The sequence below is a fragment of the Mytilus galloprovincialis genome, chromosome 14 (genome assembly GCF_965363235.1).
Source record: "Mytilus galloprovincialis chromosome 14, xbMytGall1.hap1.1, whole genome shotgun sequence".
Taxonomy (NCBI): domain Eukaryota; kingdom Metazoa; phylum Mollusca; class Bivalvia; order Mytilida; family Mytilidae; genus Mytilus; species Mytilus galloprovincialis.
Genome location: NC_134851.1, coordinates 11713954 through 11849764, shown reverse-complemented (window position 1 = coordinate 11849764; position 135811 = coordinate 11713954). Strand labels below are relative to the sequence as shown.

The 135811-nt window shown below is 33.4% G+C and overlaps 1 protein-coding gene and 1 long non-coding RNA gene across 2 annotated transcripts; both read left to right on the top strand.

Annotated features, from left to right (window-relative positions):
* Positions 1 to 14311: 14311 nt before the first annotated feature.
* On the top strand, positions 14312 to 92040 carry LOC143058577 (uncharacterized). The gene is made up of 10 exons (XM_076232059.1): positions 14312 to 14393; positions 20074 to 20288; positions 27998 to 28043; positions 58565 to 58752; positions 64735 to 65034; positions 71060 to 71371; positions 73614 to 73831; positions 76323 to 76425; positions 79069 to 79152; positions 87572 to 92040. The coding sequence occupies exons 2-10, from the start codon at positions 20183 to 20185 to the stop codon at positions 90670 to 90672; spliced, it is 4458 nt and encodes a 1485-aa protein (XP_076088174.1). The 5' UTR covers positions 14312 to 14393; positions 20074 to 20182; the 3' UTR covers positions 90673 to 92040.
* On the top strand, positions 34452 to 38131 carry LOC143058660 (uncharacterized). The gene is made up of 2 exons (XR_012973177.1): positions 34452 to 35137; positions 37156 to 38131. It is a non-coding gene; the product is annotated as an uncharacterized LOC143058660 (long non-coding RNA).
* Positions 92041 to 135811: the final 43771 nt, after the last annotated feature.

The following is a 135811-nucleotide window of genomic DNA, read 5'->3' as shown; positions in this document are numbered from 1 at the left end:
GCGCATTCAAACATAATATGGCAGGGTTACAGTAAAGTATGTCAGCGGGATCCCAACAAATATGTGAGTGGTTCACACGCTTGCATTACTGTAAAGGAGATATTCTATTCTCCTGTTTTCAAACGTTGTCATTGGACTCTGGTAGATAGTTTCACTTAATTTAATTAAATTAAAAATTACTAATTTTCTTTAGATTTCAAAAACAAGGTTTAAGAAAGTGTAATATTACAAAATTCTAAATTGCGTTATTCATATGAATTCTGTTTATAATTATGTACAAATATTTTTTTTTAAATTCAACATAGATATCACCTATTACTAATGCTAGTAGCCTACTGTTAAACTTGCATACGATTTTTCGATAAATCAAGAATGTTATAATTTGATAAGGGAGACTACTTATTGTGCACGAGAATGTCATTTTCCGAAAATAATGTAAAAAAATGGGTCAATCTTATGTGAACAAAATAAATGCAAAAAGAGGACAAAAATACTTAATTATTATACAAAGGCAATTAAAAATTTTGAGTTCTGTATTTTTGGTATCTAACTTTTTTGGACAATGTTATTTGATTAGGTCGGTTTTTTTTATTTGAGGCTCTTACTTGATTTGTGTATATGGCTTCTCAAAGCGTACCTGATCAATATGAGCGTACCTGATGAAGATACAAGTGTACGTTTTTATTACAGAAACCTTATGTGTGCTTACTAAAAGATTTTTCTATAACATAACACCTACATTGTATATCATCCATCTCATGTACAGATTATGAATCAGATTATAAATTAAATAATTTCTATTCAACATAACGCTTAAATGCAGTTGAAAGCAACAACATCATATACTATAGAAGAGTAAGTAACGGAATTTAAATATAAACATAATTGACAATAATGAACAAATGTTAAAATAAGCCATCGTTTTAACATAGATTTAAAACAAATTTGTGAATCATATTCATCCAATTTATCGTCCATGCTATTGGGTAAACAAAACGTTTGTAATTGACGAATAATTTTGTAACTTTGATGTCAATATATTTCTAATTGCAGCATATATCCAGTTCGTAACAGGTAATCTATAACAATCTTGTTGCAAAAAAGTGTACCCGATGGACGCTTCACAAATGTGAATCACAACAAGTTCAGTGTAAGCCTCGGTCACACCTTAACGGATAGCTCGAACAGATAACTTTTTTTTTCAATCCGTTCATGTCCGTTAGCCGTCCGTCAATATCCGTTTCATGTCCGTTTAGCGTACGTTTTATTCGTCGAAGTCCGTTCTCACTGTCCGTTGGAAAATTTTGAGCATGTTCAAAATATTGAACGGACGTCCAACGGATGAAGTGTCCGTTGAATGTCCGGTAGGGTTCCGTTTTGTACGGTACTCGTCCGTTTCGTTTTCGTTTTATATCCGATACTTGTCCGTTATACGTCCGTTGTAGGTCTGGTAAACAAATTCACCAGCGGACTTCTACAGGACGTATAACGGATAAAACGGATGTTGAACGAATGTGAAACGGACTTCTACCGGACGGATAACGGATAAAATAGGCGATGAACGGATCTGAAACGGATAAATGCCAATTGAAAATTTCGTGTCAGGAATGCCAATTATTGGTATTAGTCAGATTTCTTGAGTGTCGTGAATTCGTATTATTTATAATCGATCTTAGAAGAGTAAGGGCAAGTCTTCGCTATCAAGCAGCTCTTATTCAGGCCAGACACTACACTTGGTCGGCATTTTGAAGAACAAACCAAAACCAGTTACAGAAACGTTTTGAATATTTATGTGATTTACATGTATTATTATTGTCGCCTTTATTTTTTCCGAATATCTTGTTTATCCGTTTTATCCGGAACGCTTCCGTTAGGTGTCCATTTTATGCGGTACTCATCCGTTGGCAACTTACAAGCAAGGACCGAAGCTCATAAACTCGCCAATCAATCCTTGTCGTCACTGGTATTTTGTATTTTCTGCGTCACTGATCGTTTATGCGGACTTGCTATTTTGTATTGTGACGTCACGATATAGAAATTGCCAGTTTCTATTGTAATCTACAAAGGGACACTACTCTTTGTGGTCGGAACTACTTTTGGAGGGCTTACACCAAAGACCCAAAAAGGAAATAGAAATGAATTGACGCTGATAATATACAATTTGAGTTATTCAAATTTCAGTTACCTTTTGTAACTTTTCGATAGGTTTTCTTCAAGTTTGCATTTTATTAAATGTAGAGTTAAATGAATTATTAAAATGAAAAGAAAAACATTTACTTTATAAAGTCGAAACTGCAAGTGGAAACGAAAAGACTGCTTGAAAAAAATCTACCATAAGACTTATTCAAATTATTTAATTGCTTTTTCCCCCAGGTTAAGATATTGGAAATTTATTATCAATATTTGCCAGAATAGAAATTGGCGTATTGTTATCGTTTACTTTTCTACACTGGCTACAGGAATAGGGGGAGGGTTGAGATCTCATAAACATGTTAAACCCCGCTGCATTTTTGCACCTGTCCGACGTCGGGAGCTTCTAGCCTTTGATAGTCTTGTATAATTTTTAATTTTAGTATTCTTGTGTATAATTTGGAGTTAATTATGGGGTTCATTTTCACTGAACTAAGATACATATAACTAGTATTATTATTTGTATGAGGGCCAGCTGAGGGACGCCTCCGGGTGTGGGAATTTCTAGCTGCATTGAAGACCTGTTGATGATCTTCTGCTGTTGTCTGTTCTATGGTCGGGTTGTTGTCTTTTTGACACATTCCCCATTTCCATTCACAATTTTACTTTTATTTCAAAGCTATACATATGAGTCATTTTCAAAAAAATGTGGAATTTTGAAATTGAAAAATTCATTAAAAGTTACTTTAAAATTCAAACAACCCTTTACATAAGCAAATCAAAACAAACAGTACTTATAGAACAACATATTAAAAGATGCAATCTTAATAATGTCATACAAGAATATCTTGAAACTGCTTATTTTTATTCAATTAACCTTTTATCATTATTATATAATAAAATGACCTTTGATACCATCTTTTATAATGACATGACAACTAAAATGTTATACCTTATGAAGATTTTAAAAGTATTTACTGTAAACTTGTTAATGATCCCGACTATATAACCATACGGTCATGACCATACTCGTATGAGTATATAACCATACGGTCATGACCATACTCGTATGAGTATATAACCATACGGTCATGACCATACTCGTATGAGTATATAACCATACGGTCATGTCCATACTCGTATGAGTTTATAACCATACGGTCATGACCATACTCGTATGGTCCGGAACATATATATATATATATATATATATTTGTTTGTGTAGTATTGTCAATTTTGATGATCCAATACCTATTAAGTTTACTGGTTGGTAGATTCTTATAGACTCTATATATATATATATAGATATATATGTGTAATATTCATCGCTGGACGTTAAACACTTAATTTCAATCAATCAAAACTAGTTCAACCAAAAAATCTCAAAGTATCTGTCTCAAATGACAGTTCTCGTCCCATATGTTTTGTTCAATGATAAAAAAAAATATATGGTTACTCAAAGTCCAACATTCAAGACGAGAACATAATAATGTGAAATGATTATTTACCTTGATTTGTACTAGACACTTATACTGAGGCTAATTATCAACGTGCTAGTACACAATCAATCTGACTCCAAGCAGAACATTCTTTGCTCTTTTCCCTTAATGCTACCTGCTTAGTTGAGAAGCCTCAAACACCTATTTTACAGTCTTTGGTTTGACCCAGACAGTCATGATTTGAACACACGATCCCTAGACAAACACGCTACCAAGTGACCACTGATACGGTGTTCCATTATCAGGAAATAAGTGTCTACATATGGTGAATTTATAGACAAGCTGCATACCTGCATTACTTGAATATGGGACAATTTACAGAGATAAATGTACATATGGCAAAGATGATTGTTCATATCTTACGGCAATATTGCTTAGTAGGAAGATGCTGTATGATTGCCACTTTGCCAATTCTTAAAGAGACCAAATGACACAGAAAGTAACAGCTATTTGTCACAGTACGGCCTTCAACAATCACCAAAACCCATACCGCATAAGTAGCTATTAAAGCACCGAAATGTCAAATTTAAACTATCCAAATATAGTTAGCCAGTTGCTTGTAGCATCTAAACTAGAGACCCTAGCGAGCCTGTGTCGCTCACCTTGGTCTATGTGCATATTAAACAAAGGACACAAATGGATTCATGACATAAATTGTGTTTTGGTGATGTGTTTGTAGATCTTACGTTACTGAATATTCTTGCTGCTTACAATTATCTCTATCTATAATAAACACTAGAACACACCCGTGATATCGCGGGTCCGTGACTGAATTAAAGTATATAACTATGCGCAAGCCTTATCTTAGTATTTAATTTAGTACTGTCATCTGATAAAGTCATGCCGATTATAAGATACACAATTTTCTCTGCTTTCAAATCTTTCTGTTTGAACCCGTCGAACTGGAACTTATCAATTATTGGTAATATTAATTATTTGGAAAACAAAAGGTCCTGGAATGGAGTATTTTTTAATCAACAGCATTGTCCTATATTAGTTATAAATAAAGTTGAATTCTTTGATTCGCTGTTTTACGTCATGCCCGCTAACAAATTGAAACTTATTTTTAGTCCAGATTTTTAGTATTCGTATTGTTATCTTAGAAAGTCTTACGGATTAAAATACTACAATAGGTAACAATTTGACAATTTAGTAGTGTCAACCCTGTGATTATGACCCGTGTATATAGCATATTAATCCTGAATACACCGTTTGGTGGTGCGCCTGTCAGATGCGGAACGTACAGATAAGGTAATAGGTAACAGGTGATTATACTATTGGTATCGGTATCGGACTCGACCCGGAACTTCCTAATTATTGGCAATATTAATTACGTGGAAAACAAAAGGGCCTGGAGTGGTGTAGATTTAATCTACACCTTTGTACTATATTAGTTGTATATAAAGTTGAATTCTTTGATTCGTCGTTTTTACGTGATGACGGCTGACAAATTGGACCTCGTAATTTTAGTATTATAGATTGCCATTAAAGCGGGTTGTTTGGTATGCCACAAAACCAGATTCAACCCACCATTTTTTTTCTTAAAATGTTCTGTACCAATTCAGGAAAATGGCCATTGCTATATTATAGTTCGTTTCTGTGTGTGTTACACAAAATGTATGTTGTGTTTCTGTTATATGTTCTCTTATATTTGATGCGTTTCCCTCAGTTTTAGTTTGTAACCAGGATTTGTTTACTTTCTCAGTCAATTTGTGAGTTTCGAACAGCGATATACTACTGTTGCCTTTATTTGGCCTAGAAGAGAAAATTGTTAAAAAATTACTATAAAGAGCAGTAACTCCTTCATAAGGGGTCAAGTTGACGTATTTGTAGTATTTGTATTATCTATAATAACATTCAAGATAATAACCGAAAGCTGCAAACATTTCTTAAAATTATCTATTCAGAGGCAGCAACCCAACAACAAATTGCCTGATTGGCCTAAAAAATTCAGGGCAAATAGATCTGGGTCTAATGAACATTTCTCCTCTACAAGACCTATATAGTCATACCCGTGACACCCCTCATTATTTTTCTCTAGGAGCCCTGGATTAGGCCAACCCCCCTCTTATTTTTTTACCAACCCCCTTTTCTTCAAATGTGTATCTATAATACTAAAATTACGAGGTCCAATTTGTCAGCCGTCATCACGTAAAACGACGAATCAAAGAATTCAACTTTATATATAACTAATATAGTACAAAGGTGTAGATTAAAATTACACCACTCCAGGCCCTTTTGTTTTCCACGTAATTAATATTGCCAATAATTAAAAAGTTCCGGGTTGAGTCCGATACCGATACCAATAGTATATTCACCTGTTACCTATTACCTTATTTGTACGTTCCGCATCTGACAGGTGCACCACCAAACGGTGTATTCAGGATTAATATGCTATATACACGGGTCATATTCACAGGGTTGACACTACTAGATTGTCAAATTGTTACCTATTGTATCATTTTAATCAGTAAAACTTTCTAAGATAACAATACGAATACTAAAAATCTGGACTAAAATAAGGCGTATAGGTACAGTTTTCAATTTGTTAGCGGGCATGACGTAAAACAGCGAATCAAAGAATTCAACTTTATAACTATATAATACTAAAATTACGAGGTCCAATTTGTCAGCCGTCATCACGTAAAAACGACGAATCAAAGAATTCAACTTTATATATAACTAATATAGTACAAAGGTGTAGATTAAAAATTACACCACTCCAGGACCTTTTGTTTTCCACGTAATTAATATTGCCAATAATTAAGAAGTTCCGGGTTGAGTCCGATACCGATATCAATAGTATATTCACCTGTTACCTATTACCTTATTTTTACGTTCCGCATCTGACAGGCGCACCACCAAACGGTGTATTCAGGATTAATATGCTAAATACACGGGTCATATTCACAGGGTTGACACTACTAGATTGTCAAATTGTTACCTATTGTATCATTTTAATCAGTAAAACTTTCTAAGATAACAATACGAATACTAAAAATCTGGACTAAAATATGGCGTATAGGTACAGTTTTCAATTTGTTAGCGGGCATGACGTAAAACAGCGAATCAAAGAATTCAACTTTATAACTATATAATACTAAAATTACGAGGTCCAATTTGTCAGCCGTCATCACGTAAAAACGACGAATCAAATTAAAGAATTCAACTTTATATATAACTAATATAGTACAAAGGTGTAGATTAAAAATTACACCACTCCAGGCCCTTTTGTTTTCCACGTAATTAATATTGCCAATAATTAAGAAGTTCCGGGTTGAGTCCGATACCGATACCAATAGTATATTCACCTGTTACCTATTACCTTATTTGTACGTTCCGCATCTGACAGGCGCACCACCAAACGGTGTATTCAGGATTAATATGCTATATACACGGGTCATATTCACAGGGTTGACACTACTAGATTGTCAAATTGTTACCTATTGTATCACTTTAATCAGTAAAACTTTCTAAGATAACAATACGAATACTAAAAATCTGGACTAAAATAAGGCGTATAGGTACAGTTTTCAATTTGTTAGCGGGCATGACGTAAAACAGCGAATCAAAGAATTCAACTTTATAACTAATATAGGACAATGCTGTTGATTAAAAAATATTCCATTCCAGGACCTTTTGTTTTCCAACTAATTAATAATACCAATAATTGATAAGTTCCAGTTCGACGGATTCAAACAGAAAGATTTGAAAGCAGAGAAAACTGCGTATCTTATAATCGGCATGACTTTATCAGATGACAATACTAATATCAAAATAAGGCTTGCGCATAGTTATATACTTTAATTCAGTCACGGACCCGCGATATCAGGGGTGTGTTCTAGTGTTAGTTTAATTAAACAAAAACATCACAGGTGCGATATTTTACAGGGTAGGACTACTTTTACATACGTTCTAAATTGAAGTGGGTGTATTGGTGAAAAACCATTTCAAGATTGAGTTGAAATTGCAATATTTGGACTGATTTTCTGCCTTTTTGAATATTTTTTTATTTAACGGCCGTTGCTGTCTTATTCATTTTTTTGGTTTCTCGATATATCGCCTTATTGTTCGCTGGCTTATTGTTCGCTAGCTATTGTTCGCTAGCTATTGTTCGCTAGTTTCTGCCTGGTATAGGAACCAGACAGGGTACTATGTTTAAAAAAGTCCCCCGATGGCGTCCACCTTGGATGATGGATCGGCTTCAAAGTAACAATAATTAGTCAGCACCTCATAAGGAACATTCATGCCTTGTTTGGTTTCATTACATTCAGTAGTTTCCTAATAGAAGACATTTGTATGTATTTCCCATAATATCCTATGTTAAACTAAGTTCCCACTGGCGGCCATCTTGGATGATGGATCGGCTTCTAAGTAACAACACTAGGTCAGCACCACATTAGGAACAGTTATGCAATGTTTGGTTCCATTTCATTCAGTGGTTTTCTAGAAGAAGTTTAAAATGTAAAAAGGCTAACGACGACGAAGGACGACGACGGACGCCAAATGATGAGAAAAGAGAAGGACAAAGTGAGCTAAAAAAAAACCAACAAATATAACAAACAAATTAACAAACTAACAAACCAACATAAACACAGCACACAAATAAAAACACAAACAAAACTCCGCAATAATGATAGACATTTACACATAAAAACTATTATTCGGCTCGATTTTTAATACTTGTAGAGATTTTCGAGCCTCATCGGTGATACGCCGTTTCGCTTTTGACGAGTCCATAAACCGAGTTGAATACAGATCCTTAACCTTACCTGGGGAATATTTCTTTCAATGTTTTATGTGCTTTCTGTCAGTATAATTTACCGTTTAATCATCAATATTCATATAGCGCAAGATAGTTCATGTGTTTTATGCACGTTCTGTGGTTAAAATGTGTATGTAAAATCAGAGCCCAAGAGCGGATTTTTGAGTGAGACGCAACCGATATCTCTCAAGTAAGAAGATAAACTAACCCTAGCCTCTTATTTTGATTAATTCTCCTTGGCTTATTATATTTACACGAAAGACTTATGATGTTTGTCCTGACATTTAGAGTATCATGCTTCATGAATGTATTTAAAGTAGTAACTGTGTTAGCATCAAACAAAATGCTTGTTTGAACAGCTCCCACGAAAATATGTGTAACAAAGACTGTAAGTGTTATCGTGGAAATGCTCTCTTTGCGTTTATTCGTACCTTTCGTCAAAATGTAATTGAGCTCCTCAGTGTCTTTTCCTTGTTTTTATTATGAACGCCTTATATATTTGTTGTGCATACGTAAAACCTCCGCATTGCAAGTGCATTTCATTGACGTACGTTTATTCACATAGTTTATTAATCAGTCTCATAAATTTTGACAATGATTCAGCATACATGTACTCATGTTTCTAGTATTTATTTGATCATGAAATTTCAATATAGTTGGTATATTTCGATAGTAAGGTTTCAAAACATTTTCTCTTTCGTCATTACATTACAAAAGGAATTAACTATTTTTTTTTATGTAAGGCGAGATAAATTGTGCATTTCCGGTTGAATTAGCGGCATTGCATGTGATGCACATCGAAAATATTGGCATCATTTGGTCGATTTATTTTTTTATAAATCAAAAGAAAACAATTATAGATGTACCTGCATCGATAGAGCCTTGTGTACTCATAAAACACCAGTAATTAGACCTACCATAACAATCTTGTAGGCTTAGATTACATAAGCCGTAGTTGCCACAATTTTATGGAAGTTTGGTCATCAATGCTCTTCATTTTTATACTTGTTTGGCTTTCTAACTATTCTATGCCGGCGTCACACATTGGCGTATACATCGGCGTGCACCAGACGTACAGAGAAAATTGACGAAGTCCGTATACGTTAGTTGCACGCCAGAGGAACGCTAAGCAATCGTTAAACCCGCGTTGCATAAATTTGAAGTACGTCGAAATTCAAAGGTATACACTTGGTGAACTCTATAACTCCCGAAAATTTTGATGCAGTTTAAAAATGTTCATCTAGCTCAAGCGTTTGTTTCAAGATCGTTCGACTTTAACTAGAACGTATGCGGGTGTGTTTGTAACAAACAACCCATAATTAAACGCCCCAGACACACCGAAAGCACGGATTATCGTCCCATATACGACCTGGACGCGTCTCAAATACGTTCAGGGGACGTTTTTTTTTCCTTCGTAGCGTGCATTCCATCTACGTTAGACAAACGCCATACATACGCCAACATACGTTACTTGAACGCCCGATACACGTCTCTTGTACGTCTAATACACGTTTAAAGTTCGTTGTACACACGATGCAGATATGATTGACAAGTTGAATGCATCCAAAATTACTAGCGTATTGTCAGCGTACATATTTTTTTTTACCACGCCGGTCGTACGTCGGAGCTATACGCTGATGTTTGACGCCGGTATTATACTGAGCGTCACTGATGAGTCTTATGAAGACGAAACGCGCGTGTGGCGTATTAAAGTATAAGTCTGGTATCTTTGATAACTATTGTTAAATTTGTTTTCTCCTGGAAAATTGAGATGTCATTTGTGTATGGCCGTTGAAGCAACGTCTGTAGCGTCTGTATTTTAAGCACTTATTCTTTGGTCGCAGCTGAACTGTTTATGAAGTTGCATGTAATGGAATGTTTTCAATGAAACAACCCTGTTAATTATTCCATGAATTGGTTGAGTCTTCATTTAAAGTACATTATGTACATGTAGCTTATGTAACTCTAGAAGCATTTATATAAACGCATGAGGATTTCGCCTGATATGGTGATCGGATAGCACCTTGTAATAAACTGGTAATATATAATTTTAAGTTTTTAATTAGGAGATCATCTCGTCTCCTTCATTCAAATGTATGTATAGAATAGAGAAAACTGGACTTTAGAATTGATGTAGAAACTAATTTGAATTTAACTGCTGTTTTAAGATAAAGTAAAAAAGGGTAATACAACATGCACGTTTTACATATATTTGGAAACCAGTGATTTGCGACAGATGATCTATTTTCAGAACAAAAAATTTGTTTCTGATAATTCATTGCCTTAAGTAATTAAACCACTACGATAATGTCGCGATTCCAATTGATTAAAATAATGAATTCACAAAGTTGTATAAGGTAAGACTACTCCTGTTGAAAGACACCATAATGGAAAAGGTCGTTGTTTACTACATCAATTCGGGACGTTTGAATTGCGTGCACGCCCATTAATAAGCACGAAACCATAAGAATAACGCCTTTCTTGATGTTCTTCATCTAAAAACCTCAATGAAAATACAAACCTCTCTTCAGAGGAAAACTACAATGTAAAAGATAAAAGAAAGATATTTTCTGCCTTCAGATGGAGGCATATTTTCAAAAACTTAAATTTGTTATGTTTATTTATATATAAACTTTACGTAAAAAGTCTGACAATTTTGTAAAATTGAGGACATGCACCTGATCCTATAAATATACAGTTAGTTCACTTGTAAAGTTATTTAGAATATTTCCTTTGAAATTATGAACAATGTATTTGTCGTGTACAAGTTGCAATTTTGTACAGGTTATAACATGTACAAAAATATTGTACATGTTATAATTTCTACAATGCCAAAATACAAGTTATAACATGTACAAAAGTACCTCGTACATGTTATAACATGTACAAAATATTCCTTAAAAATGGTTTTAACCTGTACAAAATTTAAAAATAATAATAAAGCAGAATATACATTCACGATTGAAATTTATCAAATAATAAAGAACAATAATCAAATGCAAAAGAAGGTTTATTATTTACAGCATGTATAAAATACTTCATTTTCATACATTTTAGAGACAAGTTTTTTTACTTGTTGCTACAAGACAGAGACATGTGACACCTTTGAGTGGCACAAAACTTTCATTCTTCAACATTTACACCTACCAGACTTACAACTGCCTTTCTTACACTGACAATGCACAAAACTTTGCCATCCACTTAATGATATCTTAGGCACCATCTCTCTCATACTCGTATCACTCGTTGGGACTTCAGACACATTAAAAGTTTCATTTGCAAGAAATTGAACCTAGATTTCACAAACCCTCACTAGTATTAACAGCAGAAATATCACCACCAGAAAGCGCACTCTTACAGAATAGAACCATATTTTTTATTTTCAAATTTTGTACAAGTTAAAACCATTTTTAAGCAATATTTTGTACATGTTATAACATGTATGAGGTACTTTTGTACATGTTATAACTTGCATTTTTGTATAGTACAAATTATAACATGTACAAAATTTTTGCACATGTTATAACCTGTACAAAATCGCAACTTGTACACGACATATACAATCTTGAAAAAAATAGTTAATAACAGCAAAGACATGTCAGTGTGTGCGTATTATTTATATAATGTAGTCCATTGTTTATTGTATTTCAGTTGTTCAACATGTGTCAGACTTTTGTACGGATTGATCAGTGGCGGATCCAGAACTTTTCATAAGGGGGACCCGTTGACTGACCTAAAAAAAAGGGGGGCGTTCCAGTCATGCTTCAGTGATTTCCTATATAATCAACCACATTTTTGTTATACTGTGTATCTCTTGTGTGATGCTTGAAAGTCTGGATGTATCTCGTCCAGTACAGAGAATAACTTATTACGTGCAGCATTGACTAACGGATTTCGTACTGTACAGTGTATCTCTTATTTGTATGCTGTAAAGTTTAATTGATCTTGTTTAGTACAAAGAATAATTTGTCACGTGCATTGTAGTAAATAACTTATCTCGTGCAACATTGCAGAATTGAATAATGGATCTCGTTCAACATGGAATAACGGATCTCATGAAGCATTGCACAACGGTTCTTGTAAGGCATTGAACAACGGATCTCGTGCAGCATTGAACAACGGATTTCTTGAAGCATTGAACAACGGATATCGTGCAGCAATGGACAACGGATCTTGTGTAGCATTGAATAACGGATCTCGTGCAGCATTGAACTACAGATATCGTGTAGCATGTAAAAGCGGATCTCGTGCAACAATTAAAAACGGATCTCGTGAAGCATTGAATAACGGATATCGTGCAGCTTAAACAACGGATCTTGTGTAGCATTCAATAGAGGATCTCATGTAACATTGAACAACTGATATCGTGTCTTAATGAATAACGAATCTCGTGTAGCATTGAAAAACAGATCTCGTATTTTACAGTGAATACCTGGGACCTGATTCACAAAGCATTTGTAAAGCTACCGCACCCGTAAACGTATCGGAATATACTGGTTGCGGAATTAATATTTTCGTACTAAAAAAATCAGCGGAGATTTCGAATCCATAAACGTTGTGGAATATGTTCGGAAATACCCGAGAATATTTACGGGACGTCATGACTATCCGTAAACGTTGCGGAATCGGGAACTTGTGTAAATTTTAAATAATTTTTACTTTAAAAAAAATAAGTACATTTTTTAACAAGTTTTACTTTACTCCAGTATGTTTCTTTGCAATCATTGGTATGAAAGTGGGTGCTTTGTGAGCTACTCTAGTAAGTCTGTATTACGGAAGCCCATTGAGGACCTCAGAAAAATTAAATTGAAATTACATAAATATCACGAATAAAATAGACACGAGGGGGAAATTTGACAATTAAATGTACAGACGACACACAGATGACTCTTTTAAAAAAATGGGTTATATATTTAAACATCATATTGTTGGATACATTTATTTCTCTCATGATTCTTACTCGATTTATACTTTCCTGACCTGTTGATTATTTTTATTTAATAAACGTGTGGTTCGTTTGATGTCAGTTTGCCATTGGTCAAAATACGATTATGATGTCTTATTGTCTTGCAACTGAAAATTTAACGATTTATCTTCACATTTCCAGTGTATCTATAGAACATACTTTCCTTTTATGTACAGAAAAAGGCTTTAAACGAGTTAAAGCAAATAAATTTGCAATGAGATTTTTCAAAAGACCATTTGATTAAGTATGACAAGATTGTGTTGAAGTGTGGCGTAGAGGGTAGAATAATCATTACTGTCATAACAATTAAAAAGACCACCAAAACAACGTATTGTATCTAAAACCTTTAAAGAATGTTTAACACTCCAAAAATGATCAATACCAATGTTTTTATTAACTTAATTACAAAAGTTCTTTGATAGTAGTAAGAGAGGTAGATAGAAGCACTGACAGATTATTAGTAGAACACTATAACTAGATTCGGCGATGAAACGAAATTTAAATTGTTGTTTGTGTAGTTTAGGTAACCAGTACATATATAGTCGGCATTTTCAAATTTTCGGAAGAGGCTTTAAATTGGAAAGGGTCAGAAATATGTTTGTTTACAATTTGACTCTCTGTAGAGCGTACGGACCTGAATGTAGAAGAATTGATAATACATCGTATCGCGAATAAACCGCATTTTATGTTTATATTAGACAAACTAGAAATAAAAAGAACCAGTTTGAATTATTTTTAAAATCTCAGTAACCCTTAATTTCTTTTTTCTAAAAATTACAAAAAAAATCCATAAATTAAATCAAGGACTCTTCTCCTCTTCCCCTTTAATATAAAGTACAATTATTTGGGCTTGGGGAGTTCCAAGCACTATGCAAGTAAACAGACATCTATGGGATCTTCCGAGTTAACAGCACGTCAGTGCTTTTATTAATGTCTCGTTTTCACTAAATATTTTCTCTTCCGGTGTTCATTACTAATCGAGATGAGGCCTTTTAAAGCAGCAAGACAGTTTTGTAACGTACTGCTCAGAAAGGTAAATATAATTAGTTATATGACAGCATGATAATTTTCCTTCTCTAAGATTTTTTTCTCAACTTTTAAGAAACATACTTAAAGGCCTTTCAAACCTTGGGAAAATTAGAAGTTTAAAAATGTACTATTATCAAAAGTTTTTGAAGAAGGACTCAACATAGGAATGATTATAGAACGGATGTCGAAAGCAAATACATAAATGAAATAAATATTATGATAATGATTTTCAAAATACACTTGTAACCAAAATGAAAGGACAACTGGAAGATTTCATTGACGACAATATGTCAGGAAAAGATTGAAGTCTGAAGCCTCTCCTAGAAAGTGGAAAAAAAGTTTTAAGTTTATAGTTCTGAAAATTTTAAAACCCTATCAAAAACTGGTATAGTTACATGATTGTCAAAAGATTGTTTTAGTTATCAAAATTTATTTGACTTCAATTCGTGACATACGGAAAAGAGCTACATGTAATTTACGAAAAGCGGAAACCTCTCATCATATACGTTGTAACATGTAGGAAGACAGACATTCAAAATTGAAACTTAAACTTTGAACTGTGTTATTGTTTTACATCATTAAAACGGAAATACAATGTATATGTACATGTACGTATCAACAATATATCAATTTTGAAAGAAATAAAATCTATGTTTTTGGCGATTGGAGATTTGACTATAAGTACGTTTTCGCCTATTGAATGTGGTTTCTATACACATGTGCATCTTTTTTAAAATGATAATTTTCGTTCTATTTCTAAAAATTAGACAGATAAATACATTACTTTTTTCCATTTTCAATTGTAAGCCACCGTCACACAAGACCACGATCGCACCACGTTCATCGCGATCTAAAATAAATTCAGATCGTTGTGAGGTCGCGGTATGAGCGGCATAAAAAGGTAAATTTTCGTTGTTTTCACGATGCTATTACGTTCTCATTACGCTTCTACAACGATCCCGCTTAGATTATATCACGTTATCACCGCGTTTATTTCTGCGACCTCACTACGATTATCACAATCTTACTACGCTCATCACGTTCTCACTAAGACCATACCACGATTTATCCGATTGCAACACGATCTTACCACGCTTTTAATGCGATTAAAGCACGCTCTTACCACGATCATAATACGATCATACAGGGTTCATGCCGCAATCTTACTACGATTATGCTCTCAGCAATAACGACAACATCGTGTTCCTGATAAATACTGTTCCATTCCTTCTATTCCTCATTAATACGTAGATTTTTCGGAAACAAAACAGTCATGCCACCAAAATCTACCAGAACTCGTGGGCGTAGTGGAACTTTCCATATGTAATATTTGATCCTTTGTGAATGAAATTTTCGTATAGCATTGGATAATATATTATATAATGGAACTTTTGGAACATTTTAACATGGGTAGGCATTATATTTGTAAACATTTAATACCTCGCTAACGCTCGGTATTAATATATTAACAAATATAATGCCTACCCATGTTAAAATGGGCATAGAGCATGGCATGAAAGAATTATTTCTTAATGAAATAAAACACTTTAATGATTTCAATATCCAACATGATATATGTTGATAACCTCCCTTCATAAGACAAAATTTAATGACAATCCGTCTATGAAATATTGTCTCAAAATACACAAAATATAACCTCTCTTGAACGGGACAAAATTTCATTGTATTCATCTGTGAAATATTGTCTTTATACGGACAAAATTCCACAATGAAATTTTGTCCTGAAATGTTGTCCTTCTCTGGACAGGTTTTTATAGATAAGACAATATTCCATAAGACAATATTTTGCTTTACGTTGTCTCATTGACATACAGTGGATATCACTTCTAACCTCTAATCAAATCTATCAAAATCTGTCAGGAGAACTGTTCTATAGGACAGTATGTAGAACTGTCATCCTGACACCTTTTAGACAGTTCTAGCTAGAACAGTTCTAACCTAGAACTGATTTGGTCAGTTTTACCTAGAACTGATTTAGACAGTTCTACCTAGAACTGATCCTGACAGTTCTACCCTAGAACAGTTTTAGACAGATCTAATTAGAACTGACCAAATCTTTGGTCAGTTCTACGACTAGAACAGTTCTTCGGCTAGAAAAGTTCTACGACTAGAACAGTCCTACGATTAGAACTGATTTGGTCAGTTCTACGGCTAGAATTGATTTAGTCAGTTCTATCCATAAAACAGTTTTAAGAACTCTTTGTCTGAAATATAAATAAGTCAAAAGAATATAATATAGATTAAAAAATTCTCATCACAACACTGTTTTAACTGCAGTGACGTCATTTAGAACTATAACCAGTTCTACAATCCTGACAGGTTTGGTCAGTTCTACGACTTGAACATTTTTATACAGTTCTGATTTAGTCAGTTCTTCTCACAATTCTACGGTTAGAACTGATTTTGAAAGTTCTACCTAGAACTGATTTCGAAAGTTCTACCTAGAACTGATTTGGTCAGTACTACCTAGAAATGATTCTGACAGTTCTACTTATTATTGTTCTAGGGTAGAACAGGGTTGAGTTCAATATCGTAGCAGCTATCAATATCTATGTAACAACTAGTATTTAGCTACACGGTTCAATAGTCAAAATCTACGTAGCGCTACGTAGCAGCTACGATATTGAACGCAGCCCAGTTCTATGACAGATTATTCTGACAGTTCTTATGAGAAGTTAGAAGTGATCTCCACTGTAACTCAGGCCGTTAGTTTTCTCGTTTGAATTGTTTTACATTTGTCATTTCAGGAGCCTGTAATTCAGTGTTTGTCGTTTGTTGCTGTATTTCATATTTCTTTTTCGTTCATTATTTTGTACATAAATCAGGCCGTTAGTTTTCTCGTTTGAATTGTTTCACATTTATCATTTGTGGGCCTGTTATAGCTGACTATGCGGTATGAGTTTTATCATTGTTGAAGGCCGTACGATGATTTAAAGTGGTTAACTTTTGTTTCATTCGGTCTCCTGGTGGAGAGTTCGCATTGGCAATCATACCATATCTTCTTATTTTTATATTTAATGTAAGTACTATCGTTTAATGTATTGTATAGACACATATCTCTTGTTAAAGACTATATGTTACCCTTTAGATGTCTTAATTATCTTACAAAAACAAAATGATAAGCAAGAAGACGACATCTTGAAACCGAGAAGAAAATTTTGTGATATTAGTAGAAACAAAACAATTGTGACAACACACATTATTTAAAAACATATAAATTAATTGAAATACATTTTATGACATAAATTTTTCCATAAATTTCCATAAATTTGTGTAAATAACCGATTTTTCGGATATCCATTGTTACGGGCCGGTAGAACTACCGGGTTAATAACTGTCAAGGTAATTTTTTTACTTAAGGGCAAACTCTTTTCCTTTATATTGTTTCCTAAATTTTATTGTAAAAATATAATTAAATACTGTAATACTGTAATTATTCTCTGGTAAATACAATTACAATTTAAATTTGAGTAAAGTCTGGCAGAGAACGCTGTCCCCCCTCCCCTTCCCCTTCCCAAGAAGTGAAGATAACTGGTATGTCAACAACAAAACTCAATAAATACTTACGTCAGCCAACCACTCCAATAACTGGAAAGAAGAAGCTAACACCTGTACTCTTTGTGGACAGTAAAGGCAACTACCTGGAAAAGCAAATCAAACCAGGCATTGACCACCACATTAAATTTTGGTGTGCATAGTCAAGAACAACATCTAAAGGACTTCACTGGCTACAGCAAAATTTAGTCCATAAAATTGGCCACCTGGATAATATTTCAATATATATATGGTTGGATACATGCGATTTAACAACATTCGATCCAAAAACATGATGCGTCACTCTGCATCCTAAACCTGAAGAAGCCGTCGAAACCGCCACTCAAAATTTTCGAAATATTGCAGAACTTCTACGTCCATATGCCAACTGTAAATTAACCTTCATTGAAACTCCTCCATACTAATTTAACAGTGGAATATCAAACAGAAACATCCTGATACCAACCAATTCATTAATCAAGACAGTGCCTTAAGCAGATACATCTACCAACTAAATCAAAACATTAGGACTATAAATCAGGGACTAGGCGTTGTATCACCGTCACTATCCGTTGACTTAAGCCACTACCAAAGCAAAAACTCAAAAAATAGCCACAAAACTTAAGGCTAGCAGACAAGTACAACTTTACTCTATACAAGGACGGAGTACATCCAGATCCCCTCCTAGCTCGAGTTTGGATGCGTAAAATTGGCAAACTTATGCAAACTGACTGTTTCGCCTAAATTTAAATAAAGAATACAACTCTAAAAACCAATATCAACAAGAACTTTAAAGCAATACCAACTATATTATTATCAACTTTCTGTTTCCATAACAACTTCAGGCCACGAGTAGATACATAGTGAGTTTGATTAGTAATTTGCAGTCGACAGAGGGATTATCCACAACGTACCTTATTGCTGATCAATCGTAATCTAGTGCATTGGACCCATGTATCCTAACCTGAAGAAACAAGGATAAAAAACCATAGCTTAAAGAGTTAAAAAGTGCCATCCAGAAGGAACTGAAGATCATTGTATAGCCTTCGACTGTAAAGAAGAGACATTAGAACATTTGCTTATAGAATGTGAAGCGTTGAATTACCTGTGAGAACCTATACTACAAACAATAAAAAACCTACTAACCACAAATAGGAATGTGCGTGTAGAAGATCTCACATGTGAAATGACAATTCAAGTATTAATGGACATTACAAAAATACAAAAGGTATACAGAATCACATCTGACCTGATATCTCAAATAGAATTCCAATCAAGAAGACTATTGTTCCTCAAACACAACGCACGATATCAACTGGTGACGAAAGATCAAGCAAAGAAAAAGGCTGCCTGAGAGTGGGTGCAAGAATGGGAGGACAGCAATGTAAAATTTAAACAAACATTTTAAAAATTTAGTCTACGTAATATTATTTTTAACAGTATAATCCTTTTCATTAAATCTCAAGAGCTTCAGTTCATAAATATTCTGTGAATTAACTGTAAATAGTGTAACAACATCATCTTTCTATTTGTTCTCATTATACACAGTGTATACATTAGTGTCAAATTAACTTTAAAGATATAAAGGCGAATTCCTTAAGGTCAAAGACCAAAAAACTTGTCTTTTTTCATTTTGTGAAATCTAAAAAGTGAATATGTGACCTAATCTGTAAATGTTATCATATTAAATATTGATCAGTAGACCAAAAATAAAAAATATATGAAAAATAACTGCTAAAAGTAAAAATCATTTTTTTTTCTTAATTTGCATGTAAAAAGTCTTAAAACCTGTAAACTTCCCATGCAAAAGTCAAAATAAAACATGTAAAGTAAAACCTCCTTTGTAAAAACACATAAAGACTTAAAAAATGTAAATAGTATATATAATGTTGTTGTGTTACGATTGTTAATTTATTGTTAATTTATTTTTTTTGGTGGTGGAACTGTTCGACATACGAAAGTATGGTTACCCTATAACGGGTGTAAAGATCCAGAGAAGAAGAATTACCTACATGCCATTTGGCTTGTTGATTCATTGGCAAATACCCACATCTCCTTTCACACGTTAAAGATACTTAGTCGTAAACTTTTGAGTTAATTTATCTGTTGTCTTGCCTTTTTATTTGAAGATATATGGAAAACATGGATATGTCACAACCCTAACCCACTTAGTCACATGTGTAGTTTGTCCAGCCAGTGTATAGCCCAGCGGACAGTAAAGACGGTTCTTAGTTGAGAATGGCAGAATATTGTGAAGATGAGGTCCAGTCAGTAGACGAGGCAGACAAGCATTCATCTCAAAATAATCAGACAGATTTACAGGCATTATCCAGTCCTAACAAGGGTATTTATTATTATTTTTTTTTCTCCGTGAATGCGATAAGATTAAGTTTAAGTTAATACAACAATTTTAAATATCAGCTTGAAGATATCGATAAAGTCTTTTCTCCTCTGAAACCATTAGAACATTTTAACCAAAAAGTGTCATTGTGTTCCTTATAATATATTGTTTGTTAAAAATATATTCCTTAACAACCCATCAGAATGGTTGACATGGCTAGAAATAGAAACATACGGGTAAAATAGATATATTTAAAATTATAATTGAAAAAGAATTCATATTACTTAAAATATCAAGATCAACTTACATACCATTTTATCCAAGTATAGGTTGTGTCAGTCAACTGTCATCTCTTAGCTTTAATAAAAAAAATATGTTTTTCTGAAACTAATGAGCCATTTGGAACCAAGGTTTACCACAAAGATCCTTGTGTTTAATGATGCCACTTTAAAAGTAACCACTCAACATGGCAGCATGATATAAAAAGAACATACTGTAGAGATATAGAGAGGGTCTATCAAGATCTTTCTACTGCTAATTTTTACCAAAATTGTCAAAGAGGTAATGTCCCTAAAAGCATATTTTGCTATTGCATGTGTCTTAAAAAAGCTATAATAGATCTATAAAGAGAAACTAAAAAAATGACAAAAAATTATCAACAGACTAGATTTATTAATAAATTTATGAACATAGCTGACATTTGCAATCATAGTCATTGGCTTGAATGACTAATATTACCATTTTTACCACTAAAACACTGCAAAGTCAAATTTGAAAGTATCAATTGGAAAGATAAGGTGAAAAGTCTTGTCATTTATTTTGGCCTTAACAAAAAAGAATGTGAAACACTAAATATAGATAGACAGTTTGAAAAATCAGAAAGGATACTAAATGATTGGAAGAAAAGAAAATTGAGTATGATAGGAAAAATAACTATAATTAAAACACTAGTTCTTCCCAATATAACATACGTTGCTTCATTGAAAAGCAGTGAAATTATAAGTCAATTTAAAAAAAATCTTATTTAATTTTTTATGGGAGAGTGGTAGCGAGAAAGTTAAACGCTCAGTGTTAAGAAAAGATTATATTGAAAGGGGATTACAAATGACAGATATTGATGCATACATTGAGGCTATTAAAATAAATTGGGTTAAAAGATTAACTGATGAAACTTGTGCTAACTGGAAAATCATACCTACTTTTTATTTTAGAGAGTTTGGGGAAAATAATTTAATATTTAAAATGAATCTTAATTCTCAAAGTCACTAGATAACCTTAAAAACTTACCTACATTTTACTTTGAAATTTTGAAATGTTGGATTAAAAATGGAGGAGGGAAGACAAAGGTACCGGATAATTATAGGGATATAAGAAAGCAAGTTATATGGGGAAACCAATATATAAAAACATGTGGCAAAAGTTTATATTATAGTCATTGGGTAAAGGAAAACATATTTTTTGTAAATGATGTAATTGATGATAAAGGAGAATGTCATAAAATATTAGATAAACTTAAAAAGAAACACAATTGGATCGCTGAATTATTTTCTCTTCGAAAAGCTTTACCCAAAAGTTGGATCCAAAAATTAAAGAGCAATATATCAAAACATACTAAAATCAACATAAAAACATCATCAAAACATTAAAATGTTTTGTAATGGATTGTATTACAATCTAGACAAAATTAAGTTTAAAGAAATTTATAATATTATAATCAGGTCAAATAAAGAGCTCCCAGTAGGTTTTTGCTCATGGAAAAACCAACTATCAGGCGAAAATGTTATATATTTCATTAAGAAAAATCTATCTTTTACCTTTCTTTTTTTAAAAGATAATAGATTAAAATGTTTAGATGGAAACTACTGCATACTATTTTAGCTATTAACCATTATCTGTATCGCTGGAAGGCAGTTAATAGTGAAAACTGTGAACTATGTTTCAAATCTGATAGCTATAATCATTTTTTCTTTGAATGCACATGGGTAAAAAATTATTGGAAATTACTACACCAAATATTTATGTATCTTAATATTGGTCAACATGTTTTTTGTCTGAAAAATCTTGTAATAGGGTACAAAATTGAAGATGTGGAATATTATGTACTTCATCATGTTATAACAATTGTTTGCTCTGTGATTTATAAATGCTTTTATTTATCAGAAAAGAGACCAAATATGTGAATATGATGTCAGTCCTAAAAAACGAAATTGATACACAAATTTTATATCATCCGGAAAATTCCATTCTGAGAAAATTTCAAAGAAAATTTTTAGAAATTTGATTCTCTGTCTGTCTTGTTTATATTTGATTGACCTAGATTTTTGGGAATCACAAAAATTTCATTGAAATAAAAAGAAGAAAAATTTCTAAACAAAATTGCTCTTTAATTTTTTGTTTGAATATCAGATATAGTATATTATTCAATGTTTAGTGTATTTGAATGCTAAGTTGGTCTCTTTTCTGATAAATAAAAGCATTTACAATTGTTATAACATGATGAAGTACATACATTATTTGCATTCAAAGAAAAATGATTATAGCTATCATTTCAGATAATGGTTAATAGCTAAAATAGTATGCAGTAGTTTCCATCTAAACATTTTAATCTATAAGGTAAAAGATAGATTTTTCTTAATGAAATAACGGGAGCTCTTTATTTGACCTGATTATAATATTATAAATTTCTTTAAACTTAATTTTGTCTAGATTGTAATACAATCCATTACAAAACATTTTAATGTTTTGATGATGTTTTTATGTTGATTTTAGTATGTTTTGATATATTGCTCTTTTCGAAGTGAAAAAAACAACAAAAAAAAACCAAAACATCCTTGTGTTTAATGATGCCACTTTATAAGTAACCACTCAACATGGCAGCATGATATAAAAAGAACATACTGTAGAGATATAGAGAGGGTCTATCAAGATCTTTCTACTGCTAATTTTTACCAAAGTTGCCAAAGAGGTAATGTCCTTAAAAACATATTTTGCCATTGCATGTGTCTTAAAAAAGCTATAATAGATCTATAAAGAGAAACTTAAAAATGACAAAAAATTATCAACAGACAAGATTTATTAATACATTTTATGAACATAGCTGAAATTTTCAATCAAAGTCATTGGCTTGTATGACTAATATTACCATTTTTTTGCGTTTCAGGTATAAACTATAAGGTCCGAGTACACAGTTATTTCGTAGTGCATTTCTTTTAGACAATAAATGAAAATTAAAAAAATCCAACCTGCGCTTTCTCAATAATATTTTTACAGTGTGTTGTACTACTTTTGGGATAAATTATATCAAAATTATAGAAAACTTCATCAGCTCTAACTCAAAATATGGACAATTTTATGTTAAGGGGGTCTTGAAATCTTTTTAAAGCTTCCGAAGTGCTAATTTTTGACCTTTTTCAGCTGGACCTAATCACTACTTTACATTAAAATTTATGACCCAAATTTTTTTACAGTGTCATTTCACCCCCTACTTGCTATATGAGGCATAAAACATGGAGAAATAAATTTGGAAGGGGTATAAAAAAAAATTGGCAAGTAACACACAATCCACACTAAGGACTTTTATTCGTGGACAACGAAAATCAAAGGACGATAACTGTGTACTTGGACCATAAGTAATATTTGTTTGTTTTGAGATTGTGACACAGTGGTGACTGCTGTACCCATATTTTGACTATTTTACCTTTAATGTCTGCTTTGTTCACGCGTCGTTGTAAATATAATGGAATTTGATGCGACGTTCATACAAGTGAGAGGTTTAGCGCTATAAACCCAGGTTCAATCTAATATTAGGAAATGCCTGTACCAAGTAAGGAATACGACAGTTGTTATCCATTCGTTTGATGTGTTTGAGCTTTTGATTTTGCCAATTGATTAGGACTTATATCAACAAATTGACTGTGAGGGTTGGTTGAAGACAAAACTTTACGACAAAAGAGATGCGTAAAGCTTCCCAATTGTTACCTGGTGAAGTTGTAATCGTCACTTCGTAAATATGACTGACGCCATAACGAGTTGGTTGAACGTTATGGATTATTCGTTATACAGATGATATCGGATGTTTTCCTTATATAGTTGTCTCATTGGCAATCACACCACATCTCCTTTTTTTTATTATGAAATTAATTCCTTATACATGAAGGTGTAAATGTGTCAGAAGGACATTTTTTGCATTTTACAGATACAATCATAGAGCATGTAGAGAGAAACTATAAACAACAAAACTTATCACCAGTGTAAGATCTACAGATAGGCTAAGTTGGAAACATGGCTGAAATGTTCAGTCAACTTTATATAGGAGTTATGTCTTATTGAATGACAATTTTTTACCCATTTTTGCATTTTTGTCAGAAACTAAGAAAGTAAAAGAGAGAAACTTGCAGCACCAAAATAAGATCTATCAAAAAAGCCTGCATGGTTGAAATTTGATTGTTAGTGTAAACTCTTAATGGATAAGGAGAAAAAATAAGTTAGTATGTAAACATTTTTTTGTATTCATCAGACTCCATTCTTTGTATGTACATGTACTACATGTACAGGTAAATTTCATGTGAGGTGAACATCAATTATGATGTAATCAGGTGTACAAAATCAAATGACACTCTTTCTTTAAAGGAACAAATATTACGAAACCATATGACGTTTTAATTCCAGAAAAATATGTCATGAAGGTGGAAATAATATTATGTAATATTTGTTCCCAAGAATTTTTATTCGGTCTTTCCACTTTTCTGTTGAAAGACCTATTGTATTTGTTCTGATTATTTTTTTTTTCTTCCGCATAATTTTGTTCTTGCGATAAATATTTGTTTCGCAATATGTCGCTTAGATATTTCTGATATTGTATCGTAAAGTTCATGCGCTTTTAAATTTCACACTGCTTAGACGAACAATTTTCTTTGTAAGAGTTATCTCCCCGAACACTGTTTTTCTTGTGACTACATCTCCGTAACCGTAAAAGAAAGCAACAAATTTGTTTTATACAATTGCTCGTTATATCCGTCGCATGATTTGTCCTATTTTGATCGAAGCGATATGAACACTCCATATGAGAGTTATTTCCCCTTATGCATGTGATATGAGTGATATGCATTTCTATCTTGTAAACCATAGACCTAGGATCTTTTGATCTGAGGTTTTTGATCCAAAAATGAGAAAATTAGGTCAAGGTCAGAGGTCAAGGTCATATTTTAAATTTTGAATTCGGCTTGTTTTTAATTCTTTTCAAAAACCATATAAAGTATTGACAACATATTTTTACTAAATAGTAAATTGCGACATGTCATAACACATGAATTTTGGTTGAAAGGGTACGCTAACATTAAATTGGAGTTTTCTCCCCTCTTATATTAAAAACTAGGCATATAGTGAATTAGTGATATAACTCATTAACCATATATAATTAAGACCTATGGTCTTTTGATTTAAAGCCCTTGGTGTATGACCTTGAAATTGAACTCAAGGTTTTAGGTAAAATTGACGTTCTAGATTTTGACCTTTGTTTTTACCTCATATGTATACATGATAAAGCCATTGGACTTTTTGCATTACATTGCAAGACACTTGACCATGGAAAAGCCAACTGGAAGTGACCTTGTGTAAACCGGAAGTAGCTTTTTTTTGTTCTTTATTGATATAAAAGTATATAACACGAGATATTTTTGGAATCAGTGTCAAGTAAACATTCAAATGATACCGGAAGTAACATTTTTCAAACCGGAAGTAACAAATTATCTCCCTTATTTTAAAAATATTGCATAGAAACCATATATTTTTGGAATCAGCGTTCAATAAGCTATCATTTGACGCTGGAAATTACATTTTAAACCGAGTTTTACTATTTTCATATCAAAATATGTGTTTTTTTGTTGTGGAAAGAACTTCAATTAATTATCCATGATGATAGTTTTACACGAAACAAATATATGTTTACAATAAGAGCTGAAATTGTCTGATGATCTCTCCTTATAGTTATCAAAGGTACCAGGATCATAATTTAGTACGCCAGACGCGCGTTTAGTTCATAAGACTCATCATTGACGCTCATATCAAAATATGTATAAAGCCAAACAAGTACAAAGTTGAAGAGCATTGAGGATCCAAAATTCCAAAAAGTTGTGCCAAATACGGCTAAGGTAATCTATGCCTGGGATAAGAAAATCCATAGTTTTTTCGAAAAATTCAAAGTTTTGTAAACAGGAAATATATAAAAATGACCACATTATTGATATTCATGTCAACAACGAAGTGTTGACTACTGGGCTGGTGATACCCTCGGGGACAAAACGTCCACCAGCAGTGGCATCGACCCAGTGGTGTAAATAGTTATCAAAGGTACCAAGATTATAATTTAGTACGCCAGACGCGCGTTATAAGTTATTGTCATTGAATAACAATTTTAACCGGATTTCGAAAGGAAAAATTGACTATTAATTTGGGAATATAAGGCAGGCAGCATATGGGTGGGTGGACGGTCATCCGGCGAACAGCTGCCAAATAGTGTCCTTGCATTTACTAATGAACCGTTCAACCAAAGCTTTTCAAATTTTAATATCATGTTGTTACTGATGACAAAATGGAGGTTAATTCAATATTGAAAATTTTTACTTTCATCGTTCGGGAGTTGATTTGTTGGTTTTTGAAAGATTGAGAAATGGTGTTTCCAGTCGTGTCCGTGCTTTAACTCATAAACCGTTCAACCAAAGCATTTTAAATTTTGATACGTTGTTACTGATGACAAAATGGAGGTTAAGTTTAATTTTGCCGATTATCACTTTTCCGGTTAAGGAGTTAAGGAACATTTTGTACTTGAAAGATTGAAAAGGATGTTTCCAGTTGTGCCCATTCTTTATCTCATGAACCATTTAAGCAAAGCTTTTTAAATTGTAATTTGTTGTGTCTGATTTCAAAATGGAGGTTCAGTTAAATATTGACGATTTTCACTTTCACCGTTCAGGATTACAATTTTTAAAAGATTGAAAAAGGGTGTTTCTAGTCGTGTCAGTTATTAAACTCCTTAACAGTTCAACCAAAGCTTTTTAATTTGTTATATGTTGTTACTGATGACAAAATTAAGGTCAACTTCAATATTGATGATTGTCACTTTTACCGTTCAGGAGTTATGGTTTTTGTTATTGAAAAATGCCAGGAAACAAATAAATATAAAAGAATCCGGTTTTCTGTCACTCTGACAACCTCTTGTTATATTTGTGTTTTTGACTAAGTTTTTTGTTTTTTGTGTTTTTGACTAAGCTATAATCATCGATAATATAGATAGAGATACTTTAATCATCTTATTGTTTTAATTTTTTTTTTCAAACATCAGATACTTGAGTTTTAGTTTGGCAACCTTCATTTTTTTCTACATACTTTTAGAATTTTGAAAGTATTTCCAAGCATGAGATAAATGTAGAACAAAATACAAAACAACAAAAAACATGGTTAAATGCTACAGTATACATATACAGTACCAAGTTGATTGACAATTTAAAAAAACAAAATATATATCATAGTTGAAAAACTATATTGAGATGGAATCAAAAACATGTGCAGTTTAATTATTATCTGGGAAAGAAAACTAATATCAATGGAAAAAACTGTTAGTTTTCAATATATATTTACTTGCTGCCAGGGTTGTTGCAAAAGTAAAAAAAGAAAATATGTAGAACTAAATAATTAAGTACAATTTTTTATTGCAGAATTTCAAGTGAGAAGCACACAGATTCCATTGAATAAAGCTCAACCGTAAGTTTCACTCTGCAAGTGATTTGATATATCTTTGTTAAAAACTTATCAATTAATTTAGTGTAGTGAAAACCTTTTGAAGAGACATCACAAAATCTTGTTTTCTACTTCATTCAATGTATGGTAGAATATATGACACATTGATGAACACATTACAGTACTTTATTGGATAGAACAAGTGAACATAAATATAAGAAGATGTGATATGATTGTCAATGAGATAACTCTCAACAAGAGACCAAATGACACATAAATTAACAGCTATAGGTCACCGTATGGCCTTAAACAATGAGTAAAGCCCATACCATATAGTCAACTATATAAATGGCCCCGAAATGACAAATGTAAACAATTCAAACAAGAAAACTTACAGCATAATTTATGTACAAATTATTGAAGGAAAAACAAATATATTAACACAGCAACAATCGACAATCTCTGAATTACAGGCTCCTAACTTTGGACAGGCACAAACAGAATGTGGCGGGGTTCATGTTAAAGTAAAGTTCACCTTGTAGAATAATGCTAAAAATTTCGGACAGTTTCTAAGTTCTCAAAATGACCACATTATATTAAAATATCAAATTTTAGCAGTTTTCCTAAAGCTGCTGGATCAAAAAGTATTAACCGTGTGAATTAGTCCTAACACAATTAAAGAAGATAAACCTAAAAATTCCCAAAATGTAATTGGTCTTGTATAGTATAGTAAGAGTTTTTACAGGACAAGAGTGGGACACATATATATATATATGTTTTTAGGCAAATTCTGTATTTACGGAGTTACGTAGTCAATCTCTTGACTGAAACAATAATGTATTAAATTAGGAATGGAAATGGGTAATGTGTGTCAAAGAGACCTTTGACACAACAACATATTTAGCCTTAGTACCATGATCAACTCTTGAGACTATTACATTACACAGTTACAAAGTGGCAGGACTATTTTACCATGCAGTGTCGTCATCTTTTCAGCACAGTATTGTCCATAACTTCAGCAGGGGTGATATTTGAGGGTGTTCACTCTTTTGACTGATCACATTTTTTTGTTGAGTGGAACAAAATTAAATGTAGTTTTTGTCTCGGCTTGACCTGGTCAGTTTAAGGGGAAACACTTATGGTATATCAATAATATTTGGTGTGAAGTTGTATAAGCATTGATCCACGGAGAGGATTTGACCCTGCCATCTCTGTCATGGTCTATTGACTTTGAATCTTTCGCTTAATTTTCATGTACGAGTTTGTGATTTGGTCAGTGTAAAAGGAACCAAGTATGATAAGTCAATGATATTTGGTGTGAAGTTGTATAAGCACTAGCACGTTGAAATTGTTTGGCCCTGTCCACTCGTTCATAATCTATTGACTGAAAATTATGCATAGAATTGAGAATGGAAACGGAGAATGTATCAAAGAGAAAACAACCCAACCAAAGAGACAAAAAAAAAATAAAACCCAGCCCAAGGTCAATAATAGGTCTTCAATGGAGGGAGAAAATTCTACATCCAGAGGCCTGCTTCAGCTGGTCCATAAATAATAATGTATTCATGTAATGATGCCCCACTAACCTTCAAAACATATAAATGAACCAAAATTAAAAAAAAAAAAACATGCATAATTTCGGGCCAATCATACCAATATTTCGGACCTAATTTCTATTTCAAAAAACAACGGCAGACATTATCTGTTAACAAAACTCTGTTCGTTACTGGTTAATAAGTTAAATAAAATTTTGGAGGATTGCAACACAATTTCATATAGCAGTCCTAAGTATGAAATTGTTCAAATTATTATGGCATATTGTTATTCTAAATTATTTCCCAAAATTGATCGCCCTGAAGATCATAAAAAACATTTTATTAAAATTAAGTATGTCAATAAAGGCTTTGATTTTGTAAATATTGCCGGTATATTTAACGACCATTCTGTTAAAGAACAAATTCCTGGATATTTTGACAATACTGAGCTACCTCTTATTTGTTATATTTACAAGAAATCTACCCGGAAATTTGTGTTTAATTATAGTCAATTGTGTAAAGATGTTAATATCAGTGAAAACTAGAACACACCCGCGAAATCGCGGGCATATACAGCTTGTGAACTGTTGTAGGATGATGTTTGTAAAAGATAATTATGTATCAAGGAGAATTTCAGAAAAGGTATCAAAAGCCCTCTCCCTTTTTCCAAATTTCGATATTTGTTTCCTTTCTGTTAAATTCAACTATTTTCGTGTTTCTGGCCTCAGACCACAATTATTCTCCTTTGCTACAATGCATCTTTTGGTAAAAGTCAATTAAATTAAAAATTTGCACCGCTTCAAACATGAAATAAATGTAACTAATTATATATCGACCGTTATTAGTCTAATAAAATATGCTTCTAGGACGATCGGATCCATCAGTGGTTTTTCTTCTGAGAGACTTATTAACATGCCAATGGTAGGATATGAATCTTGTATAAATGACTAAGACCGACACTAAGGCTAATTTGAGGGGTGGTCGGAGGGGTCCTGATCCCGAAATCCCGGTCTTAAAAACATGAAATCCCAAGATGCAGAATTTAAAGAAATTCATATCCCGAAATACCGAAATCGAAAAATATATTCCCGGATCCCGTATTGATTAATCCCCAGATCCCGAGCTTATAAACACCCGATCCCGAAGTCCCGAAAAAGGTCCTGCCTCCCTCAAGTTTCTCCCCTACTTTCATTGTTGCAAAATCACTACTTTCACTTTCAACAATAATTTTTTATGCTCCATTTATGTGCAATATATTTTCTAGTCTGTACATCCGTGCGTTCGTTCGTTCGCTCGTGACGTCCGTCCGTCTGTCCCGCTTCAGGTTAAAGTTTTTGGTCGAGGTACTTTTTGATGAAGTTGAAGTCCAATCAACTCGAAACTTAGTAAATATAGTGCCGAGGTGGCATCTGTGTACTATGGACACATTATTGTTTCCACATGTTTTACTTATCTTAATATATATATATATGCAACTGGTATGACCCATTGACTGACCTAAGAGGGGGCCCGCTCCAGTCACGCTTCAGTGATTCCCTATATAAGCAAACAATTTTTTTTCCCAAAAAGGGGGGCCCGGGCCCCCTGTGCCCCCCTAAATCCGCCTATGTATATATTAAAGTAGCATATCGTAGTTTACATGTAGATAAAACGAATAAAATAATTGTCCTCTCTAAGGAGGTATAATAGTTGTGGTTCTTGCGATATAAACACCATGGATATGGAGAACGCTCTGATTGGCTTATTTATTTTTCGATTTTTGTTATCTATCATACGATTGGTTGTTTTCAACCGGAAGTCTAATCTATGACTTAAAGTCAGTCTGATGACGGAATCAATATCCGGACTCCATTTTTGTCGATTTTCTCCAAAAATAACTCAATCTGAATAATCATAAGAATGGATGACAAATGCGACTATGCCTGTTACCTATAGAACACAGAGGCATGGTGATTTATTAATCGTGGAAAGAAGAGAAGCGACACACAAAATGAGGTCTTCTCGTTTAATAGTATAGATACACCTACTTCATGTAATTGCAGCAATTCCGAATATATTTATGGACCCATTTCCCATGTTATAACAGGAGATCTTAACATCGTTCAAGACCGAGAGTTAAAATCATTCCTCAGTAAAGGACCTAAATATCGTCCCCCGTCTATTATTAATTGGAATGAGTGTCGTAATATCATCCACGACTCACTCCATACTTACTGTATGAAATGGATAAAACGGGAAAAAGCTGACAAAAAATCTTTGGACTCTTTTTTTAATTCAGTAATGAAGATAGTTGATATACGTATTCAACATTTTAAAGAACATTTTACTATTAACAATAACCACAATAAACCTATTTCTCGTATCAAACATAAACTAAAAGAACTAGCCAAGGAATTTGTTTTTGTCCCGGCCGATAAAGCTGCTAATAATATTATTATTGTTTGACGTAAATTTTACATTGAGGTTCTGAAAAAGGAAATCACCAATTCACCAACATTCCAACTGACTCCATTTTCAGAAAACGAAATCTGTAACAAACCTAAACTTTTAGCCACCGCTTTACAAGCAGAGCCAAATACAATGAAAGTCCCAACTATGTATTGGCTTCCGAAGCTACACAAAACCCCTTACAAATATAGATTTATTTCGTCTTCAAGCCATTGTTCAACTACTAAATTGTCTATTCTTCTTACCAGCACACTTGGTACAATTAAAAACCTGATAATAAATTGTTCAAATAAGGCCTTCGAAAATAGTGGAATAAATTACTTTTGGAGTGTCAAGAACTCGTTGGAAGTACTTGATAAATTGCATGCTTATATTGGTGATTTTGAATCTGTTCAAAGTTTTGATTTTTCTACCCTGTATACCACATTGCCTCACATTCTCATTAAGAAAAAATTCACACACCTAATTAAATGGGCATTCAAAAAATCAGAATGTGAATATATATGTTCAAACTCTTTTAGGTCATTTTTTAGTAGCAATAAACAAAAAAACTATGTTAATTGGACATGCTTTGATACTATATATGCCCTTGAATTTTTACTAGATAACATGTTTGTTCGCTTTGGGGATTCCGTATATCGTCAGATTATCGGAATTCCAATTGGGAATAACTGTGCACCACTTATTGCGGACCTGTTTTTGTATTGTTATGAGTTACAATTTATGACAAAAATAAGCAAAGACCCATCGAAACAACATCTGATAAACAAATTTAATAATACTTTTAGATATTTGGATGATATTTTGGCTCTCAATAATGACGACTTCAGTATGTATATTAATGACATTATCCTGTTGAACTTACTTTAAATAAAGCTAATACTAACAATGACCACTGCCCTTTTCTCGATCTTGATATCTATATCACTAATGGAAAGCTGAATACTAAAATTTATGATAAAAGGGATGATTTTTCATTTCCTATCGTTAATTATCCGTTTTTAGATGGTGACGTTCCCTTGTCACCATCTTACGGTGTTTATATATCTCAACTTGTACGATTCGCTCGTGTATGTAACAATGTTTTAGATTTTAACGAGAGAAATTTATGTGTTACTGAAAAATTATTACACCAGGGTTTTCGATATCACAAACTAGTCAAAACATTTACTAAATTTTATCATCGGTATAAAGACATCATTCGTAAATATAGCTCAACATGCAGACTTCTAATACGTTCAGGTATTTCACATCCAATTTTTTATGGAAATATTCTTTATAAAGCACAAAGGTGTCAGTATTCACCTCAGAAACTTACAAAACCTTTGAATAGACTTATTAAGAAGGGATATAATTACGATACTGTTGTCAAGTCATTAAAGATTGCATATTTTGGCGTTAATATTGAGTCACTGATAAGGTCTTTGCATCGGAACTAAACACATTTATTCTAAAAACAGTTGTTGGCATGACACGGGTTATGTTCTTCTCATATATGTTATGATGGTATGATACTAAACCCCTAACGGGAAGGATTGTGCCTGATGTTCATATGATGAAATCATAATCTTTCAGTCAGTTTAATTGAAGTCTGGAGCTGGCATGTCAGTTAACTGCTAGTAGTCTGTTGTTATTTATGTACCACTAGTAGCACGATTTCAGTCTGAAACGGTCATTTTGGTCTGATCGTATCTTAATTGACTGGATTTACCGCTAGAGGAAAACGTCAAGATTTGTCAGTTCGTTAAGTCTCCATTCGGATCGATAGTCTCATTAGGTAAATTAGTCCCGTTAAGGCATGTCAAGATATTTAAGACTGTATCTTCTAGCGAGCTGTTTAGATCCGTTAAGACCGTGTCAGACCAAAACAGACCATGGATACAAACTGACGTCAAGATGTTGTCAGACCGTGTCCAGTCGTGTTCAGATTTTAATAATTTGGACACAAAACGAGTGAAACTTTCCCATTATTTATCAGGGGTTGCTCCCCTTTCAAGAATAAAATAAAACTGTGAAAGAAGACGATTTTTTTAACTGAAAGTCTACCACGTCCCCTTAATCATGTTATTTAAATAAAACAAATATTCAATTTGAATTCTAACTTCTTCCTATTTAATTATTTAACACTGTTTTATAATTATATAAATAAAAAAAAGTAGCTCAATTGAAGTCATACTGCTGCACAAATCGCCGCGAATTGACTAAAAAAAATCAACAGATTGCCGAAATAATATTTGATTATTGAATATAAGCACCTGAACCTTTATATTTAATGGTTTACAAGTGATTGCAATACGTTTTATATGCAATTACAGACTGCCGTATGTGGTGAAGAATTTGTCACTCATTTTTACACCCTTATTTAATAATAACGGATGTCGGCCGTGAACACTTGAAAACGTGATCTTAATATGTTGAATTAAATTTAAGATATAACTATTTTTAAATATTGTAAATGAATGCATTATCATTTATCTTTTTATGTTACCTATATAAATTGCATTTGAGTAAATTTGAGGCAGGGAAAAAAATATATAGATATAACTCTGTCTTTTATCGTTTTCCGTTTATTGTCATGACATTGTCCGTTAACTTTATTTTTGCCAGACTCATGCGTTTGACTTTCCATCTTTATTTTTTAATGTGTCTATAATTCGAGGGCCTTTTGTAAAAAAAACTACATACCAGAAGCCTTCGTTAAAAAATAAAGTTTGAATATTATAGCAGAAAAAGGCTTATAAATTCATTCAAATTAATATTTGAAATAGGATAAATAATCAAGAAAATGTTTATAAATACGTCAGACACTGTACTTAAAGTACATTTAAAGACCAGGTTACATATATATTACATGCATACAGCATAATAAAGCTGGTTTAATTTGAATGACTATCCATTAGGGACATTTTTCGACGATAATTAATCAAATCTGACAAGTTTAATTAAAAACGGAAAATAATTCTTCGCCCGTAAACGATTTAACGTTACCGTACCCTCTTTATTTTTTGTTGCATTCATGTCGCATGTGTGTCGGCAGTGTCAGCGCTTCTAATAGCTAACTTATTTTACACAAAATCGTTGACATGGTAGAAGGAAACTATAGTACAATATAAGCTGAGCTGGAAATTGCAATTGGTGAGTAGAAATGAATATTTTAATACATGTCTATCAGAATAATCATTGATCATGGATCATCACCCAAGAGTTTGAAGGAAAAATGTTCACATTTGTTAAATTTGTGCATACAGGTATGAATCGACGTTCCAATACTCCACACTCTTGGATAGTAGCCTGTTCAAAGGCAAAGTAAGAATTTGGGCTTGTTAAAAAATTGTTCCTGTGATTGGACCCCCCCCCCTTTTTTCATTTTTTTGGAAGATCAATGCATGATTTAAAAAGTTACATATAAACAAGTATGGTTTAAACCCCCTTTTAAAAATGGCTGGATCCACCCCTGTTTATTGCCTAACATGCATTGACATGTGGGGTATTCACAATGGTATGGTTGTGCGTGATGGCCTATAGGCTATACAACAGTTACAAGACCTAAACCCCTGATCGAGTAATCCTACATATTGTATGTTAATGTATTGATAACTGTCACGTCCTAAATTTGCATGAAATATTTGTCACTTTTTTTTATTAACCAATAACCAACCAATCTTTACATGTTACGATGTAGTCCGAGACAAGCTTGTCTGGCAAAACAGCCGTTTGGACATCAGAGTAATCTCGGACTAGTTACGTTTGGACGTCAGAGTAATCTCGGACTAGTTACGACGATGATATACCTATTTATATAGCCACTGGTGGGTGATGTACAATAATTATAATTTGTCACATATGTGTTATGAATACCTTCAACATGTTCAAGGCTTGGGTTTGTATATATGCAATAACCTCAAAATTGCCCGGGGCAAAAAAAAGAGTATATTGATATTGTGCCCTGACATGCCTGATTCCAAATGATGAGACAGCATTGCGTCCTTAACAACAATTTTTAACACTTTTCATCTTTTGTGATAAGAAATTTAAGATTTTACCGGGTATGATTCATTATTTTGTTATAAATGATTTGTTATGCTCTTAATTTTGTAGAACTTAAATATATGTTATAACAAGAAAAAGAAATTATGTTGAAATTTTTATTTTTATCTTTTGTATATTATTCACTGTCATGACTGTCATGACTAAATAAAAATTAGATCCCACGCATGCGCGGCATAGTTAAATAAGTGCCCGACACGTTATCATCAGTATGTTGATGGATTATAAAGAAGAAGAAGAAGAAGAATCTTATAAGGCCGAGAAAAAAAAGATCGATGTTTCCGGTAACCCGACCAACCCTGTTTTTTAGCCCCCGACCCTAACTTTTTTATTGGATCTTCAAAAAAAAAAAAAAAAAAATTGTATCAACCGACCCCGTTTTTGACACAGGCTTCTGATAGATGACATAATATTTTTTCTCTATTGCTTCTACTTGCATAGAAAGCCAGTAAAACATTTTATTAATGTCAATAGGTATTCCAAATAGGTTAAAATCCAAGAAATTTGCACAGCAGGGGCTTCAAAAACATTGCAAATGGCACACTTCCGGTTTTTGAAACTAATTACGGATCCGGACTTGGAAAAACCATGATAATTTTCCGGATTTCATTTACGATGTCAAAAAAAAAAAAAAAAAAAAAAAAAAAAAAAAAAAAAAGAATTCCGACCTACCGACCCTATTTTTCAAAATGATGTTACCGGAAACACATATCTTTTTTTTCTAGGCCTAAATACTATTTGCTTTGTCACCATGTCACGTTGGTAGTAATATTCAACAAATTCTATTTTAAAATAAAAAAGTATTATAAATTGATCACAACAAGTATAGTGCTATAGCCTCTATTAGACAGTAACCCTTCAATGAAGTATACACCTAAGAAAACATTGATGTAGAAAGAGAGAACATTTTGTTTTAGAAATAGAACCTCAAAAAAGGGTTTTATTCTTCTTCTCATTTATCAATTAAATTGTATAAGTCATAAATTCATTTCTTTACATCATTAAACTTTGTTGTCAAGCAACTTATGATTGCTAGTTTTTCTTGTAGATAAATACAAGTTTATATATAATAAATACTTTATTCTTAATGTATATTTTTTTTGTAGATAAGATATCACATTGGTTTGAGCATGATTCCCAGCCAGATTATGAAGCGGCATATATCATGTATATCAATGTATATATAGGAAATATATAGTGTCACTAAGTTACTCTCATATGGTACCTCATTTGTACCTGTAGCTATAAATTGTGAAATGGTGGATTCATTCATAATTTTGTGTTACTTATTGGTTTGGAAATAACGTTGATAGAGCTAACAGCATTATGTCATGATGTACAGTTGATGGGATGATCTGATTGGACAAAAAGAGAATTGTGAATTGAACAAATAGCAAACTTACAATTCATAGAAAAAATGTAGGAAATACAATGTACTACATTCATGACATTACTTGGTGACAGAGCATACCTTTGATATATATATATATATATATTTGAAATAAGTAATATTAACAATTTGAAATAAAGAGAATTTAAAGTTTTCTAGGAATATTAGTAGTGCATCATATCTTAATTCCATGATTATCTTGGATAGTTATATCATTAAGAATAGAAAATTGGAATAATGGAAATTTCTAGTTTCAGTGAATATATATCAATCATTGTCAATACTAAAAGTGCAGCATCATGATCATACATCATCTGATTCACCTTGGATAATTATTCATTTGAAATAAGAATTTGGATATAATAAGAGTTTCTATGCTGCCATTGCTATTGTTGGCTACATGTACCACCAGGGAGTGTTAAACCTCCTTTACTTTCCATGAGGGTCTGTCACGGTCCATCACTATTGGTTAGTGTCATATATATGCATGATGATGGAAGTTTTTACCAACCTAGACAAGCTTTACAGCCCTGGCATGGTTGTTGGTTAGAGTCGAATGACAGCTTGCTGTATAGTTATAATAGTCTGAATGTATCTACATGTATTTTAATAATCTTCTAAATTACTGTTCATTCTGAAACTGGCATTTTATAATAGTAGTCAAACATATTAAACAATACATGTACTTCAAAGTATCATTTTATGTTGTCTCGCCTTACACAAAAGTCATGAAAGCTGGTTGTATACAAGAAATTTGTATTACAGTCTTGGGGTGATGATGTAAGCTATTTTATAGAGCTTTACATTTTAAAAGCTGAAAGAGCTGGATGTTTCTTGTCTTGTATTCAGATGCTAGTAGCTAATTAATATGTTATGATGTTTCAGTTTGCCATTATATGTACATTGCACCTGACCCCATTTTCATGGTTCAATGACTGCATGTAAAATATACTGTTACTTAATCAATGAAATGCTCTCTTATACTGTATATTTTATATATGTAATTGGATACATTTTATTGTATATGAGTACCTTGAAAGATCTACTTGTCTATCAGGTTGGGTTGACCTGACCTTGACCTTCATGGATAATTTAAGTGATTAATAAAATTGAGAATGGAAATGGGGAATGTGTCAAAGAGACAACAACCCGACCAAATAAAAAACAACAGCAGAGGGTCACCAACAGGTCTTCAATGTAGCGAGAAATTCCCGCACCCGGAGGCGTCCTTCAGCTGGCCCCTAAACAAATATATACTACCCGTAGTCCAGTGATAATGAACGCCATACTAATTTCCAAATTGTACACAAGAAACTAAAATTAAAATAATACAAGACCAACAAAGGCCAGAGGCTCCTGACTTGGGACAGGCGCAAAAATGCGGCGGGGTTAAACATGTTTGTGAGATCTCAACCCTTATTTCAGTTTGATACAATGTTAACATGGTTAGGTTTGTTTCTCAGTTAATACTTCCTAATAAAATTGACACTGGAAATGGGGAATGTGCCAAAAAAGACAACAACCCAACTTCAGAGCAGACAATAGCCGAAGGTCATCAATGTTTCTCATAAGCTATAAGCTACATTGTACATGTATAGGATCACTACTTTTGGCATAATTATGGAATAAATGTAAGTTGTACATGTTTGACATTTTTGAACATTGTTGAATGGCTTATTTCATCTGACAATGACACCATTTTCATGGTTTTTATGTTTAGTCTTTTTCTCTGTTTCTATGGTTACTATAAACGTTTAACCATAAATTTGGGGTATGGAAGAACTGTGAAATTCAAAAATTCATGAAATTCATGAAATTATCTGTCATATATCTGTCTGGCATGGTTATTTTGACTGGACTTCATTTTAATGGATTATTGATAATGTAAAGTTTATGTGATACTTATAGACTACCGGTAGTAAAATCTTCTTATTACAGAATTTCAATAAAAAGATCATGAATAAGGCCACATTTAAAAGAATGTCTGTTTCCCATCCCAGGGGGCTTATTTTTTACCTGGGTGTGGGGAGGGGAAACATACAATTTTTATTTTGGCCTAAGGAGATATGGTGAGACGACTATCAACCATTTAAATCATGTAGACCAAGTGATTTACTTGTTAGTCACTATATAATAGGTCACTGCACACCCTTCAACAATGACCAAAAACTAAAACTTTATAATGAGCACCCTATAAAAGGTTCAGCCTGTAATGAGGCATCTGACACAGTTAATGTAAAATATTCAGACTAGAAACCCAACAATGATGACAATTTGATTTATTATACCATACCCTCCCCCCTCCCTTGAAGTTAAATGTCTAATCCCTTGGTGTACTGATATGAATAGTATTTTACCATGTTTACTGGAAATGTTTCGGAAAATAGATATTGATGCTAACGTAAATATTTTATCCAATAAAAAGACAGGAAATAAGTCGGTGAACCAAAAAGTTCAAATCTAATTGAAAATTAAAGTGCCCATGAACTCACTGATCATACACGAGTGATTCTATTCATAAAAAGTGTCCGTGTAACAATTAAGAAGAGTCTGTGTATCATCGAAAAAGAGTCCCCCTTAATGTACTGTTTTTCTATAGCTCTGCAGGGGGGGGGGGGGTCAAAGTCGTTCAAAGGTCACTGTGCGGCCTTTAACAATGAGCAAAATCCATACAGCATTCTAGTACGGCATACGTTTTACCTCAGCGAACTCTCTGTCTTCACTCTTGGTGATGTATCAATCATTTGCTTCAGGTCGATCCATTTCGCATCTCGTCATGAATATGCGTGATATATTTGCCACTGGACATTAAGGGAGCAATCAATTTATCAGTTTCATTTAGTGATGCATGCTAATTATATATAGTTCTCAAATGATAATTGTCTAAAACTGTTTCCATTTTTGTGTATTTTATTTTTTAGCGTAAATGTTAGAATTTCTTTCCGAATCTTTCTCTTTGCATTTATTTGTTTGTAAACATTTAATAAAGTAGTCCATGTCAGGGGTTAGATTGTATACAGCCAATCTAGGACAAGGGCAGTAGAACAGAAAACAGTCTCCATTGTATACATACATATGCATTTATGTTGAAGCGTAAAACAACGACATGTAGTTGAGCTCGTTTTGGTGAATCAATTACTGTCAAATCTTATATATATATATATATATATATATATATATATATATATATATATATATATATATATATATATATATATATATATATATATATATATATATATATCTGGTAAAGTTGTCATAAAAGCAAAAACGGACGAAAAAGTTGGCAACAATTTATAATAAGACTAAACTTATTTTGGCCGTTTCGTTTCTTCTAAAGTGTTAAATTCAACCATGCGACTGGCTTACTTGGAGATTCAGGTGACCTTTTTCGTTTTTTAGAAATTTCAATCAAAGTTCGTATATCCCTTCAACGATTTATTCAATTTTTTTTAACGTATAGATAGCGCGAAACTCTCACTACACCATGCATAGACTATTTTTTTTTTCGACCAAATGCGGCTGCTTATTTATACAACCGAACAACCAAACGTCCGCACCCAATTTTAGCAAAGATATACTGTCGAACGGGAGATGTGAATATTTCTATACCCAATCCATCATTTGGTTTTGAAAACAATTTTAAAGGTATACATTAATACGACATCAACCCAACGACACATATCAATCAAAACATTAAGAGTCAACACACAGATTTTTGTTATAGAAAGAAACCTATACAGAATAAAAAGCCTAAACCGCAACAAGACTTAATAATACGGGAGCAGTGATTTTTTTTAGACAAAAATGCAAGTGTTCCGTAGAAATATTTCACGTACCATTTTTTTTTATTTCGATCGTTGAAAATTATAGCAGGTGTGATATAAATCAGTAGATTTAGGACAAAACTATAATATGGAAATATAATATGAAAATTAAGCCTGCTTTGTACTAGACCGACACACTGAGATGGATTTTTAACGTGTAAGTTCACAAGCTAACAGTTCGAAAGAAAGAAAAAAACTCTTTGTTAGACCCGTTTGGGATTCGGACTAAAGTCCTCTCGCTGTCGAGGTGAACTTATTCTCACGAGACCAACCAGGAGAGAGGTCGCATAGTCATACCAAAAACTCGGAGCATAATAAACAATACAGTTTAACAGAATTATCACCGTTACTAATGCGATTTTAAAGTCATGATCTTATCTAAATTAGATACCGTTATGTGATGTTGGTATCTACACGTATGAATAGAGATGGCCGACATCAGAGTAGATTGAGAGGACCATCGCTCTCTGCAAATTGAAAACTCTTCCTCAATGATGTTAGTGGTCCCATTGTAGCGAGCTGTTGCAAGGCTAAATTTCTATCCTTATTAAATCTTCTCTCATTATTCAGTGGTATTTCAAGTTTACTTTTAATCTTATTGTCAAACGACTATTTGAAGTGCTTCCTATTATATTTAAAACTTGTGTTCTCGTTATGAACACGAATGAAATATTTGCCACTGGAGGTGACTGAGGCAAACAACAATGAATCACCATCACTAAAATATAAGTATTTGTTCTCACAAAATACTTTGTAATTAATTAGAAGAATGATGACAATTTCTCATCTATTCACGTTTTGATCGAGCCGCTTCAACCTCAAATCTTGCTGCAATTGTTTTACATTTAGGCTACTAGTATTAAATACTATTGTATTCATTGAAGTTTACATGCGTAGTTTTTTTTTATTCAAAAGAATAAATTAATATTTATAAATAAATTGGACTGAACAAACAACACCAATTATTTCGCATTTGCATGTAACGCAGTTTAGAAAAATAAAAGATTTGATTTTTTTTTAGATTAGCACACATGCAACGCATCCCCACTTAGGAGTCCTCCAAAAAGGTAAAATTTACCTGTAACGGAACATGTATGTCTGGTGTATGTATATCACTCGTTCCATCTACAATATACGGAAATGACACGACCGGGTATTGTAAAGCTTTGAGGGACTTTTAATGTCAAATTCATATCCCTGGGCGAAGAAATTACCAAGTTTGGAAAACACCGTGTGTACACTGACTTATAAAAGTGTTTATGTCTTTCATGCTGTCTAGTCTGAGAATAAAAGTTTGAGCAGTTTTTGAAGGTAAAAAATAAAGGTTTAATAATATTGCAAAAGTCTGTGAATAATTGAAAATAGGACGTTCCGGAAAACACAAGTCGCTATATTAAATGCTTGTAAATCTCTGTTACATGTGGTGCGCTTCTATTTAAATACCTTTCTGTTAATTAAGAAAGTGTAAAAACAGTTATTGAAATCCGGCTGAAAAAAGGGAAAACGAATAGTGACTATCTAACTTATTTTTCAAATATCGAATACACAAATAAATCTCTAACCATCCACGCTTACAATTTGTTTTTACTGACAGGTGTCTGCTGGCATTCGATTGGATATCAGTTTTATGTAGGCGTAACAATTCATCCCATTTATCCAATCAGCTGTCTTGTGTGCGATCTCATACGGTTCACACTAGGGTTCACAAAGTCGAGTTTTTTATAATGATAGCGATAAAAATTATTCGTGCAGAATATACATACACTATAAAACAAAAATATCCTGTCCAAAAATGACTTACGAGACACCATATTAACCAAATAACTATTTAAAGACTAAGACCGTACGAGTATACGTATACGGTCCGGACCGTACGCGTACGGTCCAAATACTCAAAATTGATCGGATTATCTTATTTTTGTTTATGAATTGTGTTGTTAGTACTGGTCCGGGAACACAATTATCCCCCTTCAATTTTCGTTGTCAATTTTCGTTCACAAATATAGTTCCCTTTAATTTCAGTATATTTTTTCTTAAATTTTTTTTTGCCTTTCCTTTGAATTTTCCCCCATTTTTTTGCTATAATGTGAATGTAAGGTCATCTAAGAGAATTTCTGTAAAATTTCTTTTTGATATTTTGAGCAGAAATGAGTGATTTTGTTAGGTAAACATAGGTGGGATTTCCCCTTTTCGGAAGCTCTCTGGCTTAACCCATACTGGTGTCCTTGTGTTTAGAATTAGAATTTAAAATATTTATAAGACAGATCAGTATCTAAAAAAGAATACTTTAATGAACGAATGAACTTTATTACCTTAAAACTACATTTCATAGTAACAGAGAAAATATATATTTACAATTATTAATACCATGATCGTGCACATTCATTTGGTTGAAAAAAAACCTTGATTTAACTTGCATGTAGCTTGCAGGACCGATTTACCTGTAACATTTGTAGAAATTTAGATTATTTTTTTGTAAGATGACCGATAGTGCTGTCTCAATTCAGAGTTTGAACTTTAAAAAACATGATTAAGTGTGTATTAATATAGTACATAATAGTATAGAATGTGAAAGCGATTCCTTTGATATAAAATTTGCAGCAATATTCCAGTATAAAATGTCTGTCTATCTGTAGCTACATCCAACACTTAACATGTCATGATATAATGATATTCGTCACAGATATCTCTTGAGCCGCAGAAATGACAACGTCTGTCTTGAAAGGGGTTAGTTAGTTATAACTTTATGAAGTTAATCTCTTTTCGTGCTTTTGGAGAGTTGTCTCATTGGCAATCAATACCACATCTCGATCTTTTTTTTATTTTTTTTATATATATAAAGTTAGACTTCAATGCCCCCCCCCCCCCCCATTTTTCTTGAAACTCCTCGTAGATTTATAATTATTATAGATAGCTTACATATAACATATGTTTTGATAACTAATAATAAAGATCTTATTTTAGTTTAAAAACTTTACGAATGCCCAGCAAAGATTAAGCGTGTTGCATTCGAAGTGATCAGACTACCGCTAGGCCATTTCAACTCAAAATATATAAAATATCGTTGCATCGGTAAAACTTTGAATCATTTTTGACAAAACTATTAGAATTTAAGACTGCTCTGCTTTTACAATAACTGTTTACTTGTTATCATTTCAATGAATATCGAGTAATATTTGTCGATGGACGGTTGTTGAGTTAATGCACGGTATTGTGATTTTTTTCACAACTGAATTTATAGAACCTTTTGTTAAGATTCATTGTCATATGTATCAAATCAAAATAGCTTTCTATTACCAGTTCCTTGGCGTTGCAACACCACTGCATGGTCATCCAATCAAAAAAGGAAAGTTATAATATTTATTTTATTAATAATATAATCTTTTATTCGTAAGCAATACAACTTACAGAAAATAATTATTACAAATATTCAATTACATCAGTGAAACATATTTACATTTAAACAATTAGTCAAATAATCATATAAGTAGGTATACCATTATAACAGTACAGCAGAATAGGATCAAACGGATTTTTAGCATTAATGAATGAATTTAATTTCGTACCTTCTCAGTCAGAAATAAAAACTTCCCTTTAATTGGTTAGTTCCTTTACATTATTAACAGATACTGGTGAGAACCCAACCCCTTTAAAAGGGGGTCCCAACCGAGCATAAAAAAAAGGGGCGAGTTCCAACTGTATATATATGCCCCCTTTCAAATGCATTGATCGTCTAAAAAGTTTAAGATTCGACGGTTTTCTCCAACAATATGGTTTGATAAATTTCTTTCGAAGTTCATTATACTTTTCACATACTAAAATAAAATGATATTCATCTTCAATTACTTGTTTATCACACCATATTACAAAATCTCGGATATCTCTCAATATTATAAAATCGACAAGTTTCTATATTCAAACAGTGAACAGACTGATTTATGCGGTATTTACAAATAAATGGTTTTATAAATATAATTTACAGCATGATCTAAATAAAATTGTTGGGGTCAAATACATCTATGCAACATACATTTAGGCGAGTCTTCAAAAAAATAGTTCATTTCACTATTAAGGCAGCAACCATTTGATTTTCTGGGGGGGGGGGGGCTATGGATTTTTTTCCAAACATTTTTTTGGCGACAAATTTTTTTTCTTTCAATATTAGCATTACATATAGTGTCAGCTGAGGGTAAAACAAACATTATTTTTCTCAGGGTCAAAAAACAAATTATTTTTTTTCCAAAACTCGAAACAAACTTTTTTTTCCAAAAAAAACCATAGCCCCCCCCCCCCCCCCCCCCTTTCCACCCCCAGAAAATCAAATGGTTGCCGCCTAAAGCTACCGTTTAATCTATCTTTGAATTCAATTAAAAACAAGTTCACATTTTTTTTTAACCCTAATGTAACCGTATGTTCAAGCGTTTTCGTCCGTATCAATAAATTGTTTATCAAAATTGAAGTGCATGAGTATTATTAACGTCTAAGATGAGTGTGAGATTTCTCTGTTGATGGGAATAAACAAAATTTAGCTGAATTTGTATTATTCAAATTAATGAAAAGGCAAGCTAGTGTGTGTTTAAAATGATATTGTTGGAATGGATTTATAACATTAAAAATGTGTGTAACCGATTTTAGGTTGACTTGGACTGCGAATTTGAAAATAATTTATTTGTGAAATCACATTCTTTAAGATGACATATTTTGTAAGTACGTTAACCTTTTATTCTAATTATAGTATCTTTGAAATGCATTTTATAGCTGACTATGCGGTATGTGCTTTGCTCATTGTTGACGGCCGTACGGTGACATATAGTTGTTAATGTCTGTGTAATTTTGGTCTCTTGTGGACAGTTGTCTCATTCGCAATCATACCATATCTTCTCTTGTATATTTATATAGCTGTTACTTACAACTGTCATGTGTACATGTTCCAGGCTCGTGCCGCTGAAAGGGGTCCCTTTTCAAGTTTGAAAATAGGTGAATAGGTCGGGAAAACTATCAGAAATATATATGATAAAAAAAACAGTAAAGTTCCCACTACTTTTTTGGTAAACTTTCTTGCTATTCCCGAATGTGTTTTTGTGATTTATGCAATTTTATTCATGGACTAGCTAGCATAAAGAATTACATGTACTTTAAATGTATAAAATAAATTTTTTCTACAATGATATATAATTCGGAATGGAAATTAAAAGCCTAATTCAAAAACATAAAAAGGATTTTTTTATTTGTATCTTTAAATATCCTCGAAAATAACTGCGTTTGAAAGCTTCTTTTAATATAATTTACACGTATATCGAAATGTGTTCATACCAATTGTCCCGCTTAATACCGAACCCGCGTAACCTTAAAAATTAAGACATTACACAATCAAAACATTACAATTTTGTTTATTACAGATATTTTATCATATCCACGGTTGAATGCACAATATCCCCACCAAGAGAACCGTCTACTGTAAGAGGTGGGACGACAGCCTAGATGTCGTGTGCAAAAATAATAATCACTTGGTACGGTTTCAGCTTGCGTATTGTAATTTTAAATAGTATAGATCGATTCGTGTTTTAAAATCAAACAAACGCTACTGCTTGCACTGTTGATCAAAAAATTACTTTTATATATATATATAAAAAAACAATGTATTTGTTACGTTATTGGTATTAAATTGTATATTTTGAAGATCATATTCCGTAATGTTATGCCCTGAATTCTATTCGATGTCTATAAAACAAATAAAATCTATTTGTACTCGTAACTAAAAGGAGAAAAGATTGGGCTGCCTCTCTTCAATTTTGTCCAGTTACCAAAGTAAAATCAAAATTAAATTCTCCGACAATGCACATCTTGATATATTGTATATGTCATTCCAACACTTACACTTGTTCTTTTATTTGTGTGGCAAATTTAATGACCATTTTAATTCAAAGCTTGGATTTGCATCCTTCATTCTCCAGTACGTTTGAATTTCTACATACATCACAGTCAGTAATTAAAGTTGTGTGTTAAACGTCAGTACGAAAGCAAACAATCCATAGTAAAAAAAGATATTTAGAGGGCACATATGTATCTTTCGTCTGACAGCACGTATACACCACAGTTATCGTAAATTATATAAACATATAAAAAAAAAATCGATTTTTTTTTTTTAAGACAAAAAAGAGAAAAGAACTGATAAGTGCGGGTAATCCATGCGCCTTGCCTCCTTTATGTTTCGATATCTTAAAAATTAATTATTCTTTTATCTATTATAACACGTGAAAACTACACCGGTGAGTTCCATACATGTCATAAACTTACAGCTGGTCCTGAACATGCATGAAGTATTTGCCACTGGACTTTAAACAACAATCAATCACACTACAACTTATAGTATATATAGTTGTGAAATACAAAATGTATATTATAATGATACATTTAGATGAATAAATAGAATACAAATACACACTACTTTATATATCTGACACAATTTAAAGGAATACTCTCTAAACTATATAAGTAGAGAAGCGAAACGTTTCTTTTGAATACTAAACAAACTTCCTAACAGTACATGTTTTTTTAATGGTTTTACATGCGGCGCTCAAATATTGTGCATGGTCTTTTGGTATAGTGTTTAGACATATATGATATTGTAAGAACCTTTAACGTATAATAGATTCACATTCGTTACTTTGCTCAATATAAAAAAAAACATAAGCATTAATTTATATTAAAAACTGAAGGTCAGACATCACTAATACGTGTTCATTCATTCTTTATTAAAGTTTAGACCTTTTTATCAAGAATGATGATGAGAGTAATTGTAAAATATAATAGGCATGTACTTTCTTACGTTATGGATCATTGATTTTGTTACCTGTTGACCCGGTTGATTACTAGCACGTGCCATTGAACTCGACCGTTTTAACTAAAACAGATTTTATTTTAAATCAACGCCATATATATATATATATACAAAGTATATACAAAGTACTATATACATATTATATGGATAAGAAAATAAATATTATAAGGATATATTGTTTGAATGAAAATTTTTATACGGTGATACTTTAACACCGTCCCGACAGAGACTGAATGCATTATATGATCAGGTTTCGGGATCCGGGAAGTCTTTTTTCGAATTTCCGAATGTCGGGAATATTTTTTTCCAACTTTAATAGAGTAACTCGCACGAAAAAAAATAAACATACCAAAAAAAGCAACAGCTTCAACGGTAAACTAGGACATATATCAACAGAAAACGAATTAAAGAAACTGTCATGCATAAAACAAAAATATGCATGACTGTGTTAATTTGCCTCCGCTGCATTTCTGTGGATTGTCTCATTGGCAATCATACCACATCTCCTTAACTTTTTTAGGTTACGTTTAGGATTTTCCGTTACTAATCTTCAAATACAAAAAACATTTTTACCGGTGTTCACAACATTTCAAGGTTAAATTTATGGCATACATTCTGGTGTGTATACAATTAACGTACGTCCTTGCATTTAATTATCAATATATATTTATATAAATAAACATTTATTAAAAAATAAACAACATATATATATAGACGAATAATTTATTAGTTCCTCAACAAAACAAGAAAAGAAATAAAGAATTAACACAAGATTTAATCTTTTTTTTTAATTAATCAAAATATACTTCAAATTGTAATAATAAAATACATATATACATGTATTAATCTAAAATACATTATCGAGTAGAAGGGGCGCAACTCGTGGTATCAAACCGGTATACTGAACGGATCAAAACAGGGTCTGAAAATTTTGAACGTTCTTTTGTATCCATGGTTTGTTTTGGTCTGACACGGTCTTAACGGGTCTAAACAACCCGCTAGACGATTCAGTCTTTTCCGTCTTGACACGCCTTAACGAACTGATTTACCTGATGAGGCTATCGATCTGAACGGCGACTTAACTATCTGAAATATCTTGACGATTTTTTCTAGCGGTAAATCCAGTCAATCAAGATGTGATCAGACCAAAATGACCGTTTCAGACTGAAATCGTGCTACTAGTGTACATGTATTATTGTCATTTTGTTTATTTTCTTTGGTTACATCTTCTGACATCAGACTCGGACTTCTCTTGAACTGAATTTTAATGTGCGTATTGTTATGCGTTTACTTTTCTACATTGGTTAGAGGTATAGGGGGAGGGTTGAGATCTCACAAACATGTTTAACCCCGCCGCATTTTTGCGCCTGTCCCAAGTCAGGAGCCTCTAGCCTTTGTTAGTCTTGTATTATTTTAATTTTAGTTTCTTGTGTACAATTTGGAAATTAGTATGGCGTTCATTATCACTGGACTAGTATATATTTGTTTAGGGGCCAGCTGAAGGACGCCTCCGGGTGCGGGAATTTCTTGCTACATTGAAGAACTGTTGGTGACCCTCTGCTGTTGTTTTTTATTTGGTCGGGTTGTTGTCTCTTTGACACATTCCCCATTTCCATTCTCAATTTTATAACTAACAACAGCCATGAGTTCTGACTTGAGACGTGCTCATAATTGTAGGATATGTTTAACATGTTTTGTGAGATCTCAACTCTCCTCCTGTAACTCTAGCCTATGTGGAATAAAGTTATTATAAACAAACACACAGTTTACATGTTAACATTAGTAAGTGATTAGGTCCGTATAAAGGAAACCACTTATGATGAGTCAATGATATTTGGTATGCAGTTGTACGTATAAGCATTGACTCATCTCATCTCATTATGGTGCTCCCCTCTACCTACCTGCCTAGTCCTTTTTATGCCCGGATAGAGCAAGCATTAGATCTTTCCACATTCATGCTGCTCCATCTTAGTTATGAATGGTCTATCAAATAATCAGTTTTACTTAAAAAATAATTCATGGAAGCCATAGATATGTTGGAAATTTACACATGGCCTGGACCGTGATATTCGAATTTTAGCCTGAGTGTTAGCGTTTACAGGCCATGTGTAAATTTACAACAAATCTATGGCTTCCATGAATTATTTCGATTCTAATAGGACAGATACTGTCATTAAAAAACCGAAGCGATAGTTGGTATGCCGCGTGTGCGGCTGTTCTATTTTACCTAGCGTAAGATAAATGTAATAAAAATTCTAAAAATCAGTAGCTTGCATGAATCATTTCTTAAAAAACCGCTAGTAAAAATGTGATTGATTATTTCAATTCTCAAACCGAATTATTGCCATTTTGAATTTGTTTTCTCGTTTTCTACCGTCAAATTCACTGGTGACATTTTGTAATCAAGGAGTCGCCGTGTTGACTTTCTGAAATCTGTAAATGTGCAAAAAATGCAATAGAATAGAAAAAAGGAACAACTACCTCAAAACTTTGTTTTAATGCAATATTCCGTCGGAAGGGGACGATAAATGGTTGACCCGTGTTAAGAGAGAGAGCCATATCTCTTGCACGTGAAAGACACCCTTGTAGATTTCGAAAAAGAGCAGGCTAATGCCGCTACAAGGCAGCACTCACACCCGCAAAGTGGAAAGGGATTAATATAAGTTGCAAAACTTGTTTCCAAATCCACTACAAATAAATATGTTTAAATTCATGCAATATTATCCGAGTTTAGAAGGTAAAAGCAATGGAACAGTTGGAAAGCAGGTCACGGTTTGATCCCAAGTTTATCAGCAACAACAGAGTCACGTGACCGTGAAAATTCAGTAAACGGAGGAGACAAACCTTATTTTTACTCACTAAATACTATTGTCGTAATAAAAACTTATTGACCCAACTAATCTTGATTATACATAGTTTATTCTCGTCAAAACTTACACATCAAATCAAAGTCCTTTATTCTTTGTTTTATCTTCAAACTTTGAGTTTGGGCGAAAATTGTCAAGTCTCCTGATCGAAAAATCTAAATATTTACGAGGAAACTAAAAATGATGGGCTGAATTTAAATTTGATAAAGCATCTCATTAAGACAAACACTCGATATAAATATCTCGGCAATAGAATGTTGGATACGCAAACGCCAAGTTATTTTCAAAACGAAGCGGTGGTTTTTATGCCGATTTGTGCAAGTGGTTATCTCCCCTTATTATCACCAGTCAAAAATAAAAACCCAGCAAAATGCATAAAAATTAAAAAAAGACTTAACTTTACAAAAATTAGAAAGAAAATAAACGAAACTCGATTTACAACTATGTCATGATAATATAAAGAAGAGATACTTTCCTATTTTTCAGAGAAGGACCTACATGTAAAACTAAATACCTAGCTATATTGAAAGAAATTAGATCTGGCTGATAAAATAAACTGTGTAATTTTTATAATTGTATATGGGATCATTCCTAGTAGAATTTTTTTAAACACTTCTGATAATATTTAATGCAATAAAACATATTTTATACAATTTAATAATCTTTCTGAAAATTGATATAATAACTAGTACTGATCATATATATATATTTTATATTCTATAAAGTGTGACCAAGAGTCACAATAACTTTCTTCAAATTAAGAGAGCCTTTAAACTCTAGCCTATATTTCTTAGTTGAACAGTAAAATAATGCCTAGAAAATATCCTACAGAAAAGGGATAAGTTTTATACCAAAGATATTGACAGAAATTCTGTAAAAAAAATTATGCTTTAAATTATAAGTGGAAGTGACACAATTTTGAATTTCAGAATCATTATTATTGTAAAATTAAACTATTAGATTAGCTTGCACAGTAGCCCTTTGTCTTATTTCTCAGGGTATTTTATAGATTATGAAAGTGAACTTTTTGGAAAAAATGGGGCTTATTCTTCTCTTGAACAGGTTGCTGTATCAGCTGCTTTACATATTTATAAACAAAATATTGTATATATATTTTACCTGAATATTGGAAATGAAATGAAATTGGTGGGACAAATCTTGTGCATTTTACTTCAATAATGATCAATGATGATTACATTTGACAAGAATTTGCCTTTGAATAAATTTAATTTTGTAAGAAGACATCTCTATGAATTAACTTCTTGTTTGGATTGATAAGCTAGTTTTAGCTTTTATTACTGTAGCTTACTAATTAAAGAGGTAATAATTAAGCAAGATTTTATTTTATAAAATATAAATATAATTATATAAACCGACCTTCATTTCCTTTTTTCATATGTTTTTTTTCCTACAGAATTTTCTTTGCAATGCATTTTCTATTGCTATTTTTGTGTTTTTGTCCATCTGACAGAATTTTCCAAGACGTTTAGCTTTAAACGCAATAAAAAAGATCTTTGTTTGTTGTTTCACTTTTCCAATGTGTAAATTTTTACTATGTACATGACCCTGACACATTTTTTGTTATAAACGTTACATGACGTATGTTGAAAAAAGAAAACAATGTCACCGTCAATTTGTGTAGGGGATCAAAAGGGGTTTTAGTTACTTTAAAATACATGTTTCGTATGGAATTGTGAAAATCCACAACTTTTAATCAAAATTTCATTCATGTCTTTAATAAAATCAGTATTTTAGAGCACTTTGAAACAGGTACAATGAAAAGAAGCTAAACTTCACTGTTTTGAAGTAGAAACGTAGCTAATAGTTATCAAAGGTACCAGGATTATAATTTAGTACGCCAGACGCGCGTTTCGTCTACACAAGACTCATCAGTGAAGCTCATATCAAAATATTTATAAAGCCAAACATGTAAAAAGTTGAAGAGCATTGAGGATCAAAAAGTTGTGGCAAATACTACAAATGCTAAACCAGATACAAATTGACATCGGGCTGGTGGTCACTAAAATTTATGTATAAAAGTAAAAAATGATGGCTTCAAAAAAGTGTATTAATTTGAAATAGGTTTCTCTGTTTCATTTAAGATTATAACCGTTCTTTTCTGTATTTGGATACGCAAACGTCAAGTTAGGAAAAATCTATTTTTTTGGCGAACAAAAAAGATGGCTATTTTTTTTAGAACGGACAGGATACATGTAAAGGAATAGCAATAACAAGCTATGTTTTGTAATGTGTGTATGTCGTAAAGAAATTATATTGGTCACAAAACCTACAAATTTTAAAATTTAATTATAATAAAAGCATGACAAGTTGCAAAAAATACTTTAAACCTCAATCTTTTAGCCGATTGATTTGGCGGACCTTTTGACGTTACGGACGACTGTAGCGCCACCTAATTAATTCCCCCTGCTATTGTTGCTGATAAAGCTTGACGACAACGGACGTTTCCAAGGACTTGCTTTCCAACTGGGGAAAACCTTCAGCTTTAGCATTTTCATTCGATTGACGTCATGTTTTGAAATGACGTTACTTCACCAAAAACATTAATGAAATTTCGCGGAATTTTGATTTTGTACATTTTTCAGATCTCTTATGCAGTTGGAAAGCAAGTCCTTGGAAACGTCCGTTGTCGTCAAGCTTTATCAGCAACAATAGCAGGGGGAATTAATTAGGTGGCGCTACAGTCGTCCGTAATGTCAAAAAGTCCGCCAAATCAATCGGCTAAAAGATTGACGTTTAAAGTATTTTTTGCAACTTGTCATGCTTTTATTACAATTAAATTTTTTAATTTGTAGGTTTTGTGACCAATATAATTTCTTTACGACATACAAACATTACAAAAAATAGCTTGTTATTTCTATTCCTTTATCCTGTCAGTTCTAAAAAAAATTAGCCATCTTTTTTGTTCGCCAAAAAAATCGATTTTTCCTAATTTGACGTTTGCGTATCCAAATACAGAAAAGAACGGTTATAATCTTAAATGAAACCGGGAAACCTATTTCAAATTTATACACTGTTTTGAAGTCATCATTTTTTACTTTTATACATCAATTTTAGTGACCACCAGCCATGTCAATTTTTATCTGGTTTTATGCTACGTTTCTACTTCAAAACAGTAAAATGTAGCTTCTTTTCATTGTACCTGTTTCAAAGTGCTCTAAAATACTGATTTTATTAAAGACATGAATGAAATTTTGATTAAAAGTTGTGGATTTTCACAATTCCATACGATACTTGTATTTTAAAGTAACTAAAACCCCTTTTGATCCCCTACACAAATTGACGGTGACATTGTTTTGTTTTTTCAACATACGTCATGTAACGTTTATAACAAAATATGTGTCAGGGTCATGTGCATAGTAAAAATTTACACATTGGAAAAGTGAAACAACAAAAAAAAAGATCTTCTTTATTGCGTTTAAAGCTAAACGTCTTGTAAAATTCTGACAGATCTGACAAACTATTGATAGCCTACTGTATGGATGGACAAAAGCACAAAAATAGCAATAGAAAATGCATTGCAAAGAAAATTCTGTAGGAAAAAAACATATGAAAAAAGAAAATGAAGGTCAGTTAATAAAATCTTGCTTATATTATTATCTCTTTACTTAGTAAGCTATATTTCCATTCTCAATTTTATAGTAATAAGAGCAAAAACTAGCTTATCAAGCCAAGTCAGCCAAACAAGAAGTTTATTCATAGAGATGTGTTCTTACAAAATTGAATTTATTCAAATGGCAAATTCTTGTCAAATTAAAGCATCTTTGATCATTATTAAAGTAAAATGCACAAAATTTGTCCCACCAGTTTCATTTCATTTCTTATTACTAGTATTCAGGAAAAGAATATATACAATACTTTGTTTATAAATATGCAATTATTTAAAGAAGCTGATAGAGCAACCTGTTCAAGAGAAGAAGCCCCATTTTTTCCAAAAAGTTTACTTTCATAATCTATAAAATACCCTGAGAAATAAGACAAAGGGCTACTGTGCAAGCTAATCTAATAGTTTAATTTTACAATAATAATGATTCTGAAATTCAAAATTGTGTCACTTTCACTTATAATTTAAAGCATATATTTTTTTTACAGAATTTCTGTCAATATTTTTGGTATAAAACTTATAAATCCCTTTTTTGTATTTTACTGTTCAACTAAGAAACATAGGCTTGAGTTTAAAGGCTCTCTTAATTTGAAGAAATTTGTTGAGATTCTTGGTCACACTTTATAGAATATAAAATATAGATCAGTACTATTTATTTAATAATTATATCAATTTTCAGAAAGATTATTGAAATTGTATAAACTATGTTTTATTGCATTAAATACAATCAGAAGTGTTTAAAAAAATTCTGCATTTAGTTTATTTCATCCGGCAGATCTAATTTCTTTAAATATAGCTAGGTTTTTAATTTTACATGTAGGTGTCATTATCCACATTTCTGAATTGGTTTTTTTTACTGCAGTAATATTTTGTCTTTTAATATTTAGTCTACATTTAATTAGTCCTTCTCTGAAAAATAAGGGGAAGTATCTCTTCTTTATATTATCATAACATAGTTATAAATCGAGTTTCGTTTATTTTCTTTCTAATTTTTGTAAAGTAAACTCCTTTTATAATTTTTATGCATTTTGCTGGGTTTTTATTTTTGACTGGTGATATTAAGGGGAGATAACCACTTGCACAAATCAGCATAAAAACCACCGCTTCGGTTTGAAATCAATTTGACGTTTGCGTATCCAACATTCTATTGCCGAGATATTCATATCGAGTGTTTGTCTAAATGAGATGCTTTATTAAATTTAAATTCAGCCCATCATTTTTAGTTTCCTCGTAAATATTTAGATTTTTCATTCAGGAGACTTGACAATTTTCACCCAAACTCCAAGTTTGCAGATAAAATAAAGAATAAAGGACTTTGATTTGATGTGTGAGCTTTGACGAGAATAAACTATGGATACTCAAGATTAGTTAGGTCAATACGTTTTTATTACGACAATAGTATTCAGTGAGTTAAAATGAGGTTTGTCTCATCCGTTTTTTTACTGAATTTTCACGGTCACGTGACTCTATTGTTGCTGATAAACTTGGGGTCAAACCGTGACCTGCTTTCCAACTGTATGCATTAATTCTTTTTATTATGCTTCAAAAAAAGAATAAAGGTTCTGTCGGGGTTTTTCAATTGTAATTTTTAACACAGCGAAATCGACATCGCGGCTACACATAGGTAACAAAACATGTGAATTTACGTGGGAGGTACAATGTATATTTTAACAGCCATATTGTGTACATCTCTGAGTCTGCGCTAAGTATGCCTGGATATATCGAGAATTTTATCATTGTGTTGTTTACAAAGCGAAAGAAGCACGTCATATTAGAATCACTTTTTTTGTCTTTATGCTTGAAGATATTGCTTTGATAAATTTTGGTATATAATTTTATCATGACAAGTTACAGATCAAGTTCGAATGTTGTTCCGGTCTGATGATTTTGTTCAGAGTTATGGTCCGTGGTCATGCTTGAATATATTGACTTGATATTTGTTATACTAGAAGATGCCTGCGAAATCACGGTACAATTAGTCAAGTGTTCAAACAAAGAGCACCCGATATGAAATTTCAAAGTACATTTTTGTATATTTCATACTGTAACTAATTATTATTACACTAAAACTTGTATAAACTGAACAAAATCTTCAGTCCCAAAGGTGTTCGGTTTAGGCAATTTCACTGTATATAATATTTATTATACTGTTGTTAGCTTGTTTGCTTGAGCATCCACATATTTCCAGTAGAACGGAACTAAAATTTACCATCCCACTTTTTCTTGTAATGGAAAGTATCCACATTATTTTACCCCTAGCGTTGCCACTGATATTCCAGATCGTCGGCTCAGAGGTAAAACGGCTAGAAAATTCAGTCTACAAATATATATAGGGGAGGCAATTTAGTCTGCGATCGTCTGCTCAGAGGCATATTTCAGCTCATAGCACACAGATGTATATGAGGGAAGTAATTTAAGGCAAGACATGTCAGCAATCTAGTGTCTGGTCTAAGTATACTGTATTTCAGTCGCAATTTATACAGGAGGGGGTAATTTATGGTCACAATATTTCTTCGTTTTACCTAATTTTATGTTGGGTACGTATTGATAAGTATCGACATTTCAGCCTGTGTTTGAGGAGGGTGCACTTATTTACAACAGATTCTGTCTTAAAATTTATGTGGGGGGAATGACATTTCAGTCTGCATTTTGATGACGTATATTTTTGTATAATATTATTGTGGTGCATGTGACAAATTGTAAGCGTTGGCCAAGACTGCCTTATCGAGATCACTTCGACATATTCAACACCCATTCCTTATTTGACAGTTGTTTAAATATGCAGGGAGTTAAAAGGGGCGAAGTGCATGCAGATGTGACAAAATTTGTAAGCGTTGGTCAGGCCACAGCCACTCGACGTCTGGACTCCCCTCTCCCCAATTACGTGTAAACCGACCCCTAGGCCTGAAAAAAAAACTGTATTTCCTGGTTACATCATTTTAAAAAATATGGTCGGTAGCTAAGACATTTTTTTTTTGTGACATCGTAAAGAAAAAATAATCTAGAAAAATTATCATAGTTTTTCCAAGTCCGTACTTAGTTTCAAATACCGGAAGTGCATATAAGACACAGATCGATAAACGGTCTCCGACAAACGTCCGAATTTGGATAATCTCTCAAAAATTGGCATTTCTGTGGAAAAGATGACAAATTTAGGACGTACAAAACACTACATTTATACGTCATATCACAAACATTTCCGACTTTGTTTGTTTTCAGTGGAGTTACGGCTAAATGAAATCCGTCTCTTCCTGTCGAAGTATAGCTAGTTTACACCATGACAAACTAGAGATCAAGTTAGCATTTTGTTCCAGTGCAATGCATTTTTAACCGGTAGGGGACTATGTATTACCAGGCAATACAAAGAGAATGCTTGTTTCCATTTAAATTGTTTGCCATGTACCTTCAGTCATGGTTCTTGACTTTTAATAACATGCATAATTTACATGTTAAAGGATTGATATTTTGATTTCAACATTCACATTTTACTGTCAAAGTTACAAACAGGCGAGACAAATCTATGTCAACATTTTATATGTATTTGGTTTTATTGCAAAAATGGAGACATAGCATTTATTTACGATTAATTTAAGGTGCTATACTGATGTTGTTATAAAAATACAGAGGTTGCTGCCACCTTTAACCCTCTTTCTGCCGACCGTTTTTCAAGGTTGCATTTCATGTGCCAGAAAATACGACAGCTCATGTGCAAGAAAATATGTGACGTAACATGCCAAACAATAACGTCATTCGATATATGACGTCACGACATAATGACCCATTGAAGAAAAACATTAAACTGTTTAATCTTCGGTCTTGAAAGAGATACAGCAATAATTAGAAGCTTGCATAAATTCAAATATGGACAAATGTGTCCCTCCGGCAGCAAAAGGGTTAACACTTCAATAAGTTTCTCAGCACACCTCTTCTTTACATAAAAAGTTACTATAGATATTCTATATTTACAGATTGCCAACAGAAGAAGACAACCGATTACAGGCAGCGTATAATATCCTCTTTACTGTACCGAGAGCTATTGAACACTTCATAGACAGAGAGTACAAAGGTGGTTTTCTTCAAGCTATAAGTGATCATAAAGGTCAACTGAAGGCCAAACTTAGAACAGAGGACTGGGAATTACTCAGCCAACTAATAGGTACAGTAATTACTGATCTAACACAGACACATTCTAAAATGATGAATTGTCATAAAGCGCAAAAAAAAAGATATATTATGGAAATTGCATCGTATTAAACATTGTATGCCAGAGGGCCGATTTTTGGCAGATCTGTACATACTACGTTCAGTGCCAGAGGGCCGATTTTAGGCCGATGTTATTTTAGCGACGTTAGCAACGCCGTTATCAATACAGAAATGTGACGTCGTTCTCCCGCCACATAAGAGCGCACTTGCCACTTCCACTTGGCGTTGCATTTCAAAAATAGCGTATGGCTAATTTTTGGTTCAGATATTATTTGTTTGTCTCGATAAGTACCTCACTGTTCAATGAAGACTTGTGAGTGGTCCCGCTGGATGGGTTTTTGTCTTTTTGACACATTCCCATTTCCATTCTATTTTCTATTCTTTAGAAACACGCCTGGTGTCTTTGCAAGAAGCAGGATCTGCTTACACTTCCGAAACTCCTGAGGTCGCCACAGTTTTTTGTGTCCGTTTTTCTCGTTTTTTTTGGAGATACACTGTTGAATGACCTTGAATGTGTGTTTCATCTGTTCCCGTGTTTGTTTTTTGTCTATCGATAGTTCATTTGTTACTTGCATGAGATTATTTACGATTCAAATGTTTTGTACAAATTTGCAATAATTTTGGTGTTTGGATTTTTTTTCTTTCGCACTTAGCGCAGACAGATTATGTTTTTATTTTGAATTTTCTTTTTGTGTATTTGCTCTGAATCCTTTATTTCTCTAAGTTTTTATAAAAATGTGAACAAATTATTTGTTTTAGTTTATTGCACTCGTACCATATGTACATGTACCTAGGATGGATAAACATATGTCCAACTGAACTCGAAGGACAATGGAACTCTTTCATGTCTGTTTTTTTATTTAAATTGGTACTTTCAAATGTTTATTTCCAGCGATATGGTTAACACATGAGCCACATTTGACAAATTACTTATATAGTTTTGGGCAGTGATATTTTCAGTAACATTGAAATGTTTGTTAACCTTTAAAATTTGAGAGAAATTTGGGAAATGACATCATAGACCACAACACAAAAATCAGTGATTTAACCAACATGAGATTAAACAAACTACTCTAAATCTGAACCAAAATTTTGTTTAAATCTACCTATGTGACATGTCTCCATGCTTACCATATACATAGACTGCGACAGATGGGTAAACTCACTGTCTGGACAGGCAGTAAACAAGCATAATTCGTTTGACATTGTAATCTCAATTCAATATAATAACATATTACATAGGAATAGAAAAACGTTAACAAAAAAATATAGTGACGTTAACAATTAAGGTAGATGGGGTGTCTAAATTATAATCCACAGAATTTTTTAATAATTTGCCAAAATGTAGTTTATACTATGCTTTTTTAAAAAAAGTAATAAAAAGAATGGGTCACCAGGCTTATTTTCATGCTACAGGGTGTTCAAAAATTGACAAATTTTGTATAGATTATGCATGGAAAACTCAATTTTCTTCAATAAAGCATAAACTACACCATAGAATTTTGAGATAACATATGAGAAGATAGCTTTAATAATATGCTTTCAGTTAAGAAAAAGAAAAAAATGGGGTCACCGGACCCGTTTTCTTGCTACATAATAAAATAGAGAAATTCCTAACACATTCTATTGTAAAAGTACCTTAATCTGAATTATCTGCCCTTGCATTTGAGTTGCCTCCCCTTATGTCGCAAAGTTGGAAAAATATTGATCAAACAAAAGTTTTCTGTTTTTTGTAAAATACAACCATAAATATGATAAAACATGTAATTTTCTATACAGAAGTGGAAGTCCTTACACATGAATTACCTACTACTCGAAAAATTTGCACGTTCTATTAAAGATCTAGACCTTGTTTTCTGGTATTTCCAAATCCAAGATGGAGGAAGACACCCTATCTACCTTAAAAAATGAAAACGACGTTAAAAGCAGCGTTAACTTTTGACGTAAGTTAAATTTTCTCTAAATCACCGACAAAGACATTCACGATGATAACTGTTCAGTGTCTTAAAATATCAGCTGTTTGTGCACGGGCTAAGCAACAGGAATAATAGCTAGCTGAAGCTAGCATTAAACCTGTTTCGTAGACTTTTACAAATGCAGCTGATATTTAAAGACACAAAACAGTTATAAAATTGAGAATGGAAATGGGGAATGTGTCAAAGAGACAACAACACGACCAAAGAGGACAAAACAGCCGAAGGCCACAAAAGGATCATCAAAACAGCTAGAAAATCATGCACCCAGAGGCGGGCTTCAGCTGGCCCCTAAACACAAATGTGTACAAGTTCAGTGAAAGACGTCATACTAAACTCCAAAACATATAAATAGGCTGTTAGTTTTCTCGTTTGAATTGTTTACATAAATTTGAGTCTTTAACTGACTATGCGGTATGGCTTTGCTCATCAAACATTGTTTATATTTGTAAACTTCCCTTCAACTACCATTTAAAAATTAATACAAACCATGGATCCAACCAACTGGGACTAAAAGTCATATTTCTTACGATATTTACCACAAATGCATGGCTCAGATGACTGGAGAAAAATGAGCAGAAAGTAAAAATACACATTCAGCACATTAAAAAAACATTTGGTTTATGTGGTTAGATCCCCTTAGTTACAAGAATATATTTTAATGCAAATTTTGCATATGTTCGATTTATTGATTTAATTTGCTTAAATTTATAAAATCATACAGTTTGTAATTAAAATCATTACCATGACAAAAAAAATGTCCTTATATAACTTTACTTGATGAATTATACTTTGTTTTCCTTTCTATTATTTTTCTGTAGATATGTAACATATGTTGTTATAGTTTTAAGCTCACCTGGCCAAGTTGGTTTTTCTTATCACTTGCCGTCCCTTGTCTGTAATCCGTCATCGTTGTTCATCTTCTTCCGTTGAAAATAAATCTTATCCTCTGATACTACTGGACCAAATTTAACCAAACTTGACCACAGTCTGCATTGGGGTATTTAGTTTAAAAAGTGTGCTTGATCACCCTGCTTGTCAACACAGATTGCAGACATGGCTTAACATAGATCATAGATAAATAGATACTTTAAATCACAAAAAAAGATCAGTATGGCAAGATCAGACTAACAATTAAATTTTGCCGATATAGTTAGTAGACTGTCACTCTTTAAAGTAGCTAAGTATATATAGGGGTTGCCTTTAAATAAAGTCTATAGTAGTATACCGCTGTTTAATAGTCATAAATCGATTTAATTGAAACAAATCAAATTCACAAACAAAAATTGAGGGAAACACATCAGCTATAAGAGGAAAACAATGGAACAACAGAAACACTGAACTGCTATAAAAAAAATAGGATTTGTTTTTTATCTCTTTTGTGTTTTGAGTAAAACCTGGAGAAGATAGAAAGAAAAAATACAGACTAAATGATCAGCAAAACAAGATCAACAAACCAGAGATTTTTGTCATGAATTCTATTCTTTTGTATATTGTTGGAGGGTGTCCTTTGAAGAAAAATGTACATAGACCATGTAGACCAAGGTGAAAGATACAGGTTCTTTAGAGCCTCTAGTTTTGGGTAGTCCGTGACAAGATGAATATTAATTGCGAATATTATATCATTAAAATGTCAATTTAGATCATCAGTTTAGACAACTGTTACTGTTGTAGTATTCTTAGACATGAAATACAATTGGATTTGAAAATAAGAACCAAACATTTAAGCCCTATTAGCAAACTAACATTTCTCTTGTATGATGGTAAAGAATTGTAAAACTTGTCAATTTTATAAATTTCATCACTATTGTCTCCTATCCTGGAAACATGATTTAATACTTTTATATAAGGATGAAAATGATTTACAAAATCATGAGATCTCTCAGTTGCTGCATCAGGGGTATCTGTGATCATTAGATCCATCTCTATTTCAATTGGATGTCCTAACTGGTTTTAGTTTCTTTAAAGAAGAAAAAAACTCATATAAAATTTATCAAATGCACCATGACTATAATTTAATACGCCAAACGCGCGTTTCGTCTACATAAGACTCATCAGTAACGCTCATATCAAAACAGTTAAAAAGCAAAACAAGTACAAAGTTGAAGAGCATTGAGGACCAAAAGTTCCAAAAAGTGTGCCAAATACGGCTAAGGTAATCTACTCCTGGGATAAGAATATCCTTAGTAAAAATGCAAAGTTTTTTAAACAGGAAATTTATAAAAATTACCATATAATTGATATTGATATTGATGTCAACACCGCAGTGCTGACTTCTGGGCTGGTGATACCCTTGGAGACGAAACGTCCACTAGCAGTGGCATCGTATAAATGATGAGATAAAAACATGCATCTACCAAATTTGTTTGTTTTTAACTGAAAACCAAAAAGACAATATGGTTCACGATTATTTTTTCGGAAAGATTGGAACTTGTTCTTAATCTTGCCTAAGGCACCGGCCTCCCTAACAACAAGTAACTAAGGACAGGTTAGCTACTTAATCTACAAAGTTATATGTATAAACACTGACATATAGTTCTCCATAATTATCATGTCTGTGCACATAAACTGTAAATTTTTTAGGTATGATTTTGGAGCAGTTCTTTCAATTTTGTATGTTTTCAAGGTGTGTTGATGTACAGGCGTGTTTTTTTTTTTTTTTATTAGGTAATTGCGCAATGATTCAAAACTAGTATAATTAACAAGTGTCATGATCACCAAGCAATCAAAGACAAGGTGTGGCTTTAGTTACAATGCCCTACCTCATTAAATGCCAATCATATTGACCACATTACTAATGAACCTCAGTCTTACATACAGACTCTTCAATGTACATCTCAATACACTCTCAATACACAAATATTTGACCTGATTATTGAATACACAAATGTATATATTAGATGATTGATACCTAGAGATGATAGATGTAGTCATTGCCAATTACTTTTGATTTGCACTATATAAAGTGATTCTGTAAATTATGTCTGAAAGATAAATGATTATGATTAAAGATTAAAAAGATATTGAAAAAAAAATTAAATATATATAATTTATATAAAAGGTATTCAAGTAACATTTAATTAGAAAAAAAAAACACATTTTTTTAGTTCTTTCCCCATCAAATGCCTGTTAACAATTTTAGTCATACGAATATAAGAAGTGTATATATATTTTTGCATTTAAGAAGGAATCCCCATTAAAATACAAATAAGTTTTTAATTTATTTATGTTGAAAAAGTACATTTGCAATTGCCCTTGCTGAAAAAAAAACCCCATTTGAATTATAAATTGAATAAAATACACTCTAAAACTTGTAATCTTTAGTGTCATATAATCATGATAATTGTTTTCAAAATCAATAAGCAATTATCAGACGAAAAAAATGGTATACCTATGGTTCAACATACAAAATGCCCCAACACAACCTTTTTATATTATTTTTTTGACACAATTAAGTTCTTAGCTTCAAGTCTATGTGTTGGCCCTATTTCTTACAAGGATAATTGGTAAACTTTATAAGAAGAATCTTTAATTTGGTTTTGTTTTTGTTTTTGTTTTTTTTTTTAAACATGTAACAAGGAACATTATTTTGTTAAGATATAAACTGCAGTTTAAATTGTTGTGCAAATTAAGAGACCCCCTATCATTCAATTTGATTGACATTTAGCTCATTTTATTTACTGGAGTAGTGCCCTTCCCTTCTAAAGACCTGCAATTAATGATATTGTCTGCAATATTGCTTTACGTATGTTCTTTGTTGTCCACACCATACCTTAACATGATTTAAAATTATTCAAACTACTCTTCCAATCTTTCCATAAGTGATTTCCATCCTGTGATTTTAAAAAGATTTTTCAGTTTTTCACAGACTGTATCATATTTTTTAGGATACCACAGTGGACTAAACTATCAAATATTTCTATCTAAATCAGCATGGTAACCACATATATTTTTCTTTCCAGCTCACCAAAGATTGTACAATTTCTATGATAAGATAATACAAGACACCGTCCTAGATAAGGACGTCCTTGATCTACTGATATCCAGATGCATCCTAAGAATAGAAGATAGAGAAGAAATAGAACAATATCCAAGGCTATCTGACCGCAACAAATGTATTTTAGACCTTTTAATTCAAAGACCAGAGGATTCCTACAGGGTATTATTAGAGGTTCTAAAAGAGACTTCTTCTTGTTCTGAAGACTTGCTAGAATGTATGGAAAGTCAACAACTCTCACATTATGAAGCTGATTCAAATTCAAGTAATGAGTTCTTAGTTTACTTCATGATTATTTGAATGAAAGGTAGTGTCTGATACATGCCAATCAGACAAACCTGGTTGTTTTAAATTTCATTTCCTCCCTATATAATCAGGGTATGTCTTTATCCTGTGGACTTACAATTAATACAAAGAAGAACAGAAAATGCAATAGGATTGATTCTGTTTGTATCAGTGCACTTAGTGTTTATTTGTCATAATAACCACCTTTGGTAGTGTGCTTGCCTTCGAGTGTGAGATGTTATGAGGTTAACTCCAAGCTGGCTCAAAAACTTGAAGTGTGGTATTGCTTTTCACTGCTTAGATGCCATATAGCTCGGATTGTGAATGAGTTGCTCACACAAGGTTACATGATTCAGTGGAATATCACCTTGTAAACTAGCACTTATTTTCCTGAAGCGCTACAACGATCCTTCTTTCTTTTGTTAGAGCCATCAGTCTGTTGTTGAATATAAAAATCATAAGATGTGGTATCATTGTCAATGAGACAACTGTTTACAAGATACCAAATGACGTAGATGTAAGTAACTATAGAATTGTATAGGTAACCCGATAGTCTGTACAATGATCAATGCATACAAAATTTAGTTGTAGATTGCCGGTAACGAAAAATGTAGTAAAAGAAAACAAACGGTATAATTTAAGTATTAAGAAAGAAACAATAAGCAAAAACGGGTCTGAATTTTAAGGCTAAAGCCATGACATAAAATGGGACATCATAGTTCTATTTTATTCTATTTTAGAATGTGACACAAGATGAAAAAAAAAAATTGATTCAGAAAGAGGATATATCAAAGCATCATAAGATAGTTTGACCATTATACAATTGATTATTGACGCCTTCTTTTACCAATCAACATTTGTAACATATGTGACATGTCAAAAATTTATTTAAAAAAAATTAAGTTATGATTTCTTAAGCTTCTTCACTTTGAAAGCAGTATCAACAAATGCATATTTATTATAATCTATTCTAACATGACGTCCTTCAAACGCTTTGAGTACACACCCGTGGTAAAATATGAATATATTGCCAGTGCTGTTCCGATTGTACTCCCACGTCATATGCTTTTTTATGAATGAGATACCCGACGTCATAGAACAATGACGTTAGAATGTAAGCATTTTACGGGAAAATACACGCTTGTGAATCCGAAAATCATCACAAGGAAACATACACAAATGATGCTAAAATGTGGCAAAAGCCCTTTATTGTACATCATATAAGACATATAAATAAATTATCATTCAAATTCATCCAAAACTGTCTAAATACATTATTTTAAATAGTTTAAGCATGTCACTAAAATAAATGCAGTTTGCTCCGTTCTTTTACGCTAGTTTATTAGTGCGTTTATTTATGGGAACGGCAAATATTTGCCTACACCTAGAGCGCTTCGATCCAAAAGAATTGCCGTATGTGTCCTATCAGAATCGAAATAATTCATTGGGGCTTGAATATATCTAGATTTTACCACGGGTTGTCCCTTTATGCCGATATTTTACCCCTCGCTATCGCTCAGGGGTAAAATATTTGTCATAAAGGGCCAACCCGTGGTAAAATCACGATATATTCAAGCCCCCATGAATTATTTATTCAGTATATAATATCACTTTGAAAGCAGTATCAACAAATGCATATTTATTATAATCTAGTATATAATATCACACTGAGACAATATTTATGATGTTCCACTTCCACTCTGCAGTATTATAAGAGTCCGTATTCTGAAATTTAATAAATTATACACAAACAGTACAAAATTGATGCAAATGAAACACAATGTACATGATATAAAAATGTGTTAATCGGATGAGCATTTTCCTGATATTAACTAATGTACTTTAAATATTGTCAAAAGTAAGAACCTAATCGAGAAAACTAATCTTGAAGCAAATGTTTTGATCAGTATATAAAGAGAAGCGGTAGATACGAAAGGAAGAGTCAAACTCATAAGCCGAAAACAAACTGACAATGACATGGCAAAAAATGAAAGAAATTCAGAAAAGCAAAACATTAAAAACTTAAGACTAAGCATCACAAATTCAGCCAAAAAACGGGGTGATCTCATGATGGTGCTTCGAAAGAGTAAGCAGATACTGCTCCACATGTGGTATTCATTGCTCATGTGAGTAGAAGCCCGGTGATAAGTGTAATTCGGTAGGTGACATTCATGAAAAAAAGGGGTCAGGATTGTGATAACGACAATTGGAACATAACCGTTGTCATCTGTGACGGTCAACCTTCTTGCTTTAATACCTTCCTTGTAAGCAGCCCTTAACCCTCTATCAAGAAAATCATGATAGAAAATGCAAGCTCTGGAGTGTCGTTAAAAACTGGTAGATATGGTCTTCAAATGCATGCACTGCTATTCATAGAAATGGAAAGTTCAGAATTTGGAAGTTAAATTCATTTAATATGACTCTGTCCCATTTGTCGTTTGTTGCTGTTTACAATTTTTTGTTTGTTTTTAGTTTTGTACATAGATCAGTTCGTTGGTTTTTACATTTGATTTTTTTTCAGAACTTATTAGTTTGGGGCCCTTTGCAGCTTGCTATGCGGTGTGGGATTTTGCTCCGTGTTGGATCCGTATGGTGAATTATAACTGTTATTAACTTAAACATGATTGGGTCTCTGGTGGAGAGTTGTCATTATTGGCAATCATTCCACATCTTATTTTTAGTTCACCTGGCCCAAAAAAAAAAAGTCCAAGTGAGCTTTTCTCATCACTTGGCGTCCATCGTCTGTCGTCGTCGTCGTCGTCGTCGTCGTCTGTTAACTTTTACAAAAATATTCTCCTCTGAAACTACACGGCCAAATTTAACCAAACTTGGCCAGAATCATTATTGGGGTATCTAGTTAAAAAAAACTGTCCGGTGACCTGGCCAGTCAATCAAGATGGCCGTCATGGCTAAAAATAGAACAAAGGGGTAACAGGTAGATTTTGGCTTATACCTCTGAAACCAAAGCATTTAGAGCAAACCTGACAGGGGTAAAATTGTTTATTTGGTCAAGATCTATCTCCCCTAAAATTTTCAGATGAATCTGATAACCCGTTGTTAGGTTGCTGCCCCTGAATTGGTAATTTTAGGAAATTTTGCCGTTTTTGGATATCATCTTGAATATTATTATAGATAGAGATAAAATGTAAACAGCAATAATGTTCAGCAAAGTAAGATCTACCAATAAGACAACATGACCAAAATGGTCAGTTGACCCCTGAAGGAGTTATTGCCCTTTATAGTCAATTTTTAACATTTTTTTGTAAATATGTGTAACCTTTTACAAAAATCTTCTCCTCTGAAGCTACTAAGACAAATTTAACCAAACTTGTCCACAATAATCTTTGGGGGATGTAGTTTAAAAATTATGTTCGATGACCCGGCCTGTGAACCAACATGGCTGACATGGCTAAAAGTAGTACATCGGGTAAAATGCAGTTATTGGCTCATATCTTTGAAACCAAAGCATGTAGAGAAAATCTGCTGTGAATAAAATTTGTTCATTAAATCAAGAAATATCTGCCCTGAAATTTTCAGACCAGTCGGGCAACTTGTTGTTGGGCTGCTGCCCCTCATTTGGTAATTTTAAGAAATTTTGCAGCTTTTGGTTATTATTTTGAATATTATTATAGATAGAGATAAACTATAAATTGCAATAATATACAGCAAAGTAAGAGCTACAAATAAGTTAACTTGACCAAAGTAGTCAATTGAAACCCTTAATGAGTTATCGTCCTTTATAGTCAATTTTTTACAATTTTCATAAATTTTGTAAATTTTTGTAAATTTTTACAAAAATTTTTCCACTGTCACTTCTGGGTCGATTTCATTATAAATACAGATAATTGTAAGCAGTAAGATTGTTCAATAAAGTAAGATCTACAAACACATCACCAACATCAAAACACAACTTTGTCATGAATCCATCTGTGTCCTTTGTTTAATATGCACATACTCCTGGCCAAGGTGAGCGACACAGGCTCTTTAGAGCCTCTAGTTATAAGGCAAAAACGGTCTGTTTAAATAATTTTAAGTACTATCGGGATATGATATTAGTTCATACATGATGTTAAAATCACCAGACCGTAGTGTATGTTCACATAAAAACAGTCCCATCATCACAAATGTAATTACTATTAAGTGATAACAATTTATATCTTCTTCTCTTTTTTCTATACAGAGTCGGGCTTTTTATTGAGTGTATAATTACTCTTGCTCGTATAATTATGAGGCCTTTCCTCCTCCATTATCAAAAAGTAAAATCACAAAAATACCGAACTCCGAGGAAATGTAGGCCATGGTAAGGTGGTCTTTGCAGCGGCATGCTTTTAAGTGGCTCCCAGCTTAGTCTCTCTATTAAAGAACTGACAAAACCTTGGGATACGTCTTGGAATTCATTGAACACGAACCTAGCTGCTCTCATCTGCACTTGCTCTAGATCTTTTTCAAGGTTGTGTTGGTAGGGGTCCCATACAGAGGAAGCATATTCAAGTGTTGGTCTACCCATGGTGATGTAGGCATTGGCTTTGACTTTGGGTTTACACCACCCAAGGTTCCTTTTCAGGAAGCCTAGTGTGCTTAGTGCTTTATCTATCGTCGGGTTGATATGTGTCTTCCACTGAAGGTGGTGATTGATGGTGACTCCTCGGTATTTCTCATGCTCAACTACATCTAAGGTGTGACCATGTAGTTGGTTGTTTCTAATCAGAGGATCTCTGTTGTTGGTAATCCGTATCACGATGCATTTCTCGGGATTCATCTTCCATTGTGACTCCCATTCTAGGAGTTTGTTTAGGTTGTCTTGTAGTGTCTGGTTGTCCTCTGTTCTTTATCTTTCTGTAAACTAGGCAGTAGTCTGCAACTAACCTTGGGTCAAAAGTTGTAAATTGTATGATAGTCGCATACACAGCTTCCCAGATTAAAATACCAATCAGTATCCATCCAACTGATTTATTTATAATTAAAGACATCCTCAAAACTGCCTGAAAAAACACAACCTTGTTGAATGCCAAGATTCAGGTATTGTACGATCGTAAGAGTTTATTACTGTATTGCAGCACATACAAATGTGAAAGCATTCTTAAGAACACCTCAAATGGTTTGTCATTCAAATTGGTTGCTTACTAATGTATTGCATTGAAACAATAACAAAGAAAACAGAATGTTTTGCTAAAAACATTAATTTATAAATCAAAGTTAAAGTCACATAATAAAGTATAACAATACCCAGATCTATTGTTTGAACATGTCATGATAATTTTGGGTACAAAATTTATTAAAGTTTTAAATATTATTTGTATCAATTTTATTTAGTCTTGTAAAAATTATTTTCAAACTGTCTGTATAGCGATAAAAAAAATATAGGGGAAAACATTTCCTTTTGGGAAATTTAGTGTACAGAAATTTCCTATGAGGAAATTTGGAAAACAATGTTTTCCTTAGAGGAAATGTGTAGTCTTGAATTTTCCCTCAAGGAAAAGTGTTTGTCAAACATTTCCTCAAATGAAATTGTAGTTGACAAAATTTCCTCACAGGAAAAAGTATTTCCTTTAAGGAAAATTTGAAGCTGCAAATTTCCTCAAGGGAAAATTTGAAGCTGCAAATTTCCTCAGAGGAAATAGAATTTCCTCAAAGGAAAATTTGCAGCCATAAATTTTCTCAGAGGAAATAGAATTTCCTCAAAGGAAATAGTATTTCCTCAAAGGAAATAGTATTTCCTCAAAGGAAATATTTAAGCAGAGAATTCCCTAAGGGAAATCTTTTTCCCTTGAGGAAAAAATAATTTCCCTTGAGGAAAAATGTTGATGAACGTCAAGTGGATACATATCGTACCATACGTGATGCAGTGGTATAATTTATATGTGCAGGCTCTATATACACCGTAAAAATAATTGATCTTGCATTGATATTAGTGTCTCGTAATTTTACTCACTTAGTTTCAACTAAAACAATGAAAAGTTATAGCTTAATTTGACCTGACTGTTAATTCCTTCTCTTTGATTTAGTTACAGGGAACCATTCAGTCAGGCTGCAAAAGAACTACTACAATCTGATTCAGAATTTATCTGATGTAAGAAATGTCATTGATTCATTAATATCAAAGGGAGTTTTAGAACCTGACGACCATGCTGATATAGCTGCCAGTGGAGTGTCGGCCGAAATGAATAGAAAACTAATAGCAAAGATTAGAACTGAACAAGATTATATGTTTCTTCTAGAGACTCTCAAGGAGGACCCTGTCTCAGCTAATGCAAAGCTGGCTTTTGACTTAGAATCAACTGATATTAACCAAGATGAATTAGAGCTTCTTCAAACAGGTTCAGTTATTTTATGAACTATTTATATGGGGGCGAAGTCCCCAATAACAGTAGAAAAATCAATAAAAAAAAATAATAAAAAAAAAAATCGGGAAAATTTTCCCGAAATTTTCATTGTACTAATGAACTCAAAATCGTTCAATTTTTTATTGTCATGTTTTGAATTTCCACATCTGCGCAGAAATCTACAATGTACTTCCTTTTTCCGGTCTCGTTTGTATGAAACTTTGAGTAAAATATAAATTTATCAGTCTAGTATAAAATAGGAAGGAACGCAATACCAATTTCATTTTTAATAATTCCTTGATATGAAAATACGTTACCTGATGATAGCGTTTCTTTGTTTACATTGTATATGACGTCATAACTTAAATAACGTCGCAACTAAAATCCCTAACAACAGAACCAAAATCGGAAACGTTATGGTATTTCCGTTTCTTTTTTTTAACAAATATTTAAATTACAAAAAAATAATTCATACAGACTTTGTCCCCATTTACAGGTAATGCCTGCCTCATATTAAACTTACACAAAATGCACAGCTGCATGCATAATTTAAATGAAATCATCTAAAACGTCCAAAAGAATAGTGAGCAATGCTCTTGTAACATGGATCAGGTTAATTTTGGGCACAAGAAGGGTTATTTTTCTGCACTTCTTGGTCTACAACTGGAGTTTTATCAAAAGTGGTTAAAACTATAAACTGGTTATTATATAACATAACAAAATGGGTTTTGTCTCTTGGTCTCAAAAGGGTAAGCTTTGTGTTTCACCAATGATAGAATTACCACTATATATAGACATGATTAACTGTTTAAAACATATAAACATATCTAAACTTCCTAAACTATTAAATAACAAAAGTATGAAGAGAATGACTGACAAACAACATTGTGTCCACTCTATATCTAAAGAACCGATATGATTTCAAAGTTTATACTTGATATGTATATTAACCAACATCAGAGGGTGTGTTATAATGTATGTTCAACATCCTAGGTCAAAGGTCAAGGTCAAAAAGTTAGGTTTTAGTTGACAACTCCATGTTCTATCGTAAAGATTGTGTCCGCTTTCTATCTTGAGAACCGTTATGATTTAAAAGTTTATACTTGATATGTATATAAACTAACATCAGAGAGTCTGTCATAATTTATGTACGACTTCCTATGTCAAAGTTCAAGGTGGAAACCTTTTGATTCAGTTGACAACCCCATGTCCTATTGTAAAGATCGTGTCCGCTCTATATATTGAGAACCGTTATCATTTCAAAGTGTATACTTGACATGTATATAAACCAACACCAACGGGTGTGTCATAAACTATGTACGACTTACTAGGTCATAGGTCAAAGGTCAAGGTCAGGAACTTTGGTTTCAGTGGAAAAACCTATGGCCTATGGTAAAGATACACATTTTGTAATGCACATTATTCACAGCAGGTCCCACAGAGATGACTCCCATCTCAATGATATCTACATTGTAGTTGATTCTGGATTTTGTACAAAGCCTTATAAAACTTGGATGTTTGTGTTCAACCCAGGAAGTTTGACTTAGGAATCTGATTGTTAGGTGCCAAAACAAAGATATTGTTTTCATGGAAATAAATGAGTTTTTTATCACCAAACTGATGACTTCGTGGAATGTTTTGTTTATTTTTTATATTAGAAACAGCAAAGTAAAATCAATTTGCAAATTTACACAATACTCACATAAGTAACATGACAGGAACCACATGTGGAGCTGGATCTACTTACCCTTCCTGAGCACACGAGACCACCCCCAGTTTATAGTGGAGTATGGGCTGCTCATTTTTTTAGTATTCGATGTTGTGTTTTTTAACTGTTGTTTTTTTTATCTTTTTTAGCCATGGCGTTGTCCGTTTATTTTCAACTAGTGAGTTTGTCCCTTAAATATATTTCGCCTCTCTTTTTATATGCCTCTTATAAATACAGTACAAGTATGTCCAAAATTGTTGGCACTAATTGATCAGTTGTACAATTAGTGTGCAATCAGTCCTAGCGTTGTCATTTGTATGATATTTTTATATAAACAGGTTCTTAATGTGCATTTGAAAAAATACATAAAAATATAAATAACGTCAATGTGGACTGTACATATAGACATCAACTCGAACAGTATATTGGACTAAATGGAATAATAATATTAACTTGAAAACGACCATACATTTCTTGTCTTAGATACCATAGAGTGAAATTATTTATAATGTTTTTTTTTTTAATTAGCCACAGTACCTACACTAACAAACAGACCAGGACTACAGACACTTGTTACATTAGTTTCTATGGTTAAAGCTGTACAGATTACAGATACAGAACCAGAGATCAATGATACCAGTTTAGCAGCAGACTTATATAGATTACAGTCTTGGTATAAAAAGATCATTAAAATTTCGTCGATGGATTTAGATAAATATCAACAATTTGTTCAAACAGTAAAAGTAGTAAGATATTTTCTGTAGAAAACTGGTAATTTTGCTATCACTTTCCATACGGTATCCATTAATTATGACATTCTTGTCAAATTTGAAATTACAAGGTCAATTTGAATCTGATTTGGAAATAATGTTTTTATGCATGTGAACAACAGGGCTGTTAGAGGCCAATCTTGATTTTGGTCTGTCCATTTTCAAATTATCTTCTTTAAGCATGCTACACTTCTAAGACAATTTGATTCTATTCAGAAAATTAAGATGTTTTTGCTCTGTTTTTCTTATAGCGTATAGATTGCATAGTCAGGTTATAGTGGGTCGATGCCACAGCTGGTGAAGTTTTAATTCCCCGAGGGTATCACCAGCCCAGTAGTCAGCACTTCTGTGCTGACATGAATTAACATTGATATGGTCATATTTGAAAATTAACTGTTTACAAAACTTTTGAATTTTTGAAATACTAAGGCTTTTCCACCTCAGGAGTAGATGACCTTAGCTGTATTTGGCAAACACTTTTAGGAATTTTGGTCCTCAATGCTCTTCAACTTCGTACTTTATTTGGCCTTTTTAACTTTTTTGGATTCGAGCGTCACTGATGAGTCTTTTGAAGACAAAACGCGCGTCTGGCCTAAATGCAAAATTTAATCCTGGTATCTTTTTATTATGGTTATGCAATAATTAAAACTTGCATTTTATAATTTGAAAGCATTTTTTGTATTCAGCATTTCTCGAAATTGTAAAAATTGCAATGCAGTGCAGGGGCATAGAAATACCAGGCGTCTGTTTAAGATAGCACTACAGTCTGAGAATGATTTTTTGAAGATATTTTTTGATCACACAATTTTGAATTAAGTATTATTCTGCACAGTATGTAAAATCCCAAAGTTATTTTCATATCACAACAGGGAGAAAATTGATAATGAACTTATATAGATGAAAACACATGGTTATTAATATAAATACATAGGCATTTGGGAGGGGCTTATATGTCAATCATCTGTTGATACCAGTGTCCAGCTGTTACTCCCTGACCACAAGATACATATTGTGATCTTATATATCTCATTGTATTGCAACTAAAGTAATTTATATAACATGGAAGTAAACAGAGAGAAAGAAAAAAGATATGAAAAGGAAAAAAATCTAAAGGAAAAAATCTACCAAAAAGAAAATAAAACTATGGATAAGAGTGTGAAAGTATCTTTTAAAGTCACTGACTGCCTGTATAAATTTCTTTTCTTTTGTCTTCTACATTTAAATGATTAGCGTGTCTGCAGTTAGGAGTTTTAGACATTTTAGTCAATTTTAAGTTTGTGAAATTTTTCAATTTCATAAAACTCAAAAATCATGTGGAACAGTCTATTTTCAAGAGGGGAAAGGTCTTGACCTTTTTATGAATACATGTATGTCTTTTAATGCACAGTTTTAATGTTCTAGCTAATTTCAGTCTTAATATATTTCTTTTTGAAATACAAATGAAAACTATTCTTTATAGTGAGAATAATGGTGTTAAATATATTATATATACAGCTGGTCAATCCTGTTGTTCTTTTATCTTAGACTGTCTGGACAGAGCCGGAGCTTTGTTTATATTTAATTGCTACATCACAGATGTTGGTCAAATCTGTGTCGTCAAACTCCTAGTGTTGGACAGAGTACCTACACATAATGCAAAATTTACAGCATTAGAGCATCAAAGACACAAAGTGTCTGGTTCTATTGATAAAGTAATGGTGTCAGAACACTCCTGGGGTGTTCTCAGTGGAATTTTTGTATTAATGTTGCATTAATTGGTGTTTTAATGGGCCGGAATTCAGTTTTTAGTTCATTTCTTAGAACAATTTTTCATGAGAATTGTTAGGAAAAATTGAAAATAGAAACTCTATGGGTACCCCCTTTGGCTTGACTTTGATATATGTGATTAAAGGGAGTATTTTCTACAATACCGTGTCCCAGTTTTTTGATAATTTGTTTATTAATGAGTTTATAGGTCTCAAAAGACAAAAGGTGAAATGAGGTTTGGAACCCAGTAGTTAAATCAATATATCTTCTTAATGGAGGCATATATAAAAAATCTTAGACACGTTTTGACGCTTGTGTAAGGTTGATTAAAGGGATGAAAACACATTTGTAATACCATTTGACATGAATGTGCTATTTTCATACAAGTTTGAAGACCACTTTTTTTGGCAATTAATGAGCTACATTTTGAGATTAATGACACCAAAACTAAATGTATCTATAGATGACGAAAGAGTAATATTTCAGCTTTTAAATATGTTAAAGATTTTTAAAATCCATTCAGTAGTTTTGGAATTATTAACATTTAAAGACTGTTGGTTGCATTCAGAAAATTCTGACTGTAGTGCTAATTAAAGGAAAGTTTGCATTTTGATACAATGAAAAACATAGGATAAGAGAAAGGGATGAGTAGTGTTTTCATATTTGGAATAGAAATTTATTCCTCATAATCATTTTAATGTTTAATTTGATTTGTGAACAGATATTGGAAAGAATCAGTGGAAAGAATAATCCTGTTGTAAAAGAAACCAGACTGAGTACTGTGATGCAAAAACAGGTTCAAAAGATTCTTCATGGTTTAAGAGGTAACCTTAGTAACATTGTTGTTCCAAATTTAATGAAACTCATACACAAGACTACGAACCACAATTGGCAGACAGAGTTCGAATTTGGACATTGAGTCATTATCTGTTCTAGAGTGATGCCCCATTTAAAAATTGGAAAATTGGGTTTTTTTTCGTTTCTCACTCTAACTTATTAAAAAGTATACCTCATCTAATTTTATAAAATTGATATACAATACTATAGCTGACGAATATTAATTGTTGTTCCAAATTTAATGAAACTCATACACAAGACTACGAACCAAAATTGGCAGACAGAGCTCGAATTTGGACATTGAGCCATTAAGTGTTCTAGAGATATGCGGCTTCATGTCCCTCATAACTTGGAAAATTGTAAAAAAAATCCAAACTCTAAATGTAAGTTTTCCTCATCTAAATTTGTTGAAACTCATACACGATGCTACATGTAAGAACCAAATAGTTATCAAAGGTAAACACATCGACAGAGTTTTAGTTTGGACATTGAGCATTTTACATTGCAAAGCTTGAGTGGGAGCATTCTTCTTTTATTTTATTGAGAATTTCAATGAAAGGAGTCCTTAGTATCTTTGACGAGGTTTTGTTTCGCCTGGGAGAAAAGTCACAGAATGTAAGACCTAGGAATTACTACCAGGCAACGGCAGCTTTAACTATTTGTAAACAGATTTATTTATCAGAGTGTAGAAGAACTGGATGCTTTATACTTTGTATGCATATAAGTTATGATACGAAGTTTCCGTCTGTCATATGTCCTTTGTCCTTGACCTCATTGTCATGGTTCAGGAACTGCTTGAGAAGAAACGTAGTTTTTTTTGTCATGTGAATTTTTCATTTATGGGTAATAGGATATCTATATTTGGTAGAAGGATTCTTGCAACATCTACACGTCCGTCAGACATGGTTCACCTGACCTTGACCTTATAACAGGAATCAGTGATAAATGTTAAAGTTACATGGTTAAGTTTGTTTCTCAGATACTATAGGCAGTAGGTCAATTATATGTGGTGTATGGAATAATTATAAGGGGTACACGCAGTCCGGCAGGTATCATCTAACCTTTACCTCAATTTCATGTTTCATTGGTCAATATTAAGTTTTTTTTGTGTGTTTTGGTCTGTTTTTCAAGTACTAGAAGCAGTAGGTCAACTATGTGTGGTGTATGGAAATATTGTAAGGAGTACCTGTCTGTCAGGTATAATCCTACATTGAACTAATTTTTATGGTTCATTGGTCAATGTTAAGTTTGTGTTCCGGTCTGTTTTTCAATTACCATAAGCAACAGGTCAATCATATTTGGTGTATGAAATAATTGTAAGGTATACTTGTCTATCCTATAGGATTTTTATGACTTTGACCTCATTGTCATGAATCTCTAAAAATGTGAAGTTTATGAGATACTTGTTATAAAACCTCGACTTTCAACATAAAATAAACTTGATAAATTGTCAGTAAAACAGGGGAGACATTTCAGTGTTTGCAATATTGGCAAAAGGTGTACGATATTAGGCGTAAGGAATGATTGTAAGATGTATATGTCTCGCTTGTAGGGTTTATCTGACCTTAATCTTATTGTCATGTGTCATTGATTTTAACAAAGCTGAAAAACATCTAACAAAAACACAGACCGGTCGTTACAGGGTGTTTATACATCCTTAACAAAAACCCAAAACAAAGACACAAAGAACAGCTCTTAGAAAAATCTTAGTTATTAATTCTACGCCAATGACAAACAATCAAAAAACAAAACAATGACATATTGAAGCCAACGTTAAATGCGTTAATAGTGGAATACAAATAGACGGAAAATACGTAAAAATCTAAAAAATAATAATTGATAAACCTAATTTTAAGCTGCTAACCCTGCCCTCCCTGTGGTCGGCAAGTGCTCCCCTAGGCCATCTTTCCTATGCATATTTTTTCACCAATTTTATTTGCACTTGCCATGCCTACTTTTCCCCTTATGCCTCTTCTTTCTATAAATACATGAAATACGACATAACTACTTTAACATCACGTAGGCAAAGTTTCGCATCCTGTGATGAAATATTCATCTGTAAAAAAGTAACCACATCACGCGTACGTAACGAAGAAGTAAGCACATCACGTAATGAGTTATCACATCATGTAATGAAGTATATATATTATTTATTATCGCACCGCGGGTAAACTATCACGTTGTGATTGGTTTAACGCCGTCACGTGGTGACCCCCTATGATCCGTAGGGGGTTAGTAAATTTTATAGGGGGTTCATGACGCGTTAATGGTGACGTCATCTATTAATGTTGTTATTTTTCATCGTTTATTTTTCAACAAAACGCAGTAGAAAAAGTCCAGCGTGCGATAATTTCGTTATTCGGTTAACAACTAACCCAGTACGGATCCATAGAGGGTGAATAAAATCCGGCCACACCCCCCTATAGATGTTACTATCCCTCTATGGATCTGAAGGGGGTCAGTAGCGAACCATATAACTTATAATAGTGTTTTGACATGATGTAAGCAACATTTGCATCATTTCATAGTAGTTTCGTCTTATGAGGCAGTGATGGCGTTCCATAAGGGTCTTTATGTAATCATGGTTAACCTAATATACAAAATAAACAAAATATCTTTTATAATTTCAGAAAAAGAAGAAAATTTAAGTCTTAAAGATAGAATAATGAAAATGGAAACTGAGCAGAAAGAAGTTATTCCAAAGAATATCAGAGGTATATTATCAGTTCATATATTTTATATCTTGACAGCAAAAATGAATGCATCCCCGCAACCTTTGGACATGATTTCCAGCTATGTATATTTGGTCAGTTCAAAGGCTTTCATGGTTTCACCTCTGAGATAATTTGTCAGTTGTGGATAAAGGCAGTTAATAATATGACATTACAGGGACAATCAAATACAAGTTTATAAACGCTAAATTCTGTTGTCAGGGTTCAGTGTCATACAATCAATATTTTTCAGAATTTGACCTGTCCCTGTGAGAAAGTCCTGATTCATTCTCTTGAAGTTAAATACTTGCAATCAGCTGTAGGTGCACTATAGATGACAAAATAAGTATAAGTGGTGTATGATAAGTGAACATGATACAATGAATTTAAAAAATAAACTGTTATCACAAAGAGATGTCGCGCCATTTTGTCATTTTGATTATGCAAATGTTGAAATCAAAATGGCAATACTGTAACATCTTACACATGTTATGCAAATATTCAAATTCATGTAAATGAGATGTGCCAATACTAATACAGCTGCATACCAAATATCATATGCATTGACTAATTATAAGTCGTTCCCAAACCTAAATACAAACATTTACTTGTAAACTATGTAAAAGTTTCAAAGTCAATGAACCATGAAGACGGGGTGGGGCTATATAATTTCCATGGAAACAATACTGCAAATGCCAATTAATTTGCATACCAAATATCATTGACTTAAGATTAGCAGTTCATCTTTAACTGATATAATCACAAACAAATACAAGTAAACTAAGATAAGTTTCAAAGTCATTAGACTGTGAATGAGGGGCGAGGCCAAATATTCTCCATGGAAATGAGATGTGCCAATGCTTATACAACTGAATACTAATTATTAATGGCCTTCCACTAATGGTTTCTCTTGAACTGACCTAATTACAAACTAATACATGATAACTTAGAAAAATTTTCAAAGTCAAAAGACCATGACTAAGGGGGCGGAGGAGATATCCCAATGCTTATACAACTGCATATCAAATATCATTGACCTACCACTTGTGGTTCCCTATTAACTGAACCAATCACAAACTAATACATGTAAAATATGCAAAAGTTTTTAAGTCAATAGACTATGATTGAGGGTTTAGGGCCAATTAATCTCCATGGAAATGAGATGTACCAATGCTTATACAACTGCATACCATTGACCTATCACTTGTGGTTTACCATAAACTAGACCTAATCGCTAACTAATACACTGTTGACGCCGCCGTCGCCGCCGCCGACGACGGAAACAGCATACCTGTGTCTCGCTTTTAGACTCCGTCAAGGCGAGACAAAAACCATAATGTTGTAGTTTTTATAAGTAAGTTTTGTATATCTGTCTTGTAAGATTCATCTGACCTTGACCTCAATTACATGATTTTTATTATAAGGTTAAGTTTTATGTGATACTTGTAAAACCTTTATCATAAAGACTTTCGGCATTAATTCAAGCATGATAAGTAAAACAAGCAAAAAATCCAGCGTTTTCACTCTTGTTCTGATATCACTTCATAATTTTCTTTGCTATACATAGTTCTTGAAGTCTAGTAAGGTATGTGTACCGTTTGTATACCTATGCAAATTGGCATGAACAATGAATCTTGATAGGTAAATGAGACAACTTTTTTTCTTTTGACATTGACTTATGATAATTGGTATAAAGGTGCTTTTCTATAGTATTGTGTTTGTATAATATTGTTATGACCTTTATGTGACCTTTATGTGACATTGCCCTTTGACCTAAGAATAAAATTCTTAAAATTTTGGGGATACTTTCTTGTCTTATTTTTCATATTAAGGCCCAAGCAATTAGATTCTTAGTGTTTTTGATTTTCCCGCTTCTGTTTAGGAAAAAAATGACTTTTTCAAAATTACAAAAATAACAGCTACCTCAAATTAGTGCCTATTTGATATTGTTTTCTGTAGCATACAATGCTCCAATTGTTTTGAAAACACACGTGATAAATCAATTTATAAATAAAAAGTATAAATAAGGATGCTAACTTGCAGTTGATAGGCAGTTATTGAATGCACAGTGATCAAATGTGCTTCTCGTTTCGCCTTTAGTCGCTTGTTCTAGGAAGCAAAAATGACAATCTTTCGTTAGATGACCACAACCACATCAATATTTGTAAGGACCAACGTTATCCCAGAATTTGGTTTCAACAGGCATGTACCTAGTAGTTTTTACACATGCAAGCAAAACTCGTCTTTTGATAAAGGGAATTTAAAGAGTACGATACTGAGTCCGTCAGTACCAACGAGACCAAGGTGATGGTATTGAAGTTGGTATATAGTCATAGTTAGGGGGGTGTAATTGGTTCCACCACTTCCAGTCAAGCTAAAGAGTTTTAGATTAATAGGAGTAAAATGAACGTGTACTTTGCTCAGTCAGAATAATGTATCTGAAAGGGGTGACAGGCATTTTAAGGGAACATTTTGATACATTTGGATCTACATGATGCAATATAACTATCTTGCTCAGCATTTTGTTTAAAAAAAAAGACTCAGCTAGCTCATTATTTTGATCCTGGATGATAAGTTCCAACTGGACGTTAAGCAGCAAATAAACAATATTTCGATTAATTTATTACCATATAACGACAACCACATTCAAATATATTTCAGGGGCATATGTTTACCTGACTGCATAATTCATCTTGTGAATCCCTTGAACGGCTCTCATAAAAACTGTATCCTTAAGAAAAGTACGATATTAACAGATATGCATGACCAAAATGTTTAATTCTATAAAACGAAGTTGTAGTGGTTGCTGAGCTTCCAATATATATATATATATTAAAAATTAAATACACAAAAAGAGTTTTAAAAGCAGCATTGTCTAGCGCTTTCATCCATCTTGGGACTTTTCAAGACTATGAACGTCGTTATGGGGAACACATTAGCATTATGACGTTACGTCATTGTTCTTATTATATTAGTAGTATGACGCAGCGTTATTGTTCATGTAACTACTAAGCATTAAGCTTGGCGTCAAATACTTTTATGAATTTTCTTTCTAGTTCTTTACGGTATTCTTCTGTTGGTTCCGTACAATTGAAGAACGGGAAAAATTTGAATTTTCCTCCCGCACAAATGTCTAAATGATCGCTCAACGGAATTTATCTGTACTCGGGTTGCCGTAATTGCTGTTTATGGATCCTGACCCGTTCACACACACTATTTCCTGTTTGACCTATGTAATTTTCTTTACAGTTGATACATGTTATACAATACAGTAAATTTTCTGATTTGCAAGTCATATTTGCGTTTACTGTAAATTTCTTACCGTTTTTTAAATATTTCGTACTGCCGATTTCTGAGTAATTATAATTGTCTCTGGAACAAACTCCACAGCGTGAATCGCCACAAGTTTGTACGGATGATATGTTTTCAACTATATCAAATCGCGCTTTTGTAAGTTGGCGTTTCAAATTTTTCGGTAGTTTTCTACTATAAATGATCGATTCTTCTTTTACCAAATTTGTCATTGTTTCACTTTGATGTAAAATCGGAAAATTCGATTTTATAAACTTGAAGGCATTTGGTAATGACGCATCATGAGTAGTCACAAACGGGAGGACATCATCATCATTTGTCTGTTCCTTCGGTGTTCTAAGTTGATTTGTAGACATTTTATTTGTCCTCTCGATACTGTCATCTATAAGTTTTAATGGATATTCCTGTTGTAAGAGATACATCTTCAGCTCTTCTAATCTTCTTTTGCGAAGAGTTTCATCCAATACAATTGAACATACTCGCCTTGCCATACAATATGGAATGTTTCTTTTTGTATGTGATGGGTGGCATGATTCAAAATGTAAATACTGGTGTGTATCTGTTTTCTTGTAATAAATATCCGTGATGATTTTATTGTTGGAGAGTTTAATCAAAATGTCTAGAAATGGGAGTTCCAAGGTCCTTCTTTTATTGACGGATGCAATGTGTTAAGAATTTTATGGAATTTTTCTAAGTCGTCTGTTGATTTATTCCATAATATAAAACAATCGTCTAGGAATCTTTTCCACTGTTCATAAACATAAGTTTTGAATTCCTGGCCATATAAATATATATGGATTTAAATGAAAATTCATCCAGTCAAAAGCAGATTTGAGGAAAGTTTCTTAAAGTAGTTAAACCATAGTGAGCCAAGCAAGTCACAGGCACCATGAAATCAAAATATATGCATTAGAGCATCTGTGGCTTCCTCTTTTTTTATAAAGCAAACCAGTTACAATGTATGATATGTACATAAATTGTAAAAAATCTAAATCACATAATTTTAATAAAATGTATCAGCTTGCTCTCTTGTAGAGCATTCCCCTGTAAAAAAACTCATTTTCAAGAAGAAAAAAAAAAAGAAAAAGAATTCGCTCATTCGCCCAATATGTTTTAGAGCAGGTGTCTAAAGAACATCAAATTTGTGTGGCCTTAGTACATGTGTTCAACACCTCAAGACAATGTGTCAAATACCATCGAAGATGACATGTGACCTTGATCGATTCACCTGGAGATCAAACAAATAATTTAAGGAATGCCAAAACAAGGAATGTTCATGTCTTTTGAATTGATTTACAATTACAGTACTTATATTTTTATCATGTTTATAGAAAAGTTCAATGGTTTACAGAGAAAATCTTTTGTTGTTTTTTGTTTTGGTTTAGTATAAAAAGTATGTATTTTAAGGGGGTATTTTCAATGAAGATTTTATGAAAACCAGCAGATGTGTTGTGATGGACAATAAGACAAGTATTCTCTACAGTATGAGCTTGTCATCAATTACAGGTCACATCAAGCCTTCAACAATAATTAAAACCTATACTATATAGTAAGGTATCAAAAGTTCCTTAGATGACAAAATATGAATATAATGGTTAAAAGTCCCTTGTTTTATTGATTTTAGTTTAAACAATATTTATTCAAAAAGTGCATGAAATATACATATACAATATAAATACAGGGATTCGGAAACAAGAAAAACTTATATAAATCCGTCTCCCTTAAGAAAAAATGACAAAATGAGGAACATAGTATATAAGAAACTCGTATAATCTAATTTTCAATTCACATTTAACATGTTTATTCTGTGGTTTGCCCGTTACTCAGAAGTCAGTTTGATCGAAAAATGTGATCAACTCTTTTTATTATAATTATGGTTCATGTATCTGAGAAATATGTAAATGTTCCGAAAAAAGGGTAACATTAAATCAAAGTTTCAACATCTAAATCGACATCGACATAAAGATAATTGTTATGGACCAAATCTCCCTGTTTCTAAAATAAATCTTTGTACAACTTTAAAAATATATTCGTTTTCCTCATCACTGATGAGTTCACTACCTGATACTAATGTTTGTACATTATATATTGGTAGTGTAGAAATGGTTTGTGCCCTGATGAGTCTATAATTATGACATTCTAGCAAATAATGTTTGCTGCTCTCAACTTGTCCACATTTACACAGGCTGGAAAGAACAATATTTTTCTGGAAAAGGTGTTCATTTAAGCCACTGCAGTTCAACCGGAGTCTGGCGTGAAGTATTTGGCCTTTTCTACAACCAGTATTATAAAATGTAGGGACTTTCTTAGTATCTCGATTTATGTAATTTTTAAGTGTAAATTTTGATGGATTACATCTAACGTCTTGTGGAAGCCTGTTCCATTCACGAATAACAGATGGTAGGAAAGAGTTTTGATAAAAGGTAGTTCTACAGTTCATATTTTGGACATTAAATGCACTTCTAGTATTATAGTTATAGACTTGATATAGTTGTTGAGGTACGAGACTACAGAGATAATTAGGAGCTTGATCATGAAACATTTCGTGAAATTTAATAATTTTATGTCTGGATCTTCTTTCACTCAGAGATACCCAACCAGTATCATTATAAAGATTAGATTTAGAGCAAAGCTTAGTGGCACCTGTGACTATACGAGCCGCTTCTATTTGAATGCTCTCAAGTTTATCCTTTAAATAAATTGGTATATTATCCTAAACAGTATCCGCATATTCAAGAATAGGCCTGATAAAACTGATATATATAACTTGTAGATTATTACGCGATAGCTTAAACTTTAAACTCCTCATAAGATTTAAGCGAGGCGTAGCTTTATCAATAATATAGTTTACATGACTTTCCCAACAACCGTTTTCTTGAAAAATTAACCCTAAATGTTTATGTTTTTCAACCTCTTGTATCAGTGTATCATTCATATATATTGGTGGATTATGGGGTTTTGCTCTTTTTCTAGATATGGTCATGGTTTCAGTTTTTCTTGGATTAAAATTAACAAGCCATTGTTGAGACCATTGGTGAATTTTTTCTATATCAGAATTCATCAATTTAGATGTAGCATACTCGTCCTCAACAACTATATATAAAGACGTATCGTCAGCAAAAAGTCTGATGTTGCATGATATGTCACATACAATATCGTTTATGAATAGTAAAAATAATACAGGTCCTAAAATTGAGCCCTGGGGGACACCTGCTTTAATGCTATACACATCAGAGGTCTGTCCTCCTATGACAACTCTTTGTCTTCTTTCAGATAAATAACTTTTAAACCATTTTAATAAGTCCCCTCTTATTCCATATTTTTCTAGTTTATGAAGGAGGCCTTCATGCCAGACCTGGTCAAACGCTTTACTGATATCACAAAACACAACTCTTATTTCCTTTCCAAAATCAAGGGCTTTAGCGATATCGTTTGTAATATAAATAAGTTGATTAACAGTACTATCTCCAGGCATAAAACCTGATTGCAAGTTTGTAATAATTTTATAACAAGAAAGGAAATTAAATAAATATTTAAAAACACATTTTTCCATCGTTTTACCAATAATAGATAACAGAGAGATTGGTCTATAGTTTGATAAAAAATTTTGAGAACCACTCTTAAAAACTGGTATCACATTTGCTATTTTCCATTCATACGGATAAGTGCATAATTGAAGTGACTTATTGAACAACAGAGCCAGGGGATAGCTTAATTCTAAAACAGCATATTTAAGAAATCTTGGACTAATGCTATCGGGGCCTGTTGCCTTAGACACATCTAACAAGAGAAGTTGGTCATAAACTTCTCTTGCGTTATAATTATATTATCTAATGTATGTATGATTTCATCTAAATTTAGTTCTGGGATATTTGCAGATGAGTCATCAACACTCGATTGATCATAAAAATAACGATTAAATGCATTTGCCTTATCCTTATTATCGTCTAAGTAGGTATCATTTAATAAAATAGGGGGTAGTCTGAGGATTTGGAAGGAAATCCAGCCAGGTTGCGCAATTTTTTCCACCAATTCTTAATGGAATCTACGTTTGAATGTAATGATTCACATTGTTTTTCAAAATAATGGGTTTTTGCTAGTTAAATCAAGTTTACGCATTCATTCCTAATTTTCTTAAAGTTTGCCCAAGACTCAGCATTATTGTATTTTTTAGCTTTTTTGTGCGAACGTTTCCGTTTACGAATTTGTCTCCTTATAAGTGACGTCATCCAAGGAGGATTTTTCGTGCGAACAACAATTAGTTTACTTGGAATATGCTTGTTAGCAGCATCTATAATTTTTTGTGTAACAATGGAGACGGCATTATTTTAATTTGTATCAAGTATTGTGTCCCAATATTGTTTATTGATTTTGCAGTGGCGGATCCAGAACATTTCATAAGGGGGGGCACTGACTGACCTAAGAGGGGGCCTGATCCGGTCATGCGTCAGTGATTCTCTATATAATCAACCAAATTTTCCTTACCAAAAGAGAGGGGACACACACCCCCTGGATTCGCCTTTGTTTTATATGTGCATTGTGTAATAGATCAAATTTATTCGTTCAGTGTATATATTCACTTTTTTATGATAAATATGTCTTTTGATTGATTTAAGCCATTTCAATTGATATTTTATAGTGTGTATTTCTATATTGTGATGTTCCACTATTGTTTCAGGTAAGGGTGAAGGTTGGTACCTATTAAAACGTTTTAACCCGCTGCATTTATTTGCATCTGTCCTAAGTCAGAAACCTGATGTTCGGGGTTGTTGTTTGTGGTTCATAAGTGTTTCTCGTTTCTCATTTTATATACAGATGTAGAACGTTGGTTTTCCCGTTTGAATGGTTTTACACGACTCATTGCTTTTTGGGCCCTTTATAACTTGCTGTTAAGTCTGAGCCAGGGCTCCGTGTTGAAGGCCGTTCTTTGACCTATAATGGTTTACTTTTAAAAATTGTGACTTTGATGGAGAGTTGTCTCATTGGCACTTATACCAAATCTTCTTATATCTATCATCGACTTAATCCGCTATTTTTGTTAGTGATAAACAATCTACTATTTATATGAATGATGCATTATTTTCAAGTTTCTTCTCATATATTGTTTCAGATCAGATACACAGACAAATAGAAGACTGGGAAAATAAAGATAAGATGTTTGTGTCTACAAGAGCCAGTGATTACGTCATGGAATGTTTACAGGACAACAGTTGTTTGACATTAACTGCCCCATCAGGAGTTGGAAAATCATGTATTGCAAGACACACAGCACTAGTTTTACAGAGGGCAGGATACAATATAATACCAGTGGAAATACCATCAGACATTAAAACTTATTATCAGCCTGGTAAACAGACAGTTTTCATTGTAGATGATATTTGTGGAAATTTCACGGCCAATCAACAACAGATTAATAACTGGAAACGACTGTTACCTGTGATTAACACAATTATTGCAGACAAATGTTGTAAGATTATTGTATCTTGTAGATTACAAGTCTATAAAGATGATAAGTTTAATATATTATTACCTTTTAAATCCTGTGAATGTAATTTGATATCAGATAAGTTAGGTCTTACATCTGTTGAGAAAACAACTATAGCAAAAACCTATATTGGTACAAGCATGAAAAGTATTGATGATTTATCTTTTAAATGTGATTTTTTCCCTCTCTTATGTTCCTTATATCATGAAAAAGAAGATGTAGATGTCAATGAATATTTCAAAAATCCTTTTGATGTCTATAAAAATGAGCTACACAGGTTAAGTGAGCATGGCGATGACGGAAACTATAAAATATGTAGTCTTGCATTATGTGTTCTCTTTAATAATCAGCTAAATGAAAAATGGTTCGAAGGTAAAGTGACAGATGAACAAGGACAGATAATAAAAGACACATGTGAGGCTTGTGAGTTCAACAGTATACCAAAGACAAAGCTAAAGAAAGCACTTGACACTCTAGATGGTACATTTATCTGTAAACAGAATGGTATTTATAAAACTGTCCATGATAAACTATTTGACTTCCTTGCTCATTACTTTGGTCAGAAAATGATTGAATGTTTGATAGACCATGGTGATAGTCATTTAGTACATGAACGTTTTATTTGGCAGAAATCAGCAGATGACAAGAACAGTGATTTAGACTTCATTATAGAAATACCAGATGCTTATTTACCATCCTATTTTGAAAGATTTATAAAGGACTGGTCAGCAGGAAAGGTGTCAGTTGTATTTGATAACAATAATTTGAAGGTATCATCATTCAGACAACAGTTAATACAGTACTTAAAACAACTAGATCAGTCACAACAAGTAACATTAGCAAATACCAAGGTTACAGTCAGACTAAAGGAGTACTATGTGTCAGGTACTTCTCCACTGATAGACACTTGTTATGATGGTTATACTGATATTGTACAGTGGATGTTACATAATGATGTGGATGTTGATCAGTGCAGAGATGATGGGGCTACTGGACTGGTCATGGCAAGTCAGGAAGGACATACTGATATAGTAAAGTTACTGTTAGAGAAGGATCCTACTGTTGATGTATGTGGATATAATGGCATTAGTCCTCTGTGCATTGCAAGTTATAAAGGACATACTACTATCGTAAAGTTACTGTTAAAGAAGAATCCTAATGTTAATCTATGTGACAATATTGGCTGTAGTCCTCTGTTCATGGCAAGTCAGGAAGGACACACTGATATAGTAAAGTTACTGTTGGGGAAGAATCCTAATGTTGATCAATGTGACAATAATGGCTATAGTCCTCTGTACATGGCAAGCCAGGAAGGACATACTGATATAGTAAAGTTACTGTTGGAGAAGAATCCTAATGTTGATCAATGTGACAATAATGGCTATAGTCCTCTGTTCATGGCAAGCCAGGAAGGACATACTGATATAGTAAAGTTACTGTTGGGGAAGAATCCTAATGTTGATCAATGTGACAATAATGGCTATGGTCCTCTGTACATGGCAAGCCAGGACGGACATACTGGTATAGTAAAGTTACTGTTGGGGAAGAATCCTAATGTTGATCAATGTGACCATAATGGCTTTAGTCCTCTGTACATGGCAAGTCAGCAAGGACACACTGGTATAGTAAAGTTACTGTTGGGGAAGAATCCTAATGTTGATCAATGTGACAATAATGGCTGTAGTCCTCTGTTCATGGCAAGCCAGGAAGGACATACAGATATAGTAAAGTTACTGTTGGGGAAGAATCCTAATGTTGATCAATGTGACAATAATGGCTGTAGTCCTCTGTTCATGGCAAGCCAGGAAGGACATACAGATATAGTAAAGTTACTGTTGGAGAAGAATCCTAATGTTGATCAATGTGACAATAATGGCTGTAGTCCTCTGTTCATGGCAAGCCAGGAAGGACATACTGATATAGTAAAGTTACTGTTTGGGAAGAATCCTAATGTTGATCAATGTGACAATAATGGCTATAGTCCTCTGTACATGGCAAGTCAGCAAGGACACTCTGGTGTAGTAAAGTTACTGTTGGATAGGAATCCTTATGTTGATCAATGTGACAATGTTTTTGGCTTTACACCACTTATCATGTCATGTAGTAGTAACCACTCCAGTATAGTCCAGATGTTAATTAAACATAAAGCAAACATTAATGCCCAGACAGATGATGGTGGTTATGCTTTATATTTAAGTGCACTAAATGGAAACCTAGAGATAACACAGTTACTATTAGAGAACAATGCTGACTGTAATATCTGTATGCATAATAAACAGTCTATAGCAAATACCTATACTGACCATCCAGAGTACACTTTAGATAAAGAAAGACAGGCATGGTTTGACTTTCTCTTAGAAAAGGCTTCATCCAATGTTAGAGATTATATCAGTAAGACGACAGCAGATTATGGGTTTGATGTAGTAGCTGGTTCTTCTCCATTACACATAGCCTGTTTTATGGGTGAGAAAGATACAGTCAGTTGTCTTCTGGACCACAGTGCTAACATCAACATGACAAAAGAAGATGGAACAACACCTTTATTTTTTGCATGTGAAGTAGGACATGAGGATATTGTACATATATTCTTAGATAAAGGAGCAGATACACAGATATGTAGACTTGATGGGAAATCCCCTTTAAATATTGCAACAGATAATGGGCATATATCTGTAGAAATGATGTTAACAAACCACATACAGAAAGAGGCCAAAGTTTCTTCTTAAATCTTGTTCTTTGGTCAGTGGTTTGTTATGACATTTAAGAAAAACAGACGAGAAAAAAAACTTTGTATTAATTATCTTGTTTCTTGGTGTTTGTTTACTATGTTTGATATATACTTCTATTCATTCCATTACTTCTGTCACCAATTTAACACATTTTTGTATTTCATCACTTGGATCTGAAGGACCTATTTGATTTATTTTTAGTATAACTATCATGTGGATGCCATTGAATAAAACTGTACAATACTTAGTTAATATTGAAATTATGTCATTACTTAGTTGTTTTCAATAACTTCTAATTCATTGGTTTTTAAAGTCACATTTCTTTCTACTTGATGAATAACTTTGTCTATCAGTTTTTGTCTTATTTGATTTTCAATCTGAAGGTTCCATATTAAACTGAATGTATGACTTAGTATTACTGTACACAAATATGAGCTTAAATCTTATGTTTATTGTATGTTGATATTATTATTTCATTTATTGTGATGTTGGATTTCTGTCTTAATGCCACATTTACTTTTTAAAGAATGATAGAAATTATAATATAGAACAGTTTTCCAATGTTTGGACGTGTGACCCTAATGGGAAAATATTTTAAATTCATCATTTTATAGAAATCTCCACATAAAAATTTAACCACGGCAGTGACACCCATTTTGGAATGATATCCCTGTAGCACAAATTTTCAGTGACAGCTTTAACATATCCCAGTAACGTTTTGGTCTGTATGAATTTTATTTTCATTTTGACAACTACCACTGTTGGAGACTCCCCCTGTAGGAAATTTATTTTCAACGTCACAGCTTTGAATGTTTTGGAGTAACTCATTATACCTACAAATATTACTTCAAATGTTTCTTTAATTCAATTAAGCCAATAATTTTATTTTCATTTCAGGATTTTCAAGTTTTACCTAATTACTATCGGTTATAACCCTTAAACAAGAAATACACTTGGCCGGGTCTTTCTAAAGATAATTTTGCTACATTATCATATGTAGACCAATTCGATAAAGGGGCATTCCTTTGCATTGATAGATTTTTCCCTGCATTCAGTCGACATTTGGCAGTATTATTAGTTACACAAAGTAAAGAGTTGTCATGTAAGCAATTCAAACTCTGGAGATTAAAGTTGGTACAGGTATCACACAATCAATCTACAACTATTGTGATCAATGAATTCTGAAAGTTTTATGTAATTAAGATACATATGTATATGGATTTAGAATTTTCAGCGAATATATATACTGCTTGTTAATATTTTATATTATTTTCAATGATATATTGTTTATACTGTAATATAAGGATATTTTGTTGATATAAATAGTATATATAAAAAATGATCTGAATAAAATCATTTAATAGTTATATGTATTTTTTTTTACTACTTACTGTTAATTTATTATCAACATATTTTTTGTTTATTATCAAAATAAAGATAATAACATGCTGAAGGATTGCCAAAGAGACAATTATCCGCCGAATGAGGTAGAAATAAGCAACTGTAGGTCAATTGGAGAGGATATACACTTTAGCCTGCAATCCAATCAGTTTAACTCAAAAATGTGCAAGGATATCTACATGTATTTGTTTCTATCAATTATCAAAATTTATGATATCAGCATTTGTGTATATTTATATGTTAATGTAGTAGTGTCATTTTTACGTCTATTAAATAATAGTAAAAATATCTTTAATGTTCTTAAATTAATTGTATTTATTGTACCGTACACATAGTAAACCAGTAAACACTATATAGTACATTATTTACACTCAAGGGTTACATTCTTGTGTAGTGTATCTCAATTAGAAATAAAAGTACACGTGACTGATTGTCTATAATATGTATTCGCTGTATAGTACCCAGTATAAAAGTGCATTGTATTGTACCATAATTATATGTGATAATGTATAACTTAGGGTACTTGAGTTTTATAATAGATATGTTATTTATAATTGTGATATTGTTATTTCAGAGTTTATTTTATACTACTGGTATAATAAATCATTCGAACCCTAAACAGAGTTTGTTATATCTTTATCCAAGAACCGACCCTGTTACATTAATAAATACAATATGACAAAGAACTTGTATTTTACAAATCAACTATAGATTACAATGAGGGCATTGCCTGGCATCTTTTTGTCTTTGCAAAATCTAATGTGCAGTTTAATCCCGATGAGACTACAATACCAATAGGCCCTAGGATTGTCAACAGACCCCTGCACAATTACTTGGCCTGTGGTAGTGGTTTGTTGCAATATCATCATTTATTTCACTTGTTTTAGATATCAAATTGGAGTGGTTAGAAACATAGATAAGTCTTTCTAAATGATCCATCTGAAAAGTTTTCAACTTCACAAAAGCTTTCAAATTTACAATTTGCATGCTTATTCTGTAGGTACTTCCTTGATATTTGAATTGAGGTGCGACTTCATTGGGTCTTGATTTGCAGAAATTCAATTACAGATTTATAGTATAGAGTCACTTAAAAATATCAGCCTTTTTTTAAATTTTAAACAAAAAAATATTTAGGGACATAGAATTATTCACTTTTTTAATTATTGGTATGGTAATTATAGCTGGCATCTAAGGTAGCGCCTTCCTCATAAACCTGACATACATCGGGTTTTCAATTTGTATGAAAGGTTTTGTTCATGTGTCAATATATTTGAATGTAAGATAACGTTATTTGAACAAGCTAAGCTTCAACGGGGTGTTAGAAAACAATGTTGATCCAGAATGGATTTAAAACGTATCAATGTCTGTTTGATTTATTCAATTTAGTCAGTGTCGTCACCACAGCCGGATTGTTAGTACCTAATAGTTCTAAGCATTCCTGCTGGATTTGCATTTAGTTTGTATGGTGTTAAGAGTTTCTGGTGATCGTTTTTCGGAAAATCAATCGACTAGTCGGCTCTCGGGCTGATATCATGACCTAGGGCTGATAAGGGGTCTGATATGAAAAATGCCATGTTATAATACATATAAATACAGCCATATATATTTTGATATGTCGGTACACGGTTACCATCGTCCTATAGGAAAAGCTTAATGTTGTTCAAAATTAATTCAAATATTGACCCCTGATTCTGTGTTTATGTGACTTTTGCAATAATATGGTATAAAAATAACAAAATGTAGAAAAATAAGAAGACGTTGTTTAATCGCCAATGAGACCACTCTCCACAAGAGACAAAACGACACAGAAATTAACCTGCCTTCAAGATTAACATGATTAAACAAAACACTTTCGTCATACTCAGCTATAATAGGCATTTAAGTGGCAAATGTAAAACAATTTAAAAGATCAAACTAACTGACTAACTAATATAAAAAAAAATAAGGAACGAATAACAAATATGATACTCAGCAACATACGACAATCACGGAATTACTATCTACTGACTTGGGATCGGCACGTACCCAACATGGCGATGTTAAAACAGTTGGAAGGCACAAACCCTTCCTCCTAATCTGTGACAGTGGTGTAACAGTACAAATTAGGAATATAGTTATATAAAAATCAGTTGTAATAGGCAGAAATCATCAGAGGGATACAAATCTAACAAAAACACAAAGTGGATGTCAACGGATACTTATACATCCTACAGAAAAAATACACTACATTTTTGTAAGTAGAGATCTTTAAGTACCTGCTGTTACTGACAGCTAGCTATTACAAAACCATTAACAACTATTTTTTTTTACATACCTGTATAAAACTAATATATTAATCAGAACAAACTTAAAGACCAAACAGCCTATTCATTTCTACCAGTGATTTTTCCTTGAAATTTTGTGTGAAGGTATTTTATGATTTGAGGAACAAAATATGATGAAAAAAATTGGGGGTCACCGACTTTGCTTTGTCACTATAGTAACCTCAATTTGGTGTTTTCCCGAATATTAACATAATATTTTGCTGATTATCCAAACTCTAAAAAAAATTACTTTATATCAAACCTACAAGCATAATTCTTGTTTCACGTTAAACAGTAGATTTGTATCTATCAAATACAGGTTCAAAAGTGTAAGACTCGTATAGTTTTGATCTTTAAAAGTATGATTTATTTCGTTCCCGCCATAAATAAACGTAAAAATGAAAAACGTTTCCAGTGTTTTAAAAAATATCTACCAGTGATTTCTTCATAAAAATTTCAAGACGGAAAGTGCCATGTGTACTCATCAAAATAAAGCAATAAAAAGTGTATGTCACCGACCTCTCAAAAAAGTTATGAGTGATTTTCATGTTTTTTTCTCGTTCGTGTTGAAGAAAAGAGTTGTCTTTCTTCAGAACATTGTATCTGACGTCATAGTACAAACTTTCCTTGCTGACGCACTATTTACAAAAAAATCGCAAATTGGACGTTTGAAACCCACATCTTAATTTCCCAGAATTATAACTATAGTGAATTATTTCAACTTCTTTATATTGTCTGGTAATACAAGAGATTAAACGCATGTACCAGTATCAGTCTCAGATCTTATGATCTTTTGCCGTACAATATTAACCTTTAGAAACACCCATCCGTCGGAATGGAAAATTGTTTGAAATAACCTTTCACGCCACTTTTGTTAGGAAAGTCTGTTTTCTGCCTCTGCCCCTCATTAGCAAAATTTTTGAAAATAATAAAAAAATAAAAGATGGCACTGGCTTAATTACAGAGTATTGGACTATATCAGACTAGATGTGTGGTTTTTTTTTCGAGTCCATTTCAGAAGTTTGCCGTAACGACGCATTCGCTGCTGTTGACAGACGGACATACAAAAGCATGGACGGACTTCTTTATATCATTATTTTACCCGACTACGACGTATAGAAATTATTCCATCTAGTTTGTGAATTCATTATTTCTGAATATTTAAGATTTAAGGAAATCAAAATTATAGGTAAAGTATTTGATTCTAAAACGTTATACATCTATCATAAAATGCAACCCCTGATATTATTAACTCATGTGTTTTGAATAAACGAGACCGTAAATAAAAAATACAAAAAGTTTTAAATTCAAAAATTAATTTAGAAATAATTTTCATTTGAAAACTACATAGTAAGATTTCTTCAACAGGATAAAATATTGTAAATCGAAGTTGCTCATTCTGGAAATTAAAACAGAGACAAGAATGTTGCCGGCATTGAAATCGGAATTTACTTTCAATCTTTCCGGTCATAGTTGTAGCTAAATCTTATGTTTGATATTATTCTTGGAGCAATTGTTTTTGACATAAGTTAAATTAACAACAATTTAGTTTTAAACATCGAAAATTTTTAATTCACATTCGCTGAGTATTAATTTTATTAATATGTTTTGCCTTACAGCTAATTTCCTAATGCACGTAGAGTAAAACTTTGGTTGGCTTCCTTGTTTTGTTTGTATAAATGTTTATTCAAGCTTTGAAATTAAAATTGACATCTTCATATATAGGTACATGTATGTACCCTGTATATGTGATATTAAAATTCAATTGGACTTTATCGAAGTATAATTATACAAAATATACAATCAAAGCAAGCAAGCTAACCAAAGTGTTGATCTATATAAATTAGGAAATTAGCTGTAAGCTTCCGTGAGAAAAGGCGAAATGTGTTTTTCATTTTTTTCACTCCTGAAGAAAGTTTGAAATGAAACAAATGACAATGACCCTTTGTCATAATTTTTAATAAGATTTTGTCAAATAAGCAGTATATTGTTTTTAACTTCATTGCAAGATCGGACATTATTTTACGAGAATCATCCAGCCATCAGTTAAAAGCATACCTTGCGGCTGCCAGTATGTCAAAAGTTCTAGGAATAATTGTTTATCGGCTTAACCTTCTGAATACTAATTTTTTTTAAATATTTGAAAAATTGACGTTAAAATTAGAAGGATCATATCATAAGGAACATGTGTACTAAGTTTTAAGTTGATAGGAAGCGGGACAGATGGACTAACGAACGGACGAACGGAGGTACAGACCAGAAAACATAATGCCCATATATTGGGCATAAAAATAACTTTCACCTATCTAATTAACATGTACACAGTTGGCACAAATGAAAGACAAAATCTACGCAAGAGAAAGAATAAGAAAAATGAAATGCAGATCGGCGAAAGTATAAGGCAAAATCTACGCATGTGAAAGAAAAAAATGAAATGCAGATTGGCGCACATGAAAAAAGTCGAGATCAAAATTCATATTTTATTATTTTTATTAGGACGATGGTTAAATATAGTGTAGTATCTTTTGTGTCCATTTTCGACAAGATATTAGCGCGACCCTTGGTTCCTCTTTTCTTGAGAGACGTATTTTTAAGCGTACACCATGTTAGAATCCGTGAAAAACGAGAAATAGGATGGTATTATTTGACGTTTTTTCATTGCTAGAAACAACGTCATAGAGCTTTTATGTCACTACCAAGTTGCGTTAGTTGATGCGCATAAACAATAGGCTGTTTGGTCTTTAACAAAAATGTGTAAAAACGTCGTCAACGTGACCTTGTGCAATACCAAAATACAGCTATAGGTAGATTTTTGTGTACAATTCGGAGTTAAGTATGACGTCCATTATCACTGAACTAGTATACATATTTTTTAAGGGGCCAGCTGAAGGACTCCTCTGGGTGCGGGAGTTTCTCGCTATATTGAAGACCCGTTGGTGGCCTTCGGCTGTTGTCTGCTCTAAGGTCGGGTTGTTGTCGCTTTGACTCAATCCCATTTCCTTTCTCAATTTTATTTAGAGCCATGCATGTGCATATGTATAGAAGAATAATAGTTAGTTAGATTTAAGTTTATTAGGACCAGTTTTCAAAGCTATCTTAGGACTAAGCGATGCCTTAAAAAGTGGTCCTAACAAGGAACATCTATATGAAAAATGGCCATAAAGTAAGGACTTCACGAGAGGTGTCTTATGATAGTCATAAGTTTCCATGGCATCAAAAAGAGTTTAAAGCTCTCGACTGGTTCTGTAATTTTTTAACTTTTTTTAATTTTTTTTTTGATCAAAAATGAATGTTCAATGCATTTAAATTTGAATTCAACTCACTTGTTCAATCATTTGTTTCCTTTTTTTCTTTTGGTATTTGTCAGATTTCTTGTATAGTAATAAAGATGTGCCGTACAAATTTGTAATTAAAAAAAATATGTGGTATGATTGACAACTAAACTGCAACACATTACTGTGCAAATGTAAAATTTCCTGTATAGTAATAATATAACTTTGTAACTAAAAAAAAAAGAAGTTGTGATATGATTGCCAACATTTGTCCACCCCCCCCCCCCCTTCCCACCCCTTAAATGTATTAAATCATTATACTTCTGCATTTATATTATGTTTTATGATTTCGGAGAACATCTTGTCTCCATCTAGCTAAACAGTAAGACTGGAATTCTTCTCCTTCTTCGTCAGACTCATCAATTTCTCTCTAATTAGGAAAAGTTAAAAAATTGATTAAACCATAAGATAAGAGTGGAACAAAACACATGTTTTACAGTTGTTGGGAAATTGATTAGAGGAAACATATTTTCTATGAAACTGAACATCTAATGTTTATTTTGTCTAATTGACTGCAGTTATACCATTTGCAGATAATGATTGGTGATGTTCCAATTGTTGCTTCTTAAAGGAAATAAACTGTTGATGTTTCATAAGGGAGATAAATAGTATGCTTCTTAAAGTATATGCATTGCATGTGGTGCTCAGTGAGAAATATTTGAATGATTTGGCCGTTTTGGTGGAAAAGTAATAGGATGTTTTCGTATTTGTTGATTATGATAGTTTAAAACTATTTTCGTTGTGTCGGGAAAAAATATATACATATAATAGCATCGATATAGAACAAATTCACTTAAAACACCATACAACTAGTCATGTAACTAGACTCGTGAATATTTTTTCTTGGAAAAGTTGCAAGGTAAGTCTGTGTATAGATAAAAATAACACCTGTGTTATCAGTTGTTGGCACTTTGCAGCTTAATCCTTTTCGGAAAATTACAGATCTGTTTTTCTTTAACCAAACTTAACACTAAATTTATTCTGCAAGGCCTTGTGTCGGTGTTAAAAGTATATTAATTAGAAGCTTTTGTTTGTAAAGCGCAGGGGATTGGCTGCAATCTAAGGTCTGTATCTTTGTTATAACTTTTATTCGGAGGCTATCTCGTCTCCGTCTCTCTAAAGAATAAATAACCGACTATTAAAGTACTAACGGATTATTAAATGCATTGAATTCTATTGAATTTGAATGTTATTGAAAGGATTCCAACAAGCAAATTTTACATTGAATCGGAACATTGTGAGTTGAAGCAAGTGGTATGTATCTAATATAATCGTTCTTGTTTATGATCAGATTGAATATTTTAGTTGCGTAGGTTAAGTCTTGATTTCATATTTCAAATAATGATTTTTCAAACGTTTTTTAGGGGAGACTACTCTTGTCGATAGACAATATGATGGATAAAAGTGTTTTGGTGTATTCAATTTGGAAAAAAATACCTACACACTCTTAGCAAAAACAAAATAACTGATCATTGCAGTGAAATGTAATACCAATCTCGTCCAGTATATTGAACTATTGTTTATCTTCTCGAACAGTATAAGGGAGCTACCATTTGATTTTTATGGGGGGGGGGGGGGGCTAGGATGAAATTTGAAAAAAATAGGCAGGACAGGAGTTCTGAGTAAAAAAAAAGGCAGGATGAGACACTTTGCAAAAAAAAAAGGCAGGATGACAATTTATCAAAAAAAAGTCAGGACAAACTAATAAAAAAAGGCAGGACCGAATAGAGTGAAAAATAAAAAGGCAGGATAGAGATTACAACTAAAAAAAAAATGCAGGACAAAATTTTTCATCCTAGCCCCCCCATAAAAATCAAATGGTAGCTCCCTAATGCATTCTTTATTTCGTGAAAAAAATTTATCTTATCATCTTGTGCAGTGAAGTGAATAACCAAAATTGCACAGTATAATAGTCGTTAACTGATATCGGCCAGTTTAGTTAACTACTTATCTCGTGCAGTATTGTGAATATATGTTCTCCTGCAGTAGTGTATTACTGTTTTCATGCAGTATAGTTTATTGCTGTCTCTTACAGTAAGTATATCGTAAAACTGTTCTCGTGCATTATTGTGTTATACTGATCTTGTGCAATATAGTGAAATTATTACATGTATATGGGGCAATAGAGTGTATAACTAATTTATGCAGTATAGTGTATTACTGATCTAGTGCAGTATAGTGAACATATTAATATGTTCTCGTGCAGCATAGTGTATTGCTATCTCGTACAATATAATGTAAAACTGAACATAACGGATGTTTATTTTACCTCAGTTATCATTTTCTATATAAAATAACACCGCTGTCAACGTGATGATCGTAACTGCAATTACGATCATCCCAATATGGCGGACACAAATTTAGGGAAATTTTAGAAGGCCGATTTCTCTACTTTAACAGCTTATTTTCAGATTTGTTTTATATCAAGAAAATTCTTAATTAGCATTGCCATTGAATGAGTTTTTCCTAAATGATAGAAAAACAACCAGAAGAACGAAAATCGAGTTTAAAAAAAACTTCGTCTATGGATGATGGTAACTTGGACTTGCTTTTTATATAAAGATGATCGTAACTCAAAATTTACAATGTGTTTTTTCTTTAAATGAACATCCAATTTATCAGTCACGATAGATTTATATTACTGAAAATAGTATGATTTTAAAAGTTAACAAAATGAGCGTTAAGGAACACCACTATAAGAAATGAAATAAGGATGAATTAGCAGGCTTATATGCAAATGTCCTCAATAATTTTTTTCTTATTAGTTATTTTGTTAACATTCAAAATGGAATTGTTTTGATGTGTTTTAATTGTTGCCTGGTCTTATATTTTCTTTATCAAACTTTGACCATTAAAGGTTGGTAGACTACAGAACCGGGTTTAGAGGAAGGGCCAGAGTGCGTGCATCCCCTTTTTTTGTGTGAAAAATATGGTTGAATAATTAGGGAATCAATGAAGCATGACTGTAGCGGGCCTACTCTTAGGTAGCCAGTTAGGATCATCACGTTGACACCGGTGAAATAAGAACAGAGAACACATTAGTTTGACTATTTTTTTCAACTTGTAAGCGGTGAACTATTAATTATTGGACCTCGATTGAACTATTTGAACGCAAGCGTCATTATATTTCGCGGAATTTTCAATGCAGCTACGCGATTGGAGGATTTTGAAAATACCGCGGGAGTAACGACGTCGTCGTTTACCTGTTGTATCCTTAGCATTTGAACATATTTAAAAGGAGGTAAACGTTCTGGTTGGGTTTCTTCTTTTTAATATTATCAGATTATTACATGGCATTTTTCATATCGCATGTATTATCAGCCCTAGGTTCAATATCAGCCCAAGAGCCGCATGGCTCGAGGGCTGATATTGACCGAGGGCTGATAATACATGCGATATGAAAAATGACATGTTATGATCTTTTTATCATATGCTTCAACAGTAGAAAAAAATAACAGATTCATTTATTGATCCTTTTACGTGGTTCCCGAAGTTTAAAGAGTAAAAAAGTTCACGGCCGTCGGACCCAAAAATTGATACCTTTCTATCGTATGCCTCAACAGAGAGAGGAAAAAAAAACCATTTTAATATGGACGAATCGACAAAAAAATAATTTAACAATATACAGAATGATCATTGTTTGGAAAAGTCAACTTTTTAAAGAAACTTTCTAAATTATGTTTCAGAAAAACTAAAAAAATGTATTTATTAAATAATTTGTTTGGTTTTTTTTTTTTTTATTATTATTATTATTTTATTATTTTAATCAATATACTTTCCAGTATTCAAGTAATTGTTTTGTACACTACTTTCTATGTTTTTCACTGAAAACGTAGCATTGAGGTGTATTTTCCGGAATTGGCCGAGTATTACCGGAATGCCATGTGATAACGTTACGGAAAGGCATGTGATAACAACCAAAGCATGTGATAAACTTTTCATATCAGCCCGCTAAGCACCAATTCGAAAAATATGGAATTTACGTCAATTTAATGCTATTATCATACGGTAAAATTTATATGTTATTTAGTCTAAGTATATGATAAAATGATTTATCACCGTCATTTATTGTCTGTTGTCTTTTCCGATATGATAAAACATTTACTGACTGGATATTTGTAGAATAGTAAGTTTATTGTCCCTCGGGTACAACTATTGCCCCCGGCTACGCCTCATGACAATAGTTGCTCCTCGGGACAATTAACTTACTATTCCACTCATACCCAGTCAATAAGTACATACAATTCAATACCGGTATGACAAGTAATAGTTATCCAATGAGGACGCGGTGTGTCAGTGTAAGATCATTCCGATGGCCGGAGGTTAGAGGGTGATCTAATCCTGACACACCAAGTCCGAATGGGGTAACTATTTTACATTCCAGCTATTTTAGATACCATCCTCGTCAGATTTGCTCTAAATAGTTTTAGAGATATGAGCCGAAAAACCGCATTCTATCTTAAGTACTAATTTTAGCCATTTTAGTTCACCGGCAGGGTCATCGGACACATTTTTTAAAAATAAATACCCTATTGATGATTGTGGACAAGGTTGGTTCAATTTGCCTCATTGTTGAAGGCCATACGGTTACCTCTTATTGTTTATTTCTGTGTCAATTTTGTCACTTGTGGATAGTTGTCTCATTGGCAATCATATCACATCTTCTTTTTTTATATATCAGTAGTTATAAAGGCGAAGATTTTTGTAAAAGTTTTAAAAATTTGACTATAAAGGGCAATAACTCATTAAGGGGTCAACTGACCGTTTTTGTCATGTTAACATATTTGTGTATCTTAACTTGCTGAACTTTATTGCTGTTAACAGATTATCTCTATCTATAATAATATTCAAGATAATAACCAACAAGAGGCTGTCACAACGACAGCAAACCGGATTTATTAACATTTATTTGTGTCCTGGCAATATCACAAGAACCATACTGATGAATGGTGGAAGTGAAAATCGTCAATATCAAATTTGACCTCCATTTTGTCATCAGTATCAACATATAAAAATTTGAAAAGCTTAGATTGAATGATTCATGAGTAAATGCAACAGCGTGAATGGAAACGCCATTTTACGATCTTTCAAGAACCATAACTCCTGAACGGTAAAAGTCAGAATCGTCATTATTGAACTTGACCTTTATTTTGTGATCAGTAACAACATATAAAAATTTCAAAAGCTTTGGTTGAATGGTTCATGAGAAAATGCACGGACACGACTGGAAACACCATTTTTCAATCTTTCAAGAACCATAACTCCTGAACGGTAAAAGTCAAAATCGTCATTATTGAACTTGACCTCCATTTTGTCATCAGTGACAACATATTAAAATTAGGGAAGCTTTGGTAGAACAGTTCATGCGTAAATGCACGGACACGACTGAAAACTCCATTTTTCAATCTTTCAAGAACCATAACTCCTGAACGGTAAAAGTCAAAATCGTCATTATTGAACTTCATTTAGTTGTCAGTAACAACATATCAACATTTTAAAAGCTTTGGTTGAACGGTTCATGAGTTAATGCACGGACAACATTTGATTGACGCCCGCCCGCCCGACCGACCGACCGCCCGACCGCCCGACCACCCGACCGGCCGCCCGACGTACATCCCCAAATCAATAACCGACATTTTTGTCACAAAAATCCGGTTAAAACGACACATTCTTTTAAACTAGATACACAAATGATGATTGTGGCCAAGTTTGGATAAATTGGCCCAGTAGTTTCAGAGGAGAAGATTTTTTGTAAAAGTTAATGGACGACAGATGACGGAAGACTAAGGACGCCAAGTGATGAGAAAAGCTAAATTGGTCCTGTGGGCCAGGTGAGCTAAAAAATGACTCAACTCTTTATCATCGTAATAATAAATGAATGGCACATCATCAAAAAAAGATTGACCATGCAATTTCATAATCTCTTCATGTTTGACCTTAACACCTAAAACTCAGTAGAGATTTCCATGTATTCTTAAAATGTATTCTGGTGCATTAACATAATTTTATGTTAGGCTTTGAACTATTTCTCATTAGTAAAGGCCATATGGATGTCGGTAATGGCTTACATCAAAATTTACTAGTCTTTGACTATGACCCTTCTCCATAGATTGATTTTTAAGATTGATTAAAAAAAAAAAAAAAAAACAAGTAAACATTATATATGTTTATTTCCTGTGGTCTGATAATTGTTTGAATTACAACATTGTCTGTGACTGTCATTCTCTATCAGCACACAAAATACTAAGTATATTTCTTTCAAGTCAGCTTCTCTGTGTTACAGTTCCATATAATATGTCCATTCTAGAAGAAAAAATCATTAATTAATAGATTTAGTATATGTACTGCATTGCATTTCATTTTAAATTTCATGTGTTGGAATTGTAGAGGAATCTTTTCTAGCATTCCGTATCTCTCAGAAGTCTTACGTAATAATGATGTTGACATTTGTGCTCTGTCTGAGCATTGGCTTCGATCATATCAATTGCATATACTTGACTCAATAGATAGTAACTTTGTGTCTATCTCGAAAGGCGTGGACGAATCAAATATTGAATCCTTACGAGTAAATGATAGATCAGGAGTAGCATTCTTAGTCTCGAAAGTCATTTATCCATATACGTCGGTGGTAGACTGTAACAACTCTAGATTCCTTGGTATTGAAGTTAATATTCCAAATTGTGAAACATTTTTTGCGTTTTCTGCGTTCTTACCTGCATCTTCTCACTCAATTGATTTCTTTCGTGAACATGTCGAATATATGTTTGAACTATATACTACTTATCAGGAAATTGGGACAGTAGTTTTATTGGGTGACTTTAATACGAAAATCAATGGACCAAGATACATGTTGTCATCAGACCAAAGAAGTGATTTTTTCCGTTCACTTATGATTGAACATAACCTAGTGTCTGTAAATATGGAGGCGATTTGCACAGGACCCGTTTGTACGTTTCAGTCGCATCATGGAGGTCCGGCTACCGGAATAGATCATATTATAATTAACGTTGACAACATTGAAAACATTCGGAAAGCGAGTGTCTTAGACAACCATACTTTTTGTATCTCTGATCACCATCCAGTACTATGTACGTTCGAATTTCGTGGAAAGGGAGCTAACTTACAACCTCCAGTGTTTGTAAATCGTCCAAAAGTGGCATAGGACCGTGCGCGAAAAAAAGGCGCAGTAACAGACTATTCTTGTGCAGTATCTCAAAAACTGTGGACATTAGAGTATCCTAGTGGTCAAATTAACTAAACAACGATTGAAAGTTATTACGATGAAATTATCAATTCTATAAAAACTGCTGAGATTGAAACTTTACCACACATCAGTTATAAAGGTTACATGAAACCATACTGGAATAACAACCCGACTTTTTTACGTAACAACATGAGATCCGCTCGAAAAGAATGGATAAATCAATGTCATTGCCATGACAGCAATTGTAATGCATTTGTGACATATAAAAATTCAAAAAGACTTTTTCGTGCTGCACTTCGAAAAGCATTTGATGAGTTTGAAAGTTCAACTGCACGCAGGTTAGAAAAAGAAATTGATATAGATCAAAAACATGCATGGACCATTTTAAACAGACGAAAGAAGAAGTCTTCCGGATGCATGTCGCTTAAGAAATATGGCATTCTCTACACTGATTCTGACGATATATGCGATATTTGGTATGAACATTTTTGCACTGTTTTTTCGCCTACAAACTACAAAGATTGTAATAGTCAAAATGAAATTTCTGAGAAGGTGAAGGCTATCAGAAATAGTGCTACTAAAGACACTTCAGCCAATTGGATTACTTTTGAATTTTCGGAAGTACATGACATATGTAATAAGCTAAAATGTAACAAAGCATGTGGTCATGATGACATTGCTTACGAACACCTGCATTTCGGTGGCAAACTGTTAATGAATCACTTATGTTATTTATTCAATCTGATTCTGCAATATGCCTACGTACCAAAAGAATGGCACAAAAGTATGATTATCCTCCTGTATAAAGGTGATAACAAAAGCCGAACTGATACAAATTCATATCGGGGATTTTCGCTAGTACCAACTATTACAAAAGTATTCGAAAAACTAACCGACATCAAGCTCTCCAGCATACGAACAGATTTTCCAAACGGACAGCAAGTAGCGTATCAAAAGCTCTTAAGCAGCCTCAATGCGTCTTTTAATCTTCAAGAAGTAACTCTTCATCATATTGAAAAGAATGGGACTATTTATATTGTTTTACATGACAGCACGAAAGCTTTTGATACTGTTCCGCATGATGGACTTCGTTTAAAACTGCACGAGTATGGAGCTCATGGTAAACTTTGGCTTTTGCTTGATAGTATGTACACTAATCTGTATGGTGCCGTGTCTTCAAATGGTAAATTGTCTAAATGGTTTGAACTAAAGCGTGGTATTCGCCAGGGAAGTTCCTTGTCAGCTAAACTATACTTGATCTTTATAAATGACCTTATAAACGAACTAGAATCTTCAAAAGAAGGTGCATTCTTTCATGATCTTAATGCTAGCTCTCCAGTTCAGGCAGACGATATTGCTATTATTGCTACAAACTGCGTTTCGACACAACGGATGGTAACAATATGTGAGAACTATAGTAACATGTGGGGTTTCACGTTTTCACCAGCAAAAAGCAAATTATTACAATTCGGTAAACGCAGAACTTCTACTCCAACATATCTATATCAAAAACCGATCAACTATGTAACTTCTGCTCGACATATTGGTATTCAACTATATACATCTTTAAAAACAATGGACAGAACTCTTAAAGCTTGTCGCACCTTGCGCTCGACAACGACATCAGTTATACGCCTTGGAATACACCCAGCCATTGTAAATCCAATTGTATGCGCAAAGATTATACGTCAGCTCTGCTATCCGAAAGCACTATACGGTTGTGAACTCTGGGGAAAACTTACCTGCACTTAAATACTGATGCTTGAAAGAACTCACCACTATATTTGTAAATTTATACAAGGTTTACCAAGAAGAACAAGAAGCGACATGTCTGTGTCATTGTTAGGATGGCTTTCAATTGAAAGTTTTATATGTGAACGAAAACTGTTGTTTTTTGAAAAAACATGTCGCCTTCCATACTCAGCTGTCTCATTCCGTATTCTTCTCCGTAGACTCGTTGATGCTAGATATAATCAATATGACACCAGAACAGGTTTCGCTTGTGACATTATTGAAATACTCACAAAATATGGTTTATCGAAATATCTAGATCAGTTTCTCAATGATGGACAATTCCCAAGTTCGGCAATTTGGAAATCGGTAGTCAAGACGTCAATTTACCAGGTTGAGGTAGTAAAGTGACATCATCGTATGGCAGTGGATCCTGATTTTGTTGTTTTTAAAGACATTCACTCGTTTTGTGTACCGCATGCGGCGTGGAGAGTAGCACTACGTCACCCAGTGATGCGCAGACAGGCCCATTTTGTAATATCAACGTGCTGTCTTATACGCGAGAACTTACAAAACAACAGAATACTGTGCGATAAATGTGGTAAACTTTTTGATGATCCTTGTACTCATGCGATACTATCATGTGTCTATACAGTTGATGCTCGAGATCAATTTTGGAGGAGTGTTATAGACATAAACCCGATTAAATTTAGTGTTCACTTAGGAAATATGACTGACAATAAATTGCTTAATTGTATTCTTGCCTGTGACATCGATTTTGATCTACAGAATAAAGAACGTGAACAGTTTAACTTCACGTGTGTGAACTTTATCTACAATTCTTGTAAATTGTTACAGAACCGTAACTGCTGCTAGAAGTACATAAACTATCTTCAAACTGTAATGAACATATGTAAATAATTGAACTTTTCGTCGTGATCTCGTCTTTATTGACTGTCTCTGTGTAAATCATAACTCGTGTTGTTTGTATATGATTAATTGTAATTGTCTTTGCTTTGTTTCATACTCTCCAATAGGAGGCAAATAAATTATATATATATATACAAAAATAAGAAAAAAAAAAACAATTCATAATGATACATGAACAATAAAAAAAAAAATACCTCTGATCAAATTCAGAACCTATCAGGAGATCGTGTGCAAAAATCTAGTAAAATATAACATATATTTTTTCATATCTTTGAAGCTATTACATATTGATCTTAACTCCCTTTGCAACTACATTGTACTACAGAATGTATTTTAAAAGCTAAAATTATATTTCACAAGGTATTTTAGAGCTTTGTTTCAAGAAAACTAGTTTGTAGAATGCATAAAAAACACCATTCTAGAAGAAATAATTCAAAATCTGATATAATATATATATATATTTATATGTTTAGTAAAATGAAACATGCGTCTGTCTATTAAGTTTTTGATAAGTGCAATTTATAGCTAGAAAAAAGCATGAGAGGAGGCCACTAAAAAGAGCATATTTTCCGCAAATATTTAATTTTGACAAATGTAGCTTTCAATAATTTTTCTTCAACCCATTCATTTTTTCTGCTTGAAAATAACTTTTGATAAAGGAAATGTGATATATATACAGTCTGCACCAAAATCTTTTCTCAACTACTAGTCCAAAGACCAATATTCTGACATTTTTCTTATTGGTTCAAACAAAGTTTTGCAAAAACCTACTAGTCCAAAAGAAATTTTACTAGTCTGGGGCTTCAGATATGCAGAGATATTTTTTATACATAAAATTAAGAAAGGAAATGGGGAATCATTATGTGTCAAAGCGACAACAACCAGACCATAGAGCAGACAACAGCTGAAGGCCACCAATGGGTCTTCAATGTAGCGAGAAACTCCCGCACCAGGAGGCGGTGTCCAGCTGGCCCCTTAAAAAACATGTATACTAGTACAGTGATATTATACATGTATGTTTATAGTGGCTCAAATCTCCAATTCTCTCAAATCAAGAAAAGAAAAAGCACAAATTTATAGATATTTGAAGAATACACATGATTAGTGACAGATTTCAATATTTACATGATGATGAAAACCTTATGAAACAGTGTATTGAACTAATTTACAATATGATCAAAATTTTGGTGAGTTGCTATAGAAACAATAAATTTGCTATAGTTTGCCATTTTTTGCCAAAATTGAATGTAATAATATGAATGAAAGAGTAAGATCAGCAAGTCTTAATAAAACTGTTAATTTTCATACTTAGAATATGTTTTTTTTGGAACTCCGAACACACTCTCTTAATATTAACTATTTTGACAAAAAAAATCAAAATTAGCTGATTTCTCATTTACAGTCATATAAAATTGCACATTAGTTTACTATCAAACCGACATTCAAGTACAAAAGTAGGGTTGATTGACCCTACCTATATTTCTAGCATATTACAGAAATAATCAGTTTTAATGAGGACTATATTTCATGGTCTAAAATTGCCATTTCACATTATTTTTCTGTTTCAAAAGATTGCAGTATTTTACATTTATATATGACCTTAGTTTTTTCATTAAATGTTATTTTTTTTAAACTAGAAGCTTAATTTACACTTTAAATATGAATTCACTTGTCCTATTTTTGAAAAATAAAATGATGTTCTATATGTATGTATGTATGAGGGTCTGGATCTCTAATCTTCAAAAAATGAACCCCTTTTTGCTCTAATTTTCATTTTTTTGCCCGTTATTCTCTAATCTTCATTTTTAAGGACATTAATCTTTAATCATTTAGCCCCATCCAAAGCCTCATGTATACATTCAAAATTCTAATTATTTTATTATATAAGACTATTCAAAACTTACCAAAAGATAAAATACTATTGAAATTAACATTTCCCGCGATAAAATTTTAAAACTGCTACTTCTCACATCTCCTGCCTGTCCTGGCACCTAATGTTATCACAGTGTTATGATAATCAGTTACTTAGTACAAGCAATGAGGTTATATCATATAACCTCCTTGGTACAAGAAACCTAAAAAAATAATTATCTATCATCAGAATCAGCACTATATATTTTAAAATATACAGCTAGTTAACAAAAGAGGGGTACTGATCATGATTTCCCCCTGCACTTTTCTGTGTCTTTACCTTCCGCCTACACATGTAAGTCTTACAGGGGAAAAAATTGAAGACAAGGACATCAAAATAGCATAAATTCAACATAAACACAAAAATTAAAAATATATAATCATATAATGTATGGTTAGTGGAATATAACAGTATTATATATGCCTGCTTTTCTGTAAACTAGTCATTAGTAGATGATAAAACCGATAAATGGAATGTTCATTTTGTGTACAATGTAAAAAAAAAATGGGTGATTATACATTGTACTTGTACATTTTTGTAAATTAAAATACATGATTCTGGCATTTGAACATAACTATTAGTATTTGCAGGCATTATCTATCTATCTTCCTTTTAAGGAGTGGACACATTATTGAGTGTTACTGATATATACTCCAGCTTATAAATGTTTTAATTGTTTAGAAATTATAGACACAGAGAAAAATATATAATTAGTTTTCAAAACCTGTGAAGTAGATTTTCTTTTTTTTATGACATGCATGTACAAATAAATAATGACACCATAATTTCATAGGTAACCTTTGATTGCTAGCTCATTTGATTCCTAATCCTGCATGCGGCTTTCAATAGCGGATACATGTATATGCTATTGATTAGAGCTAATTTTTGGTGCTGCTTTTTATAATTTATTTTGCATGTCGCATGCCTTGTTTTATTTGTTATTGCATATGTTTTTATATTAGGTGAAAAACTCATTAAAGCTTATGTTTGTTCTGTTTGTCAATATGCCGAATCCAAATAAAGTTTTACTTACTTACATACTTACTAAGGATTTGTATAGTACAAATCCTTGATCATGCTTATGCCACACAATAATGATAATGCAGTGGGTTTTTTTGGGGGGAGGGGGTGATCCTACCATCTTCAATATCCAGCAAACACTATTTTCTGTCTATGAGAATAAATTTATGCATGCCACAGTATAGTACCGCAGCTAGAATAAAGTGTGATACTTTTCTTTGAAGTACCCCTCCCCCTTTTTTAAATTTTTGTTATTTCTCTTTCCAAGAAACGGCAATTTTGATTATAATTGTCCACCAGCGATCAGACCTAAAACCTATGCAATTGAATTCTGTCATATACATTGATTTAAAATAGTTATATCGTTTAATAAAAGTAAAAATCATACCTGCATGGTTTGTACGCGCTGGCGGCCGCCAACTTAGAAACCGTAAACAAAGTAGTTCGCATGTGGGTCATTATAAAAAAAAAACATGCAAAACTATGTTATTGGGTCTTTTTAAGTCACAGACATGAAAATATATCAAAATAACACTTGCATATGTTAGATATGAATGTTTTGTGATACACAATATACAGTTTACAGTTACAGTATGAAATGTTATAAAAACATCCTTAATGTTTTCATAAACCCTTGGAGATAGCCAGAATTAACGGTTATTTTTTACTATAAATTCTTTCAGACTTGAAATAGGACTATTATTCATATGATTTGTTTTTTGATTTATCACTTTTTATTGCATTTTGATACATACAAACATTTTTTTTAATGATTTAGGAGGTGTCTGTTGGTTTTATTATAAAAAAAATCACCAAAAGGAAATGTTACATTTTTTAAGTCAATGGTGTAACCATAGGACAAATTAGTAGGATAAGAGTAATCTTTCGCAATATTTGGGCATTTACAACAGTTTCTCCCTTAGCAATATTACCTGTAAGCATGTTTTGCAAAAAAAAACAAAACAATTATGTTGAAAATTTAGTGAAAAAATCTTAAAAGTAAGTAAAAGCTATATCATAATTGAAAATAGTGTCCATGGTGTACCCTTATACAAATATGTTTTTGAAAACATTTCCTGAACTTTGAATTATGAAATATATTGATTATAGAAACATGCACCAGGAACAAAATATAGAATAGGGGAATGGAGCACTTATTTCGTAACTAAATCTTAAAAATACACCTTAAATCATTGGTGTTACTGTCAATGGTGAGACCATTTTGATAAAATAACACCATTGACCAGTTTAGTAACACCACTGAATATATCATGACAATCAGCATTGTTTTGTGTTTCTTTCATACTTAACAAGCGAAACATCATATTATTTACGAAAAACAATACTTATTTAACAATGTTTTAACAATATCATGTATTACATATACAAAGTTTTCACAAACTGATGTATACTGGCAACACCAATGACACTATTTAGTAACACTATTGACATTTTTAGTTATTGATGTTCAGTCGGAAACCAGGTTGAAATAGAACAAAAGAATCAAAGCTATTTGTTAGAGAAGCGATAAATGCTTACTGTAATGTTTACTATAGTAACAGAAAATTTAAAAGTTTATAGAAACAAATAAAATGACAATTTTCATCTCAATAACGAGGTGTTCCATTATAAAAACACCATTTGCATAAGGTTTTAATTTATCTATTACATAGTTAAGCAGAACAATTAGATATCAAGTCGACGACATGGGTATCTATCAAGTTGGATGTAGAAAATGCATAACCTCCGATTTTTTTGAAAAAAAATACCACGGACGGAGAACATATCAATCTATTAGTTCAGTAATTTTCGTGTCTGCCCTTCCATTATGTGACTCAAGAAAAAATTCTAAAAATGTGTAACAATTGTATCGAAAAGAGAAAACCGAGTGCACCTTTTTATGTTAGGGCGTGTTTGAGTTGAATATTTTGTCTTGAAAACGTACAAGGCAAGAATATTTGATACATCATCTCGCTTCAGATTCTATCATTTTTATATATCAAAGCTACAGGTTGACTTTATAGCATAAACAAATCACAGTACTAAAAGATGAAATACATGTATATGGGTCAAGTGAAATACCTATCTAATGAATCATAAAAACAGAGTTCGAATAGCTATTTTTTTTTTACTAAAAGTACTTGACGACAGTCTTTCAAGTAATGCATATCTTCGAAAAAAAAATTTTTTTTGTGTTTGATAACTAAAGAATTATAGTCTTCAACCACTAAAAAAATCTAGTCTGCCCTTCCACGAAATACTTAATTGGAATTTTTTTAATGTTTATGAATTTTCAAAAATTCCACCTGACAACCGATTAGACAATAGTTCTAAGTGGAATCAATGCAGACAAGAATTTTCTCAATATACTGCTGAAATTTACTCCAAGGAACTTACTTTAAATAAATCAAATTTATTCGGTAATAACTGTCCTTTCCTGGATTTAGATATTTCGGTTTTAAACGGGAAACTCCACACTAAAATTTACGACAAAAGAGACGATTTTTCGTTCCCTATTGTTAATTTTCCATTTTTAGATGGTGATGTTCCTTTAGCACCATCTTACGGTGTTTATATTTCACAACTTGTTCGCTATGCCCGTGTCTGTTGTGACGTTTTTGATTTTAACCAACGCAACCTATGTATTACTGGTAAATTATTAAACCAGGGATATCGTTATAATAAATTACTTAAAAAACCTTTACTAAATTTTTCCATAGATATAAAGATTTGGTTTTGAAGTTTGGTTTTACCTGTAGAAAACTTATTTCAAACGGGATAGCACATCCTCATTTTTACGGAAATGTTGTTAACCGTGCCCGGAAATTTAAAAAATGATCCATGTAAACGTGTCGCTCCTTTAAATAAACTTATTCTAAAAGGTTACCTATTCAACACTGTAGTAAGATCATTGAATATTGTTTTTATTGGTGTAAATATTGATTTTGTTATCAGTAAATTAAAAGCTAACTAAATATTACTAATATGTTATATACATATATATATTCATGGATCTACAATCTGTCGATACCTGTAACTTGGCATTGCACAAGGTCATGTTTTTCTCTGGCTGTTTATGACGTCTTTACGCTAAATCCATTGGATGTTGGATGTGTACGGATTGATTGTTTAGTCTTAGATGCATGATTTTTTATTAGTTGTTAGTGGCTTTGAACTAGCTGTCAGATAACTGCGAGTACTCTCAGATCTGTTCATTGCGTCTTTTTGTGTCGGGATGTATGAGTACCCGGCCACGTCTACTTGTAGTTTTGTCCATCTGATGAGTTAAGCCTTTTTCAACTGATTTTTATAGTTCGTTCTTATGTTGTACTGTTATACCACTGTCCCAGGTTAGGGGGAGGGTTGGGATCCCGCTTACATGTTTAACCCCGCCACATTATTTATGTATGTGCCTGTCCCAAGTCAGGAGCCTGTAATTCAGTGGTTGTCGTTTGTTTATGTGTTACATATTTGTTTTTCGTTCATTTTTTTTTTACATAAATAAGGCCGTTAGTTTTCTCGTTTGAATTGTTTTACATTGTCTTATCGGGGCCTATTATAGCTGACTATGCGGTATGGGCTTTGCTCATTGTTGAAGGCCGTACGGTGACCTATAGTTGTTAATGTCTGTGTCATTTTGGTCTTTTGTGGATAGTTGTCTCATTGGCAATAATACCACATTTTCTTTTTTATAAGATCATTAACTGATGCTCATTACCTAGTAGATTCATTTGTCTTTTAAAATGCAACTGACATTTAAGAATCGTAATGGTGCTATGCGGATAAATTTATTGGTTTTCAAGAGCAAAATTGGCAGCGTGTCATCCCTAAAATGGCTTCCATGTTTACGATTGTGAAAATTAACTGGCGTAACGGGGAGATAATGTTAACGAAGTAGAATCCTAACTGATATAATTTGAGATATTTTAGCCTAAGAATATTTTTTTTTAATCTTTTTCTTTTGCTCGGTGTTCTTGGCTCTGTGTTCAGAACTTAATAAAGGTAACATTTGAAATGTGATGTCAATGGTGATACTTTTGTGTCATTGGAGTTACTGAAGGCCAGTCTGGGTCAGTTGGTGTTACTATATAAAATTGCGACATTTTTTTAATTTTCATTCATAAATATAAGTGTTTTTAGGTCCCGTACAAAGGATTAGGTATATCATTACCATTTAATCTTACACATTCACATATATTCATTTTAAGTGCATATTTTAGTATTTACAACGGCCATGATTAGGACAGCCAACTTTTTTTACGACAATGTATTCTGAAATTATTTTTGAATAGAATGCACAGCTGTATGAATAATGTCAATAAGTCGTAATTTTAACCTAAACAACAAATTGGAACAGTTGATTGATGTTAAACAATAATATTTAGTAGCTAAATGTATGCTTTAAATTGGTAACACCATTGACACGATTCTATCAAAGCATGACCTAAAATTGTTAAAATTGATTTCATTTTTCCCATTGCATATTTCTGAATATCGTTGCTACCATAATATAGAATAGCGGAACACATTTAAATGTTTTAAACAATGACATCATTTTTCAAAATGTTACCTCGTCGAAATTTGCACTTTTTTTTATAATGACCCATGTACGCACTTTCCACAGAATGGTCAAACGGCTACAAATTGTCGTATGTTTAAAAATGACCGTTAAAGTTAATACAAAAACATGTTTTAAATATATGTTTATGCAATTAACGAAAAAATGTATGCATGCGCTGCGGATGATTAAGTTCTGCAAGATCTTGCACATGTGAGTACGGCTGAAGGCAAGGGTGTTAAACGCAGGACTTCGGGAAAGTTCGGAGAGCCGACAACCTTGCTTCGGAAGTTGGTCCGTTGGATGTACGTTCGACATCCGTTCTGTCCGGTACGTTTCCGTTTCTCGTACGTTGCATATCCGGTGCGTGCACGTTATGCATTCGTTACGCGTCCGTTGGAGTTGGTCAGTACATCAACGGATTCCCAACGGATAACAATTTTGTCAACGGACAACTTTTATTTGCATCTGTTAGGCGTCCGTTGGTGCTATCTTGTAAGGTGTGACCACAGCTTAATTATAAATAACCATGCGCCCATTTTAAGGTACCTTTTCGGAATTATAATTGTTCTTCTCAGTTTAATTCTTAAATAATCGTTGCATAGGAGATCTAAAAGTTACATATATATAGCGAGTCTTCTTCCAAATTAAGTCACATGAATGTTTTAACGTATTGTTAGAAATTGTTTAAGAGAAGCTGACACGTGTTTTTTTTTTTACTGAATTTCCAATTTAAAATTTTGATAACACATTAACTGCTATCTATAGAATTATGTCTGGGAATGATTTATATCCTAAGACTGAACAAAACCATTTAAACTGTATTGTTTTGATTTTGATATGTTATCAATGATGTTTTCAACCTACTCAAGGGAGATAAGTCTTTATTCCAATGACTCTTCAGTTAGATTTGAATATAAAGTATACAAAACTAGAATTAATAACTTAGTCTACATTGTTTCTTAATTGACTAACTCGACAATCACATGGGTGGACCCTTGATATTTTGTAAAGCGGGAAAGATTGCATATAATTTAACAAATACCTTGTTTATTGCCAAGTGGAGCGAGGCCAAAAAAAAAAAACAATTACGATTTTAAAGAGAAACATTTTTTTTTATTGAAACGAGGGCGTAAAGGGCATGCACTTGAATCATCCACTGAATCTGATTTATGAAAAAGAGAGAATAATACATGGTAAAATCCGTATCACATGATGTATCAATCCAAGTAACTAATATCATTCGATGGGCTAAAGGCAGATTATTCTACATGTCCGACGGTTAAATGGTTTTCTGAATTCAGTGGTTTTATGCATAGGCATAATAGTAATTCAATAGTTTGTTCTGTTTGTCTTATCCGTCTTATTTGTTTAGCATAAACTGATTTGTCCGAAAAACTGATTTATTGATCTTCTTATAAAGGAGATTATCTATTCTCCTAATTCCGAAAGATGTCTTTGATCTCTGGTCGATAGTCGTCAAACGATTTAATAATTGAGTTAAACATTAATAATTTTCTTTTTAGATTTTAAAAACAAGGTTAAAGAAAGTGTAATATTTCAAAATTCTAAATTTTGTCATTTCATATAAATTCTGTTTATAATTATGTACAAATATTGTTTCGTTGATTCAACATGGGTTTCGTCTATTATCAATGCTATTGTTAAATTTATATATGATTTTTGACAAATTACGAGGGTCATTATTTCACAAGGGGGACTACTCGTTGTGCACGAATATTTGATTCAACATGGGTTTCGTCTATTATCAATGCTATTGTTAAATTTATATATGATTTTTGACAAATTACGAGGGTCATTATTTCACAAGGGGGACTACTCGTTGTGCACGAATATTTCATTTTCCGAAATTAAAGTTTGCTTAATCATAATCAGAAAAATAGGCAATCAAATTAGAAAAAATATTAAACGAAAATAAAGTATAAAAATACAGACATCATTGGTCCGTGTATATTTGCGTCCATTCGTTTTTCATTTTGAAATATCAAAAACAAAAAACAAAAAACGGAAGTATTTTCATTTTTCGTTTTTGATTTCTCGAAAATCAAAATGAAAAACAAAAGTGTTTTCATTTTTCGTTTTTGATTTCTATAAAACCAAAATAAAAAACAAAAGTGATTTCGTTTTTCGTTTTTAATTTCTCTTTAACAAAAAATGGAAAACGAAAGTGTTTTCATTTTTTGTTTTTGATTTCTCTATTAAAAACCAAAATGAAAATCAAAAGTGTTCCGTTTTTCGTTTTCGATTTTACTGAAGAAGAGTTTTGTATTTAATTTTAATTATATCTCCATATGTAATGTAAAATGTTTTCCTTTCTTGTTTCACAGGTTCATAGTAAATATAAGCGGAAGAAGGGATCCCGTAGACCGCCCTACGTCACGGTCCCCTATTGTTTGTTAATCAAGTATATTCTAAAGGGCGTTCTACAGGATCCCATGGGCGGTCTTCAGGATCCCTTGTTGTCTGAACATTATATATCTACTAAAGAACGTTCTATAAGACCCCCTGTTGATTGTTTTTCATGTTTATACTATAGGGCGTTCTACAGGATCCCCTGGGCGGTCTACATGATCCCCTGTTGTCTTTACATTATATATCTACTATAGGACGTTCTAAAGTATCCCCTGTTGTTTGTTTTTCATTTATATACTATAAGGGGGTTCTACAGGATCCCCTGGGCGGTCTACAGGATCCCCTGTTTTCTCAACGTAATATATCTACTATAAGACGTTCTATAGGATCCCCTATTGTTTGTTAATCATGTATATACTAAAGGGCGTTCTACAGGATCCCTTGGGCGGTCTACAGGATACCCTGTTGTCTTTACATTATATATCTACTATAGGACGTTCTATAGGATCCCCTATATTGTTTGTTTATTATTTATATACTAAAGGGCGTTATACCGGATCCCCTGAGCGGTCTACAGGATGCCCTGTTGATTGTTTTTTTTTATCTTTATACTATAGGGCGTTCTACAGGATCCACTGGGCGGTCTACAGGATCTAAGATTGTTTAAAAATATATATCTACTATAAGACGTTCTAACGTATCCCCTGTTGTTTGTTTTTCATTTATATACTATAAGGGTGTTCTACAGGATCGCCTGGGCGGTCTAAAGGATCCCCTGTTGTCTTTACATTATATATCTACTATAGGACGTTCTATAGGATCCCCTGTATTGTTTGTTTATTATTTATATAGTAAAGGGCGTTATACCGGATCTCCTGGGCGGTCTACAGGATGCCCTGTTGATTGTTTTTTATGTTTATACTATAGGGCGTTCTACAGGATCCACTGGGCGGTCTACAGGATCTACGTTTGTTTAAAAACATATATATACTATAAGACGTTCTAACGTATCCCCCGTTGTTTGTTTTTCAAGTATATACTATAGGGCGTTCTACAGGATCCCCTGGGCGGTCTACAGGATCCCCTGTTGTCTTTACATTATATATCTACTATAGGACGTTCTAAATTATCCCCTGTTGTTTGTTTTTCATTTATATACTATAAGGGGGTTCTACAGGATCCCCTGCTTTCTCAACATAATATATCTACTATAAGACGTTCTATAGGATCCCCTGTTGTTTGTTAATCATGTATATACTAAAGGGCGTTCTACAGGATCCCTTGGGCGGTCTACAGGATACCCTGTTGTCTTTACATTATATATCTACTATAGGACGTTCTATAGGATCCCCTATATTGTTTGTTTATTATTTATATACTAAAGGGCGTTATACCGGATCCCCTGGGCGGTCTACAGGATGCCCTGTTGATTGTTTTGTTATGTTTATACTATAGGGCGTTCTACAGGATCCACTGGGCGGTCTACAGGATCTTAGATTGTTTAAAAATATATATCTACTATAAGACGTTCTAAAGTATCCCCTGTTGTTTGTTTTTCATTTTATACTATAAGGGGTTTCTACAGGATCCCCTGGGCGGTCTACAGGATCCCCTGTTTTCTCAACATAATATATCTACTATAAGACGTTCTATAGGATCCCCTATTGTTTGTTAATCATGTATATACTAAAAGGCGTTCTACAGGATCCCCTGGGCGGTCTTCAGGATCCCCTGTTGTCTTTACATTATATATGTTTTAAATGGCGTTCTATATATAAGACTGTTTGTTTTTCATGTTTATACTATAGGGCTTTCTATATGATCCCTTGGGCGGTCTGCGGGAAACTTTGGGTGGTCTGCAGGAATCTCTGTTTTTCAACATGATATATGTACTATAGGACGTTCTATAAGACCCCCCCCCCCCCCCCCCCCCTGTTGGTTGTTTTTCATGTTTATACTAACGGGCGTTCTACAGGATCCCCTGGGCGGTCTATAGAATCCCCTTTTGTTAAAAAAATATGCATCTGAGATAGGAAATTCTATAGGTTCCCCTGTTCTTTGTTTTTCATATTTATACTATAGGGCGTTCTACAGGATCCCCTGGGCGGTCTACAGAATCCCTTTTTATTAAAAAAAATATGCATCTGAGAAAGGAAATTCTATAGGTTTCCCTGTTCTTTGTTTATTATGTATATATTATAGGGCGTTTATGATCCCTTGGGCGGTCTGCAAGATCCCCTGTTTTCTCAACATTATATATCTATCATATGACGTTCTATAGTATTCCCTGTTGATTATTTTTCATGTTTATACTATAGGGCTTTCTATATGATCCCTAAGTCGATCTGCGGGAAACTATGGGTGGTCTGCAGAAATCCCTGTTTATAACATAATATATGTACTATAGGACGTTCTATAAGACCCACTGTTGATTGTTTTTCATGTTTATACTATAGGGCGTTCCAAAGGATCACCTGTTTTCTCAACATTATTCATCTACTATAAGCCGTTCTATAGGATCCCATGTTGTTTGTTTATCATGTATATTCTAAAGGGCGTTCAATAGGATCCCCTAGGCAGTCTACAGGATCCCTTTTTGTCTGAACATTATATATAAACTATAGAACGTTCTATTGGATACCCTATTGTTTGTTTTTGATGTATCTAATAGAGGACTGTTTACGGGATCCCTTGGTCGGTCTGTGTGATCCCCTGCTTTCTCAACATTATGTATCTACTACAAGACGTTCTACAGGATCCCCTGTTGTTTGTTTTTCAAGTATATACTATAGGGTGTTCTACAGAATCCCCTGGTCGGTCTACGGGATCCCCTGTTTTCTCAACATAATATATCTACCAAAAATATTCTATAGGATCCCCTATTGTTTGTTAATCAAGTATATGGTCCGAGACCACAATTGTCGTCCCTTGAAATATAGTCCCTAGTGTTGACAGTGGGTTACTTGCCAATAATTTTTATACCCCTTTCAAATTTATTTCTCCATGTTTAATGCCTCAAATTGCAAATAGGGGGGTGAAATTACACTGTTAAAAAATTTGGGTCCAGAATTTTAAAGGAAAGTAGTGATTTGGTCCAGCTGAAAAAGGTTGAAAATTAGCACTTCGGAAGCTGTCAAAAGATTTCAAGACGCCCTAAACATAAAATGGTCCATATTTTGAGTTAGAGACGATGAAGTTTTCTGTAATTTTGATATAATTTGTCCCAAAAGTAGTACAACACACTGTAAAAGTTTCTTTGAGAAAGCGCAGGTGGGATTTTTTTTATTTTCATTTATGTTCTAAAAGAAATGCACTACGAAATAATTGTGTTCTCGGACCATATACTAAAGGGCGTTCTACAGGATCTCCTGGGCGGTTTTCAGGATCCCCTGTTGTCTTTACATTATATATGTTCTAAATGGCGTTCTATATATATGTTTGTTAATCAAGTATATGGTCCGATTTCATCGTCTCTAACTCAAAATATGGACCATTTTATGTTTAGGGCGTCTTGAAATCTTTTGACAGCTTCCGAAGTGCTAATTTTCAACCTTTTTCAGCTGGACCAAATCACTACTTTCCTTTAAAATTCTGGACCCAAATTTTTTAACAGTGTAATTTCACCCCCCTATTTGCAATTTGAGGCATTAAACATGGAGAAATAAATTTGAAAGGGGTATAAAAATTATTGGCAAGTAACCCACTGTCAACACTGATTGTTTTTCATGTTTATACTAAAGGGCGTTCTACAGGATACCATGGGCGGTCTACAGGATCCCCTGTTGTCTTTACATTATATATCTACTATAGGACGCTCTATAGGATCCCTATATTGTTTGTTTATTATTTATATACTAAAGGGCGTTCTACTGGATCCCCTGGGCGGTCTACAGGATGCCCTGTTGATTGTTTTTTTATGTTTATATTATAGGGTTTTCTACAGGATCCACTGGGCGGTCTACAGGATCCCCTTTTGTCTTTACATTATAAATCTACAATAGGACGTTCTATAGGATCCTTTATATTGTTTGTTTATTATTTATATACTAAAGGGCGTTCTACCGGATCCCCTGGGCGGTCTACAGGATGCCCTGTTGATTGTTTTTTATGTTTATACTATCGGGCGTTCTACAGGATCCCCTGGGCGGTCTATAGAATCCCCTTTTGTTAAAAAAATATGCATCTGAGATAGGAAATTCTATAGGTTCCCCTGTTCTTTGTTTTTCATATTTATACTATAGGGCGTTCTACAGGATCCCCTGGGAGGTCTTCAGAATCCCTTTTTGTTAAAAAAAAATATGCATCTGAGATAGGAAATTCTATAGGTTCCCCTGTTCTTTGTTTATTATGTATATATTATAGGGCGTTTATGATCCCTTGGGCGGTCTGCAAGATCCCCTGTTTTCTCAACATTATATATCTATCATAGGACGTTCTATAGTATTCCCTGTTGATTGTTTTTCTTGTTTTTACTATAGGGCTTTCTATATGATCCCTAAGTCGGTCTGCGGGAAACTATGGATGGTCTGCAGGAATCCCTGTTTTTCAACATAATATATGTACTATAGGACGTTCTATAAGACCCACTGTTGATTGTTTTTCATGTTTATACTATAAGGCGTTCTAAAGGATCACCTGTTTTCTCATCATTATTCATCTACTATAAGACGTTCTATATGATCCCATGTTGTTTGTTTATCATTTATATACCAAAGGGCGTTCAATAGGATCCCCTAGGCAGTCTACAGGATCCCCTTTTGTCTGAACATTATATATTTACTATAGAACGTTCTACATGATCCCCTTTTGTTTGTTTATCATGTATATACTAAAGGGCGTTCAATAGGATCCCCTGGGCGGTCTACAGGATCCCCTTTTGTCTTTACATTATATATCTACTATAGGACGTTCTATAGGATCCCCTATATTGTTTGTTTATTATTTATATACTAAAGTGCGTTCTACCGGGTCCCCTGGGCGGTCTACAGGATGCCCTGTTGATTGTTTTATTTATGTTTATACTATCGGGCGTTCTACAGAATCCCCTTTTGTTAAAAAAATATGCATCTGAAATAGGAAATTCTATAGGTTCCCCTGTTCTTTGTTTTCCATATTTATACTATAGGGCGGTCTACAGAATCCCCTTTTGATTAAAAAAAATATGCATCTGAGATAGGAAATTCTATAGGTTCCCCTGTTCTTTGTTTATTATGTACATATATTATAGGGCGTTTATGATCCCTTGGGCGGTTTGCAGGATGCCCTGTTTTCTCAACATTATATATCTATCATGGGACGTTCTTTAGGATCCTCTGTTGATTGTGTTTCATGTTTATACTATAGGCCCATTTACATGATCTCCTGTTGTTTGAGCATTATATATTCTTCAGAATCCCCTGTTTGATTTGTATGCATCTAGGATAGAACCTTCTATAGGTTCCCCTGTTTTTTTAAACATGTATCTACTTTACGTATATACTAGAGGGCGTTTTATAGGATCCCCTGTTGTGTAATAGTCGTGTATCTGCATGCTGAAGGGCGTTCTATATGATCTCCGGGGCGGTCTTTAGAATAACCTGCTGTTTGTTCATTATGTTTCTAGTATACGACGTTCTTTAAGATCCTCTGTGCTGTCTATATGTTCCCCTGTTGGTTGGTATTGTTTAATAATCGTGCATCTGCTATAGGGCGTTCTTTAAGATCCCCGGGTCGGTCCATATAATCTCTAGGTCAGTCTATAGGAGCCCTGTTGTTTGTTCATAATGTATCTATTGGAGGGCGTTCTACAGGATCCCCTGGGCGGTCTATAGGATTCCCTGTGGTTTAATAATTGTGTATCTGCTATAGGGTGTTCGATAGGATCCCGTTGTTAAGTAATCATGTATTTACTAGGGAGCGTTCTATGGGATCCCCTGTTGGGTCTATAGGATCACATGTTGTGTAATATTCGTGTATCTGCTATAGGGCGTTTTATAGGATCCCCAGGGCGGTCTATAGGAACCCCTGTTCGTTGTTCATGTATCTATACATCTATACGACCCGGGGATCCCAAAGAATTCTCTATAGCAAATATGCGATTATTAAACAACACGGGGTCCTATAGAGTGCCCAGGGGATCCTATAGAACAACCTGTTATAAATTCATGATTAACAACCAAAAGAAGATCCTATAGACCTCCCCGGGGAATCTATAGAACGCCCTATAGCAGATACACGATTATAACACAACAGGTGATCCTATAGACCCAACAGGGGATCCCATAGAACGCTCTCTAGTAGATAAATCTAGTGAATACATGATAACCAAACAATGGGAGCCTATAGACCGCCCCTGGGATCCTATAGAACGCCTTATACAGATACACAACTGTTAAACCACAGGGGATCATATCGACCGCCCATGGGCGCATATATATAACGCCCTCTAATATATACATAAAAAACAAACAACAGTCTAACCTACAGAACGTCCCATAGTAGATATATAATATTCAAACAACAAGGGATCCTGTAGAGCGTCCTTTAGTATGTATATAATGTTCAGACAACAGGGAATCCTCTAGACCGCCCAGGGGATCCTGTAGAACGCCCCTTAGTATATACACGATAAAAAACAATAGGGGATCATATAGAACGTTCTATAGTAAGTATATAATGTTCAAACAACAGGGGATCCTGTAGAACGCCCTTTAGTATATACATAATAGACAAACAATATATGGGATCCTATAAAACGTTCTATAGTAGATATATAATGTTCAGACAAAAGAGGATACTGTAGAACGCCCTATAAAATAAACACGAACAACACCAACAGGGGACCCTATAGAACGTCCTTTTTTAGATATATAACGTTGAGAAAACAGGAGATCCTGAAGACCGCCCAAGGGATCATAAAAGCCTTATAGTATATACATGAAAAACAAACTACAGGGGGACCTATAGAATTTCCTTTCTCAGATGCATAATTTTTAACAAAAGAGGATCCTGTAGACCGCCCTGGGGATCCTGTAGAACGACCTTTAGTATAAACATAAAAAACAATCAATAGGGGGTCTTATAGAACGTCCTTCAGTTTATATATAATGTTCAGACAACAGGGGATCGTGTAGACCGTCCAGTGAATGAACAACAAACAACAGGACTTCCTATAGAACGTCTTATAGTAGATATATAATGTTGAGAAAACAGGGGATCCTGCAGACCACCCAGGGAATACTGTAGAACGCCCTATAGTATAAACATGAACAACAAACAACAGGGGACCCTATAGAACGTCCTATAGTAGATATATAATGTTGAGAAAACAGAGGATCCTGTAGAACGCCCTTTAGTATATACATAATAAACAAACAATATATGGGATCCTATAAAACGTTCTATAGTAGATATATAAGAGGATACTGTAGAACGCCCTATAAAATAAACACGAACAACACCAACAGGGGACCCTATAGAACGTCCTATTTTAGATATATAACGTTGAGAAAACAGGATTCCTGCAGACCGCCTAAGGGATCATAAAAGCCTTATGGTATAAACATGAAAAACAAACTACAGGGGGACCTATAGAATTTCCTTTCTCAGATGCATAATTTTTAACAAAAGAGAATCCTGTAGACCGCCCTGGGGATCCTGTAGAACGACCTATAGTATAAACATTCAAAACAATCAATAGGGGGTCTTATAGAACGTCTTTTAGTATATATAAAATGTCCAGACAACAGGGGATCGTGTAGACCGCCCAGTGAATGAACAACAAACAACAGGGGATCCTATAGAACGTCTTATAGTGGATATATAATGTTGAGAAAACAGGGGATCCTGCAGACCGCCCAGGGGATACTGTAGAACGCCCTATAGTATAAAATGAACAACAAACAACAGGGGACCGTATAGAACGTCCTATAGTTGATATATAATGTTGAGAAAAAACGGGATCCGACATACCGACCAAGGGATCCTATAGAAAATCTTATAGTATAAACATGAAAAACAATCAACAGGGGATCCTATAGAACGTCTTATAGTGGATATATAATGTTGAGAAAACAGGGGATCGTGTAGACCGCCCAGGGGATACTGTAGAACGCCCTGAAGTATAAACATGAACAACAAACAACAGGGGGGGGCCTATAGAACGTCATATAGTAGATATATAATGTTGAGATAACAGGGGATCCTGTAGACCGCCTAGGGGATCCTGTAGACCGCCTAGGGGATCCTGTAGACCGCCTAGGGGGTCCTGTAGAACGCCCTATAGTATAAACTTGAAAAACAAACATGAGGGGATCCTATAGAACGTCTAATAGTAGATATATAATGTTGAGAAAACAGGGGATCCTGTAGACCGCCTAGGGGATCCTGTAGAACGCTCTATAGTATACACTTGAAAAACAAACAACAGGGGATCCTATAGAACGTCTTATAGTAGATAGATAATGTTGAGAAAACAGGGGATCCTGCAGACCGCCCAGGGGATACTGTAGAACGCCCTATAGTATAAAATGAACAACAAACAACAGGGGACCGTATAGAACGTTCTATAGTTGATATATAATGTTGAGAAAAAACGGGATCCGATAGACCGACCAAGGGATCCTATAGAAAATCTTATAGTATAAACATGAAAAACAATCAACAGGGGGTCTTATAGAACGTCCTATAGAAGATATATAGTGTTAAGACAACAGGGGATCCCGCAGACCGCCCAAGGCATCTTAAAAGCCCTATAGTATATACATGATAAACAAATAACAAGGGAACCTATAGAATTTCCCATCTCAGATGCATAATTTTTAAACAAAAGAGGATCCTGTAGACCGCCCAGGGGATACTGTAGAACGCCCTTTAGTATAAACATGAACAACAAACAACAGGGGACCCTATATAACGTCTTATAGTAGATAAATAATGTCGAGAATAGAGAAGATCCTTTAGACCAACCAATGGATCCTATAGAAAGCCTTATAGTATAGATCCCTCAGGTATTCTGTAGAACGCCCTATAGTATATACTTGAAAAATAAACAACAGGGGAACCTTTAGAAGGTCCTATCTTAAATGCATAATTTTCATAAACAGAGGACCCTGTAGACCGTCCAGGGGATCATGTAGAACGCCCTATAATATAGACTTGAAAAATAAACAACAGGGGAACCTATAGAACGTCTTATAGTAGATAAATAATGTTGAGAAAACAGGGGATCCTGCAGACTGCCCAGGGGATACTGTAGAACGCCCTATAGTATAAACATGAACAACAAACAACAGGGGGCCCTATAGAACGTCCTATAGTAGATATATAATGTAAAGACAAAAGAGGATCCTGTAGACCGCCCAGGGGATACTGTAGAACGCCCCATTAGTATAAAAATGAACAACAAACAACAGGGGATCCTATAGAACGTCTTATAGTAGATAAGTAATGTTGAGAAAAAAGGGGATCCTGCAGACCGCCCAGGGGATACTGTAGAACGCCCTATGGTATAAACATAAACAACAAACAACAGGGGGCCCTATAGAACGTCCTATAGTAGATATATAATGTAAAGACAAAAGAGGATCCTGTAGACCGCCCAGGGGATACTGTAGAACGCCCCATTAGTATAAAAATGAACAACAAACAACAGGGGACCCTATAGAACGTCTTATAGAAGTTAAAATAATGTCGAGAAAAGAGAAGAACCTTTAGACCAACCACGGGATCCTTTAGAAAGCCTTATAGTATATACATGATAAACAAACAACAGGGGAACCTATTGAAAGTATTATCTTAAATGCATAATTTTTATAAACAGGGTATCCTGTAGATCGCTCAGGTATTATGTAGAACGCCCTATAGTATACACTTGAAAAATAAACAACAGGGGAACCTTTAGAAGGTCCTATCTTAAATGCACAATTTTCATAAATAACAGGGGACCCTGTAGACCGTCCAGGGGATCATGTAGAACGCCCTATAGTATAGACTTGAAAAATAAACAACAGGGGATCCTATAGAACGTCTTATAGTAGATAAATAATGTTGAGAAAACAGGGGATCCTGCAGACTGCCCAGTGGATACTGTAGAACGCCCTATAGTATAAACATGAACAACAAACAACAGGGGGCCCTATAGAACGTCATATAGTAGATATATAATGTTGAGAAAACAGGGGATCCTGTAGAAGCCTAGGGGATCCTTTAGAACGCTCTATAGTATACACTTGTAAAACAAACAACAGGGGATCCTATAGAACGTCTTATAGTAGATAAAAATTGTTGAGAAAACAGGGGATCCTGCAGACCAACCAAGTGTTTCTATAGAAAGCCTTATAGTATATACATGATAAATAAACAACAGGGGAACCTTTAGAAGGTCCTATCTTAAATGCATAATTTTCATAAACAACAGGAGACCCTCTAGACCGTCCAGGGGATCATGTAGAACGCCCTATAGTATAGACTTGAAAAATAAACAACAGGGGATCCTATAGAACGTCTTATAGTAGATAAGTAATGTTGAGAAAACAGGGGATCCTGCAGACCGCCCAGGGGATACTGTAGAACGCCCTATAGTATACACTTGAAAAACAAACAACAGGGGATCCTATAGAACGTCTTATAGTAGATAATAATGTTGAGAAAACAGGGGATCCTGCAGACCTCCATGGGGATACTGTTGAACGCCCTATAGTATAAACCTGAACAACAAACAACAGGGGATCATATAGAACGTCATATACATGTAGTAGATATATAATGTTGAGAAAACAAGGGATCCTGTAGACCGCCTATGGGATCCTGTAGAACGCCCTATAGTATACACTTGAAAAACAAACAACAGGGGTTCCGGTAGATCGTTCTCTTAGCCTAGTAGATACATAAAAAACAAACAATATGGTATCCTATAGAACGTTCTATAGTTTATATATAATGTTGAGAAAACAGGGGATTCCACAGACCGACCAAGGGATCCAGTAGAGAGTCCTCTAGTATAAACATGATAAACAAACAACAGGGGATTCTTTAGAACGTTCTCTTATCCTAGTAGATACATCAAAAACAAACAATAGGGTATCCTATAGAACGTTCTATAGTTTATATATAATGTTCAGACAACAGGGGATCCGGAGAACACGCCCTTTAGTATATACATTATAAACAAACAATATGGGATCCTATATATATTTTTTCCCAAAATTACAGGGCCCATAAAGGGCATAAAATCAGATACAATTGATTTACATAATTGGTAACAACAACAATTATAGAGGCATATACATATATATTTGGAATATAAGCATTGGTCAGAATCAAGCCAAAAACTACATATATATTGTGAATAAAAGAATAATAAAATTACATTATATATGTATTTATTCTCAAACTGTTTACTTGACTTAGTGTCAGTGTTCATACCTGATCTCCTTAATTCAAAACAGTCACCAATATAACAGCCCAGTTTTTCCATAGAGTAACATTTTCTTGGGTCAAGAGCCATAAAAATTTAGAAGATTTATTTAAATTTATAAAATTATAACAATTGTTAGAAATGTCTTGGAAAAAATCGTCCCTTTGAATATCATAAAGAGGGCATTCTAATAAAACATGAAGCTCATCTTCAACTGTACCGAATGAGCAATTAGAACAAAGACGCTCAGATCTTTCTATATGTTTTTTTGAATATCTGTTTGTCTCAATTTTTAAATGAGCGCTTATTCTTAATTTACAAATTGACTGTCTTTTTTGAAGTCCTGTAATTCTAAATATCTTTCTTTTTTAAAACAATTTTTTCCCTTTTTCGGAGTTAATTGTTTGATACTTCAGTTTATTCCAAAATATGAAAGAATTACATAGTTTATTTTTAACATATACTGACATAAAGAACCAATTGATTGGTCAAAATTTGATAATTCAATCTCTCTCTGAATATAATCTATACTAGAATACCATGTGTTTACATTAGAACTATGTAACTGTATGTTTACAACATATAAATGCATCAAATAATAATCCTTCTTTCAAACGTTCCAGTCTATGACAATATTTTAACATTGATAAAATTATAGTAAAATACATAGGAAATCTACCAATCTCTGACATTACAGCTATATTACTTGACTTTCTGTTTACACCAAGAATATATTTCATAAATTTGGTGTGAGCTTTTTCAGAAGAATCCTGACCAAAAACTTGTTCCTATAGAGAACGTTCTATACTATAGTAGATATAGTAATATTCAGACAACAAGGGATCCTGTAGAACGTCCTTTAGTGTATACAAAAGTCATGATAAACAAACAATATAAGGGATCCTATAGAACGTTCTGTAGTAGATATATAAGGTTCAGACAACAGGGGATCATGTAGAACGACCAGGGGATCCTGTAGAACGCCCTAACAGTAGCTTTATTGTAAACAAGTAACAATGGTTCCTATAGAACGTCCAGCTATAGTAGAATGGTCAGACAACAGGGGGTCAGATTACAGATTCGTTTCTTTAAACGCAGACCAGTTTAAACACCCTCTCACACTCCTGTAAAGCATTAGTACGTGTAACATGTTTAACATGTGTAAGCTACATCTTTTTTCAATTTGCCTACATAAAAATATTCTTTTAAACGGATAATAAAAATATTATTAACTCCATAGTATATCCAAAGCCATGGGACCACGTGCATGTGACATTTGTAGGTCTTTACAACATAATTAAGGCACTAAATACTACTGTTGATCATATCTATATGAAATGTATCATGTGTATTTTAAAATCAAATCAAATCAAATCAAATATTTTATTGGACAAAGCACATATGATACAATGCGTATTCCCAGATACAAGGAATCTGTATATATATTTGCACAATGATATGCTACTGTAATGCGGTACATTTTCCTTTTTTTTCATGTGATAAAAAAATAAATAAAGCAAATTCACCGTGTTTCATGAAAGTTAATGATTTTGAATAGGTTTTTTTTTTAATAGTTGTACATGTTGAGAATATTCTATTTTTAGAATAAGTATTTTCAGAATCGTTTATAAATAGCCTATAAATAGAATATGCATAATTCATGAATCGTGACGTAGGGCGGTCTACGGGATCCCTTCTTCCGCTTACCGTAAGCGGAAGAAGGGATCCCGTAGACCGCCCTACGTCACGAATCATGAATTATGCATATTCTATTTATAGACTATTTATAAACGATTCTGAAACTACTTATTCTAAAAATAGAATATTCTCAACATTTACAACTATAAAAAAAAACCGATTCAAAATCATTAACTTTCATGTAACACGGTGAATTTGCTTTATTTATTTTTTTTATCACATGAAAAAAGGAAAATGTACCGCATTACAGTAGCATACATCACAGTCGTTAAATATATATACAGATTCCTTTTTAAAATAAACATGATACATTTCATATAGATATGATAAACAGCTAGTAGTACTTAGTGCCTTAATTATGTTGTAAAGACCTGCAAATGTCACATGCACGTGGTCCCATGGCTTTGGATATACTGTGGAGTTAATAATATTTTTATTATCCGTTTAAAAAAGTATTTTTATGTAGGCAAAATGAAAAAGATGTAGCTTACACATGTTAAACATGTTACACGTACTAAAGGCTTTACAGGAGTGTGAGAGGGTGTTTAAACTGGTCTGCGTGTAAAGAAACGAATCTGTAATCTGACCCCTGCTGTCTGACCATTCTACTATAGCGGGACGTTCTATAGGAACCATTGTTACTTGTTTACAATAAAGCTACTGTTAGGGCGTTCTACAGGATCCCCTGGTCGTTCTACATGATCCCTAGTTGTCTGAACCTTATCTACTACAGAACGTTCTATAGAATCCCTTATATTGTTTGTTTATCATGTATACACTAAAGGACGTTCTACAGGATCCCCTGGGCAGTCTACAGGATTCCTTGTTGTCTGAATATTTTATATATACATATGTATATATATATATATCTACTATAGTATAGAACGTTCTATAGGAACAAGTTTTTGGTCAGGATTCATCATTTGGTCAGCTCATACCATATTTATGAAATATATTCTTGGTGTAAACAGAAAGTCAAGTAATATAGCTGTAATGTCAGAGATTGGTAGATTTCCTTTGTATTTTACTATAATTTTATCAATGTTAAAATATTGTCATAGACTGGAACGTTTGAAAGAAGGATTATTATTTGATGCATTTATATGTTGTAAACATACAGTTACATAGTTCTAATGTAAATACATGGTATTCTAGTATAGAATTACAGGACTTCAAAAAAAAGACAGTCAATTTATAAATTAAGAATAAGCGCTCACTCTTTAAAAATTGAGACAGACAGATATTCAAAAAAACATATAGAAAGATCTGAGCGTCTTTGTTTTAATTGCTCACTCGGTAAAGTTGAAGATGAGCTTCATTTTTTATTAGAATGCCCTCTTTATGATATTCAAAGGGACGATTTTTTCCAAGACATTTCTAACAATTGTTATAATTTTATAAATTTAAATAAATCTTTTAAATTTTTATGGCTCTTGACCCAAGAAAATGTTACTCTTATGGAAAAACTGGGCTGTTATATTGGTGACTGTTTTGAATTAAGGAGATCATGTATGAACACTGACACTAAGTCAAGTAAACAATTTGAGAATAAATACATATATAATGTAATTTTATTATTCACAATATATATGTGGTTTTTGGCTTGATTCTGACCAATGCGTATATTCCAAATATATATGTATATGCCTCTATTATTGTTGTTGTTACCAATTATGTAAATCAATTGTCTCTGATTTTATGCCCTTTAAGGGCCCTGTAATTTGGGGAAAAAATATATATAGGATCCCATATTGTTTGTTTATCTTGTATATACTAAAGGGCGTGTTCTCCAGATCCCCTGTTGTCTGAACATTATATATAAACTATATATAACGTTCTATAGGATCTCCTATTGTTTGTTTTTGATGTATCTATACTAGGATAAGAGAACTTTCTAAAGAATTCCCTGTTGTTTAATTGTTTATCATGTTTATACAAGAGGACTCTCTACGGGATCCCTTGGTCGGTCTGTGAGATCCCCTGTTTTCTCAACATTATATATAAACTATAGAACGTTCTATAGGATACCCTATTGTTTGTTTTTGATGTATCTACTAGGCTAAGAGAACATTCTACAGCCCTGTTGTTTGTTTTTCAAGTGTATACTATAGGGCGTTCTACAGGATCCCATATGCGGTCTACAGGATCCCCTGTTTTCTCAACATTATATATCTACTATAAGACGTTCTACAGGATCCCCTGTTGTTTGTTTTTCAAGTGTATACTATAGGGCGTTCTACAGGATCCCCTAGGCGGTATACAGGATCCCCTGGGCGTTCTAAAGGATCCCCTGTTTTCTCAACATCAATATCTTCTATAAGACGTTCTATAGGTTCCCCTGTTGTTTGTTTTTCAAGTGTATACTATAGGGCTTTCTACAGGATCCCCTAGGCGGTATACAGGATCCCCTGTTGTTTGTTTTTCAAGTGTATACTATAGGGCGTTCTACAGGATCCCATAGGCGGTCTACAGGATCCCCTGTTGTCTCAACATTATATATCTACTATAAGACGTTCTACAGGATCCCCTGTTGTTTGTTTTTCAAGTGTATACTATAGGGCGTTCTACAGGATCCCCTGGGCGGTCTACAGGATCCCGTTTTCTCAACATTATATATCTTCTATAAGACGTTCTATAGGTTCCCCTGTTGTTTGTTTATCAAGTATATACTATAGGGCGTTCTACAGGATCCCCTAGGCGGTATACAGGATCCCCTGTTGTTTGTTTCAAGTGTATACTATAGGGCGTTCTACAGGATCCCATAGGCGGTCTACAGGATCCCCTGTTTTCTCAACATTATATATCTACTATAAGACGTTCTACAGGATCACCTGTTGTTTGTTTTTCAAGTGTATACTATAGGGCGTTCTACAGGATCCCCTAGGCGGTATACAGGATCCCCTGGGCGGTCTACAGGATCCCCTGTTTTCTCAACATTATATATCTTCTATAAGACGTTCTATAGGTTCCCCTGTTGTTTGTTTATCAAGTATATACTATAAGACTTTCTACAGGATCCCTTGGTCAGTCTGTGGGATCCCCTGTTTTCTCAACATTATATATCTACTATAAGACGTTCTACAGGATCCCATGTTGTTTCTTTTTCAAGTATATACTATAGGGCGTTCTACAGAATCCCTGAGCGATCTACAGGATACCCTGTTTTTAAAAATTATGCATTTAAAATAGTACTTACAATAGGTTCCCCTGTTGTTTGTTTATCATGTATATACCATATATAAGGCTTTCTATAGGATCCCTTGGTTGGTCTACAGGATCTTCTCTTTTCTCAACTTTTTTTATCTACTATAAGACGTTCTATAGGGTCCCCTGTTGTTTGTTGTTCATGTTTATACTATAGGGCGTTCTACAGTATCCCCTGGGCGGTATACAGGATCCTCTTTTGTTAAAAAATTATATATCTATCATAGGACGTTCTATAGGATCCCCTGTTATTTGTTGTTCAGGTTTATACTATAGGGCGTTGTACAGTATTTTAAGATCCCTTGGGCGGTCTGCAGGATCCCCTGTTGTCTTAACATTATATATCTACTATAGGACGTTGTATAAGACCCCCTGTTGATTGTTTTTCATGTTTATACCATAAGGCTTTCTATAGGATCCCTTGGTTGGTCTGTCGGATCCCCTGTTTTCTCAACATTATATATCTACTATAAGACGTTCTATATGATCCCCTGTTGTTTGTTGTTCAGGTTTATACTATAGGGCGTTCTACAGTATCCCCTGGGCGGTCTGCAGGATCCCCTGTTTTCTCAACATTATATATCTATCATAGGACGTTCTATAGGATCCCCTGTTGATTGTTTTTCATGTCTATACTATAGGGCGTTCTACATGATCTCCTGTTGTCTGAGCATTTTATATTCTTCTGGATCCCCTATTTGATTTGTATGCATCTAGGATAGGACCTTCTATAGGTTCCCCTGTTTTTTTAAACATGTATCTACTTTACGTATATACTAGAGGGCGTTTTATAGGATCCCCTGTTGTTTAATAGTCGTGTATCTGCATGCTGTAGGGCGGTCTATAGAATCACCTGATGTTTGTTCATTATGTTTCTAGTATAAGACGTTCTTTAAGATACTCTGGGCCGTTCCCCTGTTGGTTGTTCATCATGCATCAATAACAGGGCGTTCTATAGGATCCCTTGTTGTTTAATAATTGTGCTTCTGCTATAGGGCTTTCTATAGGATCCCCGGTCGGCCAATAAGATCCCCTATTGTTTTATAATCGTGAATCTGCTATAGGGCGTTCTATAGGATCATTGGGTCGTTCTAAAGGACCCCCTGTTGTTTGTTCACCATGTATTTTCTTGAGGGTGTTCGATATAATCCAAAGGTAGATCTAAGGGAGCCCCTGTTGTTTGTTCATCATGTATCTATTAGAGGGCATTCTATAGGATCCCCGGGACTGTCTATAGGATCCCGTTGTTTGTTAATCATGTATCCACTAGAGAACGTTCTATATGATCCGCTGTTGGGTCTATAGGATCACTTCTTGTTTAATAATCGTGTAGCTGCTATACGGTGTTATATAGGATCCCGGGGTGGTCTATAGGATCCCCTGGTTATTTTTTTCATTATGTTTCCAGTATAAGGCGTTCTATAAGATCCTCTTGACCGTTTATAAGTTCCCCTGTTCGTTGTGAATCATGTATCTATAACAGGGCGTTTTATATGATCCACTGGGCGGTCTATAGGATCCCCTATTGTTTAATATTTGTGTATCTGCTAGATGTATCCACTTGAAGGTGTCCTATTTAGGATCCCCTATTGTTGAATAATCGTGTATCTGCTATAGGGCGTTCTATAGGATCCCCGGGGCGGTCTATAGGATCCCCTGTTGGTTGTTCATCATGTATCTATAATATGACGTTCTATAGGATTCCCTGGGCGGTCTATATGATCCCGTATTGTTTAATAATCGTGCATCTGCTATAGGGCGTTCTTTAAGATCCCCGGGTCGGTCCATAGAATCTCTAGGTCGGTCTATAGGAGCCCTATTGTTTGTTCATAATGTATCTATTGGAGGGCGTTCTACAGGATCCCCTGGGCGGTCTATAGGATCCCCTGTTGTTTAATAATTGTGTATCTGCTATAGGGTGTTCTATAGGATCCCGTTGTTTGGTAATCATGTATCTACTAGGGAGTGTTCTATGGGATCCCCTGTTGGGTCTATATGATCACCTGTTGTGCAATATTCGTGTATCTGCTAAAGGGCGTTCTATAGGATTCCCAGGGCGGTCTATAAGATCCCCT

Coding starts and splice junctions, on each gene's coding strand:
- LOC143058577 (XM_076232059.1), top strand. CDS start 20,183: ATGGCAGAATATTGTGAAGATGAGGTCCAGTCAGTAGACGAGGCAGAC. Junction 28,044..58,564: donor CCATTGAATAAAGCTCAACC/GTAAGTTTCACT, acceptor CTATATTTACAG/ATTGCCAACAGAAGAAGACA. Junction 58,753..64,734: donor ATTACTCAGCCAACTAATAG/GTACAGTAATTA, acceptor TTTTCTTTCCAG/CTCACCAAAGATTGTACAAT.